We start from the raw sequence: 144,179 nt of genomic DNA on the forward strand, positions 1-144,179 counted from the left end.
AAAGCTTGTACTTTCCCCTGCCAGAGACTGGTAATCAGAGATGGGTAAGTCCTTCTTGCTAGCTGCCAACCTAAGACAGAGTAAACTTGATGGAAAGTTTATCTCCATGACAGTAAGGCTGATTAATGTAGAAGAAGATGACCTAAGACAGGCACAGTCTATCTGAGAGGTCTGAGGAGCCCTTTAAAATATTAAGAAGGGGGAGTTGTAGAGACCCACAGAGGTTTCTTAGTAAGAACTTTGTAGCTGGAAGATTTCCTATGTCCCAGCCAGCCGGTGGTCAGGACAAATGTCTCCTACTCACATCCCCCAAGTAAACACACAGAAGCTTATATTAATTGTAACTGCATGGCCATGGCTCAAGCCTTTTGCTAGCTAGCTTTTATATCTTAAATTAGCCCACAACTGCTAATCTATGTATCACCACATGTCCGTGGCTTTACCTGTGTCCTATTACATGCTGCTCCCTGGATGGTAGGCTGGCATCTCCCCTCACATTCTTCCTGTCTCTCCCTTGGATTTTGTACCTGCCTCTAAGCTGCCTTGCCATAGGCCAAATGGCTTTATTTATCAACCAATCAGAGAAACACATATGCACCGCATACAGAAAGACATTCCCCCATCAGAACTTACTCAGGGTCTGAGAATCTGAGCTTGCTTTACCCACCAGGGCTGCATAAGTGGATGATTTGACCACAGGCATGGTTACCAGGTATTTGAAAGGGTCTATACTTCGTTGTACATTATTGCTTTGATCTAGCAAGGGGGAGGTCTTTTTGCCCCACCCCTTGGCATTGTTATAAAAAGCCCTTTTGAATAAATGGAAAAGGTCATTGGGTATTGACCCAGGTCCTCCCAAAGCTATCCTGTGTTTCTGTCTTTTTTCTCTTTACTATCTTTCTGTCTAATATTTTCTTATCCCTCTCTCCTCATCATAGGAACCCTTGAGAAGGTGGGAGCTGGCCTTCCACAGTGAAGGAGTTGTTTTGCAGGTGTATCTGTTGGGACTGGTCTCTACAACTCTGCATTTTGATTGGTTGTTTTCTGTAATGGTCTCCATCTATTGCAGAAATTTCTTCTTTGATAGGAGATGAGAACTATAGTTATTTGTGGGCATAAGGACAAATATTTAGAGTGTAGTCAGGGTTGATGCTGGTTTAGCAAAGTGGCTGTTGTAAGTTCCTCTCCAAGATCCATGATTTCATTAGCCATGCATTTCTAGTACCAGAATACGATTTTCCTCTTGAGTAGGTATTAAGTCCAATTAGAGAGCTACTGCAACTGCCAAGATATTTGTGTGTTTATTGCATCCTTGGGGTTATCATGCCATGGTGTTAGTTTTGTGGTTTATAGGCACAATAGCTAGGGAGGCTCACTGGTTGCTTTCCTCCTTTGGAAGCTTTCATGGCACCTTCTGGTACTAGAAACTGCCATGGAAGCTAGTCCTCAATGAGGAGGCTTTCAGGTCAGTTCTCTAGGCCCTGCATCTGAAGTACATGGTGTCTTCATCAATAGGAAGACCTTACCTTCCACTTCTGGGGACCAACCAAGGGCAATGGCAATGGCCTGCAATGTTTGGGGGGTCTTTTGAACAATCATGACCGACAGCTCAAAAGAGCTTCTCATGCCTCCTGTTGGGGTTTTTACTAGATGGTCTCTGGCTCTTACAGGGAGCATTGTCCGCCCAGATGGGAAAACTGGATTTAAAGTATATATGTATATTTATACAGAGAATTCTGTGTGATACAGGGTTGTGGTTTTTGTTTTTTGTTTTTTGATAGTTAATATTGTGATTCCTTATGATCTTTCAAACTATTATGTTACCCTCCTATTGTCTCCTTCTGTATTTATCTCCCTAATTAGAGCTCACTTCCCCACCATTTTTAGACTAGTCCATTGTTTTTTATTGGCTTTTCAGCCTGTGGTAGTCAGACTTCCAACCCTACACAAGCAATGTTCTCTTCAAAGAGAAAAATTACTTTTGTTTCCAAATCCAGTCTATATTTTTCAGTTAAAATGAATCTATCCAATTCCCACTTGGCCCAGGTTGACTATTTTGATAAATAAAGGTCTTCATGACCCAACTCTAATTTATTTTTCCAATCTTAATTCCTTGTTTTTCTCCTAATTATCTGGATTCTCTTTGTGATGAGATGTATGTGGCTTCCCCAAAGGCTCTGGGGGTCTGTGCAAAGCCATGGCTAACACTCTATTCAGAGCTGAAGCAGGTACCTCATGACCTCCCTGTACTGTGCCTGCCTCTTCCTACAAGTCTCTGCCACATGACATGAAGTTAGAACTAACTGCTTAGATAGATATCTGAGCCTTCACACTACAGTATTCCTACAATGTTTCATCCAGTGCTATCTGTAAAAGAGCTGAGGATCCAGAAGAAATTCTTTAAAAACACATAAATGACAATCATTGATAATTTTGTATAGATGCTTAAGTTTTATTTTCTATTCATAAAGCCCAATTACAACATCCATATGTACTTAATAATTTTAAATAAAATATATTAGCCACCTCATAATCACCTAATTAAATCTAATTACCCAGTCAAACACTGGCATATCGGTATAGTAGTAAAATCAATAATTTAGTCTATATTACCACTCATAAATAATTTGGTTATTAGGTTTTATTTTTCACAGAATTTACTAACTTAATAGACTACATAAAGACCAGATAGTAACAAACTTTATAATGATTTTGTAATTTAGGAACACTCTATTAATCAGTTTCAAATGTATAACCAAGAGGTTTCTCCTATAAATATTATTTCCACAAATTGAGTGCTAGCCCACTTAAATGTATTATTATTAATAAATAATATCAAAATACAGCTTCACTATGATTTGCAAAGAGTTTTAGGGTTTAACCATATCTTAAACATTTTATATATTTTCAAATTTCACCATTTTCCAAATCAATTAGAAACTCAAAATAATAAGACATATTTAGAAATGTTCAGTTTGAGAAGTGTAATTGGAAAGCTAAAACATAAGCAAATGTACTTGTAAAAGGAAGTGGCTGACCACTTGTTGCTAATCATTTTTGACAAGGAGACAAGAGAGAGGGAAGTTTTCATGACTGTATTCTCCATGGTGTGTATTCTGAGATTCTTCAGCTAAAGCCACAGCTTCCAACACAAACATGAGCATTCAGTTATTCATCCAACACATTCTCGTCAAGAATCACTCTCCATGACAATCAGGACATAGCACTTCTCAGGAGGAACTTAAGACTCAGATGGAATGAATGTATGATATCAGCTTATCATTACAAACAAAATACAAGCTAGATTTCTTGATTTACCACAATGATATATCCCTTTACTTTATTTTACAAACTGTGTCCCAGGTCTAGATAACTATTATATCTTTCAAATTTGTATTAAGTGTAGGATGAAAAGGGCCAAGGAAAAAACACCCTGCCCCTCACTAGACTGGGGGACCTGGGCCAAGGAAAAACACCATGACCCTGACTTGACCTCAGCACCAAAGCTGGAAATCCTACCAATCCCTGAGCTTGCCCCAGAGTCAGACTGCAGAATCCCACCAATCCCTGAACACAGAATCCTCCAATTTCTGAGTTCTTTGAGCATGAAATCACATCAATTTCCTGAGCTTGCCCCAGAATCAGACTACAAAAATCTGCTAATCCCAAGATACCCTGGAAAGCTCCACGCACCCCAAGAAACCCTATATAAGCACTCTCCCCTGTTCAGTTTGCTGCTGCTTCTCACCCAAGAGGCAGCCATCCTCCTGGATTCTTCCTTCCCAATAAATCTTTTGAGTGAGGTTTGTTGTGTGATGTGACGTTTTTGCTGGAGTGGAGGCAGTAACAAACTTTCCACCACAGCCAAGCAGAGCAGAGCTGTAACAACTTCACTGGGGAAACCCTCCCCTGTGGAGCAGAGCTGTTACACTTGCATTGGGGAACCCTTTCCCTGGAGCAGAGTTGTAAGCTGCTATGCTTACCGTGACTTTGTGGTGTTCCTTGACTCCCAACTGCCAGGATACCTTTCTACCCAAGCTGCAGTGCTTACATTATGTATCTCAAAAGATAATAGTCAGTATTTTAGATCCAATTATGTTCGAAGCAATTGATGTCATTAACACTTAAACATTATCAACTTCTCAATCTCCTTCCATTCCCACTCTCAGCCCTTACTCATTTTCTCCTATGTTCCCTCCAGTTCCTTTGTCAGCTAATTGCACCAACATCCAGCTGGTCTCCCCAGAAAGCAAGCTGAGAATCACCTGTGCTTTCTTCTTCCCACCACAGCCATGTCTTGAGTATCCTTCCTTAACACCTAACCTTACCTCTGTAATGTTTGATGTTGTCCCTACACAAAAATGTCAAGCTGGCTTCCAGATTACCTGGAAAGTCATACCTCCCTCAAAAATTCATTCAGCAATCCTTTTGAGGCAGGTGTGGGATGGACGTAACTGCCATAAAATTCTTCCTAAGATTATCTATTCTGCCTAAGCTATTCTGTCTAGCTGTGGATAAATAAAAATCCACCTCTCCATTACTGTTTCCTCTGTTGCTGTTGAAGGAAATCCCCATCATGACTGTGCTTATAAAACTTAACTTTAGACTCCTGCACCTGAAGTTAGCCTCTCTTCAAAACCACTTCCTTTACTCCTGTGAGTCCCACACCAAGACATCACTGAACACTGGTACATGCTTGTAGTCCTTATGTAAAATATGTCACTTAACCAAATTTTGACTGCCTCCTGGGTGGGGGGTTCAAAAAAACAAAAAAGAAAAAATTTAGCACCATATAACGAACTCCTCTTTTCCTCCTGCTGTCCTCCCTGATGAGTAAATTTTTCTTCATTCCAAACCTACTGTTCTGTTTTTTTTTTTCTTCTCATTGCCGATTTTTCTAATCATTGTTTGAATGGCTGTGGTCATAGTTGACCCCTCTTACTAGCTAATAAGACTGCTTCTTTTGCTCTACATTTTTTGGTACTACCTCCTTCTATAACTAGTCAGTGTTGCTTCTCCAAAAACTAACCAGATTCAGCCTCAAAACATCACAAAAATATTCAGTGGGGGTCTGGGTTGAGATGAGAGCCCACTTAAGTCCTGCTTACATGGCTAAAACAGCTTCTGCTAGCCTTCCCATCTGCTTCCTTAAGCTCCCATTGAAGCAACCATGTCCTACACAGCTCTCAACATCATTGACAATATCCCATAATTCAGTCTTTACCACGTGGCTAGGCTTATCATGGCAATAACATCACTCCTCACCATCAATGTTACTGTTCTCATCACTATGACAAAAATTCCTGATCAAGCCAAATAAAGGAAAGAAGCATTTATTTTGGTTCAAACTGTGGTTCAAGGTTACAGTCGATCACAATAAGGAATGAATGTCAGAAGGGTATGAAGTGGTTTAAGGTCACAGTCCATCATGGCAAAGAGTGCATGTTGGAGGGGTGTGAAGTTTACAGTCCATCACAACAAGGAAAGCATGTCAGAAGGGTGTGAAGTGGTTCAAGGTTACAGTCCATCACAACAAGGAATGAATGTCAGAAGGGGGTGTCACCAGACAGACAGAGAGGAAGCAGCGTGGGCAGTACAGAGTAAAGGTAATAAAGTCATGGACAAAAAGAGGATTGATAAAAATTAATCAATTTAAGTTTAGAGCTAGTTCAATACAAGCCTAAGCTACTTACCAAGCTTTTGTAATTAATAAGAATTCTCTGTGTGTTTATCTGGGAGCTGGCTGGGCAGGATAGACAATTCCACGTCAGATTGATGATCAAGGTTAAATTCCTCTTTCACAAAACTAAAGAGCAGAACTCCTGTCATTGTTGGTATTTCTTGGCTTTTCTCCTACTCTCACCACAGGCATAGAGGGTTACCTTCTCAGTCCCATTTTCACACCCCATGGACTGTCCTTGCAGTTCACAAACCGAGTGACTGCACTAACTGAGGAACTTCCAATAATGCAGGAACAGTTAAATTCACTTCCAGTGATTGCTCTTCAAATCCACCAAGTACTGAATTTGCTAGTCATGGCTGAGTGTAGTATACTATGTTATACAGAATACTGCTGCTCTGTGAACAAATCTGAACAAGTTAAAAAAAAGAGCTCAAATGCACTGGGGATCCAGGGAAACAAAGAACAGAAGGAGAGTTTAGCCAGCATGACTTTAAAACAAGCGTCTGATCATGGTTGTTCTGACTCCTTGCTTTCTGGAACCATTTGTAGCCATCTGTCTGACTCGTGCATTTGGTCTCTACATTTTAAAAATATTTGTCAATTTTATTTCTTGTGGTATCAGCAGTGCCATCTCTGGATGATGGCTATGGCAGGCTTTCACCCCACTACCCCAACAAACCATTGGTAAGGCCCATACATTGCCCCTCCTCGCTTCTGAAAAACTGCTGCTGTCAATCCCATCAGTTGAGAATAAGATCACTACCACAGTTTAAAGTCAAATTTGAAGTAAACTTTAATTAAATACTGGCCAGGTCCACACCCAGGTTCCCAAGAAATGGCCTTGAATCATGTTTTGCCAGGGTTTAAGAAGGCCAAACTAAGAAAGCACATACCCCGGTTACGGGGGAGGAATAATCACTCTTGATTCAGACTTGGTATAACACTCATTTATTCACACAGTAAGATTACAAGCAATATTTATCCCGTCTTCCAAATGGAAGCAGGAGTACCTCTCCAGGTGTACAGGTCCAGACTTGCCAAGTCTGTTCCTCTGGATCTTGGGTCAGCCTTCCTCTGGTCAGCCACGTCTGCACTGGGGACAGGATCTGACGTCTCTGGCAGAGGAGAGTCGTCTCGCGAGGGCATGATTATCTCTGCTGGTCGGGTCTGAGGCTTCATCTTTTATACCCCTTTCTGGCTACATTTCTAGTCTTATCCCTACTTCCACACACAGTTTATCATTACTTCCATTTGTGGTTTATTTACGTCATTCTATTGCTTATCACTCCTGACCAGGGTTGTTCACCCTAGGTCTTACATGTTCCTTACACAAACTCACAATTCATATTTCCCATCAAGTCCAATCAGAGCAAGCATACATCCTGACCTATTTCCTGCCTGCATACCTCCCAGCTACATCCAATCATGAGCAAGCATACATCCTGATGTATTTTCTGTCTGTGAACCTCCTGTCCACATGTGATCAAGCACACCCAGTGCATATGGGTCAAACAAACTTGTTTAGGGAAGTAGAAACATATGACTTGTTATCGCCCATAAACAATAGCCTCCAGCATTTCAGAAACTTTCTGTCCTTAGGCAAGTGGCTTGCAGATCAGAGGCATTTTTGTTTCATGGATCTCTAAGGCATAGTAATTAAAACTTAAAATGTGACTTTGGCTCTCACACTACAAAAGAAGAAGCCTGCACTGGCTTCACAAGATGGAGATTCTGCTGTAAGGAACATGGCCTTGGATTGAAGAACTAGAGAAGTCCCTATCAGGGAATTCCCACAATGCAATCCTGGTCAGATTCGCCTGTTCAGAGTCAAATATCGACCAACCAGGACCACTGCCACTTGTATGATGAGAACTGCATGCTCTGAGCCCTGTCCAAAGGAGGATGAGTCCCAAACGAAAGCTCCACAGCCCATGGTTTTGAGAAGGAAGTTCTTTCTGTTATGTTACTACCCACAGCTACTACTTTCTTGTACTTTATCCAATAATATTTACCTTTCTACAAAGGATGAAATGGGAAGGGCAAAAAGAAAGGTGGGGGAATAAGAGGGAAGGGAAAAGAGAAGAGGAGGTGAGGGTAGAGGAGAGGACAGGACGGGGGAAATAAATTTATTTCTCAACTTCAAGCCTCCAGGCACACTCACACAAATGCATCTTGGCTCTTTTAGCCAAGGCCACCCCAGGGTGGGTGAGGGAGGCACAGCCACCAGGCAGACACAGCCACAGCGGGAAGCAGTCAAGGGGCACCACAGAAAGTCCCTCACACCACGCAGATGCCCCATGCACGGGAAGTTTTATTGGGAGGAGGGGGAGGGGAAGAGAGGAAAGAAGAAGAGAAAGAGAAAAGGGAAGAAAGGAAGAGAGAATGTGAGCACTACCACATGGAGAGGGAGAGGGGGAGAAGAGAGGAGAGGGAGAGGGAGGGGGAGGAAAAGAGGAGAGAAGGGGAGGAGTTTTTTCTTAAAGGAGACTTTACATGAAATGATGTGGTCAGGACGATGGGCAGGTCCCCAAGGGGCAGGTCTGAAGGCTAGCATTCCCTAACAGTATCGACACACATGAGAACATATGTACAAACATACAGAACAGAGAGGAGGGAGAAGAAAATCATTTTTAAAAATTGAGAGGTTGGATGTCAAGAAACTAGTCTAGTGAAAACCTTGCCTTCCCTGCAGAGTCTCAAGGACTTTCCAGGAATTACGAGGGAACACACAAGAGATAGAAAGAAACTGGCATTTACAACAGACCTATTGATTCACTTATTAATGAATTAACTAGTTTAGGAAGTGGAGCCTTCACAACCTAATTTTTTCTTAAGGCCTCACTTTTTAATAACTTTACATTAGGAATTAAATTCCAAACTGAACTTTAGTAGGGCATCTAAAAGATAGTAAAGGCTAACTGTGTGTATCTGAGTGTGATCAGTTAAATCATGAGCCATTTTATATCACAAGTAATTTTAATATAACCTTAATATTCAACAAAAAGGTGAGCATTAAGATGAAGATGACAATATGAAGTGTCTTTTCTATTCATTCCACAGATATTGTTGAGTAGCTACCATGTAGCTGGATTATTCTTTTGTTCAGAAACACAAAAGTAAGATTTTTAATTTTATCCCTCAAACTGCTAAAACACTAGATATTAGTGTGAGCTCGGCCCGGTGTCCAAGGGCCTTGAGAAGCAGAAACAAGGACATAGCACCTAAGCCTGATTGCTAGGGAAGACAGACTGACCGAGTGAGTTGTTTGTCCAAAGGGAGCTGAAGCTCAGGTGAAGACACACTGGAAGAGCGATGGGGCAGAAACCAAAACTGATCAAAGAATTCATAGTAAAGAGACAGAAAAGCAATGGTGAAGCAAAAGCATTCTCCATACGGCTTCTTAGAGGATATTCTCAGCTTGGGATGCTATGAGGATGAAACAGGAGAGGTAGCACCACGCAATGTTTCTGTAAAGGCTAGAAACACACCTCCGTCAAGTGCTCGTTGTATGTTGGATAGATAGATGATGCTAATGAAGTCTAACTTTGTCAAATAGACAAGGAAGGCCAGAAATGAAGAGAGAGGACAAGCAGAGCAGGGCCTCACACACCTGTGATCCCAGAACTCAGAAGGGGGCAGCAAAGGGATCTTGAGTTCAAGGCCAACCTGGGTGCTACATAGCAAGACTGTCTCAAAATAAATAAATTTGAAATGAGTCAGGGGCAGGGAGGGGGGAGACCTTCCACCTAGTCTTTGGCTCTGCCACTAACAAGAAGTGTGAATTTTGACAACCCCTCTAATCTGTAAGCCCCACAAGGGAATATGAGCAAATGGGGCTTCATCTCCTTCTCTTTCCTTTTTACTATAAAGTGAATTCATCTGTTTTTATGCCTTGAAAGTCCTTTCTGAGCCTGTCATTCTTCCAGATGAAGTGAACAAATTCAATGCTGTTTTATAATTCTTCACCCTTTTAAAAATTTACTTTGAAGGAAGCATCTGCTCAAATAGAGATCTTAAAGAGAGAAACTGGAATCCAAGCAGCATCCTGGTCTCTCACCTCCTACATTGAATTAATTAATTTCCTTATTTGCCCCCGTTAATCATCAGTAAAACCCAGACACGCTATTCCTTGGATTTTGTCTGTCAGCACCATACTATAAATTCTAAATTGAAAGTATTTTATTTGGTTTTTTCACATTCTACAATTAGAAAGAAGTTAATACTAGTTTATCAAAATAATTTATATTTTAAATCCCTTAAAGAAGAGTGAGAAAATAATAATGTCCATTCTATTTTAGGCTTTGGTCTCAGGAGTTGAATTGATATAGGTTATGTCATACTCTAGAGGAAAATTATCAATCATTCTTCCTGATGCTATTGCCCATTTTCACAATTATGGATGTCAATAGACATAAAGTCTTTATGATTTTGTTTGGACCATTATTTCCTAAAGATTAGTTTAAATATTTTCAAACCAATTCTAAGGCCTGATTTAACTATAATCAAGATAAAATTTAGTAATCATTAAAGGGCAGCTGAGACACATTTCTGCTATAGTAAAAATCCATAAAAAATGAAGGAAATGTCAATCTTCACAGAATGCTGTTATTGCTGTGTCTGTGTGAGGTGTGCATGGCTCCACCCTCATCTGGAGGTCAGGGGCGACTGTGAAGTCAGCTGTCTCCTCCCACTTCTGTGTGACTTCTGGAAATGGACTCTGGCCATCAGACATATAGCATGTGCTTTATCCACTGGGCCATCTTTCTAGCACCCCATAAGTTATTTAGAAAGCTTTAGTTTGACGTTGCAAAGTAGATCATTGAAAGTTCTAAAAATCAACAAATTACTATGGAAAGGTTCCAAACTGGCAAAGTGGAATAGCATTGATCTAATTCTTTAAATTGCATATTGAGGGGAACTTAGTCATTTAAAAGGGTTTTTATTTGTAATTTCATGCTCAGTAACAACAGTCATCTTGAAACACCATCAACCTGGAGGAGGATTCCAAAAAAGTTAATTCTGAAAGGGGGAGATTGTAGCTGAAAACAAAACAAAGTTTGCCATCTGCATCCTCTGAGGTCACCTCCCAGGATCTGAGAACTTGTTAGAAAGCAGCCTTCTGCAACGCTTTACATCATATGTTTGCATCTCTCCAAGGAAATTCTAATTACTGGTTCCAATCATTTCTGATTGATTTGACTTTTATTTGTCCAAGATATTCTTTGCTCTATGATGAAATCAAGCCTCTAATAAAATTCCAAATATTTCAGAACAATTTACCAACTCCAGATGACTGAAAGTTTTCTTATGTCCATCTGGCATTCAGGAAGAGAGTTTCACAGAATAGATTCTGAAGAATGATACATCTGGCAGTCACTAAAACAGAGGACTCACCAATGACATACTTGAAGTCAGTTAACCTTGCACAAATGCAAATTTGTCAATATTCTTCAAGGCCCACGCTTCAATACAACCATCACTCATTTTAGTGAGTCCATCTTTTTTTTTTTTTTTTTGAGCCAGATTTGAAGAAAGCTTTATTAAGCACTGGCCAGGAGTATACATACTGGCCAGGGAGTCCATCTTCTAACACAGGGGTTCATGTTTAGAGGACATTTTGGAAATCGATTACATAAACACACATTATCTTCAGTGAACATACTTAAAATTATTGGCAAGCCAAGAATCCTGGCATTACACTGTAACTGGGGAGGTGAAGGCAGTGGGATCAATAATTCAAGGCCATCCTTTCTGACATAGCAAGTTCAGGACAAGCCTGAGATACATGAGACCATGTCTCAAAAATATATATTATATAAACACAATATATGTTTATGGTGTGTGTGTGTGTGTGTGTGTGTGTGTGTGTGTGTGTGTGTGTGTGTTCTATGTAGCTCTGGCTGGCCTACAGATCAGGGCCGTCTTACCTCAGCCTTCTGAGTGCTAAGATTACAGGACTGTGCTTCCACTTTGCTGTGTTCCATTTTGTCTTTGGGGTTTTGGGTTATTTTTTCTCTTAAGAAACTAATTAGATCTGCTAAAAGTTCACTTAAATTATTCCTTTCTGTTTGCTTTACACAAACTCCAATTCAATGATGAAAGACAAAACAGAGTGGGAGAATTTTAGAACTGAAAACTACTCACCACCACATTCAAGGACTTGCTTGAATCGTAGCAAATATATCAGAAATTCGTATGTGTGCTCATCGAGAGAATATTGTCATAGGCAATAATGTCCAATTTATCTACTCAAAAATATTGAGTTTTTTAAGCATCAATATGAAGCAAAGAAAATAAATAATTTGATCAGCATTATTCTTTCAGGTGATCAATTTTTATCAATTCACTAAGAATACTACTAGACAATAATATATTCTTTCTGTGGCATAATCAGTTGATTCATCCAGTTCTGACTACAATTGTTCCTTCTCCTGTACCCATGTCAGAGAACATACTTTTATGAAATGAGAGGGTATCAACATTGCCTGGTTTGGCTACCTGCCATAACTGTCAGATAATTTGATAATTTTTGTCTTGGTCTCTAAGACTCCAGAAATAACCACTGTTGTTCCTTGTTGGACTCCATTAGCTCATATCTTTATGGACTCCTCTTAGAAATAAGACATACTTACAGGACAGATTTGATCCAAACACATGCTTCAACAATTAGAATCTTAGAGCACACTGACAGTACATAGTTCTCAGTATCTATAAATCTCTGAAGCTGTGAACTCTTCCCACCAAACAGAACTTGAAGCCTTTAAAATTCTCAGCTTCTCCTGAGCTCAGAGCAATTTTATCAAGTTGAATTTATTGCATTGTCCAAATGCATTCTGCTCAATCCTGTTCTTCCAGCCTTAAATCCCTGCAGTTGATAGAGCTGTATTCTCTGTGGTTGGCTGCTTCTTTATGACCCTCTTGTACTAAATTCCACTGGTAGAAAGCAGGGAGTAATGCAGGGAAGCATTCACAGCAGCACTCCTGACACCGGACTGCCTGACTTTGAACCCCTCACGTGTGACCTGGGCCAAGTTACTTAGTTACCATCTGCCTCAGTTTCCTTTTTGCATAAGAGTATAATGCTAAGAATCTATGACTTGAAGTCTGATTATTAGTTTCTGGGACAGTGGGCATGCTATATAATATTAGTTACTCCTACTTATTAATTATAGGAAGGTAGTCTATCATATGTTTAATTTTTGAAAAGTTAAATATCCAGAGCCTCAGAATTTTAGAAGAGATTTACAGATGTTGAGGACCCTATTCCAAACACAGCTTCATCTTAAGGTATTGCTTATAAGAGATCCACACATTCCCATGACCTAGACAGAAAACCACAGCAGATCAGTGCCCAAAGCCTGCTGCTTCTAAAATACCCCAGAGAGAAGGGGGATACAAACAAAACCATGAAAAAAAATTTAAACATTAATTTATTTTGTCATGCAGTAAAGGAACAGAGCAGTACGAGATAGGACACCATGGTCAACAACATTAGCAACAGTAACATGAAAGTCCTAAAGGCTTTTCTTTATGGACACTTTTAGTACTTGTAAAACATCTGCAATGTAAGAAACATCACCCTGATTGCCTGCCTTTTAACCTCTGAGGAAATCGAGGCTTGCAGAGGTTGAGTTCAAAGTTCACATAACTGGGAAAAGCTAGTCAAAACTTGAATACAGCCCTGCAGGCTCTAAGCTTCATGCTCTGTCACCATTGTCTGGGTTATCTTAGGGTGTGTCTGCCATTCCTCAGCCATTCTATCTGACTGCAGGAGATTTGCTACTATGATTAGCAAAGTCAAGGCACACACTCCCCATTAAGTGTGTGGGCCTGTGGGGGAGAAACCTTATGCAAATCACATAGAGAAGAAATGTTCTACATAAACTATGATGTCTGGATTCAAAGTTATGCATGATCCAGGCAAAGGATAAAATGGCGTAAGGGCTTTTAGGCTACCCAGCCTCAGCTTGCCTGTAGCTTGCAAATGCAGGCGTTGAGACTGGAGGTCTCTTGGCATCATAGCTAGAAGAGCTGTCTTCTGGACCAGAGAAGGGGAAAGGTGTTCTGTGTCCTCGGTGCCACTAGCACACACACACAAAAAACACTACCAAAGCCAGTAAGCCAGTGACTCTGTCATGTTACCAAACCCAGCAGCTGGTTTTTGACATGTTTGTTGTTTTGGTGCTGGCCCATTTCCCCTTACCTACACTGCTGAGCTTAGGGGTCTTTCTTCTGTGTACACTTAAGGACACTTAATGAACAGACCTCGTCAAGGTCTTACACCGCATGCCTTGGTTTCCAAATGAAAGTCAAGAAACTATTCACAGAAGAAAGATGAGGGTCAGTCAGAAACAGCGCAGCAGCTGCAGCCAAGTGCAGACAGTGGACACGGACTGGCTGCCACTTGAGTCTGGGCTGTAATTAAGGAGGAAAGCGATCACCTAGCATTCATAAAGCCCTGGGTTCGTTCCCAGCACCACAAAAAGAAACAAACAAAACAGCTCTTTCTTTCAGTTCCTATTAGTCCTACATGGGATAACGGTCTACCATGAAACAACACCAATCAAGCAACATCACTGGTCGCTTCACATCTTCACTAGTCAGAACACTGCCAGGACAGGGAGCAATACCTGAATAAGGTCCTGTTCGGGTGGGGCACCAGATGTTCTGATATCTAAAAACAATTATTTTCTATGTTTGATATTTTTCATGGGTTTCTTGCTCTAGCCTCAAAACAACCTCAAGGGGCCAGTAAGATGACTCAGCTGAGTAAAGGCACTTGCTGCCAAGCCTGACAATCTTGAGTTCAATCCCTGGGGTCTACATGGTGAAAGGAAAAAAGTGACTCCCACAAGCTGTCCTCTGGCTTCTGCACATGTGGCATGCATGAATGAGCATTTGAGTGTTTGAGTGCATACACACACCACCACCACCACCACCACCACCACCACCACCACCATCATCATCATCTTTAAAAACCTTAGGAGACTGAAAGAAACTCTGTCCTTCCATTTGACAAATGCATTAACATTTTCGAAATGGTAAGGTTTTTTTTCTCAAAACAGATTTTTGAGTAGAAAAAGGGACAAAATATTAAAAGGTCATAAACTTCATCAAAATTGAAAACATTGACTCTCAAGACATAGTGGTAACACATTGAAAAGACAAGCAGAAAGTGTTCAAATTGTATCTGACCAAGGACTGAAAAGATGACTGAAAAGCACTTCCAGGACCAATAAGACAAAATCAATACAGAAATCAACAAAAGATTTGGACAAAATATTTAAAAGGAAATTTTACCATAGGCAAATGAAAAAATGCTGTGTTATAGACATGAGAGAAATGCTATGTGAAACTGCACAGATACAAGTTAGCCACCAGAAGGAATGACTAGCTTTGCAAATGCAAGAACCAAGTGTCAGTAAAGTCACAGAGCAAAGTGAGAATGGAAAATGGAAAATGTTGTAACCATTGCTTATAAAGGTAAACATACAATTCCACTCCTTAAGTATTTACCTAAAAGAAAACTGCATACCTACTCAAAAAATTTTCAATGAGTGCCCAAAACAGCTTTATTCATGAACAACCCAAAGAGCCATCAAAAAGCCAACAGAAAACTCGAGATATAATCACACAATGGAATGCCACACATCAATGAAAAAAATGATATTCTGAGTCCTTAACAAGGCTTCATCTCAAAAGCATGCTAAGTGAAGGAAACCAGATCCAAAACAATTGTATGCTTCATGGTTCTAGTCACATGAACTTCTGAGATGAACAGCTGCAGGGGAATAGGGGTGCACACAGAGAGATCAATCAAGAGTTGTAGTAATCCAGATGGAAGATTCTAAATCAGGGTGGCTGCAAAGACAGCAAGAGGCCGTCCAGCTCTGAGTGTATCTCACAGGGAAGGTCGGTGCAGGTTTCTGAGAACCGAATGAAGTATGCTTGCAGCAGAGAAATGAAGGGGACAGACAGATGTGAGCACAAGGAGGGAGGGAATTCCTCCGGATTGAAATGGGGAAGCTGGTGGGTGGAGCAGGCTGCAGGAGTGGATGAGGCCACAATGTGTTCAGTCTGAAATGCCCATCAGATGTCTAAATAAAGGTGGCAAAGCAGCAGCTGGGTGTGCAAGAAGATCGCTGTACTAGAGACAAACAATTGGGAGCCTTCTACCTTGTTGTTCCAAAGAAAAGGCTGGGGAGAGTTTAAACAAGAGAGCTGTTTTTATTTTACAGAAAAGAAGAATCTACTTTTTAAAATAAAATAAAAAAAAAACTCAGTTTGGATTCACTGATGACAAGTGGGGTCAGGAGAACTTACTAGAAACTTACAGCAAAAGTCTTTGCTACAATCATCAAAGTCTTGCACACTCAATGTGTTCTGAGGACCATCTCAAACTCCTCTGGTCCTGTCCAGTGCTGGGTGGCTCATCATCACACTGCTACCTAGACATCGTTGTCTGGGTAATCCTACCCCAGAGACAGAAGAGTGGCAACCCCCCGGCAGGGCTCTCCGGTGGTCTCTGCTAACCCCCTGCTTCCTCAGTTTCTGCAGTCTACTTCTGGACAAGCGTGTGGGGAGCCCCTCCAAGTCATCAGGTCTTATTACTTCTGAAATTCATTTGGTAACTTGGTTCTTAAAAGGCACACCCAAAAGGGAACTACCAACTCTAGGGCTAGAGAAGCTATCATAGATCTGTGTGGTATGACTTGATAAAGTAGGTTTAAAAAAATCTCTCTTCAGATTCCTGAAATTCCACTATTATGAGAGATGGAAGCAAAATGCCCTTTGCTTAACTTAACTTTGGATGAGCAGTATTGGGGAGAAATGAGAAACTTTACATTAGAAAGGAGGGGAGTTGATAGACCAGCAACAACACACACACACACACACACACACACACACACACACACACACACACACACACACACACACACGACAAGGTGAGGGCAGGGGACAGGCATGCATTCAGGCAGGCACACATTTAGTTTGCATGAGGGCCCACTCCCAACACGGAGCACCTAATAGGCCGGGAAATGAACACATTCATTCTCACCATTCACCATTTGAGGAAGCCGACTCCTCCCCCCGCCAAAAAAAAAAAAAAAATTTAAAAAAATAAAAATCTGAAATGAAAAGCAAAGGACCAGCTCTGTGAATAACCTTAATTTACTTTCTCAGGAATCACTTGTTGAGATTTTTTTTTTAAAGCCATTTCTGTAGAACCTAAAAAGCTCTATGGGAGTGATATTTGGGCATCACATCTCAAATTCTTGTGAATCAGGGGACTGAGGGGCCTACCGCAGAGGACAGCTGGGCACCCCCAGACCCCAACGCCTAGAGGCGCGCTTTCCCGCGGGCTCACAGCCTGGGCTGGGCGCTTGCGCCTCCCTCTCTCTCCTCCGCCCTCCTTCGCCCTACTTCTCCTCCCTTTCTCCTCCTCCTGTGGCTGCTGCTGCTGCCAGACCTCGCCATTTCAGACCCACCGGGCTGCCCTCCCCTGCGCACTCCTTCGCTGCCAGGGCAGGAGAGCAGCGTGGCCACCCGCAGGTAGGAGCCCCAAGCCCAAGTCGCAGGGTGCGCGCTGCACCCGCGGAGTGTGGTGGGGTGACCCAAGAACTGTCTGAGTCTGTGCAAACCGGTGGAGGAGAGCGGTGGAGGTGAGGGTCTGGGAATGAAATCTGTCAGCCTATGCCACTACTTGGGTGACATCTGTTAGGATGGGCAGAGTGTGAGCGCTGACTACCAACCCCGAGAACTTGGCTGGTGACCGTGGTCTTTAGGTTCAGTGACTGATGTGCGAGATTTGAGAGGCACCTGGATTGCGCAGCGGCTGGTTGGAAGCTAAAGCGCTCAGCGACTCCAGCTGACAGGAGAACAGTAGCTTACACCTAAGAAAACGGAGCTCAATTCCCTTCGGGCACCAAGCCAGCACCCCAAAACTGGTACCCAGTGCTGCGGTGCAGTCTGATGTCCGACCCTAGGCAGCCTAGACCCTGTGCATAGCACATTTTGAGACCAGGGAACGAAGGAACAAGGGATCAGTGACTTTGAGCTGCTGATCTCCGATACCCTGCGTTTGGAAACAAAGTTGTGCTCCTAGAGCGCGGGTGGAAATGGAGGTTTAAGGGAAGAGTACTGGAGAAGTCGCTCTGCGGTGAGAGATATTCTACCAGAAACTTGGAGTTTGCTCTTCTAGTTTTGTTTGGGTATTTTGAACTTTGTTTTTGAGGGAAAGAAAGTCTGAGGCCACGTGATTCATATTGGTTTGCAGGTATTTTTGCTGAGGGGGGACGAACTTCATCAGCTAGAGGTGAGCCATGTGGGTACTCTAAGGTTCCAGAGAACAGACAGATGCTCCTGATTTCCACCTCCGCGGAGGGCCGGGGGTCGCATAGTGGTTTTTGGAATTGTTCATATTCTATAGTCCCTTTTGACTCCCCTTTCTCGGAGCCTGATGTGTAGGCGCGGCATAAGTACACCCTGAACGCCCTTGGTATGGGATGAATGAAATGAATAAAATGAGGTTCTGCAGCGGTTTCTCCTCTCGGTAGCTGGGGGCGGGAGTGAGAAAGCAGATTGGAAGTTGGGTATCTTGGGCTCTCCACCCTCCCTTTCCTGCTTGTTTCTTCACTGCTAAAGTTTTGATTTTCCAGGTGGCAGACACTAAACATATCTTTGTGTTTCCCCTAGAAAGTCACGATGTTGCAAACACTTTTCCTGACTATGCTGACTCTGGTGCTGGTCAAGTCACAGGACACCGAGGAAACCATCACATATACGGTGAGGGGTGATGGAATTTGAGATGAGTGTACTGAGTGGTTGTCTATGACACAGACTTTACCTGCCTCTGCCAGGGTAAGCAGGCTGTGCTCTGTGAAGCAAAGTAACTTAAACAACACTTTAATATGACTCAGATTTAGGATTCCTGATAAACTGCCCTGAGTCCTTTCAAAGGTGCATTCAGATCACAAGATGAAATGGGGATCAAACTAGAATGAGTTGTGAAATTAGACCCAAAATGAGCACTTTAATATTCAGTTCTGTAAAAGCTACATGTTTCTGTGACACTCAATGAACTGATGGGTTTGAGGAACCTGGAAGCCTGGGTACATGCAGATAAAATCAATGCATTCAGAGTAACACTCAAGTCAAATAAGAATGTATCATGTAAGGACACTGTCTCATCTGTGCCTGTGGCCTCTGTTCTCATGAAGCGATCTTTGCTGAATCCATGGAGGCTCTCTACTCATGTAAAAACTCTGGAGATAGTTTATCAGTCAGTAGGATACAGCACTTGCTAAAGTGGATTTAAAATACACTGTCCTGGTCTTGCAACTTCTATTGGCATTTCTGGCATTTCTGAGTCAAATTTGGTCAATTAATTAGTTGCATCAGAATAACCAATGTTCAGTAACATATTAAAATACCATCTGACCCCTCCCATGCCCAGTGTGTGAGGAAAGAACAGGCCAGTGCTCACCTCAATGTGATGAGGTGCTGTGTCCTGTTTTGTGGTTTCTAACTTAGTGTTGTGAGATGAATGACATGTGTCCTGAGTGAGTATATGAAAAACACATTTTTCTACTTCTTTCCAATTTTTAAAATTAAGTAATCCTACTAAAAAGAATGCAAATGTTTTTAGAATAAAACTCAGAAGTGAGCTAATATCAATTACTAATAATAAACATTATCTCTCTTTTGCATTATGTTATCTCTAGAGTATTGTCACCCATTCAGCAGATGTTCCCTTCTGCTGTTCAGGTCAACTGTAAATAAAATTGGTTAGTGAAAATACTGTGTTAATTTAACATTAGAATAAAGAAAAATGAGAGCATGTGCTGTTTATCTTCAAATGAAAATGTTTTGTTACTAAAGCTAAACTTACTACCTTCTCAGTGAGCTATTGTTCACCTAATAAAAGAGTTTGTTCCTTTTTTTCTGAGACTCTGTCCTAGAAATCACTGTTTAGCCTGGTCTGGACTTAAATACATAATGTTTCCATCTCAGGCTCCTGGGCAGATAGTACTGCTTTTAGGATTGCTTATCTCATACTCCTCTTTTTCAAATCGCCTAAATCTTATTTGATTTTAGCAGAAAGCGTCTATTGTGGATTAAGCCCTACAGTCTTAGGATTGTTATTATGAAGGTCTTCCAGATATGATGCCCTTTTTGTGCTGAGATATAATAAATTAAGTCTATTCTTTTGTAAGATGTGTAAATGACTAATAACTGATGGTTAAAAGACCAGAAGTGACTAACCATGTTTAACCACCTCAGTGTGAACATATTTTTTTGCATCCTAGCAGCCAAATGTGAGGTTTGTGATGCTATCCTACTGATAGTGAAATTGAAGAACAGTAAGGTTATCCACTTGATTTAAGGCTAAACAGCCAGCAAGTAGGGGAACTAACTTCAATCTAGGCTGGTTTAATAGTAGAGCCACATTAAATGTGCTAATGTAACATGCTAAATACCTAAAATAAACTGCAAATCTTCCTTATTCATCACACAATTATTAAAATGAGCTGCCATCTTGGCATGCTTTGAAAGATTGGTGTCTATAAAACATGCAATCTTATATTTCCCTTTCATATTAGAGATAGAGTTCACTAACCTATTATTGGACAAATATCTTCATAAACAACTCTCTCGCTATCAAAAGAAATTAAGGCTATTTGTTTACTGAGAGAATTCAGCCTTCTATATCAGGGAAGATACTGTTGAAAACTACAAAACTTCTAAATAATATTGTCATGGATTTTACAAATCACCAAAGAAATAGAGCAAAAGTGGTTAATGTCAGTGCTAGTATAAAAGAGAATAGCTTAATACTGGCTCTTGATGGAGGTTCTGAGCTCAGATCATTCTAGAAAAGCCTCTCTTAGCTCCTTGAAGGAGGTTCTGAGCCCAAATTGTTCTAGGAAAGCCTGTCATAGCCCCTTGATGGAGGTTCTGAGCTCAGATTGTTCTAGGAAGGCCTGGCATAGCCCCTTGATGGAGGTTCTGAGCTCAGATTGTTCTACTCAGATTGTTCTAGGAAGGCCTGTCATAGCCCCTTGATGGAGGTTCTGAGCTCAGATTGTTCTAGGAAGGCCTGGCATAGCCACCAAACATCTGGGGGTGATCAGGTGATACAAGTAGAGTGGATGGGGAAGAGGACCTGTGCATATCTGAGGTCACTTTGAGTTCGTAGGTAGGGGTGCAAAACCTGACTGTCATGGCTACTGTGCACAGAATGTAAGCATAGGGAGGCTTGCCTCGTTGTGAGGCCAGGAAGGCTTGTGTCAATGTGGTAATAATAGAAATGAAAGAGTGGGCAGAGCTTGAAAGAAAACAAGTGGAGACATCAGAGCTGATTCCCCTGGGTCTTGCATAATGTGATGGTTGCCCCTTAAACAGTGTTGGAAAAACTAAGACAAATTAGTGTAAGGGATAATGTGAGTTGAGTTTTCACCCTAGTAGATTTTAGGTATCACTAAAACAGCTACCTTGAGCTCAGTGCCTCCACCAGCCAGGTACTTCCTAAGCATTTATTTTCACAGTCAATTCTCACTTCTAGTTAATGAATTTGTCTACTTCACTTTTGGAGTCTGCCTTGGAGCATCTTCTTCACTTTGACTTTTTCAGTTACCATCTGATCAAACTACTTCCTGAGTTTAAAAAAATCTGCAGAGGCTTCTTATCTTCTCTAGTAGTGTTTCTCAGAGTGTAATCTACAGACAATCTGCATGGCAATTGTCTGAAGTGCTTGTCAAGATTCCAGGCATCCTATTTAGACCGACAGAGTCAGATCCTTGAGAGCTGAAGAGTCTCCTTCAACCAGCACCCCAAATGATTCAGGGGTTTAGTAAAACCTGGGAATCCTGACCTTCACGGTAAAATCTAGTTCCTCCCTCTCAAGAAGAAGGTTTCCTGGATTCAGCCCTGCCTGCCTTGCCGACCTCAACTCCAACCAGAACTATATGCAACTCTTCCCTCTTCAATAATTTTATGACTCTGTTCATAATGATCCCTATTTCTAGAATTTCCACAGTTCCCTGGGAGAAAACTTGTCATTCAGTAAGACCTAGTTCATTCTTACCTTCTCTGCAAGGACTTTCCCCCTGTCCCCTTCCACACAAAAGCACCCCTGACATCATTCCCTACCCACCTGCTCCTCTGGCCCATGAACTGCCAGAGGAAAATGACAAGGTCACCTTGAATTCCAGACCTGGGACAATGCCTGGCATGAATAGCTGCTTGGTGGTTGTTCAGTGAAGAATGGGAGCTAGGGACAGAACCAGGAGTGAACTCAAAGTCAGAATATCAGGGAAGCTACATACTCAATGATAGGTTTGGAGTTCAGAGTGTGAGGGAGACACTGAGGCAGATTGCCTTTTTTTTTTTTTTTTTTTTTTTTGGTGTAAGAAATGTACTAGAAGAGTTAGTAATGCCGTAGACAGATAGAAGGATGGCAGCATGGCAGAGGCTCTGAGGAGATTTCAGACCCTAACGCTATAGACAGACAAACAGCAGGTGGAGGCTCTGAGAAGTACTCAAGATCATATGGCAGAGTGGGCAAGTCCCTTATACACATACAGGTTTCATCAGGGAGAGGCTGCCATGCATGTGGTTGATGAGTACTCCATAGTACACACCTGTATCCAGGCTGGCTCTGATTCATGGGCAACAGGGGAGTGGGGGAAAGCCTTGCATTTTGCTGAAGGAATGTGATATTGAGAGTAGACTCTTGATGATGGGGGGTTGGCATTTAGCGAATGTGCATCCATCATAAAGGGTGTGTCCCTAGTAACCCCTGATTGCTTAGTCTGTTAGCCTAGGGGAATGTACACAGAATGAACTGTGAGGGTAAAAGGAAACATAATTACAGAAGCAACAGTTGGTCTGGGTTCTAATATCCCCATTTATTTATATAAAAATAAATGGAGGAATAACTTTATATAGGGGGTTAAAATACTGGGCACTATATTCAGTCTGGTTGTCTCCTGCTGACTGGGGAGGGCGGTCGTGGAGTTGGAGAGGCACAGTAGCCCCTGTCGAAGTGCGGACAACACAGCTGTCGTTTGTTAAAAGCACAGCGACACAAGTACAGCTTTCAAAGGAACATGAAAAGCATTGTTCCATGCATCACACTGCCAGGAAACTCACTCTTGGAACAGTCAGGATGGTGGCTCTTAGAAGACAGGAGTGGTTACCGAAGCTGTGAAAAAGAAATTCCTGGGTCATATGAATCAGTTAGCCAGCCTGAGCTGGTCTGATCTTTGTCCTGTCCTCTATGTCTGATGTAACAGAAGTACGTCTCATAGTAGAATATTCAAAAGCATAGAACATCTTGAAGAAAAGACACAGTAAGTGAAGGAAACGCTTGCTCCAGCGCAGTTTGGAAAACGCCGTTTTAAATCTTCAGTTACTCCCAGCTGTAGCAATTAAATCAAAGCAGAAGAGAGTATTCTAAGTGCATGGACTCAGTTCAATGTTCTTTAAATTAGAAAAAGTTAGGGTTTGGATTAAACTATAGACACACCACAAATAGAGTTCCTTTTGGAAAATTTAAAATAAATTTTTGGTCAATTTCAAATTATGTTTCTTTTATCCTTTTCAAAAACTGTGAAACATTTGAGATTTTTTAAAGATGCGAAGTTATTCCAAGTAGAGTAAGTGGTCTGAGTCAGTAAACAGCTACATCAAGAACGTGGTTTAATTCAGGATATGAAATAGCCTTTACCTTAGCATTACAAATATACCAAGCTACATTTCAAGTATCTTTTGCACCTAGTAGAATTTAGGAAATATGAAAGCACAGTGCTCCCCTCTAGACTGGAGGGGCTTCTTTTGATTAATGAACCACATCACTGTCCTCACTTCCCACAGGCTTACTGGGAAAACTCACAATTTACTGGTGGTAGTTGTTTATTTAATTGTCTATCTAGAGAACTGAGGATCATAGTTACAGTGAAATTTGTATAAGGGGCCCAATTTATAAATAGATTTAATTATCTGCCTACCAGAATAAGTTTTATACTAAGTATGTGAGTTAGCAGGAATATCTCAAGAGCAGTAATCTTTTGCAACAAACTTTTTCCTGATGTTAAGATGGCGAGTACCCAGCCAGTGAAGGCTTCGCTCAATAGGAAAATAAGTTTAGCATTTGGAGAAATCAAATCACAGGTTTCAAATATGTCATTTACTATAATAATAAAATAAAATCCTTGAGCAGTGAGATTACCAATTGCTAAAGGTGCTGGCTGCCATGCCTGACAACCTGCGTTCATCCCAGGCCCCACAGAGTAGAAAGGGAGAACTGAACGCCCAAAATTGTCCTCTGACTTCCACACCTGAGCCATGGCACACATAAGCCTACACACATACAAATAAATAAGTCCCTAATCTAGCTTTTATAAATATTCTTAAGAGAAAATCAGCACTTAAGGAAGCTAGAGGCCCGGCGATGGCTCAGTCATTTGCCATGCAAGTACGAAGACAAGCATCTGGGTCCTCATCACAGATGTGATGGGCACACGGCACCTGTCTGTAATTCCAGCCTTGGAAGGAATTGCCCAAGGATTCATTCGCCAGAGAGAGCCAGCTAGTGAGACTACCCATAGCCAAGAGCTCTGGTTTTGACCAAGAGACTCTGCCTCATTAGGAGATCATTCCTGGCATCAACCTCAGGCCCCCACATGCATGTATGCACACACACACACACCTACACATGTGCAAACTTACTCACAGAAATGCATGCCACACACACATGAAAATAGAAGGAAAAAAGCATATGCTTAAGGAAAACGTATTGTAATAAGAGAGAGAACTAGAACATTAATTTTATCTCCATACTTAGAATTTTGGCCATAGTACTTATAATTAAATAAGTTTGAATCAACTACATTATAACCATCTTTCATAAATTTCCCATATAAAAATCTCTTTTGTCTAAAGACAATAACCATTTTTAATCTTTGTTACCAACTATACCTTTTATATATATGTTTTATATCTCTTTTTTAATTTGATAGCCTTTTATGCCTAATTTTAAAAAAAATCTTGAAAACAATTATCTTTTAAATGAAATCTTAGCGAATCATATTTGAAACACAGAAAACATGCATAATGTACCCGAATATCTAACAGGCATAAGTATAAACAGCATGGAGATCACCTACGGTCATTGTGAAAGAGAAGTTACATTTATGATGTAACCAAGCACAGGTGGTCATTTGTAAATGTCCCTGTATGTCTTTGAACAAAAACCTCTCTATCTTAAAATGTATTTAAACATATATACATACCCACTCGTGCACATACCCACGTCTTAAAATCAGGTATATAGCACTCAGTTATAGCAACTACAGGTCCTATTTAGTTTTTTTCTTGGAATACAGAACGGCAATTAAAGATAATTTATATACATGTGACTTATGAGCACAAGCCAAAAAACATCTGCAGCACATAAACAATGACAGCACACTGGAGTGACATGATTGCATTCAACCCTGAGAGAGACAGAGCATAGAGTGAAGCTCTGTGTCTGAGCAGACAGTGCTGCAGAAGACCCCTGTGGCCTGGAGCCAGTTTGAGCAGTTTCAACCAGCCAAAGGTTTTGCCACATGTAGCTGAGAGCTGAGACCGACCAAAGGGGTTATGGGTAGGAACATAGACCTTCATGTCTTAGGTGTGTAGTTCCTGGGATTAGAAGGGAAAGGAAGGAGGTGTGGCTGAAGAGAACCTGGAGACTACAAAGTTTAGGAGCCTGCTGATTGACCACAGAAGGAAGTTGCCTGGGAACCAGCGGCACCTCATACCGCCCATTTCTGGAGCAGCCCTGGAGGGAAACCCTGGAGGGCAGTCCACAGGGAGAGGGAAGGCCATGAGGCAAATGTTTATATGGAGGCCAGACACGAAGGGTGGGAAGCAAAGAAGGGAAAAATTTACAGAGATGCTCTCACAGGGGTGGAGGGGGCAGCAGTGAGCTGCCTGGAAGATCAGTGGAGCAGGGGCCAAAGAAAGAGAATCTGGAGACAGGAATTTAGGAAAAGCAGGCACTGTTCTCATGTGATCAGAGTGGAGTGCCTGGCTAGAAAAGAGGAAGATTTGTTATCCCCCACAGAGAAAAGTTGCAATTTCCAGCCAGAGCCAGAGAAAGAGGCTTTTGGGAGTGGGTTTTTAGTAGAAATATGGGGAAAGCGTTGCATGATTGGCAGAGAGGAAAGCAGTTCCTATGGTCAAAAAGGGCTCTGGGAGCAGACCCTCTACTTGCAGGGCACTGTACTGTCTGGAAGAATTCTGATGCAAAAAAAAATCCATTAAGAGGTTTCCAGCATCCATTTTCCTTCTGAGGGTGTGACAGATATCACAGAGGGTAAGACTCGGCTGGTTTAGGGCGATGGAGTCCAGTCCAAGCTCAGAGAAACATCTGACCCAGAACCAAAATAAAGTCAGCAGACAGCCAGAGTTCCTGGTGAACCCCAAAACCTCACCAGTGGAGAAGAGAGGAGGGTGTTGGGATGGAGAAAAACGGCAAGGGTAGAGGGGCCCCCAAAGGACGATCTGCCTCAGCGGTACCCTCTTCGGAGTCACAGCACTGTTACAAATGTCCTAATATTTGGGGTTTGAGGAGAGATGCTGAGACAGTTAGTAGGAGAGACATCAATAGACAAACAGAAGGCATGGCCTGAGATTCCAAACCGCTCTGCCATTGACAGCAAGACAGCCGCTCTCAGGAGAGCTCAGGCCCACGTGGCAGAGTGAGGGGTCCCTTCAGATATGGTTCAGGGGAAGGAGACAGGACAGGCAGTTAATGAATAGTTCACAGTACACAGTTGCAGTCAGGCTGTCCCTGACACCCACAGGCAGTGGGAGAGGAAGGAGCATTGGGTTTTAGGGAAAGAATGTGTGACCTAGATGATGGGGCCAGCATTTAGTTAACTTATAGCAACCGCATCGGGTGGGTCCTATGAACACTTACAGCTTGAACTCCTCTAGCCTGAGCATGGGGAGAGAAACAGCTACAGGCAGACAGGCTCTGAGCAGCAGTGCGCGGGATCTACTAGCAGATCATCAGGAAGATTTAGAAAGATGCAAGAACTCAAGATGGGAGAAAACAGGAAACCCAGTTGATCTTTATTCAATCTTTGTTTTTTTTTGTAAAATTTACAGTGGGAGAGATAAAAACGATCAGTCAGAAATATTGGGGTGAGCAGTCTTAAATGAGAGAGAAGAGAATTTCAAGAAGATGGTGATGGACAACTGTCCCAAATACACTGGGGACTCAGGCCAGCTGAAGAAAAAGAAGGGATCCCTAAGGTGCCCATTAACCATACTTGTCTTAGAGGGGAGAATGTGGAACTAACTGCCATCTCATTTCCCTAGGATTCTAGGCATCAGATAACCCTTTTACAGTAGCTTCTTAGGGAAGCCATTCGTTGTCTCCCGGCTCCATGTTTGATGTTTTCTTTACAGCAATGCACCGATGGCTATGAGTGGGACCCTGTGAGACAGCAGTGCAAAGGTAAGCTTGCCTCTCTTCCTGTCCCAAGTGTGCTAACCCACACTCCAGCCTCTGAGGAGATGGCTGACTTATTGTATTACTGACTACAGATATCGATGAATGTGACATTGTCCCAGACGCCTGCAAAGGTGGAATGAAATGTGTCAACCACTATGGAGGATATCTATGCCTTCCTAAAACAGCCCAAATTATTGTCAATAATGAACAGCCTCAGCAAGAAACACCAGCTGCAGAAGCATCATCAGGTGCCACCGCTGGAAGCGTGGCTGCCAGTAGCATGGCAACCAGTGGTGTGGTGCCTGGAGGTGGTGTCATGGCCAGTGCTACTGCAGTTGCTGGCCCTGAAGTACAGACTGGCCGAAATAATTTTGTCATCCGGAGGAACCCAGCTGACCCTCGTATCTCTTCCAACCCTTCCCACCGGATCCAGTGTGCAGCAGGCTACGAGCAGAGTGAGCAAAATGTGTGCCAAGGTGAGCATGACTTATACTGACAAGAAAGTTCTTGCCCAAGGGCACCTCCTGGTGAGGATGTAACAGCTCCCATTGACCAAGGGCTTCCCACACAGGACATGGTGCTAAGTGTTTTGTCTGCAGTAGCATATGTCATGTTGCAATACTCCTGAAAGGTTCTTGCTCTCGATGTCATTATTATTTTACGGATGAGGAAGCTGTGCCTTAGAAAATTCACCAGTGGTTCCCAACCTCAGCTGCTCTATTTATAGTCACTTAGGAGCCTTTTAACACTTCTCGGAGGCAAGCCACACCCTAGCACAATTAGTAGCACTCCCTAAGGATGAATTCCAGGCATCAATATTTTTTTAAAGCTCCCAGTGTGGTTGCAGTATGCAGCCAAGTTTGAGAATCGGAGGGCACACAGGTGTTAGGCACAGAGCTGGTTTTTAAGCCCAAGCAGGGTGGTGCCAGAGTCATAGCTGTCAGGAGAGGGATCCGGTTATTTGTTTGGAATTTGAAATTGTGCTGTTGACCTACTCAATAAATGTTCCCCTTCCATCTCTTAAGCTTTTTTTTGTTGTTGGAGTTGCCACTAACCTGTTTTCCTCACTCAAGAGGAAAGAAAGGGGGTCTGCTTCTCTCCACCTTGGAGGGCAGCTCTGCATTTACAAGGCCGTTTCTTTTAAAGGTCTTATTTCAGCACATTTTCCTTCTGTCCCTTGCACCATGGCACCATCTGCCTGGGTTTCTCTGTTTATTTTCACAGAGTACACATCACTGTGTATTCTAGAAACAGCTGCAGACGCATGCTAGCAGAGTGATAAGAATCTTGGGCTTTGAAGATATGTAAGATATTAACTAACTGGACTGTGCTAAGGGATTGTTTGCCTTTTCCTTCTTGGCAAATTCTCTCAGAACTGCTTGTGTGATGATTCTTTTATTGAGAACGAGTTATAGGAGATCCCAAACTCCTTTCACACTGCTAGGGGCTGAGTAGGCAAACCCCATAGGATGCACAAGCCTGTCATCACCATACACACTGGGCAAGGGACAGGGCCTAAGGGCTCTGCCCTTCTGCTTTGTCATGAATGAAGTCATGAATCCCTCAAGAGTTAGTGCCGTCAAGCATTAGTGGGACATGTTCTATTCTTTAGTACTTTGTTCTGTCTTCAAAATGGAGACAGGAGCTTTTGAATGGCTTATAAGTTAAGTGAAGAATTCGCCCTGCTCTGGTTTTTATTATTTGATATTTTGTGGGCAAATTTTAAGTCACCCCACATCAACAGGAAACTCATGCAGTGATGGTGTCACCTTTCAGTGGATCTCAGAGGAGCATCTGTTTTGTATTATTGTCATGAGTCAGAATTCCAGTATTGATGATGAATGCTTTAGCATTTGCTTGATATTCTGGTATCTAATTTAGGATTATACAATGAGATAAACTGATGAGGTTATATGAGAATATGTGTATTTTGATGAACACTGGTGAAAAATACCTTCGGTTTATTTCGATATACCATCTCTTAGTTGAGTTACTTAATTACATTAACTTGAAAGTTTTGATGGTATTTTTTTCTGAAATAAAATATCTTTGATGAAGTTGTTTAGATTTTTACATTCTGAGTTATTTTTAGCCCTTTAGGTATTGTATATTTTGATGATACTTGAAAGAAAAACAGATAAAGCGAGGGTTATTTATCAAAGCAGTTCATGGCTCATCATTGACACTTTTGTGAATTGAGGAACAATGCCTAAAACTGAATGAAGAAATTTTAGAATTAAATAAATCCAATACACATGTTGGGTATAGTAGAAACACACTTGTGAATAGTGAAAATGAAATCCTATGCAATTTTCCTTTAAAATATTTAGATTAGTTACCTGTAGTTCTATGTCTAGGGGCGGGACCCCTTGAAATTTTCCACCTTCCTTATTAACATGCCCATTGATACTGCCATTGTTCTGATCTTGTTTGTGCAGCCATTTTTAGGAAAGACTGTTTTACAGCAGACGTCCTGGCATTCTGACTTTAACCATCTTTTAACTGCCTCTCCCCCGACAGCTACAGGAACTATGATGTAGATGTAGATGTAGGGGCTGGGCTCACCCCAGTCTGTTGACCACTGCATTGTGTCCAGTTGTGGTTTTTTCTGATAGCCTCCATTTGCTGTAAAGAGGGGCTTCTTTGATAAGGGGTGGCAGCTACACTTACCTGTGGCTATAAGGAGATTTAGAATGTAGTAAGGAATCATGCTGGTCTAATAAAGTGATGGTAGGTAGTTGATTCTTTTCTAATACTCAGGATTTCACTAGCCCTGGAAAGCTGTCTATGTTTATAGTATTGGCATGACTTTCCTCCTGTTGAATGGACCTGAAGTCCAGTTAAAGAGCTGTTGGTTACCACTAACATGTTAGCATCACATAGTGCACCTTTATGGATATACTTCTGATCATTGACATGGTTCATAGGTGCTGTATCTGGGTAGAATTTTTTAATTTCTTCCCTCCCTTGGCAGCTTTCATAGTATTTTCTGGAGCCATGGAGGCTAGACCACAGGAAAGAGGCTTTCAGCTCAGATCCAGCTTGAGTCATCTGGGTCATGTGCCTTCAGTGTGTGGTGTTTTCATCAATAGGGACCAACCTCAACCCCTGAGAGGCAACCAATGACTACATTAATAATCTAAATCTTTTCGTAGTCACTTGGACTACCCTGACCAACCATTCAAAAGGAGATTTCTTGTGCCCATTACCAAGTTTTTTGTTAGCCTGTGATTCTTGTGGGGAACACTGCAACCAAGGTGGTTTAACTTCCTTTAAGACACACACACACACACACACACACAGACACACACACACACACACACACACACACACACACAGACATACACACAGAGGCATGCACACACACACACACAGACATACACACAGAGGCATGCACACACAGACACATATGCACACACATGTGCACACACACACAGACATACACACTGAGGCATGCACACACAGACACATGCACACACACACAGACATACACACAGAGGCATGCACACACAGACATATATGCACATGCACACAGAGAGAAACACACACATACACAGAGACATACACACAAGAACACACAGATACACACACTCTTCTATGCATTCTGTATAATTTTATGTAAATATAAAATAATGATTCATTGAGGCTTTATCAAGCAACCTTGGTGTTCTTTGTCCTTCATTCCTCCTCCTTCTGTACTGACCTCCTTCCTCCCCACTGGGAGTCCCATTCCCTGTTTTTCCTTTCCCATTTTACATCACCTGTATCCTGCCATCCCCTTCCAAGCACAGCCCCTTTTCCAAACCCGAGTCCACACTCCACACCTGTGGTCTCTGTGGCAGCTCCAAGTTACATCCTCACATCTGCGGATTTGGGGCTAGGAACTGCAGAGAAGAGAGAACATGTCGCAGTGTCTTTCTGGGTCCGGTCATCTGACTCACTATAGTCTTTTCCAGGCCTAGCCTCTTACCTGAAAACTTCATGATTTTATTTTTCTTTACAGGTGAATAGTATTCCAATGTGTTCATGTGCCACATTTGTGTTATTTATTCATCTAGTGAAGGACATTTAGGTTGTTTCTACTTCCTGGCTATAAGGGATGAGCCCCCTTATTCATTATCCAGTTGAGAGTGGGCAACCCCCAAATCATATACACACCACCAACAAAACTGACTCAGGGAGGAGAGAGAGGAGGGAAGTGATATAATTCTATTTCAATTTAAAACATTTTTTAAAACCCACAGGAACAGACATATTTAATTAATAAAAAAGGAAAAGCTCTTTTTTTTTTACAAAGCCAGCAGCCACGTGAGTAGGGTGCAGTTTCACAGCACTGCCACAGCTGTCACACGCGCTCTGTCTAACTGGAAAGTTGTATCTTTTTTTTTTTTTTTGGTTTTTCGAGACAGGGTTTCTCTGTGTAGCTTTGCACCTTTCCTGGGACTCACTTGGTAGCCCAGGCTGGCCTCGAACTCACAGAGATCCACCTGGCTCTGCCTCCTGAGTGCTGGGATTAAAGGCGTGCGCCACCACCGCCCGGTGGAAAGTTGTATCTTTAAGTAGTCTTTTAACTATTTTTCAGGTTACTAGATGAAATTTTACCTTATGTTTATTAAATTAATTAGAATACCAAAGATATATTTAGACTACCTTACAAAGTTATTTTTCACATATTAAAATACCATAATTCTCAGTTCTCTGGCGATTTTTTAATTACAAATTAAAATTATTAAGTACTTTGCTCATAGAAAACATAAATACATAGCTATCTATTATATACACACAAGAGTATTTAATCTAAACTGTTCTAAATAATTCAGCAGTTTCTAAAATTTGGACTTGGGAGTCTGTACTATGAAAAGCAGGGTTAAAAGTTTTTAAATGACTTAAGGCTTAATCTGGATTTCTTCCCACCTCCCAATTTTGCAAAGTGCCAATAAATGTGGATTTACTTAATTGTTGATAAAAAGGGTTATTTCATATGATAACAATAGAATAATCTGTCTAGGGATCTGACTAATATAAGTCGAGTCACACTTGTGCCCGTTTATTATTGAGCTAATCAAATATGCAGCCCAGCTCCTTCTAATTGCCTGCAGATGTGTGACGTTTTCATTCCAGGCCAGCAGCACAAAATAACATTTTATAACCAGTGTGACAGTGTGAGGGCCTCTGCTTACAGCAACAGTGTGCGCCAAGGACCTAGATCCCTGACGTCACAACGCCATTCCAGGAGCTCTCTCTTAATGAACTTCCCTGCTCCCTTTTAAATGATGTATAAGTGTGTCCAGTAAGCCCAACTCATTTACCATGGCTGGCTGGATTAGGATAAATGAAAGCTTACACGTGAGTCATAGTTGTACAAAAATTATTTCTTCTTTCTACGTATATTTTTCAACGGGTATACATCATCACATAATCCAAAACTGAGAACTCTTTATGCAAGTGCTGTGGTGTCTATTGTGTTTCTGTCTTAAACCGTGCTTTCAAATGCACCTTGCCAATCACACTTTTAATGGAACTGCCATTGAATATTTTAATAAAAATATAGCCAACTTTCTATGTCAACAGTTTAATGAAAACATGGAGGTCTTACTCCTTTCCACATGCTTTTCCAGAGTTTTCAGTCTTGTACGAAATCAAAAGGCTTGAAATATGATACAACATCCAAAGATCAAGTCATGGCATGTTGATTTTTTTAAGTAATTCTTGACAAAGGAGAGTTCCATAGGGGAACCAGACACACTGAGAGTTGTGTCTGGCATTATCTTTACAGATACACAATTACATGGTCACTTCAGTGTTACGTATCTACAGTCCATGCGTATCATCTACCTCAGAGACAATAGAAATTTGTCTAGAAAAGCAAGTTGTATGAATAGGAGATACATTAGAAACCATCAATTACTCACCTCTAGCTTCCTATGTTGTTGCTATGTAGTCCTTATATAACCTTCCTCAGAGGAATGGAATTAGAAATCACTAGTTGAAGTCAAGAATGAATTTTTCTATCATATAGAATTTTCTGAGTACTAGCTTTGTAGGAGAAAAAATCATTTTGAAACTGGCAGTAAGAGAAAATATAAATTGCCCAATTTAAAGGTATTTGTTTCATTGGACTTACAAAAAATGGGGCATTTTACATGGCTTGTAATAAAATAAAAGATATTGACTTGGTCACCTTTCACAGTGAGGACTACCAATTAATGAAGGGAGCTAACTAGGCCGTCAGGAATGAACTCAAGATGGCCCAGTGAATAAAGGCACTTGTCACCAACTCTAACAGCCTGAGTTTGATACCTGGGTCCCTAACAGTGAAAGGAAAAAACTTACTTCCAATAGTTGGCCTCAAACTTCAACATGCAGGCCATATCATGCACATGTAAGCCCGGGCACATGCACTCTTGCATACACACACACATGCAATCAATAAATCATTGTAATAAAAAATTTTTAAAGATACCCAGTGAAATGGAGTCAAGTGCAGAAGGCAGAACCTGGCTTGTATTACAGATAATATACATATAGATGATATAGATAGATAAAGATAGATGCATAATATAAGGCACCAGAGAAAATGTGAAAACATACTTTAGGGTTCCCAATTGTTTTTGTCTGAAAGTGATCACAGTGTTAAAATGGAAGTTCTTGTTTCACTGGAATTACCGAATGCCAAAGTGGATAGGACAGGTAGCCATCCCAGCACAGCTCCAGATGCCATGCGTCTCTCAGCTTAGAGACAATCTAACATTAGAACTATTTGTTCAGGTAAAGGTAATGCTGGTGAGATGGGTGGGTGGTTGGCTGCTCAGTTATAATGCAATATGCAATATGACAATAATCCTAAATATCAATCGATATACAAAATATCCTAAACAGAGGTAGAACATGCATACAGTATGACAAATATAATTTTAAATTTGTATCAATATACAAACACTTCAAATAAGAGTAGAAATATATGTACATTACAACAAATATAGTTCTGTATTTGTATCAATATAGAAATTATCTTAAATAGGAATATAAAAATAGTTTACATTTGTATCAATATACAAGAATCCATAACAGTGCAATTTATCTAAGGCTGATATTTTACTAAATTAGTTTACTAGTATGTAAAATAATTTACCTTAATATCCTATGCCTATCCATTCCCCTTTTTCTTTTTTTAAGAATACTGAGTTCAATATTTTCTTCCACCTCCAACCCTATAACCATTACCCATAACCCTGAGAAGCATGAAACCTTTGGGAAAAAGAGGCATCATTTTTTTTAGAATTGTTTCTTGCTGTTCGGGGGGTGATGGTATCTCTGTGGGGTCCTGTAAGGAAGCTCACATAGTTAGTTCTCAGTTAGACTAACTGTAGATTCTGCAGGCAGTCAAAGAATAATGGGTAAAGTTGTCTGAGATTCTAGCTAGATGTGTAGTATGATGGACCATCTTATTATGGAATTATCTTGGAGGGTTTTCAGCCTAAAGTTGATCATTGAATAATGTTTGTGAATACCATGGCATTATTCTGGACTGGGTAGAGTTGTTGTTGTGGGGCCCCATTTTCCTTCTGGAGATTTCAGAGATTGCTATTGGAAAAGACTTATTTTTTACTGTGGAAAAACTTGGACATTTTCAATATCAAGATAGAAAGTTTGGGATTTATACTGAATAAAGAAGGGATTCTTCAAAGGTGGGGAAAAGCATAGAAAGAAATAGTCTAGATGGCAATGGTCCCTAAATTATTGGTTTTCTTCTGTCCCACACTGGGCAGCTCTTCTGATATGAGACAAAATCTCTTAACCTTTTTCTTTTAGCAATATGCTTGGGTTTAGAGAAGGAGAGAGCCACATTCCAACTCCAAAGCCAGCTTGATTTATAATTGAATAGGGACCACTATTCTAGAGTTAAAGAGATATTGATGTTAGGCAGTGATATATTACCCTGTAGAGTATATTGGTACCAATAGGTTCTTTTCTTCTATTGTATATGTTTGGGTATTTAAGGCCTTATGATTTTTGGAAAATGGGTGTTTCTTCGGTTGGTTGGTTGGTTTTTGTGAGAAAGTCATACTATTTTTCTTTTGTCAATTTTTAACTGTATCTTCAGTGATTTTATCCTATTTTTATTATCTGACACAGCAGCAACTAAAACACTGAAACACCTGTGCTCTTACAAAGCTAGAGGAGCCACGTACTCCAGCAGGTCATCTACTCAGGCTTGCGGACCAAACCTCCATCCTCTGGTGGACCCTGTGTTATGCTCCGCACATTACAACTAAAATACTGTTTTGAAAAAGAAAGAAGTAATTATTCATGTACTTCTTTAAAAACCTTGAACTAACATGTTCAGCTTTTTAGATGCCAGGGAAATATTCCTTTTATTTCTTTTATTTTAAATGGATGTGATCTCATAACCAAAAGAATATATATAAATTATAGTGTAATCAGGTGGCTCCACATACCTGGCATTGTTCTTAAGAAGCAGCTTTAAAATGTTCCCCTTTGTTGCTCTGACTAATGTCGTTAGGCTCTTTGGATGCTTGGGTAAGTTTTGTGAGAAAATGCCTAGCTTTTGTTGCATATAATTATACAGCCCAGTAAAGAGCTTTGATACAAGAAAATAGGTATTTTGAGAAAGGAAGACTATAATTGTGTAAATTATGATATTAAACTGAAAAATACTTCAAGCAGAAAGAAAAATGGTCATTTAAAACTGCTTATGGTTTTTCATTGTTAATTAGATTTGAGTATCTGAAAAGTATCTAAAGCCAACTTAATAGATAGGACTGAAATGTATAGAGAAATGTTGACTAACTTTTAAATAAATTGCATTGCAATGGATGATTGATTTCCTCCGAAATATATAATACATTTTATCATTTACTTTTCAAATTACTGTAGTCATTGAATTTCTAGTCAGTTTAAGGTCATTTTAATATGCATTTGTTAAGGATATATGTATGCATCTGATTCATATGGAGAAATGCCCTTAAAATTTCTTCATAATAGCCAGGCGGTGGTGGCACATGCCTTTAATCCCAGAATTCAGGAGGCAGAAGCAGGTGGATCTCTGTGAGTTGAAGGCCAGCCTGATCTACAGAGTGAGTTCCAGGACAGCCAGGGCTACACAAAGAAACCCTGTGTCAAAATAACAAAAATAACAAAAAAAACAGTTCTTCACAATCATAACAACTGGTGTAAAAGGATAGAAGAGATCAATATGATGGTTCTCCTTCCTGAGAAAACTGTGCTGTAGGGATCCTGACTCCAGTGCTTTCAAAGAATGATCCCTCCCTAAACCAGAAGCTCCAAACACATTTGGTCACTTACTAGAAATGTGGATTTCTGGGTCCCATACCTACAGAATCAGAAAACTCTGGAAGTAGACCACAAACTCACACTGTAATAATCCTGTTTCTGATACCTGCTCAATCTGAGAATGAATGTTCTAGCTCAACCTAAGCTTTTAGGAAGCTGTGTGAGCCATATAAGTCAGAAGGCAGTATCAGAATACCCATGGAATATGAATAGCAAAGAGAAAGTATAAAAACATACATGCTGCTGTAGGGTAGGATGATACTGTATCTTCCTTCTCTTCCTACTGCAGTCATTAGCACATGGTCACAGGGCCATAAGCCACTGCTGGAACTGTGTTTCTACCCCAAGGACATGATAATGCACAATCTCCAAGAAAGGGAGTAAACAGGGGAGCCCCACAGCTCTCTGTAAAACCTGAGAAGGTGAAATCTCCACATTGCCAGAGTGAAACTGTAGCTGTGTTCTGACTGTGATGAGTGGCCCTCAGTGACACCTGTGTCTTTTCTATGGAGCCCCCAGAAGCTCATGACACAGACTTGTGGTGTGAAGCAGTGTGATTTGGAGGTTCAGTGCACACTGAGCCACAGAAGAGATGGAAGTTGTCTCTGGCTTTGGCCCCAAAGCAATAGGGAATCTTCCCAGTATCGGCAGTGCAGATGGCCATCCACTCTGTTCGTACTCTGTGAGTCATCAGGCATCTGAAAAGTACGTTGTGTCTTCTTTTCAATATAAACTTGATCAAAGATGTGCTTCCCATCACAGGAGGGGATTTTTTGTAAGGACTAGTTAACACTTCATCTGTGGAATGAATTTCCCTCTCTCCACATAAGAGCAAAGCAGCAGCAGATTAGAGTACAATTGCAAGCCTGGGTAACTTCAAGAATGTGCAAAGGAATTGGCTCATTTTTTCTTTGTCCAGCAGAAAACCCCAAGCTATATTCTCTGAAACCAATAAGTCTCCTTTTATAAGGATTGTCTTCGCACTTGTTGAGTTGCTGGCATGATTTTGTTCTTTGAAACCAAAGAGTAAACAAAATTTGTACCAAATGTGTTTGATTTTGCACGAATGTACAAATAAGTTAATCATGCCACATCTGAAATCCATTAGCACATTGCCTTTTCTAGGAGGTAACTGCAAATTGTACACTCAAAACCAAAACTGATCAAGAAAACTGCATGCAAACATTGGCAGAAAAAAACACTGTCATTACAAGAAGTTAAAACAATTGCAGGTTTGTAGTTCATCCCTAATTGATATGTAAACATTCGGTGAAAGCAAAGTGAAGACATACCAAGATTTTGCAGCCTTGTGGAATTCTTATTCAATCTGAATGGAGATTAAAAGGACAAAAGTCAGGGGTCAGTGTTGCATAATTGGGTGCTAAGTAAAAAGAGAAAGAGAGAGAGACCACTTAAATTCTAAATTTTACCTACTCTTCAAAAAGTTGTACATTATTTTCTGACAAGTCTTTATGTAGTGACTTCAAGTCTGTATCAGATATATCCTTCCTTGGAAATCCGGTGCCAATGAAAACTTGGGTTGGTGGAATTTTAATATTCATGATATTTGAAATAAAATAATCATAAGGCTGGAATTTTTATTCAATATTTTTATTGCATTTACTTAAGAAATATGTGGGTTTCAGTGTAACATGGCACATGTGTGGGGGTCAGGGACAGCTTTCAGGAGTCGGTTCTCTTCTCCCACATGTGTGTCTCGGGGGTTGAACTCAGGTTGTCAGGCTTGGAGGCAAGTGCCTTTATTCACTAAATCATCTCTCTACACTTTAATTTTTTAATTTAAAAAATGTATAGGGCTAAAAAGGAAGCCCAGGGCCTTGTATATGCTAAACAAGTGTCCTATAGCTGGCATCTGTCCCCAGCTGTGCTTTCATAAATTTATTCTATTCATTTATTTTTATGTGTATGAATGTGCTGACTGCATGTATGTCTGTGCACCACATGCATGCTGGTTGGTGCCTTTGGAGGCCAGAAGAGGGCCTTGGATCCTCTGGAACTGGAGTTAAAGATGGTTGCGAGCCACCATGTGTGCTGGGAACTGAACCCAGGTCCTCTGGAAGAGCAGCAAGTGCTCTTAACTGTTGAGCCACTTCCCCAACCCCGGTGTTTGTGTATTTTAATTGGCAAGTAGTAAATCTATATGTTTTGAGGGCACAGTGTAATTTTTAATAGTGTGTCCATTAAGCTAAATAATGCATCCATTCATACACATTTTATGGTATGAATAGTTAAAATCAACTTCTTATACATTTTGAAATATACAATAAATTATTAACCCTACTTTCAGCTTGTGGAACAGATCTCAAAAACTCCTTCTGTCAGACTAACTAAACTGTACCTTTTTACTAGCATTTCCTCACCACACCCCTTCCATAACCCAGCCTCTCATAATCACACTCTTTCTTTCCTAAGTTTGGGATTTTTACGTTCCACGTATATGAGATTTTGTAGTCTTTCTATAAGGCTCACAGATATTCACATAAATTCTCTGATATCCTAAACTCTTAGTGAAGGATGGTGAAGCAAGAGAAAGGAGGAAGGATGGCAGCAGCAGCCTCTGCGGGAGACGCCTCTGGACCTGCCTAGGGACCAGAGCTTGTCCTCTACTTTTAGAACCCAGAAAAGTCACTAAGCCAAGTGATGAGTAAAGGAAGATCACTTCTGATCTCAAGATGGAGTAGGAAAGATTTAATTGCTAGGAGGCAAGAAAGAGTACCAGGGTCTCAGGACCTCCAGAAGAGCTGAGACCTCCTTGTACTTACACAGTTGGCAAAGCAAAGTGAAGGAAGGAGTAACTGCAGGCCGCTGTGTGTCACTAGCGGCACGTGTGCCCAGCATACAGAAGAACCAGGCAGAAGCTGCACCTACCTGTGTGCTTGCTATGGTTCAGTCTAAAAGGCTCAGAGGTGAAGTAGCTTCCACTCTCTGCAGCTGTGTGTGCTGTCCTCTAGCCCTGCTCTAACCTGGAGAGGAGCCATGAAACACAGTCCAAAATGAGAAAGATCTCAGTAATCCTATCCAGTGTCCTCTCTGGATACCAAGTCCTTCACATCCTGGACTCAGGAAAAACTCCTATTGATGTGATTAGATATCACCATTTTTCATAATTTGAGACCTAAAGAGATACTGCTACATAAAATGTGTTTCAATCCTTTTTCATATTTATTCCTGAGAACTTTGTGATGATATAATATTCCAGAAGAAATTGTTGAATGGTGGTTAAGAAACTGGCCTGTGTGAGATGGATGTCCCCTTTCTTGCTTGGAGCAAGTATATTCTAGCAATTTGTGCTTGCATGCATGTGCACATACAGACACCTATTCCCACACATGTCTGTATACATGCATGCACAGAACATTCATTCAGCATTATTTGCAGCAGGAAAGTACCCAGATTACACTGCTCAGAGATAAGACTTCAGACCTGCTCTCAAGATCCCGTCAGAATAACCTGCACACTGCCTCTCTCACAAGAGAACAGGGCACCCTGGACAGCTACAGCACTTTGTTCAACAAAGATATTTCTTTGGCAGTTTACTTAGAAAGGGTCAACAACACAGGAATGAGCCGGGCGGTGGTGGCGCACGCCTTTAATCCCAGCACTCGGGAGGCAGAGCCAGGCGGATCTCTGTGAGTTCGAGGCCAGCCTGGTCTCCAAAGCGAGTTCCAGGAAAGGCGCAAAGCTACACAGAGAAACCCTGTCTCGGGAAAAAAAAAAAAAAAAAAAAAAAAAAAAAACAGAAATGAAGCTGATAGGCACCACCCTGGCTCGGTCATCACACATTCTGAAGCACCAGGATCGTTTCTTTGTTAGTCAGAGAGACTTTTAGTAAAGAGAAAAATGTTTGAGAAACCATGAAGTAGACTAGAAAACAATATCTTGGCTGAAAATAGTATTAAATCTCCAAATCCTTACATTCCTTGGACTTTAGTAAATTATGTAGTCAGAAGGAAGTTCAGGATGAAGCCCCGCTCAACAAACAAGGCAGAAAATTCCAGTCATTCACGATGAATTAAACTTCACAGTAAAAACTGTGGGCCCTTTTTGTTAAGATAGTTCATGACCTGTTGGATCACAATAGCCCTAATCCAGGGAAGAAGCTAGATTCAACCTTTGCTTTGAGCTTCAGTTGTATAATCCCCACCTCACCCCCACCCCCACCCCCACTTTCACCCCCAGTCCCCTGGTTTGGTAATGTGGGAAAGAAGCTAATGATAAAAGGAAGCTAAATGAAAATTTAATTGTGGTACAATTTAAGATGCTAGTGATATTTAAAAAAAAAAGACAAGAAAGATTATTTGGTGAATAGCTCATTCAAAAAAATGTTAAATAGAAAAGCTTTGTAAATTAGAACTCAACTCTAAATAAACTGAAAAACCTTCTTCTTGGTTTTTCAATTAAAACATGAAAATGAATTGTGTAAGCATAGCAACATAGTCATTTATAATAATCCAGCCTATCACAAGTGGTTAACGCCTCAAAAAGATTACCAGGATGTTACTCTATTAGAAAAACCTGTACTATTTGGTTGTCATTATAAGATCTAGCTTCAAACAGTAGTAGAATTCTAATAGATGGCATTGAAGAATTATTGGAAAATCTGCTTGTATACAAAATCAGAGACAGGCAGACATACAAAAATGTGAATCTAGTACAAAATCACTTTAGTCAGGTATCATCCTTAGCAAACTATAGTTTCTTCTCTCAGATTCATAATGTCCAGGTACAGTTTATATTGAATAATGGAAAATAAGAAGATCTCAAGAACAAGGAGTATATGAATGATATTTGATTTTTTTTGCAAAGCTAAAACAAAAATCAGGTAACAGTTGTGAAAAATTGGTAAAACTTACTACAAGTAATGGGCCTTCCTCTTAGTACAAATCTTGAGTTTGAGTTTCCTTTGTAATAAAATAGAGGAATCTAATTTTTTAAAATTGTCTCAATAGATGACATATCACCATTGTGTCAAAGCTATTATTCAGCAGGAAGAAAATGCAACTGTCCCTTAGAAGCAATGGGTTTCTTCTCTGTGTGTTAGATTGAATTAGGGCTGTCCAGAACAGAGCTGACAGAGCAGAGAGAGAAAAAGACACATCATGGGAATTGTCATGTGATTATGAAGGCCAAGACGGCCCACAGGATAAGATCTACAAGCTAATGAGCCATAAAAGTCAGTGGTGTGAACTGATTGAGTCTGAAGCCCTTGGAAGGAGCGATCCACTAGTATAGGTCACAGAGGTCAAAGGTCTGTGATCTAGGAGCTCTGATGCCTAGAGAAAGATAATGTTTCTGGCCGGGAAGCAGAGGGTGATTTTTCCCATCCTTTGCGCTTTTGCTTGGGCCTTCGGTGCACTATATTACATCCATCCACACTGGTGAGGGCCACCTGCCTAATTCAGTCTGCCAACTCAAAGACTCTCTCTTTTGGAAACACCCGCAAGAACACACCCCAGAAATATTTCACCAGTTATCTGGGCAACCCTTGGTTCAGCCAAACTGACATATAAAATTAACCATCACACCTCCTCACTATAACCATTACCCCTAGCAAAGTGCAGTTGTCTAGAATGTATGACTTGGTATTTGAATAAGATGATAAAGCCAGTCAACCCAAGATTTCTTGGGTTCCTCTGCTATGTGACTCAGATAACTAAGTAAATCAGTTGTGAAATTTTACTTTACTTTAAAGTTTATATAGAAATATTTACATTCAAGTTTATATAGAAATATTTACATTCAAAATTCAGTTTAATGTACTTTAAAAATTCCTATTTGCTACACATTCAGGATCAAAGACTCTCAGACTTTAATGAATTTACAAACTCTGAATCTACATCCAGTCTGACATTATACATATCTATAAAAATCTCCATCTGGATTATGAATGAAAAGCATGTCTCCCAGAGCTGGCCATAGGCTTCCTGCCGTGAAGCTGATTTTTTTTACTGCGTCTTCCAGGTCAGTCTTCTGAAGTCGCCAATCTACTGTGGGAATAATCAGATCTGCATGTGGTACTTTTTCTCCTTGATGAGATGCTCTGTTTCTTCATTAGGAGTTAGCTGTATCAACAACTAACTACACAGATATTTCCGTTGCTTACTAATAAAGAGACTTTTCCTCTCTGCAGAATACTTGCATGCTTGCGTGCTCAGGGAGATTCCAGAAAGTAGCCTCTGGCAGCAAAGAATGCTAGAAACTCCACAAAACTAAGCAAGACACAAATATTTCCATCCAGGTCCTCCCCTAACAGATTCGATGACATATTAATCCAGTTCATCTCTCTGAGCTTCAGTTTTCTGAGCTCCTAAACTGAATTTCCATATCCAGATAGACTGCAAACAGTACAGAGAGAAACAGGTTTCAGCTAAGTGGTACGGTGCCAACGTTCTGGCTCTTGACTGATAAGTACCTGACAGTTTAAATTGTTTCTGCTGATGGGAGTTCTTCTTGCTTCAGATGGTATTTTTATCAGGAAAAAAAAGGAAAACATGCCAGGGCAAATTAAAATATGTTCTGAGAAGAAAGCAGGAGCATCCTGTGATATAAAACTATCAATGACTCAGGAAGAGAAAACTAGACATTTCTAATGACCTGAAGGCTTATCGACAAAACAGTTCACTCCTAGTACTGATTGTCTACTGGATATCTGGTCTAAATCACTGAAGCATTTAAACTAGATCACTGCTCTCTGTACCCAGGCCCCAGTGTGGGTAATTACTGTGGTGGCTTGGAAATGAATTGTTTTAATTTTGGTGCACGGTAAATAACTTTCCATTTGTTAACAAAAACTTCTTTATAACGTAGAAGTACCAACATAAAGGATGACTAGCCTTCTGCCGTTTTCTTGATTCTCAGTTAAAATTTCTCACCTTCACTGAGGATAAGGAATGCCTTTCAATAAGGATGGGTCACTTAAAGTCTATGGGTTTCTTACATTTTGGATTTTTTTTTCAGCTTTGCACTCACACCAGATTCACAACCCAGTTTATCTTGCTTAGCTTCAAAAACCATAGGAAAGGCTACATTTGAGTTATCCATTGCAATACATAAAATTACTCCCAAACGTAGAAGCTTTAATCAACAAACATGGATTATCACGTGACTTCTTTGGGTCAGGGATATATGTGTGACATCACAGCTTCTCTAGTTGAGTCCTTACAGGCAGCAGCAATCTCCAGGCTAGCCTAGGAGGACCCACTTCCTCCTTCATTTGTGATTATTAGCAGGACTCAACTTCCTGCTTCCACCTCTCATGAGTTCTTCCATTACAGTTCCTTTCTACATAACATTTTTTCATGGAGCATCCAACAATGTGAATCTTCTTTGGAGCAAAGGAGAATGATGATTAAGCTAAAGTCATGGTCCTTTGTAACCTAATCAAAGAAATGGCAGCCAATCTATTCCTTCAAAATAAGTCAGGGGATCCTGCCACACTCAGGGGGAAGAATGCCAGGAAACTGGCATCACTGGGAGCCAGATCAGAGGTGCCCACGACAATCTAATTAAAACTCCAGAACTGACACTGGCCAGATTTTATAGTTAAATCTAGAATTTTAAATGGTTTCATAAAATAATAATTGAAAGCAAAATGAATACCCCTTGTCAGGCAGTGTGAGATATGGGATGCCTCATTCAGACACCCATCCCAAGGGCAGTGCATAGGTGAGGTCCTGTCCAATAGAAAAGCCTGCTTGTTTCTGTCTGCTCCCATTGCCTAACTCATTTTTCCCCTTTACTGACTTGAACTTCTCAAATACTATCAACTCCTCCAAATCTTTCCTAAAAAATCCCATCTCCCTGGATTTTAAGACTTTCACTCCACTGTGCATATAAACAATATCCATGAAATAAAACTTAGTGGGAAAGTACAGCAGCAATCCTCTTTAGTTTTAGAGAGTAGTGTGTGGTTGGTGCCTGTTGTATAAAATAAATACAATATACACTGTTTTAACTCATGGCAACATTGCAATAGCTATGCGTTTCTTTGATAATTGTTTTTCTCTCTCATTGAAACCTCTGTTCTGATTTGGTCAGTTTTCTTCTCACAGGTTATAGCCTGCACCAAGAATCATCATCTTTACGTTTAAATATATTCTTATGTTTTCTTTTGTCGTAAAAGTTTGCTAAGAGACATGCCCTCAAACATAACCTAAGGTTGCAATAGATACATAAGTTAAAAAAAAAAAATCAGGAACAACAAAATTCTTCATGAACTTTCTTGGGGTCCTGAGGAGTAAGGATCTTGATAAGAGACAGGATGGTGGCTTATTTACCAAAAACAGATAAGGGGTAAAGCTGAGTCACATTCTAAGGAAGAGAGAAAAGATACATGACCAAGCCCAGAAAAGTCAACAAAGGTAGAATTCAAAAAAGATTTGCAAAATCAGCTGTGAAGAGAGGACCACTAGTCATACTGTTTCTCCCAGCAGAATAGTCGGGAGCCAGCCTGTGAATTATGTAGAGAAAAAGAAAAAAAAAAGAAGAGTCTAATTCAGCTATATTAACAATAATAACAAAAATCCAAAGGAAATTGCCTTTCTCTTAAAGATGAAGATAGATCAAATGTTTTAAAATTCCTCTTTTAAAGTATGTGATACAGTTCTGATAGAGCACAGTATGTTGCCTCTAAGCTTACTGTGGTAGATTGTTTTCCAGAGTTGTCTACATATCTCTGATGTCAATAATAAAAGTATCTACGGGCCTGCTGAATGGGTTGTTGGGGCCTCAAAGCCAGGTGCAGGCCGGGCCTCTGGCTTCTGGTCTGCAGCATCCCAGAAAGGCTAAAGCAGGGAGAGCTGGCTCGGCTCTCAGCAGGGATCCAAGTTAGATCTGGTTCCCTTCACCATGAGGCTTAGAGGCGGTGGTGGCGGGAGCATTATGCTCCTAAGCTTTCCTCATATTCTGCTATCTGTTTGCTAAGACATCCTCTTGACATGAGCAGCCTCACTGAATTCTTCCTTCTTCATCACTAATTCTAAAATGACAGGTGAGGGATTATCTTTTCTGCCACTTACCATGAAACCCAGCTCCAAACAGTGGTTGTAGGTTTCTGAGTTTAACCACACAGCTCACAACTGAGTGGATAATCAATCATCCTGTGACTAAATCCATCTGGAACAAATTTGAAGAAGTGGTCATGTAGGTTTCTTTGGGCGGGAAAAAAGAAAGAAAACTAAACTGAAACCAGAGTTGATCTTTTCAAATTTTTAGAAGGAAAAAAAACTATAAAACCCAGCAATAGCTTTCCCTCCGGCATTTGTGCACACACTGTCAGGTTTGTGTGGACTTGTACACTTTGCAGGGCGTTTAACGACTGAAAAAACCTCTGTACACTGCAGGAGTTCACTCCCCAGAGAATGAGCTCTCAGTCTATGGTAAAAAGAAAAAGGAAAAAGAAAAGAAGGAGGGCATGGCGCCTTCACCTCACTATGGCTTCAGGCTGTGCTAATCTCCAGCATGCAGGCTTAACTGAGGAGTTATGGAGCCCAAAGAGCCTGTTCCAGGCCTTTCTTGGCTAGATCACTTCCTTTCCCTTTGCATTGTAGACATTAAAGGATAATTTTAATTTCAAGGACCTTAATTTTTAAAATACTTTTATTAGTTTTTGAGAATTTTGTACAATATGTTTTGATTATATTCAGCATCCCCACTTCTTCCCAGATCCATTCCCCCTTCCTTATCCACCTAATTGTGTGTCTTTTTTAAAAAACCCATTGAGACAATTCATGCTGCCCATTGTGTGTGGCTTTGCACTGGAGTATGGCTGACTTACCAAGGGCTACATTCTCAGAGAAACCTGACCGCCCCTCCGGCAGCTAACAATTGCCAATAGCTCCTTTGCTGTGTCTGAGACAGTACCCTCCTCCCCTTCCATTTGGTCTGGCTCCAGCTTGCACAGGTCTTGTGCATGCTGTCATGCTGATATGAGGTCATATGTGCAGCTGCCCTGCTGTGTCCAGAGTCACTCACTGTGTGACTCTGCTCTTTCCACCCCATCTTCTGCAGTGACCCCAGAGCCTTAAAAGGAGGGGGCACCATATATCTGTTCTGTTTAGGGACAAACATTCTGCAGTCTCTTGTTTAGTTGAGTCTCCTTGTTAGTCACCATCCTCTACAAATAGAAGCTTCTCTAGTGAGGGTTGAGAGATGCATTAACCTATGGGTATAACAACAAATCATCAGGAATTGCTTTAATGCTACAGAACCTTGGTCTTTAAAAACTCTTTCTCTGCTACAATACAAATTGGGAGTGAAATTTTAAAATACATTTTTGATGTGTACTGGAAGTCAATACTATTCATGCATTCATTTATTCAATGTATAATCCTGCACGGATAGACTCATACACCAAGGCATTCAGTTAACATCTGTTGAAACACTACCAAGTACGTAGGTACACTGCCTTCCTTGAAAAAACTTTCCAATTTAACTAGAAAAATAAGAAATCATCAAATCATTTGTTTTATTTATTTATTCATTCATTCATTCATTTATTATTTTGTTTTGGTTTTTTGAGATAGGGTTTTTCTGTGTAACAGCTCTGGCTGTCCTGAAACTCACTCTGTAGACCAAGCTGTCCTCAAACACAGAGATCTGCCTGCCTCTACCTCCTGGCTGCTGGAATTAAAAGATTGTACCAACCCTGCCCTGCCAAATTTTTAAACATTAAATGTTCCAAATGATTTAGCTCAACATGTCAATAAACCTTGCTGAGAGTGTTGTTCGTTTTTGCTCTTTTGGGGGGCCCACCACCCAGCTCCCAAATAAATCACACAAGGAGGCTTATTATTAATTATTAAGACCCTTATCTGGGCTTGTTTCTTGCCAGCTTTTCTTAACTTAATTTAGCCCGTCTACTTTTTGCCTCTGGGCTTTTCCCATTCTCTTACCTCTGTAAATCTTACTCTTACTCTTCAGCTTGCTGTGTAGCTGGGTGGCTGGCCCATGGTGTCCTCCTTCTCTGGCTACTTCTCATATTTATCCTATATATTCTCTCTGCATGCCAGCCCTGCCTATCTTTTCTCTTGCCTTGCTATTGGCTACTCAGGTCTTTATCACATCAGGTATTTTAGACAGGCAAAGTAACACAGCTTCACAGCATTAAACAAATGCAACATAAACAAAAGTAACACATCTTAAAATAATATTCTACAACAGAGAGCACCATTTCCAGGTAGGCAATGGTAAATGGTGGCTGCAGAGCAGCCCTGAGTTCGTCAGAGGGGACAGGCTACAGCGATCAGGTGGCTGTTAGGACTTTTTGAACAATGCTTATCATGCAGGATGATCTGGATTAAACAAATGGGGTGAGGGGCTGATGAAGCCAGGCAGGCTTTGCTGGGAGCACACTCTAGAGGCCACACAGTGTGAATCCTGGTGCCACTGTTTACAGTAAGAGAAAAAGGCAACTTCTGTGAGCACAGCAGGAAGCAATACTAGAAAAGTCACCAGACAACAGTTTAGATAAGACCTTTAATTCCTGGTTAAGCCATTTAGACTTGATATGGTCATAAGAAAACTTTTGATCAAGCAATGACATAATGAAAATACCACCTCCAGATAACTATATAATAAAGAAGAAAAGTCTACGTAAATGCTTAAATGTGTTAAATTGTCCCAATTTTCACTGTGGGATAGAGAATGTGTCAGTCTGATTGATAGGCAAGTGAGTGTCTCCAGAAAGAATTGTGTGGCATTTGAGCACTGTATATATGGTAACAGTGCTAGAAGGAGGTATAATATGAATGGGCTATTTTCAGGATCATAGTAACTAGCTTAAAATTGATCCCTATTTCTAATAAGTGCTGTTTGCTATTTTGCATCTGAGTGCTTCTCCTAATTCAGTGATTCCAAACAAGTTAACTGCAAGGAGGGTCAACAGCAATATACTTATTAATAACAATATATTTATTCATAGCTATAAAGGTAAATATCAATTACACATCCATAAGATGGTAAGATTTCTGTTTCCACGCTTCATGAAATTGTCAATTAAGAGGTAACTAACCCTTAAATAATCGTTTGAGCAACCAGGCTTTCTGCCTCATGCCCACATCATTTTACAGGTGTTCATTCATTGTGAAGTCTAACTAGACAACTATTCAGCAAGTCTCTACCTACAAACTGTCTAAGCATAGGCTGTTCACAGTCATACTATTGTTTGAACACTAAGGCTGGCCTCTTCAAAATGCAATGAATCCAAGGCTAGCTCAAATGTGAGGTTTTTGTGAGTATATGAAATTATAAACAAACGGCAATTATCTGCCCCATCACCCCCTACCCTACCACTCTCCAGATAAGAAGGGATGAAGAGCAATCAATCTCTTAAAGAAAAGAGGAATTCTGCTGGTCTCTACAGGAAGTACATCTTCCAGTTGTTGTCTTTATTAACAATAATAATTTTTAAATTGTACAGGAAAAAGAAGTATAGTTTAGGAGGAGGGGCAGGGCTGGTCTGATGAGCTAATAAAACATAAATTTGAGTGAGTTCATAAGAATATAGGGTTTGTGGAACAGGCCAAAGAAACTCTAGCTGAGTTTAGATCTTATTTCACTAAGTTGCTCTCCGAAGACTCATACACAACCAGTTTACAAAGCCAACAGCGGTCTGTTGCTTGGTCTGTGTAAGTCATGGTCATGCTTGAGTTTTCCCTCTGTGAGATAGGAGTCTTCTGAGGTGATGTGTTAGTTATCTGGGTTGCTTTTATGTTTCATATTGGATTTGGGAATAAGATGAAGGAGATGGATTTAACCTTGCTTTGTCACAGTTGGTGAAATGCCACCAACCACAGATAAGGTATCTCACTGCTAGATCCTTAAACCTGTCTTCAAAATGCAAGGTTATTTGCCAAGCCTGAACTGAGCACAGACAAAGCACAGTAGGTACCAAGAGAACAAACATAAGAGCTTATAGGGACTGCCCACGAAGCACCCACACGTGAGAGCGGGCTAATTTAGTACTGCATTACAACTGTTAAGCCCCACTTTTAGGATTTCCTGAGGAAAGTGACACCAGATTTTGTTCTTATAAAGTTGTAGGGATCTGATTTCAGACGCATGGGGGAATGGGAGAAGAGAAAAAAAATTCCAGGCCTAGTGAGAAACGTCTGCTGAGACTGTAAGTTGTTTGGTGTGATCTCAGTGTACAGGGTGTGAATCGACAGGAGTCAAAGCATGGAGAGCCCCACATGCCATGGTAACAGTTTGGGTTTTATCCTAAAGACAGGCAGACATGACGTGATGAGTGACCTTAGTATAAGTTGAGAGGTGCCCAGTATCATCTTGGCTCATAGAAGGTTTAAATGTACAGTGTTAACTTTTAAATTAACTTCGGAATTATAATTTATTAAAAAAGATCACATAATTTATTCTAAATGCTTAGAAGTGATCTTATTTTCCATTTGTAGTCATACTATGTAGAGAATTGGGTACGAATTTCATTCCCAAAGCAGCACAAGTCCATCTGTAAGTCTAACTTCTCTTTATGTGACGTAGCAGAGACTAGGGCTCAAGAACAGCTGTGGAGATCAAGGCAGCATTATGGCCCCTTGGTAATGGGCAAGTCATTCCCACCACTGCTGGTGTTTCCCACTTGGACCCCAGCTGCTGTTCTTAAAGGAGTTTTTACTATTTGAAGTCAGCTCTGTTTCAGAATATGTTCTAAAACTGAGTGAAACATTGGTTTGAAAACCAAACTGAAATTTGGAGTTTGCAGAGGCCAGGAAGAAAGTCCATATAAATGCATTACTTGGCACAATGTTCTCTAATTATGCAAAAAGAAATCACTTATCATAGAGACAAACTGAAGTAAAATGGAAGCATTAAGTATCATTTACCATAAGTGCTTTGCTTCTTTATATTATAAAATATTAGGATGTATACATCAAATCCAATGGAAGGCTCGATTGCTGATTACACAAGTCACTTACATGTGCCTTGAGTTATAAAGCTGCAGTTACCTAGTGGACATTGCCAGAGTTTATTGGTGAGAATAAAACTTGTATAGAGGCTTGGGCCAGATAAGGCACCATGAGCCAAGTGTCCCTTCATCCTTACTGTGGCTTTAATTAAAAATGATGTGGAGGACAACCAGCAAGTCTCACCAGATAGTTCATGATTGCTGCTTGTCTTTCTTAGCAAGAAAGTTTATGGCTACAGCTGTCCAAAGGCCAGCTGGACAATGGGACATATTGTTGGTGAAAGGAATCTGGGACAAGAATTATAAAGAAGGTTGACATGTGCTAACCCCAAAGGGGAATCTCTTCTGGTGAGGTAGAGAACTGGAGGATGGCCCACCAGCAGAGGCAGGCAAGTGGCAAGAATGTGTTACACATGACTGTAGCATGGGTGGTATGGAGGGTTGTGTAAGATGCACTGGTGAACAGGAGCCCAAGAAAGGCCATTTTGTATATGGAACCATCCATAATGTCTCAGTGAAGGTTCAGAGCAATTGTGCAGAACTGTATAAACTTCATTATCATCCAAGTATATAGCCAGAGCCAGGTTTGGGATCTGTGAGGGCCTGGCAGTCCCAGCATCACTAGGCAGGTGAGGATGGCAGGGGACATGCCCTGGGTCAGAGTAAAAGTAACTACAAACAGCTATCCAAGAAGAGGTGTCCAATGTCTGTGTCCCTCACTGAGGGAGCAGCAGGCAGGGCTTTCTAATTAGAGTGATGGTCTCAACGATGATGCAAACTTTAATATTAAACATAAGAAATGCAGAGCCAATCCAAGATGACAGAGGAAGTCACTGTGGTTCTCTTACCTGCATTTTAAACATGGGAACAAGAGATTATATACATGAATGTATGATTCTCCTCACAATGTTTGGCGTCCAAAAGTAAATGAAAATTAACTTTCAAAACAAGTACTTCTTAATATGTCATGATCTTTGTCTGTTACCTGTTAACATCTCAAAACCTGAAAGCAGCTCTCAATGAAACATCCCTCTCTGCTGTGGCCAAAGGGTTGCTTCACTGACACACAGGTCCAAGCGCTATAGACCACAGCTGTGTTTTGATTTGAGCCTCCTCATTGGAGAAACCAGATACCTTGCAAATCTAACCCATTCATTTCAGTTTAACTCTCAGCTATATCCTTAGGGAAAAAATGCAAGATCCTGGTCCTGTTTTCATGTGTAGATATTTTGGTGATATTGGGATGTATTCTCCATTTCTTCTCTAGTTCTGAGTTATAATTTCACCATTGACTTGACAGTCCCTATAAAGCCCTTAACATAATTAAATAAAAGTTGCCACTAAAATGTCCATTTTCATATCTTTTTAATAGCTAGAACTTATGTAATAGTACCTTCTATTTATTTTTATATTTCAATACTAATTGGAGCTCTGGTTGGTACTGTCTGCTAAGTCTTCTTTATAAACACTAATACCTCCTTGTCATGAAGGGGCACTACATAAGTAGTGCTTTCCCATCACAAAACATTATAAAATATAAAAAATGCTAGATCTATTTTATTTTGCCAGACCCCTTTTTGTTTGAAGGTTCCAATTTCCTCAATGTAAAATAAATATAAGGAAGTTTGGCTTTACCTGTACTTGTATCCATTCATCTGGAATACATCAAAAGCAGGGGAGGTCACGCAGTGTTGATGATCCTCCTGATCAGGCTTCAGCTATGGTAGGTCATATTCAACCATGAATAAGCAAAAAAATGACAGGGTGTCTAATTATATGCAGATCAATAAGAAAATTATGTTGAAATCATAATGTTTGCAGTTTTCTTATTTCCTTTAATCTGTATCCAGCAGAAATATTAATTTGATCCACTGTCAGCTTTTAGCCTTTCCTACTATGCAATTTACTGAGCACTCACTACGAACCAGTACTGTTTTTTACTGTATTATTTCAGTTAATCACCACAATAACGTTATGCAATTGGTACTATCTCTACTTGATAGATATGGCAGTGAGACTTGGAAAGGTCAAATAAATTTCCTAGGATACAAAGTAAAACTGTAATTGTGTTTAGAGTTGAGGCCTGTAATTATAAAACCGTGACCTTGTTCTGGGGTGAAAACACAGTGAAGAGAGTTTGTACTGGAGGAGTGTGGGCATCTGGGTTTGGATCCTAAGCACTCAGACGAGAGCCAGGAGCAGCAGCACTGTATTCCAACACTTTGTAGAAGGGGAAGAGATCCCCAGGGCTCTCTGGCCAGCCACTCTAGCTGAAAAGCGGAGCTCCAGGTTCAGTGAGAGACCATGTCTCAAAAAATAAGGTGGAGAGAAAGGAGATAGAACATTGACTTCTGGCACAGGCAAGCACACCTACATACACAGGTGTACACACCTATATGAACATGTACACATACATGCAACACACATATAGCACACATACACACTCACACAAAGGAAAAGAATACCCATGATCTTACTCACTCTTCTGTCTCAATCATAGTTCAGAAAAGGAGCTCCATAGGAAGAAGTTATTCTGCAATTCTAAAACTTTTTAGACAGGGTTTTTGCACCTTTGAACTTGGTTCATTGTATAAGTTATACAAAGCATTTTTGTTATATTTGTAATAAAGATACCATCTCAAATTCAGAGATGAAATTCAGGACTTAAAATACTAGCAGGGAGAGAACGGCTTGATTCCTCAGTGACTGACAGTCACCAACAGGGGACATCCATACACCTTTCTGGCAGCCTCATCATCATCTACATTACCCACATGTGTACCTGAAGCCAACAGCTTTCATTTAAAAGCTTCCATAAATAAAAATTACATTCCTAGGGAAAAATAATCCTAAGGTAATTTTAAAATTAACAATATTAATTGCTCAAATGTTCTATTTTCTCCCATAGTTGTGGAATATGATAGACTCCATACATGTGTCACACACAGCAACCATTAAAGTAATGTAAGAGAGCCAAAAACACACAGGCTTTTTCATCTGCATTTACTCATGCCAAGAAATTCCTGTGAAGACTGGATTATTCAGCATCTACCTTTACCACATCTACCACGTGCCTGGCACAGCTCTGTCTGTCTTTGTACCTCTCCAACTGAGGAACATCATATAGTGCATGTCTCCCCATGAGATTTTCTCCAGTTTATATTGCTAAGCATGCATGAAACTACTCTGGCAAACAAGGAACTTCTCTCAGGTACACAGCAGTGCCTTTAAACATCAGGGACTCCCAACTCCTTTCCTCTTAGCCAGAAAGATGAGTCCATTTGCAGACTCTCCTTTGATCCAATCCAGTAAATGGAGGGAGAAGTTTGATGAAAAATTAAAAAGGGGAGGAGAAGAAACAGAGACCTGAGACCCTAACCTCAAGTAAACAAGGACAAGTTTTTCATGGAAATGAGATTTGAGCAGGGAAATGACACTTTTGAAAACAGCACCCAAGAACTCATCAAAGAAACCATTATTTCAGAATTGAAAGAGTTCTCAGAGAATAATAATACTGGAAAAGTTACCATTCCCACCAAGGAAATATAGGATATAAGGCCCAAGGTTTATTTAAAAGTTCAAAGACCATTTATGTTTATATGTTGTTTTGCGGAAATCTTCAGACTCAGAACTCCCACAGAGCCAGCAGCTTTATTGAACAGGATTTTCTCTTGTCTCACATCACCTTTACACTCCTCCACATCACCTTTACACTCCTCCAACTGATAGTTATGAGTTGCTCAAACTTTCACAACATTCATAGCCTTTTGACACAAAGATGGGAGGGATCCCACACTCTATGTCAACACAGTTTATTGGAAATTTAAGAATGGTAATGGTTGAATGGTTCTTTGTGAAATATAAATTGATAGTTGATAGTCATTCAGATTTCATATTTTGATCACTGAGTAATCTCATGCCTTGGCATGATAAAAAGTAAAGGGGCTTTATAGTATTGGGAAGAGAGCAAGAAGTCAAAGACACGTGAACTGCTTTTCTGCTCAAAGAGAAGGTGGAAATAAACAGGCCCTTGAGATAAGAAAGTTCCTCGGTGTATTTTATCATCAAGTTTGTCAGATGTTACAGGATAAATACAAAAGTTAACTTTCTAACTACACAAAGACACACATGTGTGTGCACATGATGTGCCAAATGAGAGAATATGGTTAATCAGGTTGAATTCTTATACATTACTATTAGGATAAATGTAGTGTTTTCTCTCTCTCTCTCTCTCTCTCTCTCTCTCTCTCTCTCTCTCTCTCTCTCTCTCTCTCTCTCTCTCTCTCTCTGTGTGTGTGTGTGTGTTAACTTAGAGGAAAAGTTGATTGTACAGTACAAAGATATCTACCCACAAGATTAAAAAGTCATTTCCACTGCCACATTTACATGTAGCACCTTACTGTCCTTGTCAAACACAGACAAGGAGGCAGATTCCTGCCACCTGCCTGAGATCCATGGTGTACTGCGTACATGTTCCCAGAGATGAAAAACCCATTGCTTCTGCACACATTAAGGCATCTAATAACTGTAACATCTTTTCTTGAACGTTAAACTCTAGCTTCTTTGGATTCCTTCTCATTTCTTCTAGTTCTGCCTTTTGGAAACGGTATGGCTAAGATGTTTTCCTCTTGTCTCTAACAGCTTCTCAGGATGCTAAAGTCCCCTCTGGGCCCACTGTGGCTCCTCTGGGTTGAGCACAGAGAAAAAAATCAAGACCAATGGGAGAAAGTATGGAGTAGGCCATTTGTTCCCACAACTTTGGATGCCATTCAGCTTGCAGTATTCTTCCTTTTCTCTTTTACTACCTTCTCTAGGCCACAGGATGCTTAGAAATGCCTGCCTTCTTTTCCCAAACCAGAGCTTTCTTTTCTAGTTTTATTGCTGTTGTCATTGTCCTTTTGTTTCTGTTTCTGCTTCATCTCTATTGTAGTTGGAGAACATAAAGAACAGTTAATGCTCAGCCACTGAGCTACACTCACTGGGAAACATAATCTCTGTATTGCAATTCTTTGAAATTTATTTAGACTTGTCCTGTGGCCAGCACATGGCTATTTTCTTTTAATGTTCTCTCAGTACATAAAAAAAAACTATGTATTCTATACAATGGTGTGCGTTTTTCAGCGTTTTTAGTCATGTTATTTTTATTTTGTCTTTATTTCTAAATAATGTTGATTCTTTCAGTTCCTGGGAGAAATGTGCTAAAATATTACCATAATTGTGCTTTGTTATTCTTACATTTATCTTTTTTTCATTTGTGATTAAATGCTTTTAAATTTAGAGTTTCTATATCCCCTAAAACTTTTGCTGTTAGTACTATTTCTGATTTATTCATTAATGATTTTTCCCTTAAAGTCAATTTTATCCAATATTAAAATCGCAGTGCTAAAGTTTTTCTGGTTAATATTTGTATAGTATTTTTTTCATCTCTTTTTCTTTGGCATCCATACATTTAGAGTTAAATTATGTTGTTTTAAACAGTATTATTATATTCTTTAATTACCTGATTATTTAAAATTATTGGTATTATCATTACTGAATGTGTATGAGGTGAGAAATATGATGTGAACATTGTGAAATCAGTTCTCCCCTTGCACCTTGACATGGATTCCAGAAATGGAGCTCCTTCCATCTGCTTTCATAGGAAGCATTTTTTTTATTGCTGAACAATCCACCTGCTCAATTTGTTTTTGTAGAGACAGCATATAGTCCACTCTATTCACGATCCTTAATATGTGTAAACCCAGAACAACTATTCTGCCACCTGCCTTCACAGTTCCTGCACATTTCAACTTCCTCTTCTTCTTCTCCTCCTCCTCCTTCTTCTGCTCCTGCTGCTGCTTCTGCTTCTGCGTCTCCTCCTCCTCCTCCTCCTCCTCCTCCTCCTCCTCCTCTCCTCCTCCTCCTCCTCCTCCTTCCTTTCCTCTGCCTTCTCTTTAAATTGACAAAGTATGTTCTATGACTCTCTTTTCTCCTCAGTCAGATTTCTAGTTCCATGTTATTACTATTCCTTTATGTTTCCCCTGGGAATTGCTCAAACATGCATCCTGGCTTATCAAAATCCAATATAAAGTAGAAGTTTTAACCTTTACTGAGGATCTGAAAATACAGTGAAAATATTTAAGCTCCACTTATCCGTCTGTGAATCCACATACATTTTCAAATATTTTAAATACATGTGGTGTGTATGTGTTTGTATGCATTTATGTTTGTATGTGTTTGTGCTCATATGTATGAATTTTCATATCTGAAAATGCAGGAGCCCCTGCCACCAAGTGTGGAAAATTTTAGCTGTCAGTCCTTACCTTCCAGTTTGTTTTGAGAGTTTCTTATTGCTTACCTTGTGAATGTCAGACAGATGTGCACTCTCCTATGGTCACCCTGAAGGGACAGATGTGCACACTCACCATGGTCACACTCAGAGGACAGATGTGCACTCTCATCATGGTCACACTCAGAGGACAGATGTGCACTCTCACCATGGTCACACTCAGAGGACAGATGTGCACTCTCCTATGGTCACACTGAGGGGACAGATGTGCACTCTCACCATGGTCACCCTGAGGGGACAGATGTGCACACTCACCATGGTCACCTTGAGGGGACAGATGTGCACTGCTACATCTCACTTTTATATGGGTTTAGGGGATCCTCTGGTCCACACATTTTTCCTGTCAAGAGCTTTCTCCCCTGAGCATCTCCCCAGAATTCTCCACATATCTATTTTAACATTTTATAAATCATGTGAATTCCTGTATATTTTAATTTTAAGTATCTTATGCCTCTGAAAACTAATTATTGTGTTTTCTATTGTCATTATTCACTTCAGTTTACCCACATATCCATCTTCTACTCCTCTTTATTCTGAAGAATTCAGAATCTATAACAGAAACACAAAGAAGTTATTGCAACGTTTTTTAGTCTAGCATCACTAACCTTCATCTTACCTCTTTGTTATATTTGGAAGTCAGAAAAATATATAAGAAACATTGTGTGTAAATACCATATGATTTAATGAAGTGGGAAGGAAAGCATAATCAGTAAGGTATCGTGCTCCAAAAGCAAGAGTCACAAAGACATACTTTGTTGGAGAAATAATGCCAAGTTACACCCACCATTTAATAAAAATCTGCTTAATGTCAAATGAACAACAAGAATACAATCGGTTGCATATAATTAGGAGGTCCCCAAGCCGTGCTTGTTATAATTGGCATTGCCATAGCCAGGGGCTTGTGTGATGATTTGCCTAAAGGAAAAAGCCAGGAATGTGTTTGCTTTGGGATGGGAAGACTGAGTAATCCAGCTGTAAGGCCTCCAGGCAGGAGACCAAAACTCAAGTCACATTACTCGTGGAGGACTCAGTAGGCTCAGGAAGTAGAGTTGATCTCCATTCAGCTTATCAGTCACCAGAATTTGATTTGGGGTCCAAGAAACAGCCAGTGCCAAGATACCAGCAAAACACAACTGGATACAAATACATCCCTTCGTCAGTAAGATCATAATTATTCCCAAGACTATCCATTTTTAAATGGATATGAAAAAATAATAACCAACCTTATAGAATAAACTTGAGTTGTCACACAGAAGGGCTTTCATTCCTAGTACTCAGCCACCCAAGAGTAAAGACTGATATTTCAAAATACAGTCATACTCCCCAAGTTTGTAGTTGGGTCACTGGGCATAGTTTCTCCTATTCTAGGGCACCTTCCCCAAACATACTTGGTGAGTTATTATGTTTGAGAAAGAAAAGAAAGAGTTCATCTGGGTGTGATACATTCACGCAGATGCCTGGAAATACCCCAATACCAAAATATTCATCTGTAAAAAATGTCACTTTAATGCTGAGTGCAATCAGCTGCCCTTTGCCGGTGCATGAAGAGCACTAAAGAATGAGCTCTTGAGCCTTTGTTTTCTTGCTGTTCTGTTTCAGCCTGTGACTTATGGGCACGTCTGTTTTGTGAATAATACAGATAAGTCACAGGTTAAACATTCATATGAACCAGGTGGTTTTCTTTCCACATTTATGAATGGTACACTGAATCCCATCTAATCAGCTTGTATTTGAAATCTATTGTTCCATGGGAAACTAGGTGAGCAAGCGTTCATCCTTATTGTTGAAGAAGCAACCCCGATACATGTGGCATGATTTTTCACATGGGAACAACATATTACAAGATTGTATTAGAGCATGGTACAGTGCCAAGGATTTCCAGGACACTTGATTTGGTCACCTTCTAAAACAAAGATTAAACCACCAAGAGAGCTGAAAGCTGATTTTGATGATGTTTTTATTTATCACTGAAGGCACACCAAATTGTTGTTTATGTTTTGCCAGAACTGATAAGAATCTAGAACTATAAATCTGCTGCTGGCCATGATGATGACAGTTCTGCTCTGTTAGTAAATATCTCTTTTCTCCACCAGAACTGCTTAGTTTGGGTGAATTCTAGCTGAAGGGTGAAAAGCCAACTGGAACTGGGCATTTCGCCAGATAAATCTGATCCCAGCTCTGGAAAGGAAGCAAACAGGGAACTAGAAAGTCTTTGACAAAAATTGTTGATAAGTGGCTAAAAACTGGGGAGGGAGACAGAAAGCATAGAAACGTAGAAATCTAACTCTAAGCAAAGAAAGACACAGGGAAGAACCCAGATATGACATGATTAGCAATCCTCTAATCCTGAGAAAAAAATTAAAATATACATGACTGCAGGCCAACCTTTGCTACCCACAGTTGTGGGAGAGAAGCCTGTAGAGAACTAAATCACAGAAGGAGCAGAAGGGAAGCCTGGGATTTGAACCTCAGGGTTTTTGTAACACCAGGAAGTTCTGACTCTACATGTAACTAGCATCCTCCTTCCTTACCTGTTAGCTCTAGACAACGGGGTCGTCTGTTTTTTGAGGCTCCCAGGAGTAAGTCAGAGGCTTCAGAAATCTGACTGCTTAATAATATCTCTCCATATAGCAAAGTGTTTATCTGCTTTATGCTAATTTGCTTTAGAATTTTAATAAATGTCTACATAAAGCTATATTAAATAGTATACACTCTCCTCTAAGTAGATTTTAATCAGCAGCATTAATGGATGGCCAGGATTAGAATTACCAGCAGCCACCATTAGAGAGGTAGAACAACAATGCCCTCGGCTCTTGTTAAGGAGTTCCCACCTTCTATGATGATTTTGAAAAAAACAAAAAAAAACAAAAAAAAAAGAAAAACAACTCTCCAAATCCCTAAGACCCTCAGTCAATCCCTCCTACTGAAAAAGTTCACTGATACCACAGCTCTAGATCACATGGCAGCAACAGAATCAGTCACTTCAACCCCCTTCCTCCTTTCAGCGTGCTGACTGCTAGCAAATTTGCAGTGCCTTCCTCAAAAGTAGTTGGGAGTCATTTCTTAAACTAAAGCGACACAAAGTCGAGAGCCAAAGTGGTACTCCTGAGCTCTCAGAATGCATGTCACCCTTGCCCATAAAACACACAGAAGTGACTCCATGTCGTGGTAAGTTATCAAATTATGGAAAGAACATTGCAGAGATTAAAATGTTGCATAAGAGAGAGGGAGCAACATGAGTCAGGGATCTGGAAACTCTGAGTCAGAATACAGAGAAGAAGCCAAAACCAGAGAACAAAGGCCTACACAGGGGCCTAGCAGACACCAGTGAAAGGACACCATCCCTATGCTAGCCTGCTGACAATGTCAGATTCTCAGTGCCACTGACTGGGGAGCCTGCTAGAGAGCTCACCAAAGATTATACTAGATGATCTAAAGCAACTAAGGATGTCAGTGTCAAGAAGCAGAACACCTACAAGAGTATAAATCACAAAGAGGGAGATGTGGACACTTTTCTTTTAAATGAAGGAATCAATAAATAATGCCCTTAGTTATTCTCAATATATCAGAATGATTAAAAGTGTTGTGGAGTTTTAGGAAGCATGTTCTGTTGTTTTGTTCCTTGGTAATATTAACAATAGCCCATGGTTGCTTCTTTAAGAGCTGTTTGATACAGTGTTCAATACAAACCTTTAATCCCACATTGAAGTCTGTGAATTTTGCTAGTGACTTGAGCAAGCATTTTATGAGCATATTCTGCTGGACCCAGCACTGGGCTCCTCACACACAGCCCCTGCAGCTGTGTTAACTCCAGCTCCCTGCCATTCTTGGAAAAGTCACTGAGTCTCCTTCTGGTAGGATCTGCCTTCAAAAAGACAGCTTCTTTCCACTGCCAGATCCTGTATCTCATTGCGTTCACACAGCAGCTCAGGACCCACATCCTCTGCAAAGCCTCCATTGCTGCTCACTCTGGGCAATGTCCTCTGAGAGTCCTCTGAACTCAAATGCTTGACTTTGTTTCCATGCAGAAGCAAATTGTTGATTCTGTTGTGCTCCTCAGGCCTACCTTTTACTCTGCCTTATGAATTTTTTTCCATAGTCTAAAGCACTGGTCCTACTTTCTGTAAAGCCTGAATACCAAGGTAATGATTCATTCATCCGTTAATTGGGTAAACATTTACTGAAAACCCCATTGCATTCCATGCACTACAGTAAGGGGTGGGGGAGGGGGCAGAGTGAGCTTAACTGTCAAGGACAAATGATAGAAAATTAAAAACAAAAACAAAAATTCCTTTCCCCAGAGAATTTGTTCCTAGATTCTCAGGAAAACATGGCTGACCTGAGTCATTTTCCTGTTAAATACAGCAGAGTTTTGCCCATGCAGATGGCCTCCCTAACAGATGTAGGAAGTTAATTCTGCTCACAAACAACAGAGGTTCCTGTAAAGGCAGTGATTGTGCTGCTCTGGCATACAGACATAATACCACACTCAGCCTTCTGAAAACAGACAAGTAGAAAAGACGCACAAAAGAGTTTAGAGATGTTTAATGGTTTGACATGACTTTGTGTGGGTGAATAAATAAGCAATAATAGGGTCTTCAAAATAATAGCATTATGGCATTTAAATAGACACTATAATTGAAGACAGTCCACAGAAATTCAGTCTGTTGATATTCTTCAGCATTAAATAAGCTGCTAAATGTGAGGGCTGGGGAGAATAAATACTCTACACTGTGGTTAGAACAGCTACAAACAGGAATGCAGATGAAGCTGCCTCCTGGCTGTAGAGGTTCTGCTTTTACCATGTAAAAGTCCAGGTTAAAGGAAAGTTTAATTCACCAGTTAATGCTCACCAGATAAAGTAAGTTCTATTGCAGCTTTTTTGTTTTGAGTAGAGAAAGGAGAACAATGTAGTTGGAGTGGCAGTAGCAGCACTTGGGGCTTTGCTTTTATTAAATTACTGTAACTCACCAAATATTTTTATTAAATAATTCTTTTCAGAAGCTAACTAGAGCAGACTCTTAGAAAGGAGCCTTACAGGTTTGTATGTTTAAAACCTATTTATTTCATGATACATTGATCCCAGTGGAAATGTTAGTCTATTTCTCAAAGACACTTCCACACAAATGATGGGAAAATACGAAGGAGCTTGCAGGACACCAGAAACGTGTTGGGGTGGAGGTGGCTCGCAAAGGGTAGTCGCAGAAAGAAACCCTCCCTGAGCAGTGCCAAGCCAGCAAGTCCTTGATCTCCTGCCAGCATGGACAGAGGGAACCTGCCACGCTTGGATCTACCAGGATGCTATCTCTCAGGGCTGTTATCACTGCAAATGTTGGCAGATGTTCCTGACATAAAACAATAGGAATTCTGCTGTCATTTCTGCATTAGTGAGCCATAAAGCTCCAAGGAATCCCCAGTAGAAAGGTTTTCATCAAGTGTATGAAAGGGAGCAGATAACTTCACAGTAGGGTCGCTGCTCCCGAGCCTTTCACCTAGAAAGGTTGCTTTGTGGGAGATTGTAAAATAGCATCACAGTGATAGTGTTAATGTATTTCAGAACAACAAGAACAACAACAAAAAACTCATTAATGTTTAAAATCAGGTTCCAAGAATTATGTGTCAAAGAAAGCCTTACTAGGTTTTATTCAATGAGCAGCCATACATCACGGGAAATATCCTCATCCTCTTCCCCCTCTTTTTCTGGACAGAATATCTCTTATTGCTCCCACACCCAGCTAAGTAGAGAAGTTATCTCAGAATGACCCTCTTTATAAAATGAAGGCTTACTTTATGGCATCATAGCCTAAGTGCAACAATTCAATTCTCCTTGAAATCACAGAAAAATCAAAAGCAAAATAACACAAAAGGCCGCTCTGCTTTAGATGGAAAGCAGAAGGCACAGTTAATTCTCATTGCTGAAAACTGATTTCTTTTCATTGATTTTCAGCCCACCACCCTGAGTCTACCACAGTGATGATCTATGATCCCCTCCCCAGCAAGTCTATCTTGGTTCCATGTAGAAATGATCATCTAGAAATTACACATTTTGTGATAATTTTATTAAAGCTTAGTCTTCTGATGTTAGAGAATAACAAAACTATGCTCCCACCCCCCACCCCACCCCACCCCCTTCCCCCCACCCCCCCACCCCCGCTTTTAAACTTAACTTCCTAATGGATATGCGATTTTTTGAATGACTGTGAAGGATATAGACAAGGCAAAATGAATTCCACCTCCAAGCAGCTGTAAATGGTCACACAAGTTCCTACCACACTTTTGTCAGGAACAGACTCTCTAAGTTACCTTCCTTTAGTAAATTCCCCTCTTTTCTAGAACTCTGACTTGCTTCCTACTGAAGACACACGTAGCAATTTTCCCCAGAAGTAAAATGTCTTAGGAAACCATGTATTTTAACCTACACTAACATATCTCTCCTAGAAGAATATGATCAAGTTGATGCTTTTCATTTTGAGCTTTGAAATGAAAACTTTATGCATACATGTTATTTTACCATGTAAGAAAAAATGCCATAAACAGCAACAGAGAATATGTAATAGTAAGATTTAAGAAATTCTGTCCATTTCAAAAGCATTTGTAGCAAAAATAGGAATCATACAATCTAATTTAATTCTCTCTCTTTTTGCATGTGAGTGTATACACATGCGTATGTTACTGGTGATCGAACCTCAGGCATTCCACACACAAAGAAAGTGCTCTGCCAATAAGCTATATTCTAGTCTCATTTTACTTAAGTTTTGAGACAGAGTCTAAGTTACCAAGGCTGGCCTTGAACTTCCTCTGTAGCCCAGGCTAGACATAAATTGGAGATCCTCCTGCCGAAGCCTTCCAAGTAGCTGTTGTTTATTCTCATAGATACATCCATGTCTAATAAAAGCATAAAACTGCCTTGGGGAAGGATTCATGCCTACTGGGAAAGCAATAGGTGATAGATAAAAGGAAGAAGATAAAGTAAGGCTTTAGCTTTAGCCTCAAGCAGCTAAACGGCTAAGATAGGCATGAGAATTACTAGGACTTCTTAAATCTTAAGTGTACACACTGGTAGTTCTGAAATTATTTTATAAGCATTTGAAATAATTTTTTTATTTTAAATATCTCCAATATAACATATTATAATGCTTTTAGAGAATAAAGAAAAATTCAATTTAAGAAAAATGAAATGGCAAATGAAGAGAGCCTCCATATCTTCACAAACAACTGAAATTCTTTCTGTATTGCATGTCTTTCCCAGATATTGATGAGTGCACCACAGGGACCCACAACTGTAGAGTAGACCAAGTGTGCATCAACTTACGTGGCACCTTCACATGCCAGTGTCTCCCGGGGTATCAGAAGCGAGGCGAGCAGTGTGTGGGTAAGTTCCTGGTGCAGTATGAACGCTCCTGTCTTGAGGATCAAAACGAAGCCCTCCCACTGTAGTGGAGAATGATACCTAACAGCTGCTTCCTCTTCTGATGATGACCTGTATAGTTTCCAGCTACCAAGAGGAACCTTAAGGTTGAGCCTATCCTGAATACTAAAGTGCTGTAGACTAAATGAAAGCATAAATCTAGTCTGAATGGAACCATAAAGACAATTAAGAACTATTTTTTTTCTTTTTTTTTTTTTTGGTTTTTCGAGACAGGGTTTCTCTGTGTAGCTTTGCACCTTTCCTGGAGCTCACTTGGTAGCCCAGGCTGGCCTTGAACTCACCAAGATCCACCTGCCTCTGCCTCCCAAAAGAACTCAATTTTTAATTATGGGTTGTGTCACTAACATACTGGTGACAGAGGCTTCTTGTGCCACTGCACAGCAGACCATGGTGCATGGGAGAGATGCTAAGGTCAAATGCCCCCGCTACCACTGCCATCGAGTCTGTGGTTATTTACGTGCTCTGTGTCTCCCCATGTCCATTTGTCTTGTGGAGATCACACTAGTTCCAGCTCAGGAGCTCATGGATGGCAGTGGTTAACACATGTGTGGTCTTGTGCCATACGGCTAGCTAGGATCAGACAGAGTTAGCAGAGTCTAAATCACTGGTTCTCAGTCTTCCTAATACTGTGACCCTTTAATATAGTTCCTCATGTTGTGATGACCCCCATCCATAACATTATTTTATTACTACTTCATAACTGTAATTTTGCTACTCTTATGAATCATAATATAAATATCTGATACACAGAATATCTGATATACAACCCCAAAGGGGTCATGAACCATGGGTTGAGAACCACTGGTCTAAAGCCTCTTTAATTGCCATCTTTGATGGTATTTAAAGTGCAAAATGAAGCTCTGTACCCGAGGGAGTCGGAGAGGATACCTCCTGGAGGTCTAGGGCCATGTCAGCTTGTGTCACTGCTGGGGCCACAGTCCCCACAAAGTGCCTGGTACATGTAGTAGATGATCTGCATACATTCTGAATGAATGAAGGAACACAGTTTGAGGAGGCCAGCTGGCATGCAGTGAAGTAGAACAGCACTCTGGCTCACTCAATCAAGAGGCCCAGGAGAAGCAATGAACCTCTGTGATTGGCTCCTTCTGCCTGTCTGTTTACATACCTGACCTCTTACCACAGACCAGTGGAAAGGCCAGATTTTCTCTTAGGAGCAGAGAGACAGGCAGCCAGCAACTTCTACCTGAGAATGTGGGCTGTTGACATGAGTATGTCAGCACTCAGCTCCTTGTAGACCCTGGCTGGCTCTGCCTGCCATGGGCTGTGCCTAGGTGCTGGAATAGGTGCCCAGACTCAAGGAAGGACCAGGGTTTCTAATGCTGGAAGCTACGACACAAAACAAGAGTGCTGGAAAACTCCACAGATGCCAAAACTATGCTCTTTGGGTTAGTTGGGAAAATAAACACTGAGGGCCTAAAAGTACAGTAGTAATACACTCCACTGCAGGGTGAACTGAAGACAAAGGAACACAGAAAGACAGGCTTTATGGGAAAGCAGAAAGATGAACTCACATCTGATCATGTGTGTGCTGCTATTGCCCTCACCCACAAAGGTAGTTCTACATTCCTTAGTAGAACAAAGGGGTTTCTTCACCAGTTCTATTGCATCCACACCCTCCCTCCCAAAGACAGTTGCACCACAGCTTCTTCTCACTGCTTATGGTTCTGTGCCACACATTTACACACATTTACACACATTTCTTTACAGAAAATGAGAGACTCACCTACAAACCCTATTCCACTATCAAATCCCGACCTAGAGTCACCTCCCCTAGGAGCCATAATCTATCCAAATATAATTAGTCACTTCTTCCTCCTACCAATTAAGATTAAGTAGACCTTTTCTGGAAATTTCCAAGCTGTTGCAGTCTGGTACTTAATAAAATATAATAAAAGTGTTGTGCTGTTTTCAATTGCCATGGCTAAATATATACTCTTAAGTTTCTTTACTTGTTATGGATTAACCCACCCCACAGTGAGCAGGCCACTAAGAAGCTTGCTCTCTCTGGCCCTTGTATACCTTTTTATTATTGATTTTCACTCTGTGGAGTAACATATTTATGCCTATATTCCATGCAGACAGATGCCGAATATACGTACAGATATGATTATGCAACCTTATTGCCAAGTGCAATGCTGTAAAACGAAAGTCTACTAGTTGAAGAGACAGGCACCATTGAGCTGAGAGCTGACTGTGTGCCAGGTACAGCTCTAGATGCTAAGAAATAGGATTAAGCAAACAAATTTTACAGAATCATTGCCCTGGAGGAGCTATTAGAAAAAAAATTCATTTGTATTGACTAGCGACTGTGGCACCTGGCTATTACAGGAAGCACTATAAACAATAGCTCTTAATTAATGTAAGGTTCCTATTCATCAAATAATGTGATTGGGCACCTACAACACTAGTCCTTGCTCTTGAGCATTAAGCATATAGCAGAGAGTAGATAAATATCATCCATCTCCACCTCAAGGAGTGAGACAGCTCTTATTTGACTCAGATAATAGTGAGAAACTATAATAACATAAGCAAATAAACACATATCTCAATATAAAGCAACAACAGAGGCTACAAGGAAGTCTAAGCAGGATAAGGATATAGATGCGGCACAATACACTATCATATATAGTGAAAGGGGTATCCTCCCTGAGTGCCATGAAGCAGACACAAAGGCTATGTGGATGTCGCTCTCTAGTTATTTCAGTGTGCTGATTAATCAACAACATTTTGCATATTTCTGATAATACTTCACACTTCATTACCTGGTATGCTCCAGATCCATGGCCTACCCTGTACCATGTACACTTTCCAACCATTCCACCATATGGAATAAGAAATGGAAGCTTCAGAAGCCAAGACATGGAATTGCCAGACCAGAGTCAAACTCAGGTTAGCTTCAGGCCACTAAAACACACTATTGTAAAGCAGCAACACCATTTTGTTCATTTTTATTCTCTTTTTACCATAAGGTAATGTCACTCTATAGTGCTGTATTGTATGTGCAAAATTGTCCTATTAAACCACACATGCTACGCTGTAGTTGTCATGAAGTGTAGGCATGAGGTAATGACATTTTATTATGCTTCTAAGAGGGTCTGTCTCTGCAAGTTCTCCGCTGAGCGTTTTATAGTTGGAAATATTTATCAAAGAAGCACACAGGCTGGAACACTTCATCCAAACGTCAGGACATGCTCAAAAGGTCACTTGTGTAGTGTCCTTTCCTTTCACAATGTTCTTTCATTTGACCCTCACAAAACTTCCTAAGATACACATGGCAAGCCTTCCTATCACGTTCTGAACAAACACCAAGGTACAAATGTTTGAAGGGCTTGGCCACAGTCACCAGCTGAGCACAGCCCATAACTCCTCACTTAACTGAAAGCTGGATCTTCATTCTTTTTCATTTTCCTCACTTTAATTAAGCTTTTTGGCACCACAAACTGACATCCTTGCGTGTGTGTGTGTGTGTGTGTGTGTGTGTGTGTGTGTGTGTGTGTGTGTATGTGTGTGTGAAAGAGGGGGGGGAGGGAGAGAGAGAAAGAGGGAGGGAGAGGGAGAGGATCATAATCTCTTTTCTTTCTTTACATTTCAGTACATTCATTTATTGCTAACATGGGTGTGAGGTTGGTCTTTTGTTTTGTTTTGTTTTGTTTTGTTTTGTTTTGTTTTGTTTTGTTTTGTTTTTGTTTTGTTTTAAAGACAGGATTTCTATATGTAACAGCCCTGGCTGTTCTAGAACTTTGCTTTGTAGATCAGGCTGGCCTCCAACTCATAGAGTGAGTTCTGCCTGCCTCTGCCTCCAGAATGCAGGGCTTAAAGGTGTGAGCCACCATGCCCGGCTTGATCTTTGTTCATTATGTCTTACTCAGCTGATGGCCAAAGTATCTTTAAAGTACATGTATGCTAATTTTAAGAGAGAGGGTGAAAGGAGAGATTGAGGAAGGGAGGGAAGGAGATTATTTTTAACACAATAACTTCCTGAGATATGTTTTCTACATTATTGCCACTGAGAATTCAGTAAGTCAACAACTTGGTTCTAGGTTTTTAGGTTTGGGGTTTTTTGCTTGCTTGCTTGTTTTGGTTTGATTTTGTTGCTTTTTTTTTTTTAAGACAGGGTTTCACTATGTAGCTCTGGCTGTCATGGAACTCACTATGTAGATCAGGCTAGCCTCAAATTTACAGAGACCCACCTGCCACTGCCTTCCATGTGCTAGGATTAAAGGCATGCACCACTGTGCCCAGTTAACAATTTGGTTCTATGTCTGTGCCATCTACTTAGATATAGATGAATGCACCGTGCCTCCATATTGCCACCAAAGATGCGTGAACACGCCAGGTTCCTTCTACTGCCAGTGCAGCCCTGGGTTTCAGCTGGCAGCGAACAACTACACCTGTGTGGGTAAGTCCTGTGAGAACTGCTGGGCTGGCTGACCAACTCTGCCTCAAGGAAAAGGAAGCCCCATGGTATGATGTATTGTCTCTGGTGTTCTGTGCTCCCAAGTGAACTGGTTTCCATCAGCCTCCCTCAGGGTCATAAAGCTGAAAAAAACAATAGCTAATGTGTTTCTTAAAACACATCAGGATATGAATGGGAAACATTTTTAACTTTGGTTCTAGTTCTCCTCTATGGGTGTGTACATATATGTATAGGTATAGGTATAGGTATATATATATATATATATATATATATATATATATATATATATATATTTTAAATGTAGCTACAGATTAATAAATATGCATACCTCGGTTAGTCAACAGTTTGTGACAGAATGCTGAAGAGGCCAAAGGGTTACTGGAAGTTCAAGTGCATCAACTTTCCACTAACAGTGCATGTGACCCTTCCTCTTCTCCCCTTTCAGAGTGCAATGTCACACATGGCACATGATTGTAAGACTGGCACAACGTGGGAGGAATCTAGTGCAGGAGGGGAAAAATGCCCTTTTCACGGTATTTTCTCTGTGTTGGAGCATAACAAAACTCTGCATGGGTCTCAAAGGATTATGCTATAATTGTCAAGAAATTTAACAGGAACCATTTAAAAAGTAATAAATAGCCAGATAACTCTTTACCACTGCATGCTGAGAGACCATATCAGTTCAAGTGTCTTATAACAATTATTTATGGATTTGGATTTTGAATCTGAACAATGTAAGAAAATAGGTGCTAGAATGTATGTTTATTGGAAATATTCGATTCTTTGGGGAAAAATTTATCAAACATCAAACTGTCATTCCTAGAAAAAAAAACATATTCTGGTATTTCTAAAATAAAAGTGTGTGACAGACTTTTGAAGTTGTTCCAACAACTGTGAAACTGAATGGATATTCTCCAGTGAGCGCCTACAACAAGGGACCACTTACCATCAAGTGATACAGGCACAAAAGAACAAGGCTGAGCCTAAAAATGTCCAGCTACAGATACACAGAGATATATGCAGATTTAAAACCTTTCCTTGCAGATATAAATGAATGTGATGCCAGCAACCAGTGTGCTCAGCAATGCTACAACATTCTCGGGTCATTCATCTGTCAGTGCAACCAAGGGTACGAACTGAGCAGTGACAGGCTCAACTGTGAAGGTAACATGTTTGCCAAATATCTTATAGCAAGGGGCAACCTTACTGACATTTTGTTGCCTGGTTGTTCTGCTGATAAAAAAAAAATCTTACTCCCACAAATTCTGTTCTTGAAATCTTATAAAGGCAGTTCAGTGAAAACCATGGCTTTTGAGCCTGTTACTGGAAGAAATGAGAAGCACTGAATAGCTGGAACACAAGGTGTAGCCTAGGAGTGTCTTGATTCTCAAAGTATGCTCCAGTGGCAGCTTCTGCTGGGAGCTTGTGAGAAACTGAGAATCCCAGACCCCATTGCCAATTTCCCAAGACAGAATCTGCACATGTAAGTTAACAAAGAGCTGAGGGTGTGGTAAAAAACCAAGACACCTGGCCCCTAGCTTTATCCACGCACTTTGTGGCTTGAACACATTTTTAAAGAAGTCTGGGTTGCAGTTGCTAATGAGTAAAAAGACGGTCAGTCAGTGGAATGGGTGACCTTGAAAGTCCAGTGAATATGCTCATCCTGGGTAATTCTAGGAGCTTAAGGCATCATGAGGGGGATGCCATCAACATTTGATGCTCATACCTCCTTCATGATTCTGTCCATGTTTATTTGGGATCACATAGGTCATAACCCAACCAAAGAAGGCTCAAGTCATGCAATGTTGTTTAAAACCATAAGGAGTCAGCTCAAGACTGATGCCTCTGTCCTGCTTAGCAAACTATAGGGCGGTTGCTAATTCTGAAATGTAAAAGATTCTTCCTCAGAACTCCACACCATGCCAAGATGTCACCTCTGTAAAATTGCACAGGTGTGGAACTTGAAGTTTAAAGTTCAAGAGAGCTCAGCAGCAAGGTCATACCATTACTGAATAGGCAAATATAAATCTGCTACCTAAGTAGGTCTTCAGAACCCAAAGTGAAGAGTTTAGTCATGAGCCCATTTACTTAGTCCACTTAGCCTCAGTGAAAACTGCTGTAAGAAAACTTCTGCAGGCTGAGAGGGAAAGAGGGAAACTGACATGATGCCACAGTTGGTCCCTGCATTTCAGATAGAGCCTTGAATTTCTTCTATTTCAGAGTTTGCATTGCTTTGACATTCTTTAGCTTATTTAAAAGTATGTAATATAAAACTAGTGCAGGAAAGTTTCTCAACTCTGTGTCTGTGCTTTTGTCTGATTCTACAGACATTGATGAATGCAGAACCTCAAGCTACCTGTGTCAATATCAATGTGTCAATGAACCAGGGAAGTTCTCATGCATGTGCCCCCAGGGCTACCAAGTGGTGAGAAGCAGAACCTGCCAGGGTAAGCTCCCTGTTCTCATACAGCTGAAGTTCAGAGGTAGCCAGGAGAATGGGGAGAAAGTTACAGGATTCAGACCTTGATTGTACAATTTGAGTTCCTGACTTATAACATTAGTAGAGTACATTTTATGAAAGGGAGATTCAATGGCTTTGACTTTTTTAAACTTTAACTTCCTTTCTAAAAACTGTGATTTAAATAAATGTTACTATTTCTTAATATATTAATATCTGTGAAATTACAAATTCATAGCAAGGTGCATCTGAATATTAAGGCTGTATAACACAAAATACTCATAATAAATGGCTTCCCATTTGACAGACCCTTGGTCAGTCAAAGTATAGCATTAATACACAGGCAAATCTCCATAATATATTCTTGCAGCCCACAAGAATTTCCAATAATCTACCAAAAAAGATTCACTTACTAAAATATTTACCTTGAGTTTTGAGTTTAGAGCCCGCTCTTACTACTTAGGCTAGACATACCTTAATCAAGCCTCAAAGGCTCCAACATATCAAAATTCTGAATTATGTATACTTGGAGGGTGATAGAGGGTCTTTCTAGATAACCCAGGCTGACCTCAAATTTGTAGCCCTCCAGCTTCTGCCTCCTAAGTGCTGAGATTACAGGCATATGTCACCACTCCCAGACAATTAATGTAGGATTTTAGATGTTAAGGAGAACAAAACTCATGATGGATATTAAAATGTGTTTGAACAACTCAAAAAAAAGCAAGCATTGATCTAATAATGGCTAATGACCATGGGCCCAATTTCAAAAATAAATGCTCAGATGCTCCTGGTGTCTTCTCATGGGTAGAATGGAGAGCTCTCTGCAAACATACGGTTCCGAGTCTGACAGGAAGATGGGAGAACATGTACCCCTCCCCTAACCTTCAATGTTGTATACAGTTTGAAATTTCACTAATGGAAGAAAGATTATCAAATAAAGACAAAAATATAGATAATCCCAGAAAATCTAATATAAACACATTTATACAAAACAGTGGAAAAAAGAAAAGTATGACTGACCCTAGTGACAGAAAACCTGTGTGAATCTAACTCTACTTTGTTCTGTTTGTACAGTCTGAACAAATCATCAGACTTCTCTAAGCCTTGGCTTTCTCTTTGGAAAAGCAGAAGTGTGGGAATGAAACAAAATAATACATTAAATTATTTACACAACTCACAGTGTTTTAATGAAATTTATTTAGCAATACAAATGAGCAATAGTAAATCTCTAGAGAGTCCCTTTTACTTGGAATTAGAAAGACTACACATGAGGACAGGAAAGATCTTACCTTTAAAAGGACAGATGGAGGGCATGTAGAGTCGAGTCAAATGGCACAATTGTATGGGAGCAGCTATGAACTCAAGGACATCCAAGACCTGGGATTTTGTAATATGGAAACATACCCCAGCTGGTAGGTATAAGTGTAAGCAGAATGTCATCTCTTGCACAATGAACATCTTTATAACCTTAACCAGGTTACTAGAAATTCTGCAAATGTTAATTATGGGAAAACATTGCATTCCAATTATCTCACTTAACCCTAATTGAGACATGAATATTACATACAGGAAAATATTAGCCAGTCAAATATTTTAACCAGTTCCCCTGGAATCATCCAAACAAATGTCTATGTGTTTCTAATCACAAGTGGATTTGATAGTCAGCAAAGACAGATTCAAATTAGTGCATAATAGGATCTTATTTCCCTGCGCTATATCTTTGGGAATATTTCTGTTATAATTGGAGGCAAAAATGCAATGAAATCAAGTGAGAGTTCACAGTGCTGTCATGTTGAAGATGCACAGAAGCAAAATGCTTGCTTGTGCAAAATGTCTTTTCATCATGCAGACTTACATTCTTTTAACATTTAAAGCAATTGCTTCCGTATATTGAAAGCCCAATTTGTAAGAACAGAATAAAATCTAACATATTTGGATTCTTATCTTCTCCCAAAAAGTTCAAAGGGTCTGATATAAATGTTCTCATGACTGTAAGTCACAAAAATCAGAGCACTGTGCACGTGTTTATCTAGAGAGGGTCAAAATAAGATGTACTTACTCACACATACATATCAAATATTTTGATGTTATTTCTTCCTGAAATTTTTTTCCAGAATGATATAGCTATTGATTATGCTAGATCCTAAGTTACTGAAAGTAATAAATGAAGTCATAGGCTCAAGTTTCCTTCTGCTACTGCCATCTCCACAGTACCAACCAGTGTCAGGATTCCTTATATCTGAACATCACCGTCATTTTGCAAAAGGGTGGAAATATTTAAAGGATACATCAACAGCGACTTCCAGGGAATCTAGATTTTTTTCTTTAGCTACAGTCCAGCCAAGAAGACAGTTCTTATAACTTATCCTGAAAAACTGTAGCTTTTCCAGCTTCCTCCTGGATTGAAGAAAACTTTTGCCAGGTGGAAATTAAAAGAATTGGTTTTTCTCCAAAGACACTGCATAGAATTATTCTCACAATAGAACTATCCCTGTTATCTTATGACCTTGAACTTATCTCTGGTTTTCCTCCATATGCAACCAAGATATCCTTGTCACTTAGCTCCATACAACTTGTATGAGAAACAACTGAATTAATATTCATCAAAGTCAGGTGATTCTTGCCTTAACAATAGCTAATGGAAAGATTCGGCTGCCCCTCCATAAGAGTTTACAAGCTAGGAGTACAGCAAACAGTAAGCAAAACACAGATTTTGATAAAGTAAAATAGAAAGCAGCAGAGACCCTAAAGGGACAATACCAGGTTTAAAACTTCAAAATTCACAACCTAGCACCCAGCCAGCTGACTTGAAGCAGGATTAGGTAAATCACTTAAGGAAAGATAAATGAAGGAATTAAAATATTTACTTGTAGGAAAGGCATGATTCATAAAAGGCTTCCATAAGACAAAATAGAAACTACAATTCATATGGAAAGAAGTAGGAATTGCATAAGCAAATGGACGTTAAGTATTGCTATTGACATACAATAATGCCTGTTAGTAACACCCTTTCTTCAGCTGTCTTCTTGGGATCCAACTAGCCAAATCTAAAATCAGCCGCTGTCTAGACTGGTTGAACCGTCACTCTCGTTCCTAAAACTCTCTCCTCGCCTGGCTGCTTCTGTTTATGTTACCTTCCTTACTTGCCTGCCACCATGACAGTTCCTTCTTCCTCACAGTCCTAAACTAGCTCTGCTCTGTGAGGTGGGACACTTCATAGCTCACTTTTCAGTGCCTCATCCGGAGGGCTCAAACTCCCAGAGCACTACTGTCCCTTCAATAACCCTTGCAGGCTGTTATTAAAAATTTCTCTCTCTCTCTCTCTCTCTCTCTCTCTCTCTCTCTCTCTCTCTCTCTCTCTCTCTCTCTCTCCCTCCCTCCCTCCCTCCCTCCCAAACCCTTTCCCAGGCTCCTGAAATAGCTGCCCTCCCTTAGAAATGTTCCCCTTTTTACCTGAGAATTCATTTACACACCACCCTTAAGGGCCCACTTGAGATGCCCCTCCTTCATTCTGGTCCCTAATCCTCCACACACAATCAGCTGTACTTCAGATTTGTAGTGCTCTTACCTACCTCTTAATTGCATTTTACTCTGTAAATAACTGTTGGTGTATCTATATTCACAACTAGGTTATCAACTCCTTAGAGCAGGAGATGAAATTTTTTATTGGTGTTTTGTTTACTATTGTATAAGCAAAGTCATAATTAGCATTTGACTTTGAATTTAACAGCTGGACAACTGAAGAATGATTTAAAAACTCAGGAAATGTCATGTACTAGTTAGTACTCAGTGACTCAGCTCTGTCCATACTGATGTCAGTGCAGCAAATTGAGGTCGAACTTGAAAGAATTGGATGGCTAAGCCAGGGCCCTAACAGGCTCCCCTAGCAGCCCTGGCATGAACCAGGCCTTAGTTTCGGTTCACTAGAATGGGCTGGAGCTGAGCAAGCAATTCTCAGGAAAACCACAACTTAGGGGCAATTGATCAACAGGTGCCCCCCAGCCTCCTGCTGGCTCAACAGGCCTCCAGAAGCCCCTTCTGCTGGCTCAGCAGATGTCCCCCAGACTTCTGCTAGCTAAAGATAGCTTTCCCTACCCTCCTGTCAACAAGTCCCTAGACACTAGACCCCCCGACCACCACTGCCAATGGGCCCCTAACCAGTACAGCCTCCCACCAATCAACTCCCAGATTAATCTTTCCTCCACCAATCAGCACCAGATTAACCCCTCCTCTCTGGAATTTGCCTAACTGCTTAAAAGAAGCTTGTGACTCCCCCCACCCCAGGTCGCTATTTGCCACCCCATCATTCTGGAAATAAACACTCTTGCTAAATTGCATAAGTGACTGTTGGTCTTTCTTGGGGGCTTCCCTCAGACCCTAACAAAACTCAAGTCTTGTGTCTAAGCGCAAACTGGACAAGCCAGATGTGATGGTATACACATGTAATCTTAGATTAGGAGGCTAAGACGGGAGAATTTTGAGCTCAAGGCCAGATTTCATTATACTGTGAGTTTCACACCAGCTTGCTCTACATGGCAAGACACTGGCGCACACCCAAAACAAATAAAAATAAATAAAAGTAAACTGACTGCAGTCTAGATTCCCTCTGGTGCTTCCTTACAAACTAGAATCTGCCACACACACAATTTGTTTAGGACAGTAAACTCTTTAACCCTGTGACTGCAGATATTAATGAATGTGAGACCACTAATGAATGCCGAGAAGATGAAATGTGCTGGAATTATCATGGTGGCTTCCGTTGTTACCCACGAAACCCGTGTCAAGATCCCTACGTTCTGACATCAGAAAAGTAAGAAACATTAGAACCTTTACATTAACAGTGGGGAGTTTTCTGGTCCTCCTACGTTCTAACATCAGAAAAGTAGGAGACATCAGAACCTTTACATTAACAGTAAGGAGTTTGCTGGTCCTCCTGAGCCAAACCGGTGACTGCTTCTCTGTTTGTCTCTAGCCGGTGTGTTTGCCCCGTCTCAAATGCGATGTGCCGAGAACTGCCCCAGTCTATAGTCTACAAGTACATGAGCATCCGATCTGACAGGTCCGTGCCATCAGACATCTTCCAGATACAGGCCACAACTATTTATGCCAACACCATTAATACTTTTCGGATTAAATCTGGAAATGAAAATGGAGAGTTCTACCTACGAGTAAGTATGTTTAGGCGGTATTAGCTAGTGGGAAGATAGCTGTTTTTTTTGTGCATTCATGTCGGAATTAATCTAAAACCTAAAAAGTTTCACAAGTAGGCACATGTCCAGCCTTCTGGAGTATATGTGGTAATACTATCAGATACTAAAATCTACTTTTTACAAAAGAATGAGATTCTGAAAGATTAAGTAGTCTCCTAAAAGCCACCCAGATCCCAAGCCCTAGAATCTAATAAAGCTGTGTGTGATTCCCAAAAACACAAGCGTGTCCCAAACAGGTATTGCAAATGTAAGCTGTTTAACTGTACAGAGAAAAACACTCCATAAATTTTTCTTGTGGTAAAGTTTATGGATTGTTTTGATGTTTACACATTTAACCTGTCCCTTGAGAACTTCCTTCTCGCTCCAGAGCAGCAGGGTTCCATTTCTTTGCCAGAAAATTAGAAGTGATTAATTTCTCAGAATCAATTTCTAAAGAGAAAAAAAAAAAAAAAACCTCAAAATCTTATCCATTGCTTTTATTTCTCCTAATAGGAAAGAGTAAGTTCCATTAACATACAGTATTTTAAACTTCAGCTATACTAGGTGTTTGTAGAAGTTGCCTCACGTGAGTTTTACACAGTTCAGATGCCTATTAATCACTAATCAGTAACTGCATGATTGCACAGCAGCTCTTCTCAAAAACTTCAATAAAGTAAATTTCTATTTTGAACTTTTAGCCATCACTTAAGAAGATAAAAGCTTCTTATCCTAATCATCATGCAGTTAGATGAAGTCCCAACATGTTTTTTTTTTCCTCTACAGTAAACCTGGCATTTTGAAAATTATTTTTATTTATATCTGCTTTTATTTTTCTGACTTGATTTTTAAAGCATAAATAACATTTTTCTCCAGAAATCCTTTCCTTGTGAATGATGTGAAACATTATCAACTTAGTATAGTGTTAGATAAATGTTTTGCAGTTAAAACAAAAACATTTAAAGATAGGTGTGAATGTACATGCCTGAAATCCCAGCATTCAGGAAAGGGAGTCAGAAGAACTGCAAAGTTGAGGCCAGCCTAGGCTATCCAGTAAGTCTGAGGCTAGCCTGCGTCTGAGGCTAGACTGAAGTTCTGAGAAAGAGTTCATCTCAAATTAAGAAAAAGAAAAATAACAAAATAATAAAAATAGATGCTTTAAGAATATTTACCACATAATTAAAACAAACTCCCACAAAAATTCTACACTGAAATTCCACCTGTAGACAGCATTTTATGCATAAGGATCAACCAGCAGGCATTACTTGAGTACCTACTGTGTTTTCAGCCTTGTGCTGGCTGCTTTGAGAAACTAAGAAGACATTCAGTGCATGATTCCTTCTTTCAAAGAGCTTTTTACTGTGCTAATTTTACCCCAAGCCAATTTACTGTTTAATTCTCTGGCCCACATAGAGGCCACGGCTATGGATAAGATCATTCATGAAGGGAATAGAAGGAATGGCCCAAATTGCTCAGAAGAGGACCTGAAGGAAAGAAGGGCTCAATCATGAAGCTTTCCCCTATAAACTGACCTGAGGCCTATTGATCATCTCATCCACCATGATCTCCATGTCACCCTGCTACCAACTCCCCAACCCCCAGCCATGCCCCGACATTTCTTGTCATCAGTATCACATGAGAACTTGGTCTTCGGTGACACGTTCAGTAACTGACCGCCCTCTTCTCACCATGCTCTCGTTCTCACTGTGTGAGCTCCTGTCAATAGCAACTCACGTCCCCAGCCATCAGCCCCAGATAAATGCTATAACCCACACATCTACTCCATACAAGCCTCTAAGTCCAGGTTGCTAATACTATAAAAGTTTAGTCTCTACTTTCAGATAGATCCTTAGTTGTTCAACAATCTCATTGCTTTTCTTGTTTCTTTCATACCATTCTCTTCAGTCCTTGTTCTCAAATGTTCTTATATTTAGTAAGTCCTTATACCCTACTTTTGAGTAGGTGAGTCACTTCCTGCTTTGAAACCACTGACACCAGCATTAACACTAACAGGCATAAATTTCCCATTCTATGCCATGAAAATATAAATCTGTGTTCTCCATCTGGTTTCCAAAGATATTTTATATTTGTCAGTCAAGATCAACCCAGCACCATGTATTCCTCATTAATCATCTCCTCTGAAACCCTAGTATGTCAGACCCCCCCCCCCCCCCCGGTGCCATCTCCAAACTTTGAATCCCTCTACATGTTACACTGTCTCTTTGTCTTTCAGTAAAATACTTTACTGGCATTGCTTGGGGGAAAAAACACCAATGATATCCATAATGTTAAATCCAAGGACACTTTTCAATTCCAATATTCGATTCTCCTTTGCTCTGTTGGATGCTGCTGTCTACTTACATGTTCTCCACTTAAGCATTTATTTCTTCTCATCTTTATTCTTTTTCTAATTTTTGAATTATTTGTACGTATTTTTATAAGTATATGAACACGTGTGTTCCTAGGTGCCTGCAGAGGCCAGGTGAGGGCCTCAGGTCCCTTGGATTTGGAGTTACAGCAGTTGTAAGCCACCTGATGTGGGTTCTTGGATCTGAGCTCTATTCTTCATGTTAGAGCAGCAAACAGTCTTAACCAGCAGCTATCTCTCTAGCCCTTTGATTTCTCTCCTCTGTCAGTTCCTTCAATGTCATCCTCTCCCAGAACTCTGTAGTCTGTCCTAGTTTAATGTGTGTCTCTTGTAGTGATAGCTAAACTTTAATTCATGCTTCTATCCTTTGTATCCAGATTCATTCATTACTGCCCCTCCATGCATCTCCTTCCACCCTCCAATGTGCACTCCGTGTGCAGTTCTAAACATGTTACTTTGCAGAACGTCTCTTGCTCCATGGTGAGTCTAAGGCAGGTTCTCAACCTTCCTAATGCTGTGACACTTAACACAGTTCCTCATGTTGTGGAGACCCCAGCCATAAAATTATTTTTGTTGCTACTTCATATCTGTAATTTTGCTACTGTTATGAATTATAATGTAATTACCTACTTTTTCTGATGGTCTTGGGTGACTCCTGTGAAAGGGTCAATCGACCCCAGTAGGTCTCAACCCACATATTGAGAACCCCTGCTCTAAGGCATTTGAAAGCCTTACCTCAGTGTTTCAGGAATATGTATATATACCTTTGCATTCATACTTTTTATACTCAGACAGCCTAACATTTGTCATGTTCTATTTAAATTAACTGCTTTGTTTGTTTGTTTGTTTGTTTGTTTGTTTGTTTGTGACAGGGTCTCTATGCAGCCCTGGATGTACTGGAACTCATTTATGTAGACTAGAATGTTCTTGAACTTTGCCTGCCTCTGCCTCTGGGACTCAAGGCATGTGCCACCATGCCTGGTTATTTATATAACTTATAACTTCACTAGAATGTAAACAAATTGTCTTACACTTTTATTGCTGTGAAGAGACACCATGACCATGGCAGCTCTTATAAAGGAAAACATTTAATGGGGTGGTTTACAGTTCAGAGGTTCAGTCCATTATCATCATGGTGGGACTTGGTGGCATGCTGGCAGACACGGTGCTGGAGAAGGAGCTGAGAGTTTTACACCTCGATATGCAAGCAACAGGAAGTGAACTGTCTCCACCGGGCATAGCTTGAAGATAGGAGACCTCAAACCTCATCCCTACAGAGACACCTATTCCACAAAGCCACACCTCCTAACAGTGCCACTCTCTATGAGCTTAGTGGAGCCAATTACATTCAAACAACCACACAAAAGCACAATGTTAAGGAAAAATGATAACTTTCATTACCATTTCCAAGATTATCAAATTCTTATATGAACTCTTTAGAAAGGCTAGAACTCTTCAACTCATGAGTAGAGAAATGTGAAATGTTAACACATGTTAACAAGAAATGTAGGAAAATAAGAATTGTAAAAGCAAACCCTTACCTTGGAGCCAATGCAGATGAGGGGGTTAAGGTTGGAAGCAGACAGGGACCATGCTGTGCTTCTCTAGCCTATCATTTCCCCTGATTATCACAGGAAGTATGCCAACAAAAAATATAAACTCTAACCCTGAGGAAAAATCATTCTCTCTACCCCTCTTTTCTTGTTATTTTAGCAAACAAGCCCTGTGAGTGCAATGCTTGTGCTTGTGAAGTCACTATCGGGACCAAGAGAATACATCGTGGACCTGGAAATGCTGACAGTCAGTAGCATAGGGACCTTCCGCACAAGCTCCGTGTTACGACTGACAATAATAGTGGGGCCATTTTCATTTTAGCTTTTTATAGATTCCACCATAGGCATTTAAATAAGCCAAAGAATATTGTTACATTAAAGTACTGTTTTATTTATAGATATATCTAGTACATCTATATCCAGACAGTTACACTATGGTAGGAAGTGGGCATTTAATCTGTAAGATTCAAAGTTTATCTTTATCACTGAGTGTAAATTAGACATTAATCCACCAAACATTCTTCTTGAAGGGAGCTAAGCATATATTATTTGAAACTTGGATTCTTTCCTATAAAAATGGGACCAAGGAATGATATTGTTCTGTGGTGTGTAGAGAAATATACATTTGCACAGACCATCGCATGAGGATTGGCCATCTTAACACCAAGAGCAAGGAGGAGGGTTTTTTTTAACTGCTTTGTAAGAAAAAGGAAAAAAAGTCAATAAAGATATATTTCTTTAGAAAATGAGAATCTACCATGTTTGTGTTGGTCTGTATTTTAATGATCAGTTTAGAGGTACTGTTTATTGTTTAGCAGTAAATTATTACTGGGCAATATAGTAGTTTCTATCAGACTCTTAAACTTTATCATAAATTTCACCCACAATTCCAAGAGAATCACATATCTCTTCAAAAATTATCCTGTTGAGAGGTCTATGAGGAATAGTAAAGAAAATAGCTTTTTGCAAAACCATGTTAGAATTCTCCAAAGAAGCAAGTACATGTAATAGAATCCCTGAAGCAAGAAATGCACCCAAGGTTCAGAGAGAAATGGAGAAAAAGTATTTTCCTGGAGACATTCCTGTTTCTAAGCTTAACTTCTAACAAGCCTCTCATTTGTTAGTAAGATTCTAATCCAGGTACTTGCACTCATGGGGGGAGAAATGGTGACTCTTCACCCTTAGAATTAACATTAGCCTTCCTGCTCAACTCTATGAAAAAGGTTCATGTCTTGTTTGTGTAAAATAACGGCTCCTCTTTGATGTATCATATTTTTAACTAAAAATAAATATTCTTCTAGATTACCCAGTTTTCAAAAGTTCTTTAATGTGGCCAGTAACAGCTGATATAATTTTTATGAATTGAGAAAAATCACTTATAGCTGCCAGAGCAAGAACAATCTTTATATTTTACGTGTATATAAATAATAAAGTAGGCAATGAAGACATACAAGATTATTAAAATCATGCCATAAAAAAAATTGGTTTCAGATGATTTCAAAGAACAAATGAATGACCCTGTCACAAGTAACCTCACTGCTGAAAACAAATGTCTTTCAGAGTTGACTAAATACGCAAGAATTGTCAAAGAGAGAATTCACCAGGGAACAAAATACCAACTCCTTGTGTGTAAGGAGTTGGGGTAGGTTTCACACACTTCAGGATACAGAAACACAGAGAGTGGAAGATCCTGCTGAGTAGCCACAGGACTGCTGAACTGTGAACACAGCCCTCTCACCTGCTACATGAGAGTCTACAGTCCACATAAATTAGAGATTGGCATAAACTTTTCCAATCCATATTTTCCCTCCTATGCACAAAGCCCTCAAGTCAGATCTTAATACAAAAACACTTAAGGAAATGAGAACCTACCATATTTGTGTTGGTCTTTAATGATCAGTCTTAAGGCAGATGTTGATTGTGAAGCATTAAATCACTGCTGTAAAGCATACTAGTGTCTAAAGGACTCTCTAAAAGTTTGCCACAGATTTCATCCAAAGCTTAAGATATTTTCCCAGATTTTTTCATCTTAAAAAGACAGGCTTGTCTCTAGCTCTCCAGGACACTGCAGAAGTAATGGGGATCTATAGAATATTCATGCATAAATGCTGGCCTTCCACCCCCACTTCAAACACTGCATATGTTATCTGGATCAACAGAAGCCATTAGCTGCCAAAAAGATGATTTCCCTTTTAGTACAAAGCCTGCTCCAACCCACAAATCATAGACATACTCAAAGACTGACACACTGCAGTCCCATTGAGGCTATTCCTTTCTTTAAATTGTGGTAAATGCACACGACACATGATACACTGTTTTAGTGTGTGCAGTTTTGAAGTACACACTTCAGTGCATACAGCACATTCACCAAGCTATGCGACTATCACCACTCTCTAGATCCATAACATTTTATTCACTAAAAAAATAAGCCCATTATAGTCACTCCCAGTGCCACTTGTCCCAAGCTCTTGTAAGAGCTACTTCTGCCTTTTTCTCTGTGTCCCAGCATGGGTGTGTGGGTTCACGCGGGCCCATGGAAAGAAGACTCAGAGGCAACAGAAGACTGAATATAGTCTTTCATGGCTGCAGGGGCGTCCAGCCTCAAAGGACTGAAGCATTTTCCCTTCACCTAGGGCAGTTTTATTTCCATTTCAGTTCAGCCAATTAATTTCCATATGCTCAAAACAACCTGAAAGGAGCTCCCAACAATACAATGCCACGTGCAAATTCCTGGATTTCTCAGGTACCACAGGTTTTCCCCAGGTTTCCTGAACCAAGTTTTGCATAGACCTTTGTATCCTTGGGAGACTCTGAGACAAGATTCACATGAAGGGCAACAAGGGAAACAAAAGGTGTCTGCTAAACAAAAGATGGATTAGGGCTAGGTGCTACTCTCTGGAGCCAGGCCAGATACAGCTCAGCAGGAATGCCACCACATGTCTTGATTTGTCAATTCTGACATTTCCTATAAATAAAAATATATATATGTGGACTTTTGTGTCTGGCTTCCTTTACTCAGCATGTTTCAGAATTAACTGGCAGGCATTTATATTCAATTCTCACATTACAGTTTATATTTGTAATTCATTCCCTTTGTGTCCATTGCATAGATACACATTTTATCAATTATTCATCAATTCATCAGCTATTAGACATCACTTGATATATTATTTCTGCCTGCAATTCTTCTCATCATACATTTTTAACAAGAAACTGATTATTTACCCACCCATTTCAGAGCCAAAATTAACCCATTTTCAGCTAAATTTTGCCTAGGAAAGATTATCCAGTAAATATTTTTTTAATTCACAAGGACAAAGGCTTGCAAAGAACTTGGGGAACTAACACATGAGTTTCTTTTTAGGCACAACAATCCTCAGCACACATAAAAATCATATGCTCTCCTTGATTGTAGTTTGAAAATTCAAAGTCAGTGATGACTCAGTTAACCCAGGCAGTAAACAAAATCCTGCTTTGTTCTCCAACTGTATAGGTGTATCCTTCTGTCCTTAAAAGTCATTGATCTTAAGCAGTTCCCACAGGTGGGAACTACAGCGGTGATTCACTGTCAAAGTTATAATTAGGTTTTTTTTCTATTGGTACATGTTCATTGAGAATTTCTACTGTAGCTCCATTTAGCACTGGTCAGTAGAAGGCAGAAGAACCAGGATTCTAAGAGACTTGAGCAATTCCCATAGCTTCTTGGTGCTTCAGTTACTTTATCTATAAAATGAGAAGGTTGAAACAAGGTATTTTTCCAACTTTAAACCCCTTTTAATTCCCACCCAATGGGTGCGTAGAGAGCTCCCTCAAAGTACCTGGGTGCTCTGTGACTGTGGCCATTGTTGAGAAGTACTGGACATCTGTGGAAGAAAATGGTTACTGTCGAAGAATAGTGGGTTTATCTTCTGAGGACATGAAAATAATACAGTTCAGCTATGAATTTTTAAAATTTACAATATAAAATGCATTTGTACATATTTACTCTTAAATAATGTTCCTTTAGAGGATTGGAGGGACGATGTACAAGGAAATCAGAGGATAACACATGGCTGTCTGTCCTTCCACCTTGTGGGTACTGGGCATTGAGTTTAGGTCATCAGGCTTGTAGCAAGCAAGCACCTACCCACTGAGATGTCTCACCCATTTCTCTCCACCGCTACTAACTGAAATAGTATTACTCAGTGAATGTCATTTTATCTCGCTTTACACACAAAGGAGCCAGTTACATGTTCCCATGACACTATGTACTTCCACAGAAATGTCTGTGTTTTTCCCCAGTGAGCCTCGGAAGTGAGAACTGACCCATTCTAAAGCTCATAGCCTGGCTGAGACTTTCATGGTTTCTGAATGGATGGATGGTCTGACAGTGTCAAGAAAGGACCAGTGATTAAGTCCTCTCAGTTGCCAAATCCCCTTCCCAAGCAGCTTGACAACATGCAACTTCCATTCCAAAAATAACAACAACAAAAAAAACCCTCTCCTGTCACATACCCTTCTTTTTAAGTAATCAAAGGACTCATGAACTTATATCTGATTTTGTTGAGTCCTCTGGCTTCTAAGACTTGCTCAAGGCTACAATATGTTGAGCAAGATCCCTGAACTCAAAGTAAAGTCATAAGACTTAAGAGTTTTCCATAGCCATACTCTAAATCTTAACATCACCAGGCAAACCTTTTCCTCCCAAGCTCCTTCCTAGACAGTCCACTCTGCATCACTGGTCAGCCTTGCTACGTACATGATCTGTTGTCTCAGCCTCTGTCACACAGTCAAACTGAAATCAGACATATTCAAAATGGAGAGTTATGTACTTTCTCAAGCTGTAGCAAATTTGTTTTCTTTAACTCCAAAAAGATAGAAGTGCTTTACATAAAATACCCTTAACACATTGAAATGCAAGGAGTAATCACATAGAGTTGATTCTACATAAAAGGACAGCAATTTCCTAAAGAAATGGAAGTGTGTTTGTAAAGGTTGGAATGGAATATTCTGCACGTGGGAACTCTTAGAGGCAGAGTAGAGAAGATGGGCTAGGTTTAATGCTCTGCTGGCCAAGGAATTGGATGAAAAGGTTTTCAGAGCCCATACCACCACAAGAATCAGAGTAATGGAAGGATTAATACCAAGAATACTGACATTCATAAGTTACTACTGAGGGAGGAAACGTACAATAAACATCACAGAAAGGCTTGCTCCTTTAGAGGCCTGGAGAAGGACATCATGGTGAACATTTCAACCATCAGTGATGCCTTTAACTCCTTTCAAGATGTGTTTGAATAAAAAAGAGAAAGGAAGAAAAGAAAAAAAAAGCCTGGGTAAAGGTCCTTGTTATCAAGTGTGATGACTTAATTCAATACCAAGGACTCACAAGATGAAAGCAAAGAATTGACTGTGATAAATTGGCCTCTGACCTATACACATACACAACACACACACATACACACACACACACACACACACACACACACACACACACCAGATACATAGTCTAATTTTTAATTTAAAGAAAATATTTAGCAATAATTATTTCAAAATATCAATTCTAAGAGGTCAGACACCACTAGAAAGCATAGTTCATGTGTCTCCTCACTCTATGAAAGAGATGCTCTAATGAATTTAAATAATGTACTAGAAAAAATGCTTAATTACTAAGGCCATTGAACATCATCCAGTGGGTTTATTGTTTTGGAAGTTGCTTCACAAATCAGCATATTGTTGTCTTCGTGAATTTGAGCAATTGTATATGTTTTAAAGAGCTCTCTATGTGCTTCTAACTTTCTAATGCTCCTTCTAAAATATAGAAGAGCTGATGGTCTGCTCACATGTTATGTATAAGCAGGCCACGAGGGACAGAGCCCACCATTAACATGTTGAATTATTTTTAACACACATACTTCTGTGCCAAATTACCATCCCTGAATGATGGCAAGTGTCCATGTCCTCAGCTGGGGGGTGCACCTGCAAACTACAAACCCAAACTGTGACACATCTGCTTCTAAAAAGGCCAATCTTGTTTCATCTGGCCCGCAGACTGAAATATCAAGACTGCTGAACAGAACAAGGCAAAAACTGAGCTGCCTCTTCTATGAAGTCAGTGCAGAGGTCTGGTTAAGCCGTTTATATTGTAAGCACATGTGCATGTTAACAAAGCACAGACTCTCTTAATAAGCCAGAATTGGAATATAAATGCAAGGGAATTTTAAAGACCCAAATGTGATACTCAATTCTTTTCTAAAAATCTTCCCATAGAAATGCAGTTTCTGAAGGATCAGCATTATGTACAAATGTATGCATACAATATGAATAAATGATTTAGTGAGTATATATGTGTCTCCAAATTATTTCCTTTAAAAACTGAACTCCGTGCTTTTGTATTTTAACATTTAGACTGTGTTTCATGTTGTAAATTACCTGCTTAAGCCAGTTGTCTCAGTTTGCACTATCATAAGCATGTCATGACAAGAACTACAAGCGTGGAGGTGGTTTGTCTCAGACAGCACGCGAGGAAGGAAGGAAATGAACCAAAGAAGAGAGATCTCTTGAGCCAATGAGGATACACCATGTGGACAACTGGAGCTCAGTTTTGGAATGTACCCCTGCTAAAATCCTGGGAAACTCACACCAGAAGTGTTCCATGAGAGACCAAACAGACGGGGGCATCACCTACCAGTGTACATGCACAAACACCTCCCTGCAATGAGTGATCACTCTGACACTGGAAATATTCCTCTGGCAGACGTGAAAGACTCCTTCATATGGAGCACTACCAGAAAGCTACAAACTGCTGTGAGATATTGCTTTTATACACTGATTTAATAAAACATTGATTGACCAATAGCCAGACAGGAAGTATAGGTGGGGTAAGCAGAGAGGAGAATTCTGGGAAGAGGAAGAGCTGAGTCAGGAGTCACCAGCCAGACACAGAGGAAGCAAGGCAGAACTGAGAAAAGGTACCAAGCCACATGGCTAAACAGATAAGAATTACAGGTTAATTTAAGTGTAAGAGCTAGTCAGTAATAAGCCTGAGCTAATGGTCAAGCAGTTATAATTAATATAAGCTTCTGAGTGATTATTCTATAAGTGGGCCACAGGACTGTGGGGGGCTGGTAGGAACAGAGAAACTTTTGGCTACAACAAACTTCTATCCTAGCTCCCAGAAAACTTACATGGTATAGATGTGGGGTGGGACACTGACATCTGTTCAAGGTCAGTTTCAGTCCAGATCACCTGGCAACCAAAGTCTGTGTCACTCCTTGGCATGGTGCCTCCGTGTCACAGAAATCCACCCCTGACCCTTTACTTTTCATCCTCCCATCTTTTTTTTTTTTTTTTTTTGGTCTTTCTCTTCTAAATTTCTCTCCTTCACAATGGTCAACTAGCAAATTAGGCACCATCATGCTCACAATTTAGGCCTGAATTAGGCGGAAAGACACCTAGCAGAAAAGTGTCGTGTTGCATGGTTAACATAACATCTATCTTACCTTGACTGCGTTCTTAACCAGACTGTGGAGTGTTATATAAATTGGGGTGCTCTTGATGTCAACTTCAGGGGAGCTAACAAAGCTGAACTATCAAGAGCCCTTCCACATGCCAGCCCTGGGAAGGACCCTTGGAAGGACACTAGCTGTGTGTTCACCTGGTCACATAACACACTGCAGCTGACTTGTAGGGCAGCACCTTCATTTTAGGTTCCCTGTCACATTTTCTCTCATGTCACATGGCGCTGGGGTTGTTCACAAGCAGGTTTGGGACATAGTTAAGGCAGGAAGGAACATGCAGCTTGGCTTTAGCAGGGAGCATTTATATAATCAACAGTCACTACAATATATACTAAATATGCTCCTGTCTGGGTACAAATAGTTCCTAGATTATTTATACCACCCTTTGTAGAAAAAAGGAGGGAGGAAGAGGAGAGGGAAGGGGCACAGAGAAGGGAGAAGAGAGGAATAAGAGTTTGTCAGAGTCAAAAGCTAGTCCATGGAAAATTCTTCTAGTCACTAGAGATATGAAGTGGTAAGCAGAAGATTTTATCCTTAATGCACAGTCATGATATACTTTATGTTATATACACAATTATCAATGTACCATACCGTGAAAATATTTTTCATATTCCTATAAGATCCCTAGAAACTGATCTGACAATGAGAAATGAATTGAACCTTAAAAAAATCTTCAGATAATACCAAAAGCCAAAGTTCACTGAAGGAAGAAATGAATTTTTTTTTTTTTTTTTTGGTTTTTGGTTGTTTGTTTGAGACAAGGTTTCTCTGTGTAACAGCCCTAGCTGTCCTGGAACTAACTCTGTAGACCAGGCTGACCTCGAATTCACAGAGATCCATCCACCTGCCTTTGCCTCCCAAGTGCTGGGATTAAAGGCATGTACCACCACCACCCAGCAAAATGAATATTTAAAAAGAAGCAGTGACTAGATTCTTGAGTTAATCAATAGTAAAAGTTGATGGAGTGGCCAAAGAGAATAAATCAAAGGGGAAAGTGCTTGCTACACAAACGTTCAGACTTAAGTTCATTCCTCAACACCCATGTAAAAAGTGGTGTGTGTTTGTAATCCCAGCCCTGGGGAGGCAGAGAGAAGTTATCTGGAATTTGCTGGCTAGCCAGTCTAGTCAAAGTGGTGAGCCCCAGGTTGCCACAAAAGACCCTACCTCAAAGAACAAGGTAGATAGCTCTTGAGGAATAACACTCAAGGTTGACTTTTGGCCTCCAGAAACACACACATACACACACACACACACACACACACACACACACACACACACACACACGCTATAGAGGAATGAGTCATGTAAACAAGACTATGAACAATTTTAAAAATATAGCATGACTGCACATTAGAAAACTGGTTCTGCTCCAACCCATATGTTAGCAAAACTGAACAGTAACACAATACAAGAACTGGCAGCTCACTACTGACCAACCTCGCCATTTCAAAGAGTGTCATATGAATTCCTGTGCGGAAATTTATCATGGTCTGAACTCACAGAACTGACAAGATAGAAATTTGACAGAGGTATCTTAAATTAGGCAGTAAAAAAAAATTGCATGACTAGTAATAACTATTAATGAAGATGAAGAAACTTCTATAACTATTAATTTAAGAAAATCTCAACCATATAAGAAGCAAGACTTGAATATCTTGCTATTCTCCCTATAAAAATGACGTGAAACCCTATGCAGATAAAACTGTATGGAAACATGCTACAAGAAAATGGTCAGCAATTAGCTAGTGGGTAAGGAGGTATTTTTGCAGATTTTGTTAATTTTGCTATATTTGTCAGTTTTTAAAACTTGTAATTTCTCTTATCATTTTAAGTAAAAATTTACTCACTTCTAATTTTGTGCACCTTTTACATTCATTTCCTCATAATGAGCTCAAAATATGTTCAGTTTGCTCAAAACTTGAATGCATCCCTGGTAACAACAGCACAAATCTGTCCTCCTGTCATATAAATGGTACTTTTGTAGAAGCTATAAAATAACATTTCCTTGGTCCGTTTTGTTATTTCTGAAACAAAATACCTAATGTTGGACACTTTACAATGAAAAGAGATCTCTTAAACCAGTGGTTCTCAGCCTCCCTAAACACTGTGACCCTTTAATATAGTTCCTCATATTGTTATGAAACCCCAACCATGAAATTATTTTGTTGCTACTTCATAACTGTAATTTTGCTACTATTATGAATGATAATGTGTTTTCCAGTGTCTTAGGTGACCCCTGAGAAAGGGTTGTTTGACACCCAAAGGAGTTGTGACTCAAAGGTTGAGAATCACTGTCTTAAAACTCGTAATTTTGGATGCTAAAAATCTAAGTTAGATAAACTCATCTTTTCAGTGTCTGGTGATGGCTGTGGAATAATCCTCTTGTACATTGTAAAGAGTTGTCACTTGAATTGGTTTAATAAGACACTGGTTGGCTGGTAGCTGGGCAGGAAATTAGGAGGGAAAGCAAAAATGAGAATACTGGGAAGAAGGGCAGAATCAAGGAGTCTCCAGCCAGATGCAGAGGAAGCAAGATGAGAATGTCGACTGAGAAAAGGTACCAAGTCACCTGGCTAAACATAGATAAGAAGTTTGGGTTAATTTAAGTGGAAGAGCTAGTTAGCAATAAGCCTGAGCTACCAGATGAGCATTTATAAGTAATATTAGGCCTTGGAATCAATTATTTAAAAAGTACCTGCTGGGTATTTGGGAACAGGCAGGCAGGAGAGAAACTTCCACCTACATGTGTTACTTAAACATTTGGCAAGACTTTCCACATAAAACCTGAGAAAGCTTTAAAAAGTTATTCTAAACACAAAAAAAGAGAGTCAAACACAGCTTTTTGGTAACGTCTTTTCTCAGGTAGGTTCTGTTTGCAGGTAGCCAGCAGGGGAGTGGCTCCTTTCAGAGAAGGCTTCCTGACTCAGAGTTAGGGGCAAAAACTGTGAGGCTCTTTTAAGAGGCCCTGATACCAAACACTTAAATGGAGTTTATGAGTAGCAGATGTCACATTACTCAGTGGCAGCATGGACCCAAAAACTTCTCAGAGCTGGAACAGTAAACATGGCTTTCAGAGCTGGAGGTAAATGCAAGTCTACCATGAGACTAGCTTCTCAAGTAACAAAGGATTGGGGCAGAGCTGCAGCTTTAGTCCTAGCCACGCCCACTTAGCAACTTAAATGCTCATGTGGTCAGAAAAAGACAGAGATATGCAGTAAAGACAGATTCCAAAACAAACAAACAAAACAAAACAAAAAACCTCTAAACTGGTTATAGTGTGCTTAAAAATCTATGTAGGCTTAGGAGAGTAAAGAGAAGGTATAGACAGTCATAAAAAAGAAATGTATAGTTTTAAAATAATAAAGTCCTTTAAAAGGAAGTAACATAAAAAAGCCATGTAAAGATGGAAAATACACAGAGAGTCTGGATAATGCTTGTTATTGTGTGGTCTTTGAATTGTTTGGCAGCTGAGGAAGGAACAACAGCTGCTGAGAGACATTTGATTATAAATGTTGCTGGATTAATCCAACCTATATATCATTGAAATGCCTTGATTTCAAAATTTCAGTCGACAGATATGTTACTTAGGATGAGAAGTTATGCTTTTATTTCCACAGGAAATAAGAGGCTGTGGATTCATTCTGTGTTAAAAAAAATCATATTTGATCAAGGAAGACCCCCTGAAAAATCTCCAATGAGAACAGATGGCCCAGATAATCAAATGTTTCAGATTGCCTCTTCTGCAGTTTCCTCCAAGTTCTGCATCCAGAAAGACTTCAAGGTTGTTGGCTGAGATGATCCAGCCTCATAGACTACTCCAGTCAGGACTTGACCATAATCCTAAATTTTCTCAGGGTCCCATAAAAAAACAGCACCCCCAATCAGTGGGAAGTGGCATAGAAAACTCTGCCCACAATCCCCCCCCAAAAAAATGGATTATGGATGTTTGTCTTTGTTTAGGGGCTTTGGTTACAAATTATTATTGGTCATAGTCAATCTCTTTCTAAAGAAGAAAGGGAGATATGATATAGAAATGATGGGGAAAGAGGTAGATTATTAAATCTACTTCAATCCAAAAAACAACTGTTAATCTTACATATTTTACATCAGTATGGATTTTAGTTTATTGATATAAATTTAAAATTAATTTTGTTATACTGTTTGTATATTTCTGTGTAGTTGGAGTTTCCTCCAGTCCCGCTCAGATCCACAGCCACTCAGACCCAAATAAACACACAGACAATTATATTATTTGAACTGTTTGGCCTAATGGCTCAGGCTTCTTGCTATCTAGTTCTTAAATCTTAAGTTAACCCATTTCTATTAATCTATAAGTTGCCACGTGGCTCATGGCTCACCAGTATCTTAACATCTGTTTCTCATGGCGGTGGCTGGCAGCAACTCTTGACTCAGCCTTCCACTTCCCAGAATTCTCCTCTCTCCTTAGCCCACCTATACTATACTTCCTGCCTGACTACTGGTCAATCAGCATTTTATTTATCAATCAATCATAGCATATCAATCAATTCACAGCATACAGAACATCCCACAGCATTTCTACTCTTGTTTAGGGTAATATGTTTATGCAGCTCATTTAAAAATGTAATATATAATTAAGAAAAATGGGTTAATAGTCATCTATAATAGCAAACCTATAGTCATGTTAGGTATGTTTTTAAGGTCATAAGAGATATGTTTCAAATAGATAGGCAATCTTCAAACACTTTAAAGACCTACAGAATATGGCATTTAAAATATTTTAAGAACTTAGACTTTTCTTGATAGTGAGACATGTCTGCTCCTGGCAGCACCAAATATTTCAAAGAAGATGATGGGAATTGAAGAAACTCCATATGAAGTTAGTTTTTTTTATGGCAAAAGCTAGCCATATGGGCAAAGAAAGTGCCCTTGCCTTGACTGCTGACAGTATGTTATACAAATTGGACAAGCAGGACACAAAAGAAAGTGACTGCAGAACTTTGCCAAAACAAGGGGGGACAGTCCTTCAAAAATCCTGCTTCACAGATAAGTCTGTCAGATATGCTAGGCCTGTAGGTTGAAGATGGATGCCTCAACATTACAAAGGAACTTTGGGTGACTGTCCAGACATCCTGATGTTCTTGCCATTAGGTAATATTACATCCTTCTGGGGTCTTGGATGGAATTGAAGATTAGATAGTTATAGTTATAGTTTTCTTTAGTTATAATAAAAGATAAGTTAGATACAAAATTTTAGACTTACCAAGATAATTAATTATTTTCAATTCTGCCAAATGCAAATAGATTATAAAGTGTTAGTGTAATTCTTACTTAGTAACTGTTTTTGTTGTATATAATCTTACTGTGTTAAAGTTAAAATCTTCCTTTTTAATTAGACAAAAAGGGAAAAATGCTGTAGAATAATCCTCTTGTTCACTGTAAAGATTTGTCACTCAAATTGGTTTAATAAAACAGATTGGCCAGTAGTTGGGCAGGAAGTTAGGTGGGAAAGCCAAATTGAGAATACTGCAAAGAAGGAGGACAGAATTAAGGAGTCTCAAGCCAGATGCAGAGGAAGCAAGAGAAGAACATTGTTTTGAGAAAAGGTAGCAAGCCATGTGGCTAAACATAGATAAGAATTATGGGTTAATTTAAATGTAAGAGCTAGTTAGTTATAAGCCTGAGCTACCGGCTGAGCATTTATAAGTAATATTAAGTCTCAGAGTCAATTATGTAAGAAGCACCTGCTGGGTATTTGGGAACAGGTGGCTGGGAGAGAAACTTTCACCTACAGGTGACACCATTTTGGCTATGCCCTAACATGACTCATGCACTATAAGGCATAAATAAATGCAAGAGTAATATGGAAGAGATCACATGGTCAGAGATCTATGAGATCAAGGCAGGGCCATGCTTTGCTCTCCTATAACAACCCTTCTCTCATGAACTAATTGACTTCTTCAAGATTCCATGAGGCCAAGTTCATCTCTTTATAAGGATGGTTTTTCCCAGTAAGTTCCCACTAGACTTGGCTTCTTAAAGTCTCAGTACCATTTAATACCCACTATTACTTTTTATAACATTATTGTGGAGACCTTTCAATATTATTATTTTAAGAACCAAGCATCTGCATGAGTCTTGGAAAAGATTAACTACTTCTAAAACACAGACAACACTTAATTTGGGTCTTACAATATTTGAATAAGCAGGAAAGGGTACAGAAGAAGACCTTTTATTTCAGCCACACTACCTCCACCTATTACCATTATTTAATCTTCTTGGTAACAATTGTAGATTTAAAGATATTCAGTTGTAACTCAAATTCATAAGTTTAAAATATATTTCAAGGTCTGGAGAGATGGATCAGAAGTTAAGAGTACTGGCTGCTCTGCCAGAGGACCCAGGTTTGATTCTCATCACCCACGTGACAGCTCACAAATGTCTGGAACTCCAGTCTTGTGGATATGATGCCCTCTTCTAGCCTCCTATACATGTACCATGCAGGCAGGTATGAGTGTGTGTGTGTGTGTGTGTGTGTGTGTGTGTGTGTGTGTGTGTGTGTGTGTGTGTTTCTATAAGTGGTTTCCTTGGAGTGTCAACATTCTGTTCACTTGTGTTTTACCAATGATTATCTACCTTTGTTTCTTCCTTATATCTATTAACCAGCTGTTATTGAGTAAGGATGCCTATACTCTGATTATATTCCACCTCTGGATCTTGCTTTATAGTGTTAGCATCTTTTACTGAGCAACCACCATGCATCTAGACCTGGGCTAAGTACTAAGGAAACAGAGTAAAAATGACATACAAGTTCTGCTCACAATAAACTTAAAATATGCTTATACAATTAAAGATAATATTTTGAGTCCAACTTTTTAAAGTAGCCATCATTTCCTGAGCACATGCAACTGACAAGAACTTTCAGCTCATCATTTCACACTTCATACTGTGGGAAGGGGATGATGGGCCCTATTTTACTAGTGAAAGAGCAGTTTCAATGATTTGGTTAGGACCGAATATCAGGCACAGTCGAACCAAACTGGAAACAAGAACCAACTTAAATATTGGCCAAGACAACTGGGGGCACCTAATCCAAGGACACAGAGAAAGCCCCTCTGTGCTCTTCAAGATGGTGGAATCTGGTTCCTTCAGGAAAGGGCTCTTTTAGCACAGGGAGGCTTACACAGGAAAGCAGAACACAAACACAGGGTAAGAAGCCCATAAACCTTGTGATTTATAACTTTCAGCCAAGGTCCTGATTCCTACCACTGACTCACGTGACAAATCTCACTCCAACCAGCTATTTATTCCCCTTTGTGACAAATCTCACTCCAACCAGCTATTTATTCCCCTTTTCCTATTATTTTCTCTGTATTGCATTGACTACACAAGCAGACATCATTCCTAGTTTTTTATTTTCAAAATGTATCATGTATTGGGGGGCAGAACATAATAACCAAATAATCTCAAGAATGAAATAATTTGTAAATTACAGCTGTGGCAAGTACTAAAAGAAAGGCGTGAGATATCCACAAGCCTATATTAGAGATACATCTATTGAAATACTCAGACCTCCCTGCCAAAGTGTCTCTTCTTAAAAATTAATAAGAATTAAGCAAATTTTGTTTTGTTTTGTTTTTTGTTTTTTGAGACACAGTTTTTCTGTGTAGCTTTGGAGCCTGTCTTGTAACTCACTGTAATCCAGGCTCAGAGATCCAGAATTCAGAGATCCACCTGCCTCTGCCTCTTGAGTGTTGGGATTAAAAGTATATGCCACTAATGCCTGGACAGAACTAAGCACATTGTGTGTGTGTGTGTGTGTGTGTGTGTGTGTGTGTGTGTGTGTGTGTGTGTGTGTGTGTGTTTAAATTGCTTAGGTTTGGCACATTTTCTTCTGCTGAGTGAGAACTTATACAATTAACTATGAGGAAATCTATAGGCATTCTAGGGCCATTTACCTTAGCAGAAGTAACTGTTCACACAGCACCAGTTACATATTCTCCCTAGTTCTAAATCCAGGCCATGGCAAAACAACCACAGGGGACTGATAGCACTCGCTTCTTGTTCCAAGAAACTAAACAATAAAGTGAACTAGAAATATTAGTCCCTTGAGTAGTAGTTTCCATCTTTTTCCTGAGAGGTATTTCAAAAATTCTACGATGAAATTACAGGAAAAAGCATAAAACAAGCAGTGCCGTGGCCGTCACGACACAGCAGTCTATGACCACTTTGGAGGAGGGCAAACTAGATGTCTGCTCCAATTGTGTTGTTGATTTTGCTTCTCAGCAGTCTGAGCGCCAGTGAGAAGATCCTGTTTTCAAGTCAATGAAGTCGTATCTAGACACTTTCTTATTCTACAAGTGTTCAGAGGTAGGTGGCACAAGTTTCCATGACAAATTAAAGCAAATGATGCATAAGTAAAAAAACAGCAAACGATGTGGCACAAAGCTAGTTAGCTCTGCCAGATGTTGCAGTAGCAAAGGAAACCCTGCAAATCAAACACAATGGCCTGTTAGTGTCCCAATAACTTCAGCCGTGAGTTATTTGGTGTGGAAGCAGTTCAGGTCTTGGATCCTGACAGTTTTATAGACCATGGTCAAGCTTTTCAGCAATGTTTGGGGCAGCCGTGACTAGCAGCTAGATTATACACAATGACTTTCCGCTTGTAGATACACGATATTTACTTTTCAGAGAGAGCCAGTAAACTGTCTGACCAATTAGGCCACAGACTCTTTGAGTCTCATGAAAGCTAAGAAAAGACTGGATGTAAAATCCTCAGTACACCTTCAGGCTGAAGTTTCCTCTAATGTGTCTTTCATATAAGCCCTGGGGAAAATTGCCAATGACCAGTAGTCCTCATCACAGACACAAAGAAAAGCAGTCCGTGCCTCTAAGTGGAGAGATCAGCTGTGTGGGGTTATGAAGACCTACACACTGGCAATCCATGGAACATCCTTTAGAAACAGAGACAGAATTGTACCGAAAGCCTCCTAAATTCCCATACTCTCCTTGTCACTTAGCCTATCATCCAAGTTCATCCACAATCAATATCTCAACTTTTCAAAGCAGTATTTCCTTAAATGAATCTCTAATCTAGCTAACTGGTACCTGCCTCTCTGCTTCTGCTCAAACCACTGCACAGAGAATGTCGTCCTTCTGCCCTCTGTCTCACCTTCCCCATCCTAAACCCCAGACCTCCACTTAATACCCACTTAAACACCTCCTCTCCATGAATAACTCTGGACCACAATCATGTCCCCTTTCTCTGACTTCCTAGGATTAACTATATTTACACTCACTTGGTGCTAATGATGGCATATAACCACTGTTAATTCATCCCTTAACTTCTTTTATATATGTCTTTTCTCACTCATAATTGATAACCACTAATTAACCACTTTGGCTTTATATTGCCAATTGAAAAGATCTATACACGTGTGTGTGTGTGTTGTCCTTCAGTTTCTAATGCCAGACCATCTTTCTTATATTCAGCCAGGTTCAAAACTACGGCCTCTCCTTCCACACATGTCACATCCGGCCACTAGAGCCTGTGAATTCTGCCATTATTGTATCTCTTGCGGCCACCCACCTTTTCCGTCCCCACTGCCAGCATCCTTGTTTAGGCCTTGACTTCCTTGCCTGGACTGTTTCAAAAGTCTCCCACTGGCCTTCCTGAGTCTAGTTTCCCTACCTCCAATCCAATCCAAACACCCAGCTGGATTAATCTTCCTAATACAACTCTGACTCACATTACTTCTCAAAGTAAACACTCTCCACAGTATCCCATAGACTATCAAATAAAGTATAAACTGCTCATTCTGGCATAAACTAGGCCCAAGGTAGTGAGTGCTGTGGTATGTCACCCATCCTCCTCCCCCTCACATCAGGATATTTATTCTCTTAGATGTCAGCAATTCTGGCTACTGACAGGTCACAGTTGAATCCCTTTCCAGAAATTTCCTTTGGCAATAGCAGCTGTTTGTCTCAAGTTCTATCCCCTCCCAGGAGGCAGCCCACTAGCAATGCTGACTATGAGAATGCAAAGACTGAATTCTCCTGCCTCAATCTAGAACAACTTTGTAGTGCTCTGTCAGCTTCACACTGAAGGTCCTTTTCCAACTTCATTTTAGCTCAACTTTTCCTCTACCCTATCTTACTTCCTTCATTCTTTCAGTTATTAATCCCAAAGGAATTTCCCAACAAAGACCATATATTGGAATCTCCACCTCAGAATATGTATCAAGAAGCTACAATATAAGACACACAATTCTTTCATAGAATTCATTTTTATTTTTCATGTAGCCTATGCTCTAGTCAAACTGGGTGACCTACCATTCCTTGAGGACACTCACACACCACCACTGTTTGTTCACCTATAATAGAACCTTGCTGCTTGTCTAACAAGAATTTTTCAAAGATTTGTCTAACAGGATATAAATGAGTAAGTGACCAGTAAAATACAATATAAGCAGTTGCTATGGTTCAGATGTGGTTGGGGTGTCTGCTAAAGATTCCTGCACTGGAAGCTGGTTTCCTAATGTGGCAGCATAAAGTAGTGAAACCTGTCGGAGGTGTGGCTTGGTGTAGGGTGGGCAGGTCACTAGCGATAAACAGCTTCCTGCGGGGCACCAGTTCGTTAGCGCACACAGAGTGGCTCACTGGTTTTAATGGTCTGGATTCTTCCCAGTCTCTGTTCTCTTGTATTTCTGTGTGATATGTCCTTCTCAGCCCCATTCCCACCATGATATCACCTCCTTACTGTGTCAAAGACTAGGGCCTCATCATAAGCTGACGTGACAGAGTCATGTGGTCTTGAATTTTCAGCCTCCAAAACTTTCAAGTTAAATACAATAAACTTAGTCTTTATAAGCATCCAACTGCAGGTGTTTTGTTACAGCAACAGAAAATGAACTAATGCAGCACTGATTTCCCAGCTGAGATCACAGCACAAACATACAAGAGTATGCTAGACAGGGAAAAACATGACCAGTTCTGAAAATAGGAAAACTCATCTACAAGAACATTCCAGAATGACTGAAGGACAAGGGTCTTGAGAAGTGGTAACAGAAGACGAGGCATGAGAAATCATCCAAACCACAAGAAGAAAGGCAATCCTTATAGATGGACATTTAGAGCAAGGGAAATGCCACATGGCTTGAAGGAAAAAACATGAAAGTAAATTTGCACTTTAGGAAAAACCTTCTAGGTATTGTACAGAGGAAAAAAATAGCTGAAGTTTGAAAAAAGATGCAGTCATCCAAGCAAGAAAAATATAATGGAACTGACCCAAAGAAACCCATTTCCTCTGTGAAGGCTAATGAAAAGAAAAAAAATCAACATGAGTCCAGGTTACTGATGTCTTTCTGGAATAATTAGCTGGATATAGAAAACTGAGAAAATAGAGATGTAGGAAGAAAGATAATAATTCAATTTTAGTTGGATATGCTAAACTAGGGAACAGCAGGTAGACATGGAGGGCTGAATGTGAGACGAGAAGCCTAACAGGAGACACAGGTCTGAAGTATCATCAGCAGATATATGGTCATAGAGAACTGGAGGTGAGATTCCAAAACGCCACCAGGAAAGCAGAAGGAATCCCAGCAGAAAATGGGGCCCAGGAAGCCAAGAGAGCACTTCAAGATGAAGGATATAGTCAACAGTCTCAAATATTCCTCAGGCCAAATTAAGTAAGACCCAAAAAATATATCCACTGGTTAGAAACAGCCTTGTGCTGCTGCTCCAACTACCCCACCCCCACCTGAGCACCACCCAGCCAATCTGGAATGTTCTTTCCCACAATTAGAAACAATCCCACCTCTCAAGGCTGAATTCTAATTACCTCACATTTGCCTGCCGGCTTACCAAACATGTCACAGGTTACCTCTCTTACCAACTGAGATTTTGAGGGTTAAGTCTTTTGGCACTCTGTTAGCTCATTAGAAAGTGGGAACTATAGTTCCAGAAAAGAAACTAAGTTTGTGTGTGGTTGAAGGGAGAGAGGTGTCATGAAAGAAGAGAACCAAAGAGTGGAAAGTGCTTATGAGAGCTATCTGAGGGGTTGGCATAGTGCTGGCCATGTCAGCCAGAGTAGAAACATGCCTACTTCACAGATGTAAATGTGATGTGTGACGTGACGGTGACAAGACCTCTCTGCCTTCTCACTGTGTTTTAATTTAGTGGCCCAGTTTAATGTTACCACTGGAGCAAAACATCTCCCTCTTCCAAAGCCAGACTGACCTCACTGACTCCAAAAGGGAGGCCCTGAATAGCCTGTGATAAGCATAGTCGTCTTCTGCTTTTTATTTCCCTGAGTGTAAACATCTAAAGAGGGAAGCCTATTTGAATAGGCACAACTGCCAGCTTCACTTACCCTCTCCTATTTAATGAGCCTATTTTGTTTTATGGGTGCTTCAAACAAGCTGACAGGGAAGAGAAGGCTGCACACAGCCAACATGAAGCAACTTGCTGAGCTCTCAGTGTGAGGTCGGAGGCTCGCTCTGCTTCACCCCCTCAGACCTGCTTTTCCATGACTCCCTTTTCAAACACAGATCAAAACCCAAACCGGTAGAGGAGAATTCTTGCTCTTCCAACGTGTCAACAGAAGAGATTGTTTCAAGGCGGCTTGAAGGAGACGCAGCTGCCAACATAAAAACAATGCACACGATGGTCATGTGGTAGTTTTTGGAGACGTTCAACTCAGAGCTCAAACTCTGGCTTCCCAGCTGTGTGGGCAGAGCCACTCTGCCCTTCCTCCACTCTTGCCTAAGCCACATTCCTCCTAAGGCTTCAAGACTTCTTGGCATTTCCAACACTGGCAAATATTTACTCAGTGCCCAGCATAGCATTTTGAATATGGCTGGTCGTTAACAGTGGTAATGCTCAACATTGGTAACAAATATGCCTTTAAGTTACAGCTTTTCTCAGTTGTGGGAGATGGGGTGGTGAAAATCAGTATTAACCCAGACAGAAATTCCCAGCAGCTTGAATCTGAAATATGTTGCCTGAAGAAACATCAGGTCAGTAAGAAGTGAGCAAATACCCATTAGCAGTAAGCCATTCTCCCTGTGGCCTCTGTACTCAGCACCTCTCGTCATTTCAGCACTGCTCCCACATTAATACTGCTTATGACACCACATACTTCTTTCCTGGATGGCTTTACACTTGTCCTGTGGTTCCCACCAGCAGCCTGAGTGGGCACAATAGGTGATCACCTTCTTACCGGTCTACCTGACGAGAGCCCAAGGTCATGTGCAGCTATCGAAGGAGAGTCTCAGGTGGGACAAAGAGTCACACACATCTGGAGCTCTGGAAGGAAATGTGGGTTTAGTCCAACACCAGCATCTGACATGATTAAAACAATGTTTAAACAAGTAGAGACATGGGAAAGCTTTACCAAGATTGCATCCCTACAAGTACCTTCTCAGAATGTTTTATTTTCTGTGTGTTGCCTCTATTTTTAATGTTTACAATCTATAACTTGACACAATATTATAGCACATTATATTTAACTATCTTAATCACCCCAAACTTTAGTGCTCACAGCTGTAGATCCTTTGAGGGAAAAATGGGTAGAAGTTAAACAATTGAGGTAGAAAGAACATTTACTAAACACCAACTATACATAAAAAATTGAGAAAGTTCTTTGATTAAGCCAAAAAAACAAAACAACAACAAAAAAACTCTCCTATACATAGTCATGCTGATGACAGGTAGGATTTTTTTTTGTTTGTTTGTTTTTTTTTTTTTGTTTGTTTGTTTGTTTTGTTTTTCGAGACAGGGTTTCTCTGTGTAGCTTTGCACCTTTCCTGGAGCTCACTTGGTAGCCCAGGCTGGCCTCGAACTCACCGAGATCTGCCTGGCTCTGCCTCCCGAGTGCTGGGATTAAAGGCGTGCGCCACCACCACCCGGTGACAGGTAGGATTTTATAGATGCTTGATTACACTGAGTCCTCACAACAATCTATAAATTAGAACTACTTATCCTATTTGAGAAATGGAGAAACCATAACTGAGGAGGTTAAGTAATTTTCCCAAGGTCCTGTAAGTCCTACAGCTAGTAAATGGGGGAGCAAGAAATTTAGTCTAAGCTGTCCAGCCCCAAGGCTAACCACCCTGATATGACACTGGCTAGGCATAGGCTTAACACAAACAGATTAAACAATGTGCAAAACATTGCTTTACAAACTGACTTCCCAGAGATGCTTAAAACAAAAAGATTTGCTATACACAAAATTTGAGGCATTTCTTTTCTGATAACAGAACTGCTGACTTAAACCAGAATAAACCAGTGTCTTACTTTTCAAGATGCTTCTTTAACTAATTTGTTGCATTTTAATTAACCAGCTAATTTTTCTATAATTAACATAGTTGCTTCTAGCTTAAGAATATTAACTATACAGTTATGATATCTTTGAAGAATTTGGGTTTTTCTTCCAGATTATTATTTCATTTTAAAGATTTATTTTTGATGATAGGTACATGTGAATGCGCATATGCCCACAGAGGCCGGAGAGGAAGCCAGACCCCCTGGAGCTGGTGCTGTAGGTGGCTGGGAGCTGCTCTATGCAGGTGCTGGCAAACAAACTCAGGTCCTGCAGAAGAGCAGCATGCATTTTAACCACTGTGCCATCTCTCCAGCTCCATGATGATTTCATTGTATTGATGCTCAGAGTACTAACCTGAGCACCTGGATCTGTAGGACATTGTTCATAATTTATTCTATTTCTAATCATTTATTAGTGGAAATTATGCTTGATTGGAATAAGCCAGGCAAACTGGAAGTAAAATACATTTTCCAATACTGGCCACTTAATTAACCAGTGAGGAAGGAATGTCAGGTGAGCCCTTCTGAAAAAGGAATCAAGTTTTTAACGGGTCAAATTAAAAGATAGATCTTTTTCAAATATTTATTCTTTTAAGCTGCTTCCAGGTAGGATGGTGGAACTAGACCCTGCCTCCTTGTGAGCCAGTGAAAAAAGTCAGAACAAGAAAAAGCCTACTTGCTGTGGGACGGTCTGTATGTCAAATTGCTCTGATTGGTCAATAAATAAAACACTGATTGGCCAGTGGCCAGGCAGGAAGTAGGTGGGACAAGGAGAGAGGAGAATTCTGGGAAGCATAAGGCTGAGGCGGAGAGACACAGCCAGCCGCCGCCATGACCAGCAGCATGTGAAGACGCCGGTAAGCCACCAGCCACGTGGCAAAGTATAGATTTATGGAAATGGATTAATTTAAGCTATAAGAACAGTTAGCAAGAAGCCTGCCACGGTCATACAGTTTGTAAGCAATATAAGTCTCTGTGTTTACTTGGTTGGGTCTGAGCGGCTGTGGGACTGGCGGGTGACAAAGATTTGTCTTGACTGTGGGCAAGGCAGGAAAACTCTAGCTACACCTACTCTTTCGAGGAGAGGAGAAACCCAGGAGGGATGAAAAGTTAAAGGTGAGGAATGGTGAGAAAGACAGCAGAGAGCTCAGTCAGAAACAGCATCGTGGACAGCTCCACCAAGGAAGCTCCTGAGGCAGCTGGTCGGCTCCTTGTGCAGCACTCTGGGATTCAGCCAAGTGGGTTGCTCAGTAAGAGGATCCTCCTTTTCCTCAAGAAAACAAAGATATCCTAGCCAACAGATATACAAATAGTACCATAGAGGCACACAAACCTAATGCAATGGAAACGCCCTGCAATCTATGATGGTGACCCCAGCAAAGACTCCTAGTAATGGGGGATATGGAGCCTGAACCAGCCATCTCCTAAAACCAGGCAATGATTCCAGTGGTGGGACTGGGACACCAACCCAGCCACAACACCTTCCACCTACAGTTTCCTGCCTGCAGGATGTGCTGGGGTAAAGGTGGTGCAGACCTTGTGGGAGTGGCCAGCCAATGGCGGGTCCAGCTTGAGACACAATACCTGGCACTGCTGGGAGGGCCAGGAACCAGAGACTGGACAGCCAGAGACCTAGGACAGAGCCAAGCAGGACCGTCACAAAGAAAGTCAGTAACAATCATTCCTAACGATACTCTGTTATACTTGTAGACCAGAGCCTAGCATAATCATTATCAGAGAGGCTCCATCTAGCAACTGATGGGAGTGGATGCAGAGACCCAGAGCCAAACATTAGGTGGAATTTGGGGAATTCTGTGAAAGAGGAGGAGAAAGGACTGTAGGAGACAGAGACTAAAGGACACCAGGAGAACACGGACCACAGAATCAACTAAGCAGGGCTCATAAAGGCTCACGGAGACTGAAGCAATCAGGGCGCCTGCATGCATCTGGCCTTCATCCTCTGCATGTGTTATAATTGTGTAGCTTGCTGTTCTTTGGGACTCCTAACAGTGGGAGTTGGGGTTTCTAACTCTTTTGCTTGCTCTTGCAACCCTTTCCCTCCTACTGGGTTGCCTCATCCTGGCTTGATGTGAGAGTTTGTGCCTGGTCTTAGTGTAACTTGTTATGCCGCGTTCAGTTGATATCCCTGGGAGACCTGCCCTTTTCTGAAGAAAGAATGAGTGGATCTGGGGGAGAGGGGATGTGGGGAGGAAGTAGGAGGAGTGGAGGGAGAGGAAACTGCAGATAGGATCTGATATTGAGAGAAGAATAAAGAATGCAGAGAGAGAGAAAAGCAAAGCCAAGGCAACATGATTCCAATATACTGATCTCAAATACATTTTAAACAGGTAAAATACCAGAGGAAGGTTTTTAAAGTTTTCTGTTACAAGTAACAGAAAAAAGTAAAAAAGATACAAACAAGCAGGTGAATTCAATATAGGAACTGGTGAAGAATTCTGAAAGGTCAGCAAAATGTATGGGGAAAACAGGATTGTGGTTGAAAAGGTCAGCAATGTGGGCAAAGTTCAGCAAGGAAATGGGGATTTGGGAGAAAATGACAAAAGCATTATAAATTAAAAACCCAGTGAACAATAGAAAAATACACAACAGAAAGCATTCCATAGACTTGACCACACAGAAGAAAGGATGTCAAGGATGGAAGACAAGGATTAAAATGCTACACTCAGATGCCAGTAAGGGAAATAGCAACACATGGATGTAACTAAAATAAGCAGAAACTCGGGTGTGACTAAGAAATCAGATCTAGGAACCTGTGGGACAAAAAAGTCCTAAACAAACAGATCGTAGCATAATTTTTTTTTACAAATCTAGAAAAAGAAAGAGACATTCAAATAGAAAAGTCTTTAAAAACCCCAAATACAAATCATCAGAAAAGAACCTCTCTTTGACATTCTATAGTTTAAAAAGAATACAAAGTAAAGAATATTAAAATGCTATAAGGGGAAACCACCAGGTCATTCACAAAGGTAGAAACTGCAGAATAATGTATAACCTCTCATCAACAAACATAAAATTTAGGGAAAATGAAATGATATATTAATTATATTTCTTGAGCTCTGAAAGTAAATAACTACAAATCAAGATTCTTATATGCAGCAAAGAGGTCTTTTAAAATAGACAGACAATTAAGGATATTTCAAGTCAAGTATAAACTAAGGTGGTTATTGATACAAAGTCAGCACTGCAAATAATACCTAAGAGAAAAAGTACTATAAACCCAGGATGAAGAAAGACATATCAAACACAAGAGCACAGCAAAAAATAAATTTCATTAGAGGAACAGATGAATTGAGGAAGGGTTTGGAAAGAATCCTTTCTATACACAAAGAAAGCCAGCAAACCTCTAACACTAGAATGAGGAAAAGCAAATAATAAGCAATAATTCAACCAACCATAAAACAATCAACAAAATGCTCTAAATTAGTAAGGATCTCTCATTTGTATACTTCAGTGTAAATGGCCTCAACTCACCACTAAAGAGAATCTGATTCAATTAAAAACTACATCCAACTATCTGTTGTTTTCAAGAAACACACCTCACTGATGCTGAAAGCCAAAGGATAGAAAACAATCCATCAAATGAACAGAAACTGAAAATAAGCTACCTCGGGTTCTCTGATATCTGACAGACTTCAAACAAAAAGTGCTTAGAGGAAATAAAGAAGACTCTTACATTAGGATATTGTCTTAGTTAGGGTTTCTATTGCTATGACAAAACACCATGACCAAAAAGCAAGTTGGGAAGGAAAGGGGTTGTTTGGCTTACACTTCCATATTGCTGTTCATCATCAGAGGAAGTCAGGATCAGAATAGGAACTCAAGCAGGGCAGGAACCTGGAGGCAGGAGCTGATGCAGAGGCCATGAAGGGGTGCTGCTTACTGGCTTGCTTTCCCTGGATTGCTCAGCTGGCTTTCTTACAGATCCCAGGACCACCGGCCCACAGATGGCACCACTCACAGGGGAGTGGGCCCTCCACCATCAATAACTCACTAAGAAAATGCCTTTACAGCTGGGTCTTATGGAGACATTTTCCCTCTCTTCAGATAACTCTAGTTCGTATGTCAAGTTGACATAAGACTAGCCGGCACAGACATCTATGTCACTGCCTTGGAGGCTAAGGGAACATCACAAAAGAAGGGTCAGAAAGAAGGGTCAGAAAGATGTGTAATAAAAAGTGTGTTCTGGATGTGACACACCCATTGCACCCCTGAACTCACTGCAGCTGGGTCACCTGCACAAACCTGCACAGGCTGGGTCTGTTGACATCTTACCATGAGTGAGGGGACAGCCCCTGAGTGCACAGGCTGGGTCTGTTGACATCTTACCATGAGAGAGGGGACAGCCCCTGAGGTACTAGCTGAAGGTCTGTTAGAGATAACGGTTGCTGGGGTTGGCTTATCATTTTCTTCAGTGTTGTAGCTGTTGTTAATTGCTCCTGCTCCTGTATGTAACTCCACACCCATGCTCATGCAAGCAATTCCAACTAAATGCTACGAGTCCCAAATTAAAAGACATGAAAGTAGCGGGTGAATGTGTTGTGGAGAAAAGGGGTTCAGAAGGAGTGGAAGGAGGGTAAGAAAGTATAGTGGGATGAATATGATAAAAAAAATAGGTTATATACATGTAAGAAACTATCAAACAATAAAAATAGTAATAAAATAAAAAGAAGGCTACTATATATCAACAGAGACCTCACTTCAAACAAAATGGAAAGTGAGGACTGAAATTCAAAGCCATACTTTGACCTCCAAATTAGATCTGTAGCATGTGCTCATGCACACACACACACACACACACACACACACACACACACACACACCATTTACACGGATACACAAAAATAATTAGGGGCAGAAGATTACTCAGTGGATAAAGTACTTGCTGCTTAAACATGAGAACTTGAATCTGGATCCCCAGAACCCACATAAAAATGGAATGGAATGTAGTGATGTGTGCTTATAAGCCCAACATTTGAAGGGCAGAGATAGGTACTCACTGGCCAGCCATTCTAGCTGAAATGACAAATTTCAGGTTTAGAGAGGAACTCTGTTTCAAAAAAAAGTGGAAAGCAATTGAGAAAGATACCAGTTGTCAACCTCTGGCCTCCATATGGGCACACACATGAACATATACACATATCGCACACACACACACACACACACATAGTCTGAAAGATCTCAGATTATCTAATGATGTACCTCAAGGTCCTAGAAAAACAAGAGCACTCTAAACCCAAAAACAGTAGACAGAAAGAAAAAATAATAAAGTCCAGGCAGAAATTAGTGAGATGGAGACTGAAAGAACAATACATAGAATTAATCAAACAGTTGGTTCTTTGAAAAAAAAAAAAAGATTCCGAAACCCACAAGCAAATCAACCTAGAAAGAGACAAAGACAGAGAGAACTGACTGAAGGTAGTAAGATTAGACAATAAGGGGGGCTACCCCAGATCCCAATAAAATCCTGGAAATAACATATTTTAAAAAATTAGAAAATCCAGATAATAAATCAACGGTTATTCCAGGCACACATCAAATCAAGAGGATGTAAACAATTTAAACAGATTCACAGCAATCATTGAGTTGGATGCAGTTATTACAATATTGTGAGGGTTTTGTTGCTGTGCTGTGTTGTTTTGTTTCTTAGAAAATACAGGACTTGTCATTAAGAATTGGTCTGTAATAATGTTTGAATATTTCTAATCACATTTTATTCCATGGACTAATTGTCCATATTGCTGAATCACTTTGATCATTGTTATTCCTTTTAATCATATAAAAACAGGACTATAATAGTGCATTCATCAAATCACTGTCTTATAAGATATATACATAAAAGCACCTAGAACAGAGCTTAGTATCTGACAATCACTCAATAAACATTAGCTGTTCTGGTTTCTTTTCTGTTCCTGTGATAAACACCACTCTCAATGTAATGTGGGAGGAGACAGTTGGCCTGCACTTCCAGTTGACAATCCATCACTGATGGAAATTAGGTCAGGAACTCAAGGCAGGAACCATGGAAGAATGTTGCTTGCTAATTTCCCTGGGTTCATGCTCAGCTAGCTTCTGGATACAACTCAGAACCTCCTGTCCAATAAACAATACTACAAGTAGTGGGCTGGGCCCTCCTCTACCAATTAACAATCAAGACAATTTCTCAGAGACATGTCCACAGACCAACATAGTAGATACAATTACCCAGTTGAGACTTTGTTTTCAGGTGATTCAAGGCTCAGTAAAGTTAACAGTACTGTCTAGGACACTAGTGATCATAAATTTTATAATTTTTGTTAATAGCAGAAAAAAGTCAAAGAATTCTTAATGTAAAAATGTTACAGAGTCACAACGACTAAATCAAGAAAACAAGATCATTCTCTTCCCACACAACACCCTTGTAGGGTAGGGAGTGCCAACTCATTCTACTCAACAAAGGAGAGAAAATATATCCATACCAAGACACATTTCCAATGATCTAAGTCTAGGTCCCATTACAAATATACAAATACAAATAAGCTAAATAAGTCTCTACCAAAAATTAGTACTTCCATAGTAACACCCTCCAAGAAAAATAACTTAGATGGCATACAAGACAATGATTTCAATATAGTAATAATAAACATAATCAAAATATATAGAAATTGAAATTACATCCTTCATTCTATCTAACCACTATGCATTAAAGTGGGATATAAATAACAAAAGAAAAGGCACACAACACAGAAATTCTTGGAAACTAAACAGCACAATACTGGACCAAAACTGAGTGAAGAAAGAAATCAAGAAGGAAAAATTTTAAATTCTAGAAGTGAATGAAAATTAAAACACAGTTCCAGGAAAGGCACAAAGCTACACAGAGAAACCCTGTCTCAAAAAACCAAAAACAAAGAAAAAAGAAAAAGAAAATTAATACACAATATACCAAAATCTGTGGTGCATAATGAAAGCATTCATAAAGAGGAAGGTTTACAGCCCTATGTGCCTATATATTAAAAAAACAACTGGAGATATCTCAAATTCATAATCTAACTATGCATCTGACGGCCTTAGAAAAACAAAAACAGTCACCACCCAAAAAGAGTAAATAGGAAGAAATAATCAAAATCAAGACTGAATGAATGAAATCAAAACAAAATAACATAAAATCAATGAAACAAAGAGTTGGTGATTTGAAATTATTAACATAATTTGCAAACCTTTAGCTAAATTAACCAAAGAAAGAGATGGTCCAAATTAATGATATTAGAGAAGAAAAGGGAGATGATACAATAGACACTGAGGAAATTCAGAGAATCAAAAATCTACACTCAGCTGGGTGTGGTAGCATATGCCTTTAATTCTAACAGTACAGAGACAGAGGCAGGTGGATTTTTATGAGTTGAAGGCCAGCCTAGTCTACATAGAGGGTTTCAGGCCAAAGCTGCATGGTTAGATCCTGTCTTAGAAACAAACAACAACAACAACAAAACAACAACAACTATAGTCTACCAAATTGGAAAATCTAAAAGAAATGGGCGAATTATTTTAGATATATACAACCTACCTAAGTTAAAGCAAGATAAAGCAAATGATTTAAACAGACCTTTGACATCCAGTGACATAAAAACAATAATTAATTAAAAATCTCCCAACTAAGGCCAGACATGATTGTAGCTAGAGTTTTCCTGTCTGGCCCACAGTCAGGACAAATCTCTCTCACCTGCCAGTCCCACAGCCGCTCAGACCCAACCAAGTAAACACAGAGACTTATATTGCTTACAAACTGTATGGCCATGGCAGGCTTCTTGCTAATTGTTCTTATAGCTTAAATTAACCCATTTCTATAAATCTATACCTTGCCACGTGGCTTGTGGCTTACCGGCATCTTCACATGCGGCTTGTCATGGTGGCTGCTGGCAGTGTCTCTGACTCAGCCTTCCACTTCCCACAATTCTTCTCCTCCTTGTCCCACCTATACTTCCTCCTGCCTGACTACTGGCCAATCAGTGTTTTATTTACTAACCAATCAGAGCAACACATTTGCCATACAGAACATCCCATAGCACACAGTGGCTCCATTTTCATATATATATGAAAGCCATATATATGGAGCCATTTCATTTCATATATATATATATATATAAATAATTAAGTTAATTTCACATATCAGCCATGGATTCCCCTGTCCTCCCTCTCCCCACCCCCCAGTCCTCCCCCCCCAGTCCACTCCCCCATTCCCATCTCCTCCAAGGCAAGGTCTCCTCTGGGGAGTCAGCCCAGCCTGGTAGACTCAGCCCAGGCAGGTCCAATTCCCTCCTCCCTATATACCAAGGCTGAGCAAAGTATCCCAGCATAGGCCCCAGGCTCCAAAAAGCCAGCCCATGTACCAAGGACAGGTCCCAGCTCCACTGCCTGGGTGCCTCCCAAACAATTCAAGCTAATCAACTGTCCCACTTATCCAGAGGGCCTAGTCCAGTTCCATGGGGACTCCTCAGCTATTGGTTCACAGTTCATGCGTTTCCACTAGTTTGGCTATTTGTCCCTGTGCTTTTTCCAATCATGGTCTCAATATCTCTAGCTCATATAATCCCTCCTCTCTCTCGCCAAATGGGCTCCCGGAGCTCCACCTGGGGCTCGGCCGTGGATCTCTGCATCTGCTTTCATCAGACACTGGGTGAGAGTTCTATATGACAACCAGGGTTTTCGGCCATCTGATCACCAGAGCATGTCAGCTCAGGTACTCTCTCGACCATTGCCAGTAGTCTACAGTGGAGGTATCTTTGTGGATTTCTGGAGACCTCTCTAGCACTCTGCTTCTTCTTATTCCCCAGGGGTCTTCATTTGTCATTGTATCTCCCTCCCCATTCTCCCACTCTGCTCCTGATCCAGCAGGGACCTCCCTCTCCCCTAAGCTCTCTTTCCCCCGACCTTTGCCCTCCATTACCCCTCCCCCAACCCCCAGTTTGCTCCTGTAGATCTCATCCATTTCTCTGTCGTTGGGCGATCCCTGTGTCTTTCTCAGGGTCCTCTTTACTAGGTAGCCTCCCTGGAGTTGTGAGTTGCAGTCGGTGGCTCCGTTTTCTACAACCTGCTCCTCCATGTTCATTTTGCTCTATTCATAATACTCAGGAAATGGAAGCAACCTAGATGTCCATCGACTGATGAATGGATAATGAAAATGTGGTGTCAACTTCCATGTGGCCAACGAGGCTGAGTCTCAAGGATGTAATCCAAAGACCTGCAGAGAGTATTGCTATGGGCTATCTTTCTGTATGCTGTGAATATGTGTTGCTCCCATTGGCTAATAAATAAAGTCATTTGGCCTATGGCAAGTCAGGTTACAGTTAGAAGGGAAATTGAAGAGAGAGACAAGAAGAAGAAAGGCAGAGAGGAGAGATACTAGCTTGCTGCCCAAGGAGCAACATGCCAGCAATCTGGTAAGCCATGGAACACATGGCGAAACATAGATTAATAGAAATGGGTTAATTAAAGTTGTAAGAGCTTGTCAGTCATAAGCCTGAGCTAATGGCCAAGCAATTATAATTAATATTAAGCTTCTGAATGATTATTTTATAAGTGGCCATGGGACCATGGGAGCCAGGCAGGACTGGAAGAACACAGAGCCATAGGGCCTAGACAGGACTGGAGAAACCTTCCAACTAGAGGGTACCAAGGAACTTCAGGCTTCTGAGCTCAAGAGTAGTGTAAACAAAGCATGGCTCCTTTTTATTATTAAAGCAAGCAAAACATGAAGTGATGTTTACAGTTAGCTTAAGCAAACACAATGAGGGAGCACACCTGGTGCTATGTCTTATCGTCTTTGGTCATGTGAAAAGGGCCGAGAATATTCCTCCCAGGCCCATGCCTTTCCATCAGAGATAATGCGGACATGCCAGGGCATTCTCTTCGTGCCCTTACTTTCAAGTGCATTCATTTATCATAGTTCATGCAATTCCTTCTAGAAGGCCACCTTGTGTAAGAACATTCTGCACTCTGCCCCATCCATAGTTCACAGTAAGTTCACAGCTTTCTTACACAGGTTCCCACAATGTGAGGTTACACAATAGAACATTACTCAAATGTTAAAGAAAACGAAAATTGCAGGTAAATGCATGATGTTAGAAACAATCATTCTGAGTGAGGTCACCAGACCCAGAAAGACAAATTTTGCAAATTTTCTCTAATCTGTGGATGCTAGTATTGAATTTTGAGATATGTGCTTCATTTGGAATATCTAATAGGGCCAAGAAACTACTAATGGGCCACGGGAGGGATGTTCAAGGGAGGGGAGGTAGAATGCACTGGCATAAAGTGTTAAAAGGAAATAAAGAAACAGGAAGGGTTATACTGCAGAGGGGGAGTGGAGGGCAGGCTGGGACAGAGAAGGGAATACAGAGAGGGACTTTTGGAAAATGATATATGGAAACCTACTACTGTAGAAGCTACACACACACACACACACACACACACACCAAAGAAAGGAAGAAAGTTAAAACTGAACCACTCTACAGTGGGGCAAAAATTCTCCTACTAGACACCAGAAACTAACACATAAGTTGTGGAGGGTAACCATGACAAATGGCAATAGCCTATAATGTTTGAGAGTCCATGGAATTCACTGGCCAACAATTCTAAAAGAAGTAACCTGGCATTGGGTTTTTTATTTTTTAGTCTCTGGTGTCTAGAAGGGGAATTGTTGCCCCACTGTAGAGTAAAACCCTATTGCTAGAGACATTCTTGAGTCATAAAGCATTGTGAAATCAAGCTAGTAAAAACCTAGAAGCTTTATCAGCTAGCTTTCCTAGTGCTAGAAGGTGCTATGCAAGCCTGGTGGTGGTGGCGCACATCTTGAATCCCAGAACTCAGGAGGCAGAGGCAGGCAGATGGCTGAGTTCAAAGCCAGACAGCCAGGACTACAGAGAAACACTGTATCAAAAAAGAGGAGGAGGAGGAAGTACTATGTGAGCTACTGCAGGAGAAAAGTAATCTCCAGTCATACCTAGCTGTGAATCCTTCAAGCTTCAATAGTGAATGGCCTGGAAAGACATGCCCATTGATACAATAGGGCATAAACATGTGAGTATAACTTTCTGATTGGATCTAAGTACTGCACCAAGGGATGAAACTCATACCTGGCACCATTATCAGACTAAAACCTATGGATAGACAGGTAATATAGATCTTAGGGGAGAATCAACTACTATTATGCTTCTAAATGGGCATAGTTTAAAACTGACTCCTAATTATTTGTCACTATACCTGCATAGATCAAGGCATCTCTCATTGTTATCTGAGAAGCTTCTATATGCAGTAAATGGTGATTAATACAGTGAGGCAAAGTATGAGACTAAGAGACTGCAGAATGCTCAGACCTCTGGGGAACATACATACCATAACCCGCTTCCCAATCCTGCAGACGGGGTGGAATGAATGTAAGAGAGAGAGAAGGTGAATGACCATAAAAATATTGTCTTCAGGATACATCAGGGCAGCTGCACAGTGAACTCACAGCAGTTGTGACAGCGTGTACAAAACCTGTGCAAGACCAAATCAGACCAAATCCCAGCAAGAAGAGAGGAACCGGGCACACACTCCCACCCCAAGCTAAAGAGCTGCTGGCGATTGTTAGTTGCTGGAAAAAGGAGGAACAATCTCTGAGTCTAGCCCCTGGTAAGCCGACCACTCTCCTGCAGAAGACCACACATCAAAGAGTATTTTGGGAGGCCAAATTGGTCTTGAAAGATTTAAAACAAAACAAAAAATACAAAGCTGGGCGAGTAGGGAAGGGGGCAATGAACTGAAGAAGAGTTGTGGAAGGGATGAGGAATGTCATCAAAACACGCTGCACGAAATTCTCAAAGAACTAACAAAATATTACCTTATAAAAGAAGGCCAAAAGGTGGAACCAAAATTTCTTGTTTAAAGTGTGAAACGTGGTTGAGTTCTTACCTATCATGAGCAAAGCCCAATGTTGCCAATAGAAATGGGGTAAAAATCTTGTTTGATTTACACACACTATGTCATTTGCACATTTGTTCTGCTGAAAGAAATAAAAACAACACATTGCTATATCTTCTATCATGATTTACTGATTTGAAGAATGATTCTATACTAAATCCATTATAGCAAATATATATAGCTATGTAATTCCCATAAAAAAATATTTCTTCATGCTCTGCTTTTTTTTCTTTTTTTTTTTTTTTTTTTTTGGTTTTTCGAGACAGGGTTTCTCTGCGTAGTTTTGCGCCTTTCCTGGAGCTCACTTGGTAGCCCAGGCTGGCCTCGAACTCACAGCGATCCGCCTGGCTCTGCCTCCCGAGTGCTGGGATTAAAGGCGTGCGCCACCACCGCCCGGCTTGCTTTTTTTTCTTGTAATGATTCTTTGTGGTTCCTAAAATTTATAATATTAAAATACATTTATTTAGCAATCTATCCTCAATGCATTTTCACATCCATTGCTTCTACCCAGCCTCACAACCATCCAGGAAATTTGTTTAGGGGGTCATATATGTGATAATGTGTATTAGCCTGTGAAGAAAATGAACGATTCTTTTCCAAGGTATGCAGTCACCTAGTAAGATATAACTGTAAATATGGTAGTTTTCAGCATTTGGAGGTCATTTAATAATTTATATCATGTTTATTTTATCAAAACTAAATATTTTTAACATGTGGCCTGACCTCTTCCCAAAGCATTCTGAATGCTTCCTGTTAAAGGAATTTAAAAGCAAAATCATCCATGTTCTGACCTATGTACCTCTGGGTGGTCTGCCTGCTGCTTATGCCTCCCATAACCCCCGAAGTCCCTCAGCCATGCTCTCTTCCAGCTGCACAGGCTCTTTCCATCTCTCTATGAAGCGCTTTAGCACTGACCCTAGGGAACTGCTCACTCCATCCTCCAACCAGCTAACTCCTCTTCATTCTGCCTCCTTTAACCTCACAACTCTGTCCACATAATACATGTTCTAATAGTTCTATGTACTTTTATTTGGGGTACTTGTCATTGATGCAATTGTAATGTATTTGGGTGATTATGTGCTAGCTGTCTGTCTTTCTCACTAGACTGTCTTGCTCCAAGAAATAGGAGTCATGTCTGGCTTTGCTCACCAACAGTCATCTCTGTGGAACAATATGCCTGGAATAGAGCAGTTACTGTGAAAGAAATGAATAGCCCAATGGCATCTGTAAAATAATAGGAGTTGAATTCACCATGTGTTGCTTGTTACAAATGGCTCTGTGAGATCCCTTGTCAGTAGCTCCCACTTGGGCATGATTTCACAGAGGCAGCGTCTTCTTCACTGGAAAGGAAGTCCTCACCACAGGATCTCATAGCTTGTTATCGCTGCCAGTTGACTCTTGTTCCCCGGGGAAAGGTTAAAGTTACCACGCTGTCAAGGAGAGCCAAGATTCCCTAAAGAAAGTTCAATTAGATGCATTAAAAATAAATCTCTCCAAAGTTACTACTCTCTCTTTTGAGAGATAACCTGCCCTCAGATAATGTAAGGACTTCTTGTCATCTGACAGTAGTGACTTTTGGCCTTGCTGAAAAAGAGCTAAGTCTTTTTATGATTTGGGAATACTCTTGCCTGTTTTTAGCTCAAGTTGGAGAATCTAAATGTAGACAAAGAGCTTACCTGATCCACAGCCCCAGGGCCCTCTGTTTCTTCATGGAATCATGACATCTTTGGAGTGTTATAAACATAGCATAAACTATTATGCATCCATTTCACACTCAAATTATTCCATACTTCTCACTGGAGTGCTCTGAGCTGGGGTAATTTAGTCTTATGGAGACTTGGGAAAAAACTTAATGGAAATTCTCTAAAAAAAAAAAGAAAGAAAGAAAGAAAGAAAGAAAGAAAGAAAGAAAGAAAGAAAGAAAGAAAGAAAGAAAGAAAAGAAAAACAGAAAAGAGATTGTACCTCCCTATGGAGAACTAGAGAAATGGGAAAGAGATGGTGGGAAATGTGCTTGGACAAATAAAGAACATGAAAAAAATTTAAATTCCAGAAGCAAATGCTAGTGAGATAGACCAGGATTTGAGTCAGAAGTTTAGTGTGGAAAAAAATACAACCAAAGAAAGCTAGGGGAAATGAAATAGTATTGCTGTTTTTGTTGCTCTCTTATAAACATAATTTTAAAGCTATTAAAACAAAAATTAGAATTGCCATAATGTACTAGGTATGAAGGGATAATATTTTAGATAAAATATAAGCATCCAAGAATATGTGTAAATTAAATGAAAAGATTTCAAATGCAAAATAAAACATACCTAAAGAAATCACAGTAAGACACTTGGAAGAGCCTTCTCAAGATGTTTTATTGTCCTTCTTTTTACTGGCTTTCACACAATGTGTTCACCCAGACACCCTTACTGGCACATAAATCAAATCTTTGATAAAAATTATAAATAAAAATATATGAGCACAAGAGGTTCCTGATATTGGCAAGACCCCAAGCCACAAACACCCCTGAGGCTGCTGACCTACTTAACATTCTTGGAGAAGTCTGTCCTTAGGTTAGTTAACAAGGGAGATACTACCAGCCTTGGTTTGTATATGTTAGTGTGCTTTCTATAAAGAGCAAAACTTTGCCAAAAATTGTCATAGATGATGTTACAAAGGATATAAACTCTTCCTCACTCACTCTCCATTCTCACCAAGACAGTTAGAACATTCAGAAAATCTGTTCAACGCATTTGTGACTAGCAGTAGTAAAAGCCTATGAATGGATGTGCCTATGTACTAGGTTCACAATGCCTGAGCAATGAAATGAGCACATAGAAAATTTTGCAAGCACAATGAGCTATTCTGCACCCCAGGAAGAGCTAACGTTGTCAACAATAAAGCAGAAAAACAAAAACAAAAACAAAACAAAAAAACCTATTTGAAGTAGACTACTACAGGTCATATAGAGCAATCCTAGCTGACTAAACATCCAAAAGGAGGCATAGTAACTCCCTTTGGGCCAGAGGCCGAGTCCCAGGGAGGGGCTCCCAGAGCAGTCCTCATGTCTGTTGACTTGCTTTTTCAAGCTGTTAGTGTAACTCGCAGCTACGTTGGTTTGTTTTGTTGTTGTGACATGGTCTCCATAGATGTGCATTGAAATTGTGCCCAGCTGCACGGAAGCCAAGAACCATGCAATCTGGAGGTTGTGTAAGCAAGATTACAAGGCTCCAAGGTATCTGGTGCCGGCCCTGCTCATCTCTCTGCTTACCTCCAAGTTCTCCTTAGACAGCCTGTGAAATTAAAGGCTGTGTTGGGACCAGATCCAAAGGGTGTAGTAAAGTGATCACATTTTCGTAAAAGCCACAGCTTCATCTTCACACCAGTACTCAATTTACATGCCCAGGGAACAGTTACTGATAGCCAGAACCAATCTGGGGTTTGCTTTTTCTGCTTGTCCTTTCCTTTCAATGCAAAACCCAACTTGCTCACCTTTATTCCTCTCAAGAGAAATTCTCTATATTTTCTTAAATCTTCTGTCTCTTTCAAGAAATAGATTCTCAAGGAGTGACTCTTATATTTTTAGTTGTGAGCCTAGCCTTTAACTGCTGAGCCATCTTTCCAGCCCTCAAGGAGTGACTCTTGATAGAGTTACTCATTCACACCAGACTACCAGGCCATTCAGTTAAATTTTCTTAGAATAAGTCAACACAATATTGGAACAGTCTTATGCTAAAATGTATACCTATATCAAAACTAGTCACTGTTTATTTGAAACTCAAATTGAACTTTTCCTGTGTTTTATGTGGAAGCCCTGCACTAAAGGGTAGGTGACATATTTTACCTAAAAATATTGGCTAAGTCAAAGTCTCCATACTCTAAGCCAAATTAATAATTAACAGATTTTTGTCAATGGAGTAAAAGAACAAATGTATCAGGTGAGCAAGCTTTGCTTATTCCAAGCCCAATTGGAGTCATCACTTTTTTAATTTGAAGGTCTCAACTCTAAAGACAAAAGGTGTAGTTTGATTCTTACCTGCTTGTAACTGAAGCTACTTATCAATTTCTACTTCAGATCAGATCATGTAATTGTACTGATACTCTATTCTTCTAAATAGAAAAATATTGTTCAAAGATTGAATCCCAGCCCCAAATCCCCATAGTGGACCAGAGGCACTAGTGGTGACAGCTTGACATCCTAGACCCCCCCACATCTCACCAGAGAGACGTTTCACATCACAGCCTTAACACAGCCAAGTATGAAGGAAGTGTATGTTTTCAAATCCCAAGGAAAACTGTATGTGGGAGCAGGAAGAGAAGGGGTGTGGAAAGAATAGCAATGAAAGAAAATTAGGCAACCAAGGAGCAAAAGGAAAATTGACTCAATTCAATGTTTTAAAAGATGTTCATGGGGAATGAGGAGGACACTGGCAGCAACATTTACCAGAAGAGGGCATTCACTATCAGTAAGAAGCTTGCAGAAAATACTAAAAATGGACTCATTCACAATTCACTCCAACCTCTTTCTCTTGTTTTCTCTTCCTCTCTCTCTCTTTCTTTCTTTGTTTTTGGGTTTGTTTTTTGTTTTTTGGGGGTTTTTGGTTTTTTTTTTTTTTTTTTTGACAAACTATTATACCCTGGGCTGGCCTCAATTCATGACCTTCTGCCTCTGCACCAGAGCACCTGGATTATAGGTGTATGCCACTGTGCTTTGCTGGACATTTTTTATATATAGAGAATAGTAAACTACAGCCTACCTTTTTCCTGTTTCCCCTTGTGGTTTGATTGTGATCAGGATCTATCATTAAGCACTCTTTTATAACTTGAATTCAGAACAGTGCAGTGAGTAAAGAAGCTGGTATTGGGAGATCCTTCTGCCCTGCAAATGACATATCAAGTCTCATTCTGTAGGCTGTCGCTTTGCCTTGTTGACCGTATCCTTTGCTCTACAAAAGCTTCTCAGTTTCAAGAGGTCCCATTGATTGATTGTTTGTCTCAGTGTCTGCGCTACTGGTGTTATATTTAGGAAGTGATCTCCTATGCCAAGGCGTTCAAGACTATTTCCTACTTTCTCTTCTAGGAGGTTCAGAGTAGCTGGATTTATGTTGAGGTCTTTGATCCACTTGGACTTAAGTTTTGTGCACGGTGACAGATATGGATCTATTTGCATCCTTCTACACGTTGATATCCAGTTATGCCAGCACCATTTGTTGAAGATGCTTTCTTTTTTCCATTGTACACTTTTGGCTTCTTTGTCAAAAATTATATGTCCATAGGTGTGTGGGTTAATGTCAGGGTCTTCAATTCGGTTCCATTGGTCCACATGTCGGTTTTTATGCCAATACCAGGCTGTTTTTATTACTGTAGCTCTATAGTAGAGCTTGAAGTCGGGGATTGTGATGCCTCCAGAAGTTGTTTTATTGTACAGGTTTCTTTTAGCTATCCTGGGTTTTTTGTTTTTCCATATGAAGTTGAGTATTGTTCTTTCCAGATCTGTGAAGAATTGTGTTGGTATTTTGATGGGGATTGCATTGAATCTGTAAATTGCTTTTGGTAAGATTGCCATTTTTACTATGTTAACCCTGCCTATCCATGAGCATGGGAGATCTTTCCATTTTCTGAGATCTTCTTCAATTTCTTTTTGAATGGAAGCACAGGATCTATGAACCAAAGGCTGAGGGGCCCCCAACTGGATCAGGCCCCCTGAACGGGTGAGACAGTCATTTGGCTTGATCTGTTTGGGAGGCAGCTGTGCATTGGTGCCAGGTCCTGGGCTCGTTGCATAAGTTGGCTGTTTGAATCCTGGGACTTATGCAGGGACACTTGGCTCGGTCTGGGAGGGGGGAATGGACCTGCCTGGACTGAGTCTACCAGGTCAACCCCGGTCCTCGGGGGAGACCTTGATCTGGAGGAGGTGGGAATGGGGGGTGGGCTAGGGGGAGGGGTGGGCGAGAGGGGGAGAACAGGGGATTCTGTGGCTATTATGTTGAACTGAATGGTGTTGTAAAATAATAATAATAATAATAATAATAATAATAATAAAAGAAAAAAAGAAAAAAAAAATGACATATCAAGTCTCATTCATCAGAAGTTGCATCCAGCCCCTAGAAGCAATGCAGGTAGTTTTGTAGATGGCCCAACCCTGATGTTGCTTCAGGAACCATCCTTGAAATTTCATCTCTGACTTCTGTTTACTTAGCCCACAGACCCTGCCATTAATACATCTCAAATTAAGCCAACCACAGCAGAGTCTATTCCATATAATTGAGCCTTTAGTGATATGAGTGATTCCACACAGACATCTATTACACCACTCAAATAGTCCTAAGTCAGAGGTGATCAGGGATAATGTTATCATCCCCCAGAACACACTTGACAGGATATGGCAATATTGTTGGTTGTCATTGTTTGGGTGAAAGGTGAGGGTGACATAAACATTGCCATCATCTAGTGAAGAGAGTCCAGGAAGTTGCTGAAAATCCTAACATACACACACACACACACACACACATACACACACACACAAACACACACACACACACACACACACACACACACACTACAGGGAACCATCCTGCCACAAATGTCGATCATGCCAGGATGCAGAACCCTTCCCTAGCACAACACCCATTTTGAATTGCTTGAAATTTTTGCAATGTTTTGTTTTTAAAGGTGTGTGTGTGTTCCTCAATAATTTTATTGCCCCTCTTGTGTGGGGGTGCCTGCAGAGTCTAGAAGAGGGTTTTGGACACCCTGGAACTGGAGTTACAGGCAGTTGTGAGCCATCCGATATGGAAACTGGGAATAAAACCCAGGCCCTCTATAAGAGCAGAAAGCTGTCCTAAGCCCTGGGACATCTCTCCAGCCCCATGACTTTGATTTTGAAAGTATCTTCTACTGTGATGCAAATTGCCTTATGAAACATACAGATTACAGTTTATTTACATTATTTTTACATTTTAATGTTTCTGAAATTGTGTCATGATCTAAAATTAGCATGTACTTTAATATAATTTTTCTTTTTTTAATTATAAATGCTGTGATTAATCCTATAGTTTATCTTTAAACACTAGTGACATCTTGAAATCAAGGAACTAGTGTCATATAAGCAGGTCCCCTCTCATGAATGAACATGCCCATTTACATACAGAGGAGGAGTCCTGGAAGGGAGCACACAGCGCCTTGGCCTCAGCCTCAGCTGCAGCATACAGCCACCCTGTCACTTTCGTTGATTTTGGTGGTGGTTCAGGTGTCAGTGGTGTTTTAAGGCTATAGTCAGTGGAGCCAAGAACAGCTGATTTAGGGCCCGTTGAAGTTGAGGTGGAAAACAGGGAATAAATCAATGAACAAACCCATGCCACCGTTATGGGAGGATAACTAAAAAGAAACGGCAGAGAATGAGACTCCAGAACTTGGTTCATCTGCCCAGAGCCAGGCTTCCCTTACTGTCACCAAGCCATCTGCGGGCACTCTGGCCGTCACAGATCTTGAGTAGCTTTTACGCTTTCTAGTCCTCAAAGGACATCACCACTAGAGCAGTTAACACACTGTAGATTCTGACAAGAAAAACAGAGTATGTTTTCATCTACTCCAAATTTAGCACATGTTCAAAAGCAAGATATGTGTCTTACAGATGATTTCCCAATGCTTATAAATACCTCATCCCCTCATCCAGTCTAGCTCCTGCTTTGAGTGAAAAGGTGCTCCATGTCTGCTTATTTGGATTAAATCCACTCAACAGTGCTCCCGCCAAGCTGAGGAAAGAGCTTGCCTTGAAAGCATGAGGACCTGAGTTTGAGTCCCTAGCACCACGTAAAAAGCCTGTCCCAGCAGACATCCGTAATCCCAGCACTGGAGGCTGAGACAGGAGGAGCCGGGGACTCACTAGCAAGCCAGCCAAGTCCAAACAGGGTAGTTACACTAAGCAAAAACTCCAGGTTCAGTAGGAGATTTTGTCTCAAAAATACAAGGTAAATGGTGACCAAGGAAAATATTCCAAATGTCACCTTCTGGCCTCCATGAGCACCACCCAGGTAAATGAATAACACACACACCAGTGCTACAGAGATATGCATATTCCTCTTAAAGGAAAAGGCAAAATTCAAGAAAAATATGTGAGACATAGACACCAGCCCATTCCAGTGTCCTCTTTTATCTAGTAACAGGAGATCTACCCAGGTCCAAGTAAATGTTTCCTACTATTCCTTTGTTAAATTTTTAGAAATGTCAAACTCGACACAATTCTAGTGTCTCCAAGCACCGTAAGACCCAGGCAGCAGACTTTTAAGCCTGAGCGGTCATGGAATGGTACCTGACACCAGACCTCTGCGACACCCAATTGGCTTCAGACCAGCCATGCTGTTGAGGGGTCAATTTCAGGCAGTCACAATCTTTCAAGTCTGAAACAATCCTCATAATTCCAGCAGAGTCGGTTTTCTTTGTTTTACATTTATTTATTCAGAGACTTCTAAATATATGCCGGTCTGTTGAAACAGCCTCTGGGCTGAAGTACAATAAAAACATGAATTAAAACATCAGATTAGAAACACCCAGTGGAGCATCTGGAACCGCATCAAATGAGCTTGCCATTTAAGCGCAGGCAGAGAAGACACAGCCCCTGCAGGTGACCTGCCATATGCCCAACCGGCTTCTAAGGGATTCTTCCTCTCTGCTGAGGTGTGTGCTGCCCGCCCTCGGGTACCCATACCCAATTAGTCCGTGTCTTTCCAAACCCTTGAGCTGGCACCGTCTCTGCCACTCCTTTCATTCTGCAGTTGACTAGGGAGGCATCTTCAGAACCCTCAAGGTTGGCAGTGACCTGGGCATGGGAATCTTACACAATGGCTGGGCTTTGTCCCAGCAACACCAGAGGAGCCGGTTGCCCTCTGCCGAAATGTACCTGGCACTTTGTGACCAGTAGCACCTTCTCTAAAACGGCCCTCCCACTTCTCAACCCAAAAGCTGTAGCAGAATTGACTGAAGATGTGTAGTGCCAGGTCCAAGAGAGCCACTGGATAACCTTCATTTCAGACGCTGCGGGCTTCGGGTGGAGGGTGTGGTAAGATCATCCGCCAATGGGAGGGAGGAAGGGAGGGAGCCTTAATTCCCCTGTGACATAGAAAATTCCCTAAATTCCAAATTTGTTTACACAGCTAATTAGGCATGAACTTTTAAAATCCAGCTCAGGCCTGTTAAAAAGTAAAATAATGCTCTATGCAGGCATGTTCTGTCAAGGACTCACATCCTGTAAGAGACACCATTGGTAGGAAAGAAGACTTTATTATACAGCCTATAATTTTCCTAAAGTCTCACAAAGTAAAATAAAAGCAAGTAACGTTTTTTTAAAGCCTTTGGCTTCTTTCTTTTATGTATAATTTTCCCACAAACCTTCCAACTTAAAAAAAAACAAAGGAGATTTGAAAGAAAACAATAGCATATAAATGCTAGGGAGGGGTCAGATTCCATACATGGTAGGAATGTATTTATTTACTGTTCCACTGAATTCTGTATTATTCACTCTTCTTTATTTTTCCTTAATGACAAATGTGCCACTATCTTATTACAAAGAGACCACCACCAACATAGATAGAGCTGCCTTTTATCAGGCATCTGGCCCTAATTACATTTCTACAATCCCGTTTAAATCAGCCATAGTGGTTTTTTTTATAATTTTATGGTATCATTGAACTGGATGAGTCTTATGAGCTGCCTGCTACTACGTTCTGAAGTGCCAGGCTATTACCTAAAAGAAAAACCACTGCTTTTCTTTGCTCATAACCCATTTCTGACTTCTCATGCTGAATTAAATCCTCAACTAATTAGTTCAAGAGCAAGCAACTTCAACCAAGATTCAGGATTACATTCCTGTTTCTGAGAGCTGGGCTTTCCCCAAATGTAGCTCTCTCGTTACCCTTTGCATTTTAAATAAGCCATTTTGGAGCATGGTTCGTGTTTCTTCGTTAATATATGCACCCCTTGGGGCCACACTGAAACTTGTGATGGCTCTGTGCCAGCAGTCAGGACAATAGAGTGTTTGCAAGATCCGGCTTTGTCCTGCAGTTGATGGCCACAATACATCCAGGTTGCAAGTCAACTCTCTCAGCAGCGAGGGTCACTGGTGCTGAGAGACAGGGGGCCTACATTTTACTGAGGTCCTTCATTTTATTTTGCCTTCAATATGTAGTGTTCTCTCTATTGGTATTTAAAACAATAAAGCATTCTACAAGTCATGTTTTCAGATAACTGAATGCTTATGAATACGAGTCTGATGGAAATGCTTTCTAACATGTTAAAAAAAAAAACTCCTCCCACGTCCCGAACCTAAACAACATATGCTAATGAATTTGACCTTTTCTTGGTAATTCAGAATCACCTTTAAACTGTTAGTTACTACACCTGCGTGAACAAAAGCATCAAATAAAACCAAGCTAATAGGGAAGGGCAGTGGTGGCGCACGCCTTTAATCCCAGCACTCAGGAGGCAGAAGCAGGTGGTTCTTTGTGAGTTTGAGGCCAGCCTGGACTACAATGTGAGTTCCAGGAAAGGTGCAAAGCTACACAGAGAAACCCTGTCTCGGGGGGGAGGGGGAACAAAACAAGATAGACTTTCCTTGCGATTTTGGACAATTTACATTTTTTTTCATTTTTGGTTTTTTTCTCCTTCCATAAAGTCAAACTATCAGTGATCACTTTGCACTGATGTTCAGGTCAACTTGGGGTTCACTGACTTCAGTTTGCAGATGGCAATTGCAATGTTAGTTCTGGGTGATATTCTAGGGCTCTACCCATGGCTATAAATGCATCAGCAGCAGCGAGTGAACCTTCAGCATCTCCTGTAGATACACAGAGGCCTGTACAGTTCACTTCCAGGCCCTAAACTGACTCCTGCAAGAGTGATTACCTGAGCCTTGCTCTTGGTTGTTGGCACAGTCAGGAATCAACCTGTTCACCCTCAGGTTTCTTCTCTTTCCTTCCTATATGTGTCTTCTTGTCACACTTTTAATTCATATCCTGAGCCATTTCAGTGAGCATTAAATCATTTACCAGGAAAAGAGACATTGAAAAAAGAACAGATCGTGTCAATACATGCAAGCTGAACTCTGGATTTGTTTTTGTTTTGTTGAAGGCAAATGAAAATAAATTGAATTTTAAATTATGTGAACATTTTTGTTTTTAAATTTGCCTCTCATCAAAATGGAAGGGTAAAGGTCAGCTATGCTCACACAGGTGCCTGCCATTCATACATGCTGTCTCTCTGCATTATAACTCCTCAGCTCCTTGGAGGCCCCAACAGTGAGTGTTTGAAGCCTGTCCCAGATGATCTAGACCAAGATGACTCAGTTCTGTGGTTTAGATACGAAATGTCCCCAGAAAACCCACGTATTAAAAGCTTAGTTCCCAGCCACTGCTGCTACTAAGAAGCAACTGGATGATGAGAGAGCTAAGCTCATCAGTGGAAGAGTGTGTGGCGGAATGGACTATTATGAGGCAGGGCCTGGTTGGAGAGGGAGGTCACTGAGGTCTGACAATTGAAGAATGTATTTTTTTCTCCTGTATCTTCTTCCTCACTCTCTTTTCTGGCTGTTCTGTAGTAAGTTCCATCTGTTTACCTTCCTGATGCTGTGATGCTCCCTCAAGCCTACAGCAATGAAGCCAGCCAGCACGCACAGAAATGTTTGGAATCATGAGCCAAGATAGACCTTTCTTACTTCTCACTGTTTGTTTGTTTGTTTTTGTTTGTTTTGAAACAGTCCCACTATTTAGCCAAGGCTGGCCTTGAACTCACAATATTCCTGAGACTGTAGTTTCCTTCATTAAGCTGGTTTCTATCTGGCATTTTGTCACAGCAACAGAAAGCTGACTGGCATACTCAAAGTAGCAAAGAGAACCCTCCAAAAGAAAAAAGCTCTAATTCGGACTATATGATGCTGGTGTCTCTTGGAGATGGGGTAAACACCTCATTCTGGTAGGTTGAGTCAAGACTGTAGAGTCCTAAGCACTGGGAGCACTCTCAGTCCTAGGACAACTGGGATAACTACTCACCCTACTAGGCAGTGACTCTCTGAGACGTCTCCCATGGGTTCCCCAAAATGCCCTCTTGCTTTAAAGCATCACTAAACATTCCAAGGCTCATACTTCCTTTCTCTTCCTGGTAATCTGGCAAAACCATTTCTTAGTAACATCCTTAGCATGGAGTTCTTCTTTTCTTATTTCCATTAATTTGGATAATTGTCCTCTAGTCAAACATAGACTATAAAACATCAAGGAAGGCCCCTTCCTTCAGTCCCAAGTATGTTCCACTTTTGAATAAATCATCTTAAAGCTCTTGAACTTTGATGAAAAGTGAAGTTGGAGGTTCATTTTCACCATGAAGTCTGACAATTCCCTGGGTTAACAACAAAAAGGAGCAGGATGGAAAAGGAAAGAGACCAGAGGCTCCTCAGTTCTGGTGGGAATGCTGGGATCTCCAGAGACTTTCTAAAGAGCAGAATCAAGATAGGTTTTAACACGAATCTTAAAAGGTCTTATAATAATAATAATAAAAAAAAACCCGGAACTAGATATTGGGGTGAAAGCTGAAAGATCAGAGAAGCAGAACAGCCAGCCACTAGCTTACCTCTACAAAATCCTCAGCCTCCACAGAGAGCGTTCCTATTTCCTCACACCTTATATACCTTTCTGTGTCCTGGCATATCACTTCCTGGGATTAAAGGTGTGTGCCACCAGTGCCTGACCTCTCTGTCTAATCTAGTGGCTGCTCTGTCCTCTGATCCCCAGGTGAGCTTTATTGGAGTACACAATGTATCACCACATAGGCTGTCAAGCGGAAAAGCAGAGCACCTAGTATCAGTAATCCAGAAAAAAAGTTTCTGTCAGCCACCAAGCCAAGGAGGCCCAGTCACAAATAGAAAAAATGAAAGTCTCAATGCAGATAGATATTCCAGAGCCAGAGTGCCTGGTCTCCACAGAAAAAGCAAAAAGACCACACCAAGCAAACCACCAAGAACATACTGATCCCACAGCTGGTCAGTTGGGAAGGCACACTGCACTAGCAATAACTGCCAGGACCATCCTCCACAGCCAGCAGGCGCTACTCTGGAAAGCTGTTTATATTTTAATGCATGCATCCTTTAAATGCAAACACTAGTAAAATATATAGTCAATAAAAACATGGCTTAAATGATAATATAGTGTGCTTCCGTGTTCTACAGGCCATTTATACAATTTAGGAAGTCTGGAAGTCTTCAGCCTGGCGGAGGTCTAAGACACACTAATCAGCAAGTAGTAAACCCTCCCCTTTTTCTGTTGAAATGTCAGAGCAAACATCAGCTCTCCTACTTTATTTCATACCTTAGTTCAAACCCGAGACACAGGAAGAAGAAAGAAATTAGCAGAAACAATTCTCCTTTCACAAGATGCAAGCTAAGCCCAGGCTCAACATGTCCTTACCTTTTCAGACTACAGTGTTTATTAGTGCGTGAGTTTCAACCACAGAGGGTAGAAAATTGATGTTGTTCAGTTGAGAATGTCCAGCAGGCATGCTAAATCACTTTTCAAGCAAGGTTTTGAATGTGTGCATGATGAGCATCCCTTGAAAATGGTTCATTCCTCGAAAGAATTGATAAGAATACATTTTCCTGCCGGGCGGTGGTGGCTCACGCCTTTAATCCCAGCACTCGGGAGGCAGAGGCAGGTGGATCTTTGTGAGTTCGAGGCCAGCCTGGGCTACCAAGTGAGTTCCAGGACAGGCGCCAAAGCTACACAGAGAAACCCTGTCTCGAAAAACCAAAAAAAAAAAAAAAAAAGAATACATTTTCCTAACACCTATGAAGACTCAGGCTTAAATGAAACTGTTGTGCCAGCTCTAGAAATGAAGTCACCTTTGTTGACTGCTTGAAGTCCCTGGAGGAAACAAAGAAAAAATAATTGAAGATTTTCAAATAATGTTCTACCAGAGCTTCGGGGGAGATCTCAGTACCAATATAAATAGCTGCACGTTTAAAGGGGGCTACTTATTTTCTTTTCTATTTAAAAAGAAAGAACGTGTCAGGGGCTGCTGTTTGGAGAGGTGCTGGAAGCTTTAACCTGTGGGGTCTCACTGGAGGAAGTTCACTGGGGAAAGATCCTTGTGGCTAGTTCATGCTCTGGTACCTCCCTCCTCCATCCCACCCTCCCACCTGCCCGCAGCCTGTCCCCTTGACCCTGCCTTTCTGTTTCCTGGCTGCCATGTGGTGTGCAGCCTCTGGCACAGGCACAAGCTCCCACTGCTATGATGTCCACCCCACCCCCCAGGCCCAGAATCTATGCAGCAAGGGAATATGGACTGAAACCTGGGGAACCATGAGCTAAAAGACTTCTCCATTAAGTGCTGAGAATCCAACTCAGGTCTGCTGCAACAGCAGTATGCACTTTAACTCTGAGCTAGCTCTCCAGCTTCTCTTAGTACTTTTTAAAAATATTAGCTATGTTAGACGATTTGTTAGAATCATCTTCCAGCTTTGTTCCTAAACATTTTTAAACTGAATCCTACTATAGATTATACTGAAAGTTGTAGAGATACTGTATTTCCTGACTGAGATGGGCATTAGTGACACACATGTATGAATTTGTCAAAATTCATCAGTTGTTCATTTTAGAGTTTATATCCCATGATATGTAAAAATAGTCTGTATGAATATATGCACATAGATATTTATGCTGATATTTGTATGTACCTGTGTGTATACACATCTATACACTTTAAACTCATAATATCTAAATATATTTTATACATATAAATAGAAAAGTATATAAATTTATGTTGCCCATATAGCTTTCTTCTCCTTTAATTTGATCTATTTTTAAAATTGGTTTGGGGCTGGAAAGACAGATCTTGCAGAAGATCTAGGTTCAGTTCCCAATACCTACATGGCAGCTCACAATAGCTAAGGGATCCAGCAACCTCTTCTGACCTCTATAGGCACCAGGCACATACCTGGTGCACATACATACAGACAGACATGCACATAATTAAATTTAAATTTAAAATTTTTAAAAAATGAAAATTTAAAACTATTTTCAATAATCAAAGTGAAAAGGGGAAGAAAGAAGAGGGAGGGAGAGGGAGGTGCAAAATCAGCTCACAGAACCCAGTAAATGAAACCTAAGGATGACAACTGACTGCCAAACACCAGCTAGACTAAGAGACAAGATTCCGCTCTGTTGTTCTTTGTTGTTTTATTTCTAGATGTCTGCAAGGGGACCTCATATCCAGCCGAGGGTGATGAGGTCCTTTCTTACTGAAAAGTGAGGAGGCAGCACCATTGTCAGGGCAGAGAAATGCATGAGCAAATGGAGGTGATAATAAAGTAACTTCAACTAAAAACTACGAAGTGAATTACCTGTTGTGCCTGTCTAATTATATGAAAAATGTGGGCTTTTAATATAAAAGCCAATAAAGTTCCCTAGTTGTCTAATAATAGAAATTAACACATAGTGAATAACAGATCGGCAATACAACTCAGCAATACTATGTACATCTGAAGCCACATAGTAAGAGAGTATGAGAAATCTTGGCAAAAATGGAAGGTGAAATTGTAATTGCCAGATAGTCAAATGAAAAATTTTAAAAGATAATTAATATGTGATAGAATGGCTATCAAAGGTAAGCAGTAGCCCTCATATTTTAAAATTAAAAATTCATTAGAGCTGGGGAAATCCTGGGCTTGATCCTCAGCTCCACAAAATAAAAATTCACTCAAATCAGTTTGTTTCCTTTTAAAAGATTTAGAAAAGAAATAATTCAAACCTAAGGAAATTTTCAAATGTCAGAAATGCAAATAAAACTGAAAAGAGTTGGAAACCCAGCTTGTTGCTACCTGCAAACAACTTTCTCCATCTTCCCAGGGCCTCTGCAGCCTCCGTGCTACAGTCAAATCAAAACCAGAAATTCCAAGATACTTATTTTTCTGTATCTAGCTTTTTCTTTTTAAAAAAATTTTATTGAAAGTAGATTTTTCTCTCATACAATACATGCCAAGCACAGTTTCTCCTCTCTCCACTCCTCCCAGTTCTCTCCCCCTCCCCCGATCCTCTACCCCTCAGGTTTCTCTTCAGAAGAGAATAGACTGGACAAGGCAATTCAACAGGAGAAAAAGAGTTCCAAGAGCAGTAAAAGAGTCAGAGAAACACCTGGCTCACAGCTAGGAGTCCCACAAGAACACTAAGCGGACAGCTGTAACATACACGCAGAGAACTTGGGGCAGATGCTTGTAGGCCTGTGCTTGCCACTTTAGTCTCCGTGAGCCCATGTGAGCCCTGCTTAGTGCATTTAGTGGGCCATGTTCTCCTGGTGTCCTCAACCCATCTGACTCCTACAGTCTTTTCTCCCTCTCTTCTCTGGGACTCCTGGAGCACTGAGGGGAGGGACCCAACAGAGACCTCCAATTAGACTCTCTCTGCGTAATGTCTGGTAGTGGATCTTGGCACCTGCTACCATTTGCTGCCAGAGGAAGCCTCTCTGATAACAACTAGACAAGGCATCAGTCTATGAGTATAGTAGAATATCATTAGGAACCATTTCATTGACTGCGTGCGTGCGTGCGTGCGTGCGTGTGTTTGGTTCTACCTAGGTCTCTGGGCTATCCAGTCTCCAGTTCTTGGTTGTCTAAGCAGTGTCGGGCATGGGCTCCCTCTCCTAGCCTGGGCCTCAAGTTAAACCAAACATTGGTTCGACATTCCCACGAGTTCTATTCTACCATTGCCCCAGCACATCTTGTAGTCAGGACAGATTACAGGTCAAAAGTTTTGTGGCTGGGTTGGTGCCCAGGTTTCTCTTTCTGTAGCCTACAGAGTACCTTCCCATATCTAAGAAACTAGAACATAGTAGTGAAGGCTCCATACCTGCACCAGCTTGACCTCTCTATGTTCAGTGAGCTGTGTGTATGTAACCCTCAGCAATGGGGCCCCGCTGTCAGTTTTCAGAGAGTGGCCTTCTGTCCTAGCATGGGAAGCCTTGCCTGGCTACAAAAGATGGCTAGTTCAGACACCATATCCTTTATTACTAGGAGTCTTCACCAGGGTCACCCCCATAGATTCCAGGAAGTTTCCACAGCACTAGGTTTCCACACTACCACCCCCAATGCTCCCTAGTTCCAGCTGTCTCTCACCACATTCTATTCCTCCATCTACCACCACCACTACCTACCCCACCTCTCCCATCTCCTTCCCACACCCATCCCCACCCGCCACAGTCTACCCACAAAATGTGGTTTATTTCTCCTTCCCAGGGAGGCCCATGCCCTAGAGCTCTCCTCTTTACCTAACCTCTCTGGATCTGTGATTGTAGCTTGATTATCATATTTTTAATGCCCACTTTTTTTAAGATGAATGAATGGCCAAAGGCTGTCAGGTAGTTGAAAGGCCTTTGAAAACGAGAGCAAGAGATGACTCAGTTATGGGTACAGTGTTCGCCACAATGTGGGAGCCCACAGAAGTTTCCTTGTGAAATCTGAGTTTGCCTGACACAGCAGAGCTGCATAAGGGGATGATTTGACCATGGGCAAGGTTGCCAGGTGGTTGGAAGGGTCTGCACTTGACTGGGCCTTGGAGGAGACCTTTCGCTTCTCTGCTTGGCATTCCTTTAAAAGCCCTTTGGCAGAGATAGTCGAGGTCTGATAGATAAGGATCCAGGCCCTCCCGAGGCTATTCTATGCTTCTGTCCCTCTCTCTCTCTCTCTCTCTCTCTCTCTCTCTCTGTCTCTCTCTCTCTCTCTCTCTCTCTCTCTCTCTCTCTCTCTCTCTCTCTCTCTCTCACCTCTCTCTCTCTCTAGCTATATTTCTATCTAATATTTCCGACTGCTCCTACTCAAGAGTACCCTGGGGAAAAGTGGGGATGGGATGGCCCACACACACCACATAAGCATGACAACCTCAGTTTGAGCCCCCAGAGTCCAAAGAAAGTTGGGTATAGTAGTTTGGTTTTGTAATCCTGCTCATGCTAAGGCAAGATAAGGAGAACCCCAGAAGCTTCAGAGCCAGCTAGCCTTGTGCATATGTGGCAAGCCACAATGAAAAAAAAAAGGCTTTCTCTAACAAGACAGAAGCTAAAGATCAATACGCCAGGTTGTCCTCTCACCTACACACACACACACACACACACACACACACACACACACACATACACACAAGCACACACATATACACACATACACATAGAAAAGAAGAGAGAATAAATTCAGTGGTAGAACACGTCATCATGGAAAGGCCCTGAGTTCAATCTGAACAATAGAAAGAACAGAGACAGACAAGAGTACACATCTGAAGAGTAGGTTCACAAATTCCAGGTATGGGCTATCCAGGAGTTCCTGAGAAAGCTGCACCTGTGAAATGAGGAAATCCAGAAGGAGAAAGAGTCAGCACAGTGCAGAGAAAAATCTTATCAGATGGCTGTCCTAGTTTGCTTTTCCTGTCTTGATAAATGCAGCAACCAATAGTAGCTTGGGGAGGAAAGGGTTATTGGTTAGAGTAAGTCTTCAGTAGACATCAAGGCAGGAACTCAACTCAGGAATCTGAAGACAGAAACTGAAGCCAACACAGGGAGAAGAAGAATGCCTCTTGCTGGCATGCTCTCTATGGTTTGCTCAGCCGGCTTTCTTATACAAAGCTCAGGTCCCACCAGTGTAGGGGTGGGACCGCCTGTAGTGGGCTAGCCTTCCCCATCAGTCAACAAAATGTCCGAGAGGCTCACCCACAGGCCAGTCTTCTGGAGGCATTTTCTCAGTTGAGGTTCCCTCTTTTTCCAGGTGACTCTAGTTTGTGTTAAGCTAACAAAAGCCAACACACACAGTGGTATAAAAGTGAAGACCTGGTAAACAGATATGTACTGGTCCTAAGTGAAACAAGCTTAAAATCCACCAGGATAGGAAAGCATAGCAGGGACTTTCAGATCTTATTATTCCAGAAGCTAATGGGGTCTAATTCACGGAGAAATCTACTAAAGTGTTAAGATCAGCAGAGATCAACAGTAAACAAATGATAATATAAAACCATTACTAGAAAACCAAGAAAATGTAGAAAGTATATGACATATAGAATTGTAACATGAACTATATATTTATCTTACATCTTACATATGATTGATAGCATAATACATATTATAGACCATAAACATAGGTGACTAAAGTGTATAAGTATAAAATCAACTACATACCTAATACATACTACAAATTGTAGCTAATATTCCATATATTATTATATATACAAACCATGTTATATACATAAATACTATGTATATATAACAACATAACAGTCATATAAATTACTGAATATGGACTCAAATGGAAATTGTAACAGGACTACTTAAAAAATGAATAGGCTGAGAAAATGACCACAAAGGGCCAAAGTAACTAAAGGTTTTAAGATGATGAATCAAAGCAGTAATATGATGTACACACTTTTTTTTATATTGGGAGTAAATATCAGATTAGGTAGCTGAAGATTTTGAAAATGGTATTCTGAGGGAGACAGGGGCCAGGAAAATGAGAGGCAGTTTGAGACAGACTGATGACAGTAATAATGTTTTTTCCTATAAGCCTTTTAATATTAATTAGCTTTTTAAACTGTGCTCTACTTTGATTTTAAACAAAATATTAATTTTTATAAAAAGAAAGAATGAGAAAATGAAGGGATGAAATTTTGCACTTAAATACATTCATGTAAATGCTATAATACTGTAGAATATTTATACGACCATGGTTATAGTGACTATAACTTTAAAAGAAAGCAGCTTCCTCTATTTTGTTGTTATTGTTTGGTTTAAAAACAAAAAACCTCAACCTCTGCCTTGAAGTACTCACGTTCAGACTCAATTCAAGTGAGCATATTGAGCCCCAAAAGCACTGTTTGGTTGTTAGTGGAAAGACATCCTGATTGCCAAGCTTTAGGTACCAGTTCCTTCTCATACCCTCTCCTAAAGCATTTCAAGGTGGTTAGGTCACACTCTGCAAAAAGGAGTGAAAATCTAGGACACATCTAACTCCCTTGGCAATTTTCAAAGTGCTTTATACACAGCAGACAATCCAAAACTTATAGATTCAAAAGAGTTCAGATAAAGCTGTTAATTGTGAGACTAGGAAGATGGTAATTAGGGCCGTGTCATAGAGATATATGAAGAAAATACATCATCCATAAAATCACACCATTTTGAAAATGTGCAAGGATAAGTACTTGTTATATTCACTGTTGAGTAATCCCAGGAGCAAAACAAACCCTGTGTTACAGCCCTTCTATTTTACTTTTCTTAATCTTTGAGTAATTAACATGGGGAAAAGATGTTTTCTGGGCCACTACACAGACAAATAAGTTCCCAGCAGAAAGAGGCAAGCAAATGAGCCTGAGCATGTGATGGACTTGGCAAGCAATGAGTCTTAACAAATTTGCAGTTGAATTATTGAACTGTTAAAACTGCAGAGTTAAACAGAAAAGATCTGGAGAGATAAACAGGGTTTTGTTAGTGTGGACTGGGGGAGGGGCGCTAGTTTTGTTTGTTACAACTGCTTGTTGCCGTGAGTACCAGAAGTTATGACCCTTCCATTCACACTGTGTGTTTTTTATTTGGAAAATACGGTTTCACTTACATAGTTGAGGTTCATCAACCACATGAACTTAAAGTGTGAGGTTTACACACACACCAGAGATGTATTTGCTTAGCCACTGATCTTATTTATTTTTAGATGAACTGCAGAATGTTGGTTTTTCAGAGAAAAGAATAGAGGCCTTTTTAGAGAGTCTTTTTAACTTATTTATTCAATAAATATTTTTAGTACTATAGGTGCTAGAAATAGTACAGTGCAAAACAGAGTATTTACAATACAGTGAGTTAGTTGGGCATTAACAGTCAAATAAGTAATTATAATAAGATGAGTTAAGCACTTGGAATGCATTTAGCAGAAGCACTCCACATATCCTGGAGCTCAAGGGTGGGGACAGCTTAGTCAGGAAAGTTTCCCAAGGGATGACTGGGGTCATGAGGATGCAGAAAAGGCAAAGAGGCTAAGGAAAAACCAGAGGCCAATGAGAAGCAGTGAGAGACCCCAGCTTAATTAACAGTAGACACTGGTGGTCCAGACTGGGGTGGTGGTGGAGTTATAGAAAATAGGTATATCTGATAGCTCGTGTAGAGTCAGAATTCATAAGATTTCACAACTTATCATATGTCATATAAGGAAGGAGAAGAAAGAAACACAGCTGCACTTTTCCAAATTAGACAACTGGATCATGGTGGGTGTCATTCACTGAGCAAGAGCACACAGAAGAGGCCAGCAGGGGGAGAAGAGGTATGACTGATGTACTTCATCGGTGTTCTCCAGTAGGTACTTGGACTATAGGTTCTGGGCTTCCATAGACTTGGAGCTAAATATCCCAGAGTAGTTATTCTGTTCAAGTGACACAACCCACAGAAACTCTACAGATGGGAATATCAGAGCGTCTACTGACTGCTAGGAAACCACTGAGGAAGGAAAAGAAGTGAGAAGCCTGGGGAAGACCAGAGGAGAGTGTTGTGGGGGTGGAGGCTTCTTCTATGGACAGAGACCATTACACAAAACCACAACCAATCAAAATTCAGAGTTAGGGAGCTCAATCCCAACATACACATCTTCAGCACAACTCCCCACACCTGGATCAGGGATCACTGTGGAAGAGGGAGCTGGAAGATTGTAAGAGCCAAATTAGGGAGTTTGCCATGAGATTGTGTCTCCTAGTAGTTCTAGAAGCTAAACTCACAAAGTCTCACCAACCTCACTGTTCATGCATGAGCTGGACAAAGACAATAACAATAGATATGCTAAAGTGGATGGGAGGATTTCCAAGAGGCCCTAATCCTACACAAAGAACTGCAGGCAATTAAGAAATACTGAGTGACAAAAATAGTATTCCCCAGGGAAGAATACACCACTTAGTTATTCAATACCAATGGTCATCCCTGAAAACATACAAACAAAGAACATTATACAGACTTAGCAGGCTATATTTATAGATTTAGGAGTGTGTGTGTGTGTGTGTGTGTGTGTGTGTGTGTGTGTGTGTGTAAAACAACAATTAATGAAAAGTGGAGGCCATAGATTTGAAAGAATTTGAAAGAGAACAAGGAGGTATATGGGAAGATGTGGAGGGAAGAAAGGGAAGAGGGAAATAGTGTGATTATACTATAATCTCAAAAAATGAAAGAATTTTTTAAGTTGCCTGGTTCAATGCCTCGAGTCCTCTAATTGAACTGACAAAAGAGAATAACAGGAGGCATAGCATATAAACATCATTTGATGTGTAGATTTGTATGACACAATCTTCCTAAAAAAGAAGCAAATGGGCCAGAGATTTTTATATTGCATCTTTAATAAAATTTGATAAATTATACAAATGTATCAAGACAACAGAAAAAAATATTTTAGACTCTAAGGACTGCCAACTCTTGGAAGGTAAATTTGGGAGTAAAATAGTGGAAAATAAGGACTATTCAAAAAATTATTTGCATAGAGCAATCTTGGTGTCAAATTTTCATCTTCATGGCAACAAAACTCAGCCTGACAAGGGAATTATAGTGGCCTTCACTCACAGAAGGTAAGGTGATCTCCTTATATATCTTTTGATAATATTTTAACTTTTGTTATTTTTTTTTATTATTAATTTTTTGTACCATGAATCTTAATTGGTCTTATTAATAAAAACCTGGAGTCAGATATCAGGGTGAAAGCTGAAAGATCAGAGAAGCAGAGCAGCAGCCACTGGTTCTTACTCCCATGAAATCCTCAGCTGAAAGGGACCTTGAGCTCCTGTCTCCTCCTGCCTTACATTCCTCTCTTCACCTAGTCATATCACTTCTTGTCTCCACCTCCCTAGTGCTGTAACTAAAGGTGTGAGACCCCAAGGGCTAGGATCAAAGGTGTGTGCCACCACTGTCTGGTTCTGTTTCTCTTTTAGATCTTGTGTAGCCCAGGGTGGTCTTGAACTCATAGAGATCCATCTGCTTTTGCCTCCCAAGTGCTGGGATTAAAGGTGTGTGCCACAACTGCCTGGCCTCTATGGCTAACTAGTGGCTTAGTTCTATACTCTGATCTTCAGGCAAGCTTTATTTGTTAGATCACAAACAAAATATCACCACATTTCCCCTTTTTGACTAAAATTAAAAAGGTTATACCTAATGTAAGAAAAACTATATACAATATATACACAATATATATATATACACAATATATATATATATATATATACACAATATATATACAATATATTAACTTTTGTGGGAAACCAGCTCCCACCTTTTAAAGGGTTCCTATGAAAAGGAAAGAGGAATAAGAAACTTTTAGATAGAAAGAAAGAGGAAAGGAGACAGGCAGAAACACAGGATAGCTTCAGGATGACCTGAATCAAAATCCACAAGCCCCTTCTGTCTCTTCAAAAGGGCTTTTGATAACAATGCCAAGGGGCAGGGCAAAAGACTTTCCCCCTTGCTAGACAAAGCACACCACACAGCCAAGTGCAGACCCTTCCAAATACCTGGTAACCATGCCCATGGTCCAATCATCCCCTTCTGCAGCCCTGCTGGATAAAGCAAGCTCGGATCTCACTAGGAAACCTCTGTGGCTCTCCACAGCTCCATCTTCTTAATATACTAATGGGCCCCTCAGGCCCCTCAGATAGACTGTGCCTGACTTAAGTCATTCTCCTTTCCTAGTCAACCTTATCTGTCCTTGAGATACACTTTCCACCAAGTATACTCTGCTTAGGTTGGAAGCTAGCAGGGGAAAGTACAGAGCCTAACTCAGCTCTGAGGTATCTAATAAGTGTAGATGAATTGCTAAATGGTCTTCTTAATAAAAAAAAAAAACTCAGAGCCAGAAATTGGGGTTAAAGCCCAAGAGAGATTAGAGAAAGAGGAAAAGCCATAGCTAACCTCACCTCACCAACTCCACAGCTTCCAAATGAGAGCTACTTCCTGTCTACCCACACCCATATGCCTTTCTGTTCTGTTCTCTCATTTGCTCTCTCAGCCCAGCTACCTAACTTCCTCTTCTTGCCCAGCTCTGTCACTTCCTGCCTGTCTGTACAACCTCTACACCTCTATGGTTAGTGCTGGGATTAAAGGTGTGTATCACCATGCATGGCTCTGTTCCCAGGTTAGCCTTGAACTCACAAATTTAGACAGATCACTGCCTCCTAAGTGATAGGATTAAAGGCATATGCTACCATTGCCTGACTTCTATATAGTGGCTGGCTTTTCCTCTGATCTTCAGGCAAGCTTTATTGGGTTGCACAAATAAAATATCACCACATTTTCCCTATTTTAAATTCTTGCTTGATAACTGTTTTGTTATATGTAATTTTACTATGTTAAAGTTAAAACCTTCCTTTTTGATTAGACAGAAAGGGGGAAGAAGTGCTGTAGGATGTTGTTTTGTATGCTGTGAATATGTGTTGCTCTGATTGGTTGATAAATAAAATGCTGATTGGCAAGTAGCCAGGCAGGAAGTATAGCAAGGTGAGCAGACAAGGAGAATTCTGGGAAGAAGAAGGCTGAGTCAGGAGTCACCAGCCAGACACAGAGGAAGCAAGATGACAAGCCAGAACTGAGAAAAGGTACCAAGCCATGTGGCTAAACATAAATAAGAATTATGGGTTAATTTAAGTGTAACAGCTCGTCAGTAAGAAGCCTAAGATAATGGCCGAGTGGTTATATTTAATATAACCTTCTGAGTGATTATTTTATAAGTGGGCCATGGGACTGTGGGGGATTGGCAGGACCAGAGAAAACTTCTGACTACAACTAAGATCTTGTAATTAGTTGGAATAAACACAGCAATCCCTAGGGCTGCCACATCCCCTGGTAAAGGAGTAGAGGATGATAAAGATGGAATGTCCCTTTTGAATGGGTCTAAGATGTCTATAACAGCATTAGCTGTGCCAAGCCCTTTTTTAAAGCAATAAACTCTTGATGCAAACACATCAAATAAACCAATAAACTCTTGATACAATTGCATCAAACATAAAGACTCCCTTAGCTTCACCAAACCATGGTTCATTAATATCAACAGATTAACATAATTCTAGTATGAATATTACTATACATATTTACAATTCTTACAAACTTAAATTCAAAAGCAAACATTCTATAGGACTACTTTGTAAATGTTAGCAAACATCTAAACAGAGATCCCTTAACAGAACTATTTACATTTCCTTCCAACAAGACAAAGTGTACATGAATCATGAGTCACCACAGTTAAATTGTAGGTGAACTCAAAACTGCTTCATTTCTGAGGTTTGCAAAAGCTCAAAGAAGTCAGTTTTAATTACAGTCATATTTTTAGCAAAAGTTTGAAATCAGAGCCTAATTCATCAGAGGCTCTAGAGACTTTGTCTCCAGCTCCCTTGTCCCTGGGATTTGGTGAGAACTACTGCTAGGGGGCTGTAACGATTGGGACGACATCACTCCCCACCCCAGCCACTTTCCCCAGTGGGCCTTTTCAGCCATTCCAAAACCAGATCCTGGACCCACTGCTAGGGGCCCCACAAGCAGACAAAGCTACACAACTATCACCCACATGCAGAGGGCCTAGGTTGGTCCCATGACAGCTCCCTGGCTGTTGGTCTAGAGTCTTTGGGCTCCCATGAACTCAGGTCAGCTGTCTCTGTGGGTTTCCCCATCATAAGTTTGACCCCCCCTTTCTTATATAATCTCTCCTCCCTCTCTTTAACTGGACTCCCGAGCTCTGCCCAATGCTTGCCTGTAGATCTTTGCATCTGCATTCATCAGTTACTGGTTCAAGATTCTATGATGACAATCTGTTTTCACCAATCTGGTTAGAGGAGAAGACCAGTTCAGGCACCTTCCCCTCTATTGCTAGGAGACTTATCTGGGGTAATCCTTGCAGATTCCTGGAAGTTTTCCTGGCACCAGGCTTTTCCCTAACCCCATAATGGACCCCTCTATCAAAGTATCTATTTCATTGCTCTCCCTCTTTGTCCCTCCCCCAACTTAACCATCCCAATCCCTCATGTTCCTATCTCCCACTTTACCCATTTTACCCAGAAGATTTCATCTATTTTTCCTTCCCAGGACAATCCATGCATCCCTCTTAGGGTACTGCTTGTTACCTAGTTTTTCTAGGGCAGTGAATTGTAGCCTGATTATCCTTTGCTTTGCATCTACTACCACTTGTGAGTGAGTATATACTGTGTTTGTCTTTCTGGGTCTAGATTACCTAACTCAGGATGATTTTTTTCTAGTTGCATCCATTTGCTTGCAAATTTCATGATGTCATTGTTTGTTTGTTTGTTTTTTGTTTTTTTGTTTTTTTTGTTTTTTTACCACTTAGTAATATTCTATTGTGTGAATGTACACCATTTTCTTTATCCATTCCTCAGTTGAGGGGCATCTAGGTTGTTTCCAGGTTCTGGCTATTATCAAAAATGCTGCTATGAACATAGTTGAACAAGTGTCCTTGTGATATGATTGAGCATCCTTTAGATATATACCCAAGAGTGGTATTGCTGGGTTTTGAGGTAGATTGATTCCCAGTTATCTGAGGAACCACCATACTGATTTCCAAAGTGGTTGTACAAGTTTGCACTCCCACCAGCAGTGGAGGAGTGTTCCCCTTACTCCAACATCATCTCCAACATAAGCTGTCAACAGTGCTTTTGATCTTAGCCTTTCTGACAGGTGTAAGATAGAATCTCAGAGTCATTTTAACTTGCATTTACTTGATGGCTAAGGATGCTTAAATGTCTTTTTTGCCATTTCTGTACCCCATTTTTTAATTTGGTTATTTGGTATTTTGATGTCTAGTTTGTTGAGTTCTTTATGTATTTTGGAAATCAGCCCTCTGTCAGATGTGGGGTTGGTGAAGATCTTTTTTCATTCTGTAGGCTGCCATTTTGTCATATTGACTGGTCTTTTGCCTTACAGAAGCTTTTCAGTTTCAGAAGGTCCCATTTATTAATTGATCTCATTATCTGTGCTGCTGGTGTTATATTTAGGAAGAAGTGTTCTGTACCAATGCATTCAAGTGCATCCCACTTTATCTTCTATCAGGTTCAGCATAACTAGATTTATGTTGAAGCCTTTGATCCACTTGGACTTCAGTTTTGTGCATGGTGATAGATATGGATCTATTTGCATTATTCTACATTTTCAATTTCCAGTTATGCCAGCAACACTTGTTGAAGATGTTTTCTTTACTCCTAGTACAATTTTGGCTTCTTTATCAAAAAATCAGGTGTTCATAGATGTGTGGATTTATGTCAGGATCTTTGATTTGATTCCATTGATGCACATGTCTCTTCCTATGCCAATGACAAACTGTTGTTATTATTATAACTCTAAAGTAGAGCTTGAAGTCAGAAATAGTGATAACTCTGAAAGTTCCTTTATTGTACAGGATTGTTTTAGCTATCTTGTTTGTTTGTTTGTTTGTTTGTTTGTTTGTTTTTTCATATGAAGTTGAGTATTGTTCTTTCAAGGTCTGTAAAGAATTGTGTTGTGATTTTGATGGAGATTGCATTGAATCTGTAGATTGTTCTTGGTAAGATGGCCATTTTTACTGTTAATCCTACCTATCCAAGATTATGGGAAATCTTTCCATTTTCTGATATTTTCTTCAATTTCTTCCTTTAAAGACTTTAAAGTTCTTGTCATATAGGTCTTTCACTTGCTTGTTTAGAGTTGTACCAAGATATTTTATATTATTTGTGGCTATTGTAAAGGGTGTTCTTTCTCTGATTTCTTTTTCAGCCCATTTATCATTTGTATATAAGAGGACTATTGATTTTTTTTGTTAATCTTATATCCTGATACATTATTGAAGCTGTTTACCAGCTGTAGGAGTTCCCTGGTAGAATTTTTGGGGTCACATATATACTATCATATCATCTGCAAATAATGAAAGTTTGACTTCTCCCTTTCCAATTTGCATCCCCTTCATATCATTTTGTTGTCCTATTGCTGTAGCTAGAACTTCAAGCACTATATTGAATAAATATGGAGAGAGTGGACAGTCTTGTCTTGTTCCTGATTTTAGTGGAATAGGTTTGAGTTTCCATTTAAATTTATGTTGACTGTCAGCTTGCTGTACATTGCTTTGATTATGTTTAGGTATGTCCCTTGTATTCCTGGTCTTTCCAAGATTTTTATCATGAAGGGGTGTTGAATTTTGTCAAAGGCTTTTTCAGCATCTAATGAGATGATCATGTGTGTTTTTTTTCTTTCAGTTTGTTTATATGGTGGATTACATTGACAGATTTCCATATGTTGAACCACCCCTGCATCTCTGGGATGAAGGCTGATTGGTCATGGTGGATGATTTTTTTTATGTGTTCTTGGATTCAGTTTGCCAATATTTTATTGAGTATTTTTGCATCAATGTCCATGAGGAAGATTGGTTTGTAATTCTTTCTTTGTTGCATCTTTGTGTGGTTTGGGTACCAGGGTAACTATAGCCTCATAAAAAGAGTTTGGCAATGTTCCTTCTGTTTCTATTCTGTGGAACAATTTGAAGGTATTGGCATTGGCTGTTCTTTAAAGTTCTGGTATAATTGTGCACTGAAACCATCTGGCCTTGGGCTTTTTTTGGTTGGGAGACTTTTAATGGCTGCTTCTATTTCTTTAGGTATTGTAGGTTTATTTAAATTGTTTATCTGGTTTTTATTTAATTTTGGTATATGGTACCTATCCAGAAAAGTGTCCATTTCTTTTAGATTTTCCAATTTTGTGGAATACAGGTCTTTGATGTATGACCTAATTATTCTCTGGATTTCCTTGTTATCTATTGTTATGGCCCCATTTTCATTTCTAATTTTGTTAATTTGGGTATTCTTTCTCTGCCGTTTGGTTAGTTTGGATAAGGGTTTGTCTATCTTGTTGATTTTTCTCAAAGAACCAACTCTTTGTTTCATTGATTCCTTGTATTGTTTTCTTTGTTTCTATTTTCTTGATTTCAGGCCTCAGTTTGATTATTTCCTATCATCTACTCCTCCTGGGAGAATTTGCTTCTTTTTGTTCTAGAGCTTTCAGGTGTGGTGTTAAGTCACTAGTGTGCGACTTCTCCAACTTCTTTATGTAGGCACTTAGTGCTATGAACTTTTCTCTTAGCATTGCTTTCATGGTGTCTCATAAGTTTGGGTATGCTGTGCATTCATTTTCATTGAATTCTAGCAAGTCTTTCTTTCTTATTCCTTTCTTGACCCAGTAGTGATTCAGTTGAATGTTGCTCAGTTTCCATGAGTTTGTAGGCTTTCTGTAACTTGTGTTGTTGTTGAATTCTAGCTTTAAGCCATGGTGATCTGATAAGATACAGGGGGTCATTTCAATTTTTTGTATCTTTTCAGATTTGCTTTGTTACCAAGTATGTGGTCAATTTTGGAGAAGGTTCCATAAAGTGCTGAGTAAATGTATATTCTTTTGTGTTTTGGTGAAATGTTCTATAGATATCTCTTAAGTCCATGTGAGTCATAACATCTGTTACTTCCCTTATTTTTCTGTTAAGTTTCTGTCTGGCAGACCATTGTTGAAAGTGGAGTGTTGGTCTCCCACTGCTAGTGAGTGGGGGTTGATGTATAATTTAAGCTTTACAAATGTTTCTTTTACAAATGTGGGTGCCTTTGTATTTGGGGCATAGAAGTTCAGAATTCAGACTTCATCTTGATGAATTTTTCCTGTGATGAATATGTCTTTCTCCATCTCTTTGATTAGCTTGAAGTCTATTTTGTTAGATATTAAGATAGCTATACCAGCTTGTTTCTTGGGTCAATTTGATTGGAAAATCTTTTCCAAACCCTTTACTCTGAGGTAATGTCTGTCTTTAAAGTTGAGGTGTGTATCTTGTATGCAGCAGAAGGATGGATCCTGTTTTCATATCTAATCTGTTAGCCCCTGTGTCTTTTTATTGGCAAATTGAATCCATTGATATTAAGAGATATTAATGGCTAGTGATTGTTAATTCCTGTTATATTTTTGCTTTGGTGGTGGTGGTGGTGGTGGTGGTTGTGTGTGTGTGTGTGTGTGTGTGTGTGTGTGTGTGTGTGTGTGTTTCCCTTCTTTGGAATTTGCTGGTGTGAGATTTTCTATTGCCTGTGTTTTTGTCGGTACAGCCAACTTCCTTGGTTTGGAGTTTTTCTTCTAGTATTTTCTGTAGGGTTGATAGGTATTGTTTAAATCTGATTTTATCATGGGATATCTTGTTTTCTCTGTC

General features: G+C 40.4%; 1 protein-coding gene across 2 annotated transcripts; it reads left to right on the forward strand.

Moving 5' to 3' along the window:
• The first annotated feature begins 16,819 nt into the window (after positions 1–16,819).
• Efemp1 (EGF containing fibulin extracellular matrix protein 1) lies at positions 16,820–80,963 on the forward strand. 2 transcript variants are annotated; one of them, XM_006995127.4, is made up of 11 exons: positions 16,820–17,236; positions 18,380–18,469; positions 27,149–27,197; positions 27,287–27,670; positions 64,029–64,151; positions 68,509–68,628; positions 69,691–69,810; positions 70,974–71,093; positions 75,791–75,914; positions 76,077–76,272; positions 80,372–80,963. In XM_006995127.4, the coding sequence occupies exons 2-11, from the start codon at positions 18,389–18,391 to the stop codon at positions 80,531–80,533; spliced, it is 1,479 nt and encodes a 492-aa protein (XP_006995189.1). In that variant the 5' UTR covers positions 16,820–17,236; positions 18,380–18,388; the 3' UTR covers positions 80,534–80,963. The 2 variants fall into 2 exon arrangements, with proteins under 2 accessions (XP_006995189.1, XP_015844146.1); XM_015988660.3 differs by having other exon boundaries at positions 17,211–17,346.
• The last annotated feature ends 63,216 nt before the right edge of the window (positions 80,964–144,179 follow it).

The sequence above is a fragment of the Peromyscus maniculatus genome, chromosome 10, assembly GCF_049852395.1.
Source record: "Peromyscus maniculatus bairdii isolate BWxNUB_F1_BW_parent chromosome 10, HU_Pman_BW_mat_3.1, whole genome shotgun sequence".
NCBI lineage: Eukaryota > Metazoa > Chordata > Mammalia > Rodentia > Cricetidae > Peromyscus > Peromyscus maniculatus.

Bases quoted from the DNA above. Each gene is read 5' to 3' on its own strand.
- Efemp1 (XM_006995127.4), top strand. From the start codon at position 18,389: ATGTTGCAAACACTTTTCCTGACTATGCTGACTCTGGTGCTGGTCAAG. The intron at 18,470-27,148 runs GTGAGGGGTGAT...TTTTCTTTACAG, and splicing joins AGGAAACCATCACATATACG to CAATGCACCGATGGCTATGA. The intron at 27,671-64,028 runs GTGAGCATGACT...TGTCTTTCCCAG, and splicing joins TGAGCAAAATGTGTGCCAAG to ATATTGATGAGTGCACCACA.